Raw genomic sequence first — 120,955 nt, 5'->3', positions numbered from 1 at the left:
TTCATCAGTAAAGAAATTTGGAACACAATCAACACGTACCATGTTAAGACCGAGACTGCAAAGTGGCCTCGGAAGCCTTCAAGCGTCAATATCATGATTGAATGGAGCGACTGGCTAAGAGAGTAGAGTTGAAGGCGACCAAGTTGTTTTGTTGGGTCTCTTAGCCCAGGCACAAACGCCGCAGCCATGAAAGCTACTCGATCGCCAACCAAAGGGATTCCAGTACATGCCCTCTGTAAGAGAGTCAAGGAATCATTATCAAGAGCGCCCTTGACCAGGACTTTGTTGATCTGGCTTCGAAGCTCTGTTGCCGAAGGACTCAGCCATCTGAGATAGAAGGCTACAGCGCTGCATGTCAGGTAGATCCCAAGTATTATAAACCCAACCGTCCCTCTTCGCTTCGGCTTGGTCAGCAGCTCATCCTCGTACAGCACGAGCTTCTTTCGGTATGGCAGTGGCAACATGTTCAGCCTTTCGCTAGCTGGTATTTGAGCCGAGTAACTGCGTGTGACATCTTGCTCCCTGACTCGAGGAAGAAGGTGTAAAGCGATTAATCTTTGTAATGTGTTGTCAAGTGACTCGGTTAGTTGTTTCTTGTGTGAATACGCCTTGATCGCCATCACTCTAGGGTATCGTAGTGCTTGAACCTGGTTGAAAAAGGCCGTAATGTCGGGGGTAGCCAGAGGGGAAGAGGTCTTGCCCAGCACATCTACTAAGGAGTTTGTTAGTGCAGCAGCAGTCTCAATCGCCGCATTTCCTCCATGGCCTCCGATGGGATGGAGCTAGAGAATCATCAGTCACTTCAATACTGCTTCTTGGAAAGATTGGCTTCCTACCTTGTGTGCAGAATCTCCGAGAGTGAAGATCCTGCCAAAATACCACTTCCTGTAGACATATTCGGGCAGAGGAGCCAAGACTACAGTGATTCGGTTCTCAATCAAGGCAGAAAAAGTCAAGCCGGGCAGGATTGGATCATTCAAAGCCCGATCAAGCGCTTCTTCGAGATCTTTCTGGCTGTAGCGCGGGATTTGTGTGCCATAAAGCCTCCGGGGTAGCTTCTCAAACCGAAACCAGTACACTCGTCCATTTGGGCCACCGGAAATCAGGTAGGATGACCCGTTGCGAAATACCTCGTGTAAGCCACCGGGTACGATGCCATGGCATGGTCGTGAAATGCCAAAGATGCAATTGTAATCGCAAGGAGGCTCTAGTTCCAGAAGATGTTAGCCCTTCGCATTATTCCCCAAATGCCTACGCACTCACCTTCCTCCTCGCCCGCGTCAAACCAACCAGGACGCGTCATGTTGGCGAGTCTCCTCATCTCCCCCCGGACTGTACTGTGGATACCATCGGCGCCGATAAGGATGTCACCCTGAAACATTGAAGCATCCGATGCCAATACTGTCACACCGTTTTCGCCAAGATTGACCGTTGTGACACGTTTGTTCGCCACAATTTTTGACTTGTCCCTGATGTTATCGTAAAGAGTTTGTATCAACGTTTGACGGTCGAGAAAGATCATGGGGTATCCGTGTCTGAATCAGAACAGTTAAAATGGCGCGTTAATATCGAACACAGAGTATCGTTACCGGTCAATTAGGTTACGGTCCATGTCAGGATATGATGCCAGTGGCAACCCAGACGGCTCACGAAACGAAAACGTGTTGACAGGTTCCGCTATTTGCAGGATTTTCTCATAGAGCCCCAGTTGGTCCAGAATCCGGTTTCCATGAGGAAGCAATCCTATACTTGCTCCAACTTGAGGAGCGATGCTCGGATAGGCTTCCAACACGACAAAGTCGATGTCGTTTGCCTGGAGCATGTTGGCGAGTGAAAGCCCCGCCACACTAGCTCCAACAATGACTACCTTGAATGGTGGATCCTGAGCCATCTTGATACAAGGATAGGTAGTGAAACAGGTAGAGAATGGAGAAACTTGAGGAACTTGAGATGGAGTCATCACCAGGTTCGGAGCAGATCTATAGAACACGCCAACGGTTGCTAGCGCCCCAACAAACAATGAAGAATTCAAGGATTATTAAGCGAGGCCAGCCTCATAAGCATGTCAGAGCGCCATTGGGTCTGACAAGTGAACATGTCTGGTCAGATCTGGGTCTAGACCCATGGGAAACCCTTGCTCTCCTTGGCCTCCCCAACAGTCTGTCTTGCCATCGGATGCCGCGGGAGAGGATTCTCACGATACAACAAAGAAAGGGGATTAACCCTTGAGTCAGTAGCATAGCATAAAAGCGAGAATAAGATTGTGCACGGAGTAAGCTATGCCAAGTCCCTAGTAAAACAGGACAATGGCCTTTAAAAAGTTCCTCTACAATGTCACCTTCACTTCCATCAATTATACACAATTCAACCTTATCTGACAAGGACTGAAACCCGCGCTGAACATCACACGAGGCGAATGACAAATACCATGAGTAGAGTGTGATTGAGTATTTGCATTTTGAAGCCACTGGTACTTTGTTGACACACTAAAGGCTGGGCGTGGCCGGAAACTTTAGTTCCGAGACTGAATCAAGATCTCAAAGTAACCCTGGGTGGATCTCATCGTGACGCGGCACGGGTGCATTCTGTGACAGCAGGGGTCCAGATCTACAAACTTGGGCAGCGGGTGCAACCATATAAACTCAAAACCAAGGGACCAGAAAGATCCGTCGAAGGTTCCATTGAACCATGGGGCCAATCGGATTATAAAAAGCCTAAAAAGTGCCGAGGCTGGGGTAAGGGGGGATCGTCCAACTCTGAGGCGGCGACGACCTGAGATCCGCACGCGTTGAAACACGATAACCATTGTTGATCGTAGACTCCCGTCTCGAAACCACGTTTCGGGTTGACGCGCTAAATGTTACAGACAACCTTATCCGCACAAGCTTAAAAATAGTAGCTATTGACTATAGACAGTGAACAGTTATAACGGGAAGCCAAGCCGTCAACTTGCTGATATCTTCACTTCTCTTCGACACTCTGGGCTGGCACCCAAAGACCTTTCTTCTTTGTTTCAACCGTCATTTCATTGTTTCCTTGTGTTATTGTGGGTTGTTTGGATCTGTTTCGGCTCGTTTTCATTGTTTTGGTGTCCTCGCCTTCGCTGTCAGGCCGGTTCCTCTTCAGCAGCGCATTCCCGATTTCTTTTCCTCTACCGCTTGTCGTAATTCACTATGGGACCTGAAGCTGAAGCATCAGAGAGACCGCAGTGTGGGAGTCAGACAGAAGGCGGCCCTGATGGTTATAACCTTGGTCTGCATGTCGGGGGTTTATGTACGCCTTCACCGATACGTGATCCCTATTGATCTCTCATGCTGACGATAATACGAAAGTTTTGGTTCTATTTGTGTCTTGCCTCGGTATGTCATCATGGCTTTTCTTTGGCGTTCATCTCTAATGCTCTCACACAGGTGCCGGATTCCCCGTTGCCGCCAAGAAGCTACCTTGGTTGAAGATTCCCCCTAGCGTCTTCTTTGCCTGCAAGCATTTCGGAACCGGAGTTTTGGTTGCTACGGCATTTGTTCATGTTAGTCTGGCTCGCCAATAGCCAAATTAGAAGTCCTGCTAACACCCCCAGTTACTCCCCACTGCTTTCGGAAGTCTCACCAACCCATGTCTACCCGAGCTGTTCACTGAGGTTTATCCCGCCTTGCCGGGGGTCATCATGATGGCAGCCATGTTTCTTCTCTTCATGGTTGAACTGTACCTGAATGCAAAGACGGGCGGCCACTCTCATGGTGGTCCTACAGGTGCCTCATTTGGGGACGCCTCGACTCATGCGCCGCACGCTCACACCCACGCTCACGCCCACGCCCACGCCCATAAACCTTCAACCGCATCACAAGATACTACTACTTCGTCATATTGGGGAGACGACCAGCGCACCGAGACCAATGTTGACATTTCATACGAGAAAGCCCAAAAGTTCTATGAGAAGAATTCTCCACCATACGAACGCCCTTCAGATGACGACAACAGCTACTCCACCATGCCTGCGTGGTTTGTTGTCTTCTATGAGCAATACGTCCGCCAGCGAGCCGAGATGATGGAGATGATCCAGCATACTCGGAAAATCTCAACAGCGAATTTTGATCAACAAATCACCTCCGAAATCAGCCAATCCCACTTTGACGAGGAAGGCCAGGAGGTTGATCCGCAGGTTTACAAGAAAATGTCGACCAACATTACGCTTCTCGAAGGCGGCATTCTATTCCACTCCGTCTTTGTGGGCATCACGATCGCCATGACCACAGATGGCCTCGTCGTCTTGTTGACTGCCATCATGTTCCACCAGATGTTTGAAGGCCTTGGCCTCGGATCTCGCATCGCCGCTGTTCCTTACCCTCGTGGGAGTTTCCGACCTTGGTTGTTGGTTTTTGCTTTTGGAACTACGGCACCTATTGGACAAGCTATCGGAATCGCAAGCAGGAACTCCTACGACCCCGAGAGTGAGCTTGGTCTGATCATGGTTGGAGTTTTCAACGCTATGTGAGTATTAAGAAGCCGAGGTCCGTTTCATGCCCAACCACTAACACAAACAGTTCTTCCGGCCTGTTGATATATGCCGCCTTGGTGAACTTGATGGTCGAGGATTTCCTCTCAGAGGAAGCAAGCCTGCTCATGACAAAGAGAGACAAGATTGCCGCAATTGCTTGGGTTTTTCTCGGAGGTGAGTTGCTCAGCCGATAATTCAGGTTCCCCTCCATTCTAACTGAGTCACAAGCATTCGGAATGTCCGTGGTTGGCGCCTTTGCTTAGCGGAATTCTTTTGGTCCACGAGTATGACGAAGGAGCATGTCGATTATGGTGTGATGACTATAAGAAGATAGAAGGGCCTCCTTTGAGTTGGGTTGCAGTCCAGATTGGAAGGAATGGCTGCACTGTATTGATTGAGGAATGTCTAATCTACAAGACGATGGTGCATGAATAGAAAACGACTTGACACGGGTGACGATAGCATGCAAAGGAAACTGAGAACCCGCGCATGATAAAGAACAGCTCTCAAACCGGGTCATGACACGGGTGAAACATGAGGCGCGGTACGGTCGGGGCCCGAGTCAACGTCTCAAGAGCCGACATCTTGGCGTTTCTGCCTCTATTGCTAAATGAGAAGTACAACCTCCTTACTTAGAAGTTTTGGTCGGCAAAGGAGGAAGCTTGGTCGTGTGAGTTGCCTTGGCCGTTCCGTTGGTCTTGTGGGTGCTGTTGGAAGTAATGGCGATTTCACCAGTGGCAATGTCGAATCGGTTGGTGGTTCGGTTGAAGATCTGGAATGATGCCGCAGGTTGGAAGTCTTGAGGGAATATTAGGGGTTGTCGGGCCTGGAGGATGAGATGGGTTGTGCTTACATGGAATTTCATGGCCGGCGTTCCAGACGCGAGTGAAGCTGAGCTTACCAAACTGCCTCGTCTCTCCATAAGCCTTGCCATCAACCATCAAGTTGGTATAACCAGCGTCACTGAAATCATCTGATCCGGACCATTTGGCGGCAAGGGAAAGGGCTTCACCTCCACGCCAGTTGCAAATATAGTCGGCGTCGCCAAAGACCAGTGCCACTTGAACATCCATTTCAAGAAGCTTTTCGATATCTTTCAGGTAGCCAATTGCAAAATCGCCCGACAACGTAAAGGCGGTATAAAGCAAGTTGCTTGATGTGTAGTTGAGGTTGACACCGAGGGCATCCTGTACGGGGGCGGTGTTCAAATACGGCTGGCGACGAAATTAGCTATCAATTCATATTTGAGTGAAAACGACTTACCCGCCAGTAGTTTGGAGGGACGTCTTCTCCGTTGCGGAATCGCTGGACCTTATTAGTCCCGCGAAGTGATAATTAGGGTATAAACAAACAATATCGTATGTGCCACGGCCTTCAAGGTTGAATGTATAAAACATTCCTTCAACGTCAGTTTGGCAAACGAACTGGGCTGCAGAACAAACTGAACGCTTGGTGAGGGAGTCTCGTTCAAGCCAAGCGCAGTATTCAAGCTGCTCTTGGCAACCTCCAGGACGATCGCGGCTAAACTTGCCATAGTTGTAGATGGTGTCATTGACAAGATCCACACCATAGCCGTTGTGCTCGGCGCGAGTGAACTCGAGAAGGTGGCGAGTCTGCACGACCGGCTCGACGATACCGTTGACGATACCAAGACTCTTCATCTCGAGCTTGCGGCCTTTTGTAGTATCCTTGTCGAGCTTCTCGTTCTGCTCGCTGAAGTATGTGAAGAATGCAGGGCCCCAATGACCGCCGAATGATTCCGCCCTAGATGAATGACATTAAAGTCCTGTAACGTTGAAGTTGGCTTGGGGATGTTCTTACCAGAGGTGAAATTCCGTTGATGCGATCTTGGATTTACTGAGCTGTGGCAGGGCGCTGTAGAACCCTTGTAAGACCTCCCAGCAAGTGATTGCGGCCAGGCGGCTGTTGTCTTCTTTGGTCGGGTCAATAACAGACCAGCGACCCTCCTTCTCGTCGCGGCTGCCAGGCTCTTTGTCGACGGAGAGGTACGTGGGATCAAGATAGCCGACTTCAGCCTTGCTGTAGGAGAATCCTAGCATTGTTATGTTAGTAAGCCTATACATAGCCACTTGAGCTAAGCCTTACCTGTCCCCACGGGCTGTGAGAGGAAAAGAACATTGGAGATGTCCGTCCAGGAGTGGTCCCTGAGGACGGTGGTCATGTTTTCCACCACCTCGCAGGGTCCGATCTCTTCGAATAGACCAATCAAGGAATCCGAACCTGGCCCTCCGTTGAGCCATAGAGTTACCTAGGCATATGGTCAGTCCTGACAAAGCCATGTACGACCTGCTCAACTTACAGGATCGTTCGCAGGGTCTCTGCGAGATTCGAAGAACCAAAAGAAGACATGGACATCAGGAGCAATGTCGATATAACCGCTATAAGAGTTGACTCCAGGGGTTGTCTCACAGATTCCATCCTTTCCGGGCTCCTTGTATCGAATCTGGGCACCCGAGGGACTCTTGATAGTAGTGACTCCCTCGGCTTGACCGGGTGCCTGTCGTGGGCGAAGAACAGCACCCAAAGATGGTGCTGCACCAACACACAACAGGCTGGTTATAAAGGAATTAAACTTCATATTGAAAAGCTGACAAAAGTTGAGTTGCCTTGCTCTTCATGTCACTCAAACCACCAGCGGCAACGGTGGTACTTATATAGCAAGAGAATCACGGACCTCTCTCTGATAATTAGCCTAACATCAATCAGGCAGTTCGCAATGAATCATGACCAGTTCAAGCATTTCTGTACTCTTTGTCTTTGTTATCACAGCCCATTTAGGTGTCAATGGCTTGCTTGCCGGTGCTTGAAGCCTTGCTCGGCCGGCCCCTGTCCCATAACTAATCATTCTGGGGTTGGATGCGTAGATCCGTCGACGCTTTTAGGACTTCCCCGCACGCAATGCAAGGTTCTTGATCCGGGACTTTTTAAATCGGCTGAGACGTCTCTTATCCGCCCCAATCCCCTTTCTGATGGTATCGTCGGGAGAGGTCTCCGACATTGAACCTCCGATATTAGTTCTCGGAGTCACCTCCCGACCCGATAGCATCACTATCTAAGCACTGAGGATACGGGAATGCAGTGTATCAATTTGGGAAATTGAGTACGGTTGTGACCAGTCCCAGAGGAGAAAACCAACAGGGGTTAATACGGACGGACTATTCCGCCAGATGAAACGAGTGCATGTAAAGAAGAATGATGTGACATCATCTGATGGTGCATGGAACATGCAGTAAAGGCCTCAGAAAAAAAGAGATAGTCAAAAATAGAGAGATTTTCCCGCCCAGCCTCCATCTCAAGACCGGAGATACTCGCAGACGCTGGCGCCCCATCGAACCGCCCCCTTGTATTTCCACATCCCAGGGGCATTTCCCTTCTCAAGGCCCTCGATTGCGGTCGCAAATTCCTCTCCGAGACCTTCCTCCTTAATCTCGCGTAACGGATACAAATATGTCTTGAAACTGAAGAGGATGGAGTGGGTTTTCGGGAGCCTACTCAATGTTTGGAGCTCGATTCGAAGATAAGTCTGCGGGAATCATTAGCCAGACATGATGCGGCATAATTGGGAAGAAACGTACCTTTTCTGGGTCTATCTGCTCACTTTCTACCTTTTCCTCACCCGTCACATGGTTCCCCTTGGCGTTGAAAAGTTCCCCATGGGTCTGAACGGTCCACTGTCAGGCTCAACGGTCAGTCCACGTGCGTCGAAATGGCTCTGGGGGTGACATACGTTGGTTCGCTTGACATTCTTTCCCACCTCAAGCTTCGTGAAGAAGCGCTCCATGCTAGGCCCGATTTTGTTGTAAGATGGCACATTGGAGTGTATCTGGTTCATGTGTTTTCCCAATTTCGAGGCAGGGTTCCAACCAGATGGGAAGCAACACATGAAGGCAACGCATTGGTGACCTTCCGGTGTAGGCTTCAGGATGAACAAGTCTTCTTCGACTGTCGTGCCCATGATTCGCAGGGCACTATCATGGTCGACTGGTGGTATCGTGGAGTGCGTATCACCAGTCACCAAGTTCTGCAGCTCAGAGTTATCCACAGACAACTTGAACATGGTTGGGTAACGCTTGGGTAGATACTGCGCAAGATAAGTGTAGAGTTCGTTTACAGCGTCGATTCCAGCGGGAACACAGCCGTGTACCATTTGGCCTTGACTTTGTATGAGGCCCTTTCGGAGCTGAATTCGGTCGAGGTAATCGCGGTCTATCGTGATGAGCTCTGACGCCGTGTCCGACTTGATTGCTATCCAAGGCAATATTGTCAATGGTGCGTCTGTATGCTTTGAGCCCGCTACTTACCCATAGTAATGTGATAGATAGACTTGAAAGGCCGGAACTTCTGAGGCTGTTGAACGGTCCAGTCAAAGCCGTTAAGCGGCTGCACCAGTTCTGCACTAGAGCAAGGCTTTTCAGACCCTCGATACGCATCGATTTTGCTGTGCTGAGGCAGATTGTCACCTCGGTGCCGCTGGGAGTTGATTAGCCAAACTCCAGTCTGCATTGTTCCAAGACAAAACTCACCAATCTTCTGTTCAGGACGAGAAAAAGAGTCGCTAGTATAAGACAGAGCCCTATTTGAGGAATGATTGACGTAACCTCGAAGGCTGCCATGTTTGCTGTGATAAGGTCTATTGATTTGATGTGATTGGGCAAAGGGAAGCGTTTAAACCAAGATGTTGGAAAGTCTTGATGGTCCAAATTTTCTTGTAGAGGCTCTCGTCTGGTTGGCACCATTGGAATAAATAGGAACCAGCCGCATAGTTATCCCATGCTCTCAGTTCTGCTCTCTCCATGTCCTTCGGTCTCTGGCGTGCGTCCGATGAGCCAAGAGGAAGAATCTCTTGGGTTTAGCGCCGATAGGAGGCAAACGCCATGTTCTCAATCTTGCATGACGCTAGCCCAAGACATCCCACCCTCTCCGCAGATCAAGATCACGCCGCGGGGAAGGCAACGTCAGTAGAATGATCTAGACCTCTCGTCTTTCAAGTTCCACCTGTGAGATACAGGAACAGAGGCTTTGTCTGTATCCACCAGTATCTCTGGGGCGCGGGGACGAAGGAATGCTTCATGTTATGGTCACAATGTGGACCGTATAGTCTCTAAACATCTTTGCCTCTCCGAAATCGGCGATTGCCACCACTTGTCCCGTGGCCTTTGGTGCGGCTTGTATCCTGATATGAGCCAAGTAAATCGAGGCCTAACCCAGGACAAAAGCAAGACCGCTCAGTGCAAGAAGCTAGTCAAAGACGACTCCGCTGTTCCCAGAGACTCCCATGAAAGCCAGGAGCCCAAGTCCCAACTGGACAGCGATATACCATGTAGGATGGCCAGCTCTGTTGGCGTAAGATAGGAACTTTGGTGCCATGTTTCTCTCAACCATAGCTTGCATAGTGCGCCAAAGTCTCAATCTCTAGGATGGCTGCATCACCGCGTTCAATAAGCATGTCGGTGAGATCCTAAGATTATAATAAGGAAGGCATTTCCAACCAAGGTATGCGTTACTAAACTCATCACTCGCTTTTTAAATATTAAGGATTAACTACCCAACCCAATTCATCGTTACTAGCCTAAGCTGGGGGCGTGTCGCAAACTCGAGTGAAGGTCACATCATCGAGAGCGATAATATTCGAATCAAATTCTCCATTGCAGAAGATCTTGAGCGATACCTCAACCTCAGCCACAGTTCCAGTCTCGCTCGGATTCGTCCAAAGTGCACTACCTGCGGTCCAGGTGTAAGGGCCTGAATCCGTAAACCATACTTCCGGAAGCTCAGTGTCTCCAACCTTGGGTGTGATAGTGCAATAGAACTCGGTAAAAGTAGTCCCAGTCCATGGGACCCAGCTGACAGCGCGGTAGTAAAATTCGATTTTGTAGTTACCCTCGAGGTTAGTTACGGTCTGAGAGATGGTAGAAGGCTGGCTCCAGGGATTGAACGAGTAGCGCCTGGTAGATCGCAACTATGTCAGCTAATAATACCTCCATGACTCTAGGAGGATGACGTACAGATTATACCGACCCGTACGAGGGCTTTCCTCAGACCTAGAGCTAGAGACGCCAGTCCACGGGGAGCCATCATCGTCGTCGAAGCTCGGGTTGACGAGCGCTTGGGTTACGGTGCAGACCGGAGCTTGAGAAGTCGTCGACGTTTCCGCAAGTGTAGTTGTTGAAGTCTCAGCCAGGGTAGTCGATGATGAGGTTTCTGCCAGCGTCGAAGACGACGCCGTCACCGATGAGCTCTCTGCTAGTGTGGTAGAAGTCTCGACGACAGCGATTGACGAAGTTTCTGCGATGGTGGTCGACGATGATGTTTCCGTAATCACGGTCGAAGAGCTCTCCACTAGAGTGGTAGATGAAGTCGCAGCGCTCGTAGGGCGGCAAGGAGTGGCGTTGGCTCCGAAGGCGAGGAAAGCGACGGTGGCCGCGGCCAAGATAGAACGCCGAGCCATTTCGAACAGAGCGAGGGAGACCCAGCGGTTGAAAAGAGCGGAAGGGGCTAAGACAGCCAGCCAAAGAAACGAAGGTGAGGATCAAGATGGTCTTGTTCCAAACGAGAGACCTTCTTTTTATTTACTTTAGTCTTTCCCCTGAAAAATGCATGTTTTACCATAGAACCTGCATTTTTCAGCTTCTGGTGGAGAGCGGACGCTTTCCTGAATGGGGAGCGCCATGTTGGACTCTTTACCACAAGCGCGAGGCTAACGGCAATAGTGTGTTGGGCTAACGTATGTGATAAGCGAGCGTCGCAGTCAAGCGAGCGTCGCACCATACTGTATAGTAATAAATAGCTAATTTCTATTTTTCTAAAACGCGCTATAAAATATATAAAAATCTAAAAAAAATATTTATTATTATTTAATTAGTAAAGAAACTATATTATATTTTTTATAGAATTTTAATAAAATTCCTTTATATATAAATTACTAATTATAATATATATAATAAGCGAGTATACTAGACAAGCAAGTACACTAAAAATCCCTCATCTAATATCATTACTATTTAATTAATTAATTCCTTATAACTAGAGATATCTCAATTAAATAAAGAAGCTAGATTACTTCTTATACTTCAGGCCCTTTAAAATAACCTAGATTTAAAACTACGATAAACTATAAGGCTCTACTAGGTTAACTACTATGCCTTATATTATCGGCATAATAGCATATAATCTCAACGCGATACTATCCCGAAATCACGCAAACTATTAGATCTAAAGGAATAGATTATTATTTAGTTTATTCTTAACCTAGATTTACGAGGATTTCCCCCCTAGCTATATAATATAAAAGAAATAGTTAATTAATTACTTATTAACCGCGATATATTACTAGTTAGTATATATTAGGCTTTAAACTTTATTAAGTAATACCTAGACCTTAAGACGTGTTTTTTTTATAAATATAACTACTAGAGAGCTAAGTGCAAAGATCTAATTATTATCTACGATTAGTTTTAGCTTATAGCGAATATAATCGCGAAGTATAGTATCTAATTAGATAATATCTATAATATTAATAAGACTAGCTTTCTTATGGGCATAATTATAAGTGAAATAGTTATTATAGGCATAAAAAGGCATAAAAAGCCAAAAGCAGTGCAGCCTAGAAACCGAGAATGGATTATAGTCATTTAGGCGATCAATGCGGAAGGCTGGCCGATCCCGCCGTTTATCATCGGTGCGGGCTAATATTATCTCGCTAACTAATACCGAGAAAGCAACCTCCCGGGCGATTAGGCTATTGCGATGACCCAAAATGGCTAGACCGATAATGAGACCGGTCTCGAGTGGCTTAAGCACTTTAACCGGTGCATAACTAATTAATTAATTAATATTTATTATCTCTTAATCCTTAATAGCTATAAAAGTCATTACTCTATTAAATTTAAGAGATATTATAAGGAGAATAAAATTATTAAGCTTTATATGCCACCTTATTCCTCTTATCTACTTTAGCCCCTTAACGTTAGGTGCTTTAGCGTGCTTAAGAGTGCTTATGGTTAAGAAATAGAGCGTCTAATCAGATACTCTATAACCCACGTTTCAAAGACTGAGTTCTTTCTGGCCTTCTACGCCGCATTTTAAGCCACTATGATAAAACGAAATATTAAGGGGGCTTTCAGAGGAGCTGGGCTTATTCCTCTTAATGCGGAAAATATAATCTCAAAGCTTAATATGCAGCTATATACGCCAACGCCGGTTAAGGAGGCAGCTAAACCGTCGACCCCTTGGGCCTTAAGGACCCCAAAGACCGTGCTTAAGGCTAGATCTTAGTCTAAATACCTCGAAAGACGAATTAGAAGGCATCAAAGTAGCTCCCTAGAGTCAATTTTAGAAGCTCTATAGTCTCTTATAAAGGAGATAAAGGCAGTTATGCATTAGGTAGCCTTATTAACCGCTGAGAACAAAGACCTTTAAGAGGCAAATGAGATACTAAGCCGGCGCCAGAGGGCAAAAAGAACCTGACTATAGAAAAGAGGGGTAATGACGGTAGAGGAAGGAAGGCAAGCAATTAATTAGATAGATATTAATGCGCAGGTAGTGGCCGAATCGTCGAGAAGTGGTGGTTAAGGGAGGTCAGCGCGATTAGGTGTTTGGCGTTATGGTGTCTGCGGTAAGCCTAGCTATAATGCAAGGACTTATTAGGTAGTAATTAAGATATCAGGGGAAGAGTATAGCGAGTAGTTTTAATTAATTAAATAATTTATGGTGTTTTTATAGTGATTTTTATCTTTAAGGTAGAGATTTTTAATGCACTTATTTATCTAGTATACTTGCTTATTATATATATTATAATATAAATAGGTTTTTTAAAAACTAGCTTATTAAGAATATTTAAAAAATATAAAAAAGTTTAAATAATAGCTAATTATATTATTAACTAAATGTTTAAATTATAGCTATTTTAAGACTAAATTAGTTTTTTAAGAATTTTTTAAAATATGCTTTATAGGTTAAAATCTAAGTGCGACGCTCACTTGTCTGCGACGCTCGCTTATCATGTACGTTATTGGGTTTTAAAATTAATTACTTATGGAACCGCCGTGTAATACGCGGCCCGGCTCACAGGATGAGGAAAATGCGAAGACAGAAAACGGCACGTCTGTGCAGTTAACGCAGGCGTTTATCCTCTAGATACCAGTCTACCTGCTAAAGTTATCTTTCCCAGCTGTCTCGGTGACCTTCTAGCTAGAAATGATCTTAGGGTACTCTACAGACGGTGTAATAAGGTAGAGTAAAACGATGAGGCCCATAGAGGTATTCTCGACCTTTGAGTCATTGTTTTCAAACGGCTTATTAGTGGTCATGATGACTTTGGAGATTCTGAAGTGCAGCGAAAGGGCAAAGGTAGTAAATGGATGTGAAGACGAGAGAGCCTGGCAGCAAGATCCGGTTTTGAGCTGGGGGAATTAAACCTGATAGAGTTTCTAAAAATACACATGATAGGCGATAAGCATAAGGAAACCATGACAACAATAACAAGCCGTGTCAAGGTCAGGTACTTACAAGAGACAACTTTTGATGCAATCGCTCGAACATCCCGGATGCCGGTATCCCGTCTGGTAACATTCACCACATGCCACAACTTTAAACCAGTATATCTCCTTAACATCAATCCAGCACTGCCATATGCATGAGCTTTCTTCATCATAATCATTTCAAGTCTTGGATCCTTCAAGCTACACCGGGCAACGCGTCGAAGATCGGATCGGTGCGACCATGGTCATGGTCACGGATCGGTACCCCGGCATCATATCACTCAGCTCCGGCTTCCCCGGTTAACAAGAATGCGGGGATGGCGCCCTACCATCAACATTGCAGGAGACAATTTTGTCAATAGCCAACTTCGAGACAGAATAACCGATAGCTACAATACCATTGGTTGCTAGAAAACTGCTCTCATTTTGTTACGGATCTCGTTAGTAACAACTTATCTCAAGCCCCAAGCGTGTTCTCACTTTCTTTCCCTTCTTGGCTTAGCTGGTCTTCCCAGCTGGTTCATGGTTCATGATAAGCATGCGGGGGTGGCGTCTCCCTGATACTGACAGCTCCTCCCCTTGACAGGGGCAAAGAACGCTTCCTTGACCTCGACGCAGTCATCGACGTGAAAGTACTCGGAAGAAGCAGTACAATCTCCCATCTTTAGCAATCCGGTACTCTGAACAAGGCTCTGTCGGGCTGTACAATCGCGGGTCACGAGTAGCCTGGCTCGTGCTAAAACTTGCCTCCCCACCGAGACGCCAAGTCACCAAGCACCCATATCAGTCTATCCCTGTATTCGGGCCCTCTTCTCATCTTCTTACCGCAAATCCAGCAGGAGAGTGGATTACTTTCAACCTGGCAGTTGGCTTTCCCGCCAAGTTTCAATCAACCCCCTGTCATTGAGCAAGCTCCTCCACGTTATCGCAGGTTGCAGACCCATAGACAAATCCGGCCTCATTTCTGGTTCTCGGACATTCTAGCCCGTCAATTTCCAACCCATGCCGCCCAAAAAACGTCCATATGTCCCTAAGACAAAAGGTTCGTGGTACCTGGATCGGTAGTCTTCCTCCTTCCCCGCTAAGGGTAATCCCAGGCTGTTATCAGTGCTCAAGGCGTCGTATTCATTGCGACAAAACAGAGCCTCATTGCAACAAGTGTAAGTCAAGGGGTTTAAAATGTACAGGACTCGGTATCAGGCTTCGCTTCAGCTTTGGGTGCCACCCCAAACAGTCAGACCCCCATGCCTAGTGTCATGAACCTGAACTAATATTGCACCTGAACCAGGCAAGAAGGGGATGCGGAATCATCCGCACATGCCTCAGTAGCCAGACCAAAGTTAACAGTGGCACACACAGACTTCCAAGATATTGGTCACCTAGCGGTATATGAGGCAACGAGCGAACCCAGCCGTCCAGCGCCGCAAGTCGGGTCAACCGAAAGCTATATCAGCCTTGACGACTGTGCAACCACAGTGGACGACTGGTCCCTTGTTTTACGAGACTCGCTGGATAAACAAGAAGTCGTTAACGGCTCCACGAATGAGTTGCTTGGGATTGAAGACGATGCATGGGCGAATCTTATCGGCCACAACACTCTTTGCCGGCCAATGCCAGACCATCTCCCACGCTGGCACAATGACCTCTGTCTACATTGTAAGCAATATTTATCGGCTGCTATTTTCTCCTATTAATCATTCTTTTACAAGTTTCTCGTCATATCGCAGGTGAAATGACTGCCATCGACGGGTCTCACAATGGATGGAGACACTTGGTTCTCCCATTCGCCAGGGGAAACAGGCTGGTCCTCGACGCAGTACTTACGGTTTCTGCTTTTCACATCTGGTTAAACAGAAATCCTGCGACTGAATTTCACTCCCCTGGCGGCATGGCGAGTGCGAGTCTTCAAGCTCCAGATCCAAACCAGTTGTACAAGCGCGTCATCTCGGGTCTACAGCAACAGCCTGAGCTTGAAAGTTGCAGTACTGAGCGGAAACATTCCATCTTGATTACCATCCTCGTCCTTCACGTCGGTGTCATGGTAACTGGCCGTTCAGACTTCCCCATGCTATTCCGCATGCTTGAGTCAGCGTTTGCCGCTATGGGGGGATGTGAGGCACTTGGGGGCGGTGAGGTTGCTGATTTCATCTTGCCAGAAGTAGCCAAGTAAGTCTATGTCTCTGATAGCTTGAGGACGGCTCACTAATCAGGGCCTAACAGATTACGCCTTTATGCCGCACCGCTTCTTAGCGAGAAATCTGGCCTCGAAGTTGTCTCATCACAGGAGCATGCTACTCATCTATTTAATTGCTTAACCCATCACGTATCGGCGTATCCAGAACACAGCGCCTCCTTCGTATTCATCACGGACCTGGTTCAGCAAGCGATCAACATGTACCTCGCCTCGTCGCGTTTGGAAGCACCTTCGGCTCTCGACATTGCTGATTCCATTACTCGAGTCGAGCACTTTAAAGAAACCTTGGAGGCCTTCCCACTCGGAGCGCCGGGTGAACAGGTGATGGTCTGGGCATCCTTTGTGGCTGCGGCCAGCTGCCTCCTTGATGAACATATGGAATTCTTTGAGCATGTTTTTATGAGACATTACATAAGGAGCGGGTTCTCTAATTTGGTCTCCGGGCTCGAGGCTCTTCGAAAGATTTGGTCAAGGAAGCCCGATGAAAGATGGACGTTGCTTATGGCTGGTGTGCATATTCTCGTCATGTAAATATTAATTGTTGAGCGAATACATACCAAGATATAGAAGAAGAAGTGGCAGTCTGGACTTCAGCCCAGCCTTGGTCGCGTAATATCAGGACTATAGTCTCGTCCACAAGTTCTCAAACCCATGCTTTCTTCCTACACCTTCAACTCTGCCACGATCTGTAGACTCTCTCGCTTTACTGTCTCGAGGTTGAGAGATAGTTTGCGCGACTTCCTTCCATCTCAGGTGGAATAGAATCATGTTGCAACTCATAGCTTTGAGGTGGTTGACAATCTTGTGGAAGCTCATATGTCCCAGACCGCACCCCATGGTTTCCTCGAGGCAGGTCATACGCCATAGCAGGTTATCTTTGGCTCTCATGTATCCCACTAGCTAAGCAGATGTCTTTATCTTCAGTTAGAGGCTAAGCTACCTTCCCTTTACCTAAAAAGCATAATCTCCCTAATCAACTAGGCTCGCAAGCTTTACACGAGATACACTCGAGCCCTAGGCCTCCCTATACCACCTCATCTGCAATGTCGTGTCCTCGTTCTTGATTAGTAAATTACCCTGGCTACGCTGCGTGGTACATGGTCCAGTAATCGCGTACCTCCCATTAAAACTGATCCCTCTATCATACATTCCAGGCCCAAGAACGAGGCGGAACGTCAGTGCTCCCATATATCCCAGTGATACGAAAAAGCCGCCCATACTGCTGGAAGCTTCTCCCGGCGAGCGCTCCGGCATCGCGACCGCGCCTTCGCTAAACGTACAGCCTGTCGTCAAAAACGTGTTGTAAAATGTGGCGGTGTCGTCACTTTCAAGTGCTGTGTCATAACCAACAACAAGTTGACCACCAGCTACGCAGAGGGCGACAATCATGCGGTCCTTTCCTCTTTCGTTTTGAACGACCATGACTGCGAGCGATTCTTGAATATTGCCAGAGCGGCTTAGCGAGATCTTGTTAGCAGCCGAAAACGCCTCATGTGGATATACGCTGAGAATGGTGATGTGCCGGAATCGCTGTTCCATGATGATAGTCACCATGTTGTTGTGAACGAATCTTAAAGCTGGCAGCTGTAGGAAAGGAGAAATCTGTTTCCCTGGAGACTTCCATAGGAAGGGCGAGATGTCATCATTCAACGACACCCAGATGGGTTCTGATTCGTATTCCACAGCAGGAATGATGCCGCGTCCAAGCGTGTGGTTCTTGAAACTCGTCCTGGTGAATTGCCCGGGGAATCCTCCTGGTTGACGATGCAAGAATATCGCGACCCACTCGTCATCTCCGTACTCCCATTCTTCCTCCTGCTTGAATCTGGCACCCGTGTCCCGCGTGTGCTCCTCTCTCTGATCAGAGGCAGTGCATGCCAGATAGGCAACGTAGTACCCATCGAATTCTGGTATGGGCGCCAGTGGCAACTGGATATGCAGCCCAAAGTTTGTCATGACGAAGTCGGGTTTCGCCTTCGAGATTGCGAAGGTCTTGGTGAATTCCTGGTAGTCGGCGGGACGGCAAGCATAGGAATGGGCGAACTCATCTGGCGACTCCGCCAACAACCCGGCCGTTAGGCTCTTCCTCTGCCAGGCAAAAATACTGTGGTCGTCGGATATCCGCATGATCTCCTGCTGGAGCCTTACGAAGGCGCGATGGCCCTCACCATATATGGTTGGCATGTTGATTCCGAAAATCCCCATGAGTGAGTATGCCCGGTCTTCGGCCCTCGTCGTTTTCCTATGCGCCCCCCAAGACATCTTTTCTGCAACACTGGCTTTGTATGCGTGTACGCCATTGATGAGGGCAGATTCGGCTACCCCTGTGATTTTCGCGAGAGTAAAGGCCAAACCTGACTTGGTCCCGATCTTGACCCAGTTGTTGGTGAAGAGTTCCACCTCGGCTGGAGCAATGAGCTCCTGCAGGGTCCATCCTCTCGTGAACCAGCTGCTTTCCCTGAGTTCTTCCCCATCATCCGCCCGGCCGGAGACATCCTCCAAGTATGCGTAGCATATCTCAGACTTCTCATACCAACTATACGTCGAGTTGATGGCCCCGGAAAGCTCTGCGCTATTTCTCTTGTCGATACAGCAAGTGTCAATCCAGACCCAGTGAAGACCATCTCGCAACGCCTGCGCACAACACCCTATAATCTTGTTGAAGCAACTCTTCTCCCTAGCTGTCTCAATACGCATGGTCATGTCTTCAAAGGTGACTTCGTCTTGTGGGTTCGCAGCCCATCGATGAGAGAGGATCGCGTACTTCGGGATGCTCCCAGTGCATGACTCGAGCGACAGTGACAAGTTAGCGGAGGATTCGTCCCAGTTGCAGTGAAGCAGATACATCTCAGGCTACGCGTTGGGTATACTCTAACGAGCATACTGATGTTTGGAGTACGGTGATCTTGCAGAGAAAGAGGGAATGAACGAAATCAGGCTGCGTGATAAGGTGCTGAAGAGGAGGGAAATATAAGCACATAGTTATCCTCCCTTGGTACCCCTACAGCATGATCGCGAACAGCCAATCTTAAGACGGCGGAAAGATTCCGGTATCCACATGTGTGCATGTACCACCAGCACTTTGTGCATTTTCTACTCGTGCCGTGTCTGCTTCGCCGTCGTGGCTTGGCTTGGCTAGTCGCTACGAGTGTGGCAGTTCACCCATTGGATGCAACCTGCACTTTGGGGTTCAGCTGATAATGCAAATTCCTTTTTCTCGGCTTATCTGCTTTGCTGCAGGGATCTGGAATAACTAATAAAATTAAGAGAGGCTGGCCACTCTTCTCGTAGTGTACGTTGCCCGATGTCGGCAGTGCGATACTCCTGCAAGGGCATGCACTGTCTTTTCTCAAAGCATTCCAGCATTAAACAATAATCGAGTAACCCATCCACTGCCATTGGCCAATCCACATTAAGGCTGCCGTTGTAACAGTAGATGCATGGATACCTATTAATAGCTATAGCCCGATGAACGTTGTTCCATTGCGCGTGGGGATAGAGGCATCAAGGCAAACGACATTTTACCAAAACCGGCACAAACAAAAGCAAACGAAAAAAAAAAGGTCATCAGCTTATTGTCGCATTGGCTTGCACTGGCAATAGCCTTGGGGTGTTTGTTCAATAACAACAATCAATCCAGTTGGCATTCATGCAAGATTAGGTAATCTGCATACGCAAATGCTTCGTGAGCTGGCAACTCCCAAAGTCTTACATCTCACCTACACCTCCAGGCATCAGCCTCACACCGCTTCAGCCTCATGTTCGTCGTCGCCTCTTGCAGAAAATGTCGAAAGCCGCCGAGATCCCCAGGTTCGTGGTTGACCTCTCGCAGCCTCCAGAGGAGCGCTATGCACACATCGTACCTCATTTCCAAGGCTCCGATATCTCATGCAACATAAACACCGTTTTCAACGACCTACTCAAAGACCTGCTTGGTCAATCTTTTGGAAAGTTCATGGCATCTGTATCTCCTCGTATCCTGCGCCGGGTATACATGCCAGAGGAGAATGCCGAGTTGATCGGTATATCCAAAGCCATGGGCGTTCCCATGCACGCCCTAGTCGCTTTCAATGTTCTTCTGGATATATTGCTAGGATGCACCAGCGGCGGTGTGCGCACCTTGAATCTGGCCGATGGCCCAGATCAGCAATCAAGCCGCATGCTTCACTTCCGGACTCTCGACTGGGGCATGGATCTTCTGAGACAGATTATTGTTGAGCTTGACTTTGTTCGGAAAACTGGAGGTCCCGTGATTGCAACTACAGTCACCTACCTTGGCTATGTTGGAGTCTTGACGGGCGTCAGAAAGGGTCTTAGCATGGGCTTGAACTTTCGGCCATACCATTGCAGAGACACCTTGAGACAACGAGTCTCCTTCAGAATGCACCAGGTCAAGGTGATTCTTGGGAAAAGGCGGTCCATCTCGAGCGTCTTGAGAGGGTTGCTACTGGATCCCACTCCCGGAGAAGACAGTCCGGCTCTTGACGAACCCGACACCGACGCGACAGCATCAGAAATCCAAGACTGTCATATTCAGGACATCTTGAAGACCCTTTCCACCTCCAGATCAACTGCAGCTTATCTTGTTTTTTGCACGCCTGAAAGAGTCTACGTTGTCGAAAAGGACGATCGCAAATCGCTTGTTCGCGACTCCGATACCTTCCTCACAGCCTTCAACCATGACGGCCACGATGAAAAGGATCCCACTAAACTCCAACAAGCCGCTGCAGATCTAGCCTCGGGAGATGATGGGACCGCAATGGCAGCGCTCGTAGATTGCTCGTTGGAGAGGAAAGATCATCTAGACCGCCTCTGGAAAAAGCGAGTCAAGAAGTGTCAACGACGATTCGGCCATCAAGATCCAATCATCACTTTCCGCGATATACTCCGATTCCTACAAGATGACAACATACTGGTCGACGAGACGCACTATGCAGTTATCATGGACCCGGGAAATGGCACCATGCTTTGGCGAAGGCTCTACAAAGCTGAGGAGTCAACCGATGACTCGAGTCAGGATGAAAATGATGACGGGGAGGAGTCTGTAATTTTGACTGATTGAACTACATATTTGTGATCCATATCTATGCTGGATCACGGTCTGGTAAGTTCCCTGAGATAGAGAGGCAATGACTGACAGTCAGTCCAGCTGGCAGTCTCTTCGTGTAGCATTGATCCTGCTAATTAAAAGAGCGGCGGGAATAACGTCCGGAAAGGAGCTAAAAGAGTCAAAAGAACCGACCAAAGATCCAAAAAGTACGTTAGTTGTCCCGTCGTAGGGAGAATGGCAGCGGACTGACAAATTGACAGACCTCACCCTCAGTCTTGAGCGAGGAGTGCCTCTACGGAGCGCGGCTTGTTGTTACAGCTCCACCCAGGGCTTAACCTTAATGAGAGGTCTTGGCGAGATAATGAGAGATTATGAGAGCGAGTCAGACTGGAGTGGACTGGTAGCTTCGGTGGTTGAGCTGTATATTACTCATGTATACTCGACAGAGGCGTGATATCTAGAATACATTGCTCAGTTCAAAGAATGAAACGGTCATGGGATGGCAGTCGATCGTGGTGCTTGGACCTCAAGCCGCAACACTCGGTCTCGGAGCCGGTTGTGTGGCATCCAACATTTGCAAGCCGCAGGTTCCCATGAAACAAGTAGCCGAGATACAAGGGCAGAGATCATAGTCAATGTCTTACTCTGGAGAGTCAATGGTTGCACATCGGGTCACAATTCACAAGCACAAGGAGATATGCGAGACACTCGTATGACATTTGACTCTGAGTACGCCAGTAAATCTGCATTGAATGACCCCTTCCAGATATATCCGAGCCTCATTCCAAGCGCAAAAGCACACCCGCAAGACGCCAATCGCTAACCTCCCATCCATTAAACGTTGTTATCCCACTTCCATCTATATCATGCCAACAAAGATGCCAGCGACAGCGGCAACAGCGGCGGCCATGCCGACCTTGATAGGGGCGCTGCTGGCAGCATTGTCGTCGTCCTTGCTATCGCTGTCCTTGCTGTCGCTGGACGAGGCAGAGCCAGTCTCGGAGGCCCAGCGCATCGAGCTGCACATGGTGGCGGACTCTGTAATAGACTCGATCTGCTTCTGGATCTCGGGGACGTCGCTGCAGGCATCGAGGAGGCTCGAGTAGCCCTTGACTTGCTCGCCGTACCAGCTGGAGAGCTCGGAAGCGTACGAGCTGTACTCCTTGGCCATGTCACCGGTGACGTGGGGGATGACACACTCGTCGGTCTGCGTGACGAGGTTGGTCTGGTCCATAATCCACGAAGAGAGTGTCGCGTCGGGAGTAGGGATCGCGGTCAACTTGGGGAGCATCGAGGTGGCGACCTTAAGGCATTCCTGGAGATCGCGCTCGTCGAGGCCACCTTCGGGAGCGGGAGCGGCAGCGACAGCAGTCGCGACGGCGAGGAGTTGGTAGAAGCGCATTGTGATGGGTGTAGAGAGGCACGGACGAGGTGTTCAACGGAGAAGGATCAAGAGGATTCGTGATACAAGGATCGATGTGTGAGAACCAACAAGCAGCAACTTGCAAGCCACGAGGGGACCAACTGAGCATTTAACCTCAACAAAGCCTGCCTTGGAGCTGAAGATTGGCATAGGGGTCCATCATGAGCTATTCCCATCTTGCATTAATGCTTATGGGGCTGATCGTCCCCCCCATTCGCCCCGTGTACGAAGAGATTGGTCAAACATGGTCATATCACACGAGCCAGGGCAAACATGGGAAGCCTTGAAACCTCGGCGAGCCTGTCTTGGCCGAATGACATGCCCCTGTAGTACGACTCGGCTTACCCATGACTCCCTGCGTCGTCTCGAAACAGCGCCTCGGACTTTTGCATGAAATCTTTTTCAGCTGCTCTGCCAATCTGCCTTGTCCTGCCTTAGAGGTGTTTCATTAAGCCAGGGCCCAGCGTCACTAGCCTGGTCTGGAACGCTAATCGAGCGGCAAAGCAGCATCATTTCGTGTAGCGTGACTACCAAATCCACTGAGAACCCTGCCCTCATTAATTAGGGTCCATTCAAGGTCGTGGTCTAGCCTCGTAGGGCTCGGTTCAGACACCAGCCGATTCAGCAGGCGAAGGGAATGCGGGAAAATGTCACCTCGCCCTGTGTCAGAACGGACCTTCTTTGTCCCGCAACGTCACACTATTGGCCGAAGAGTAGCGGTGTCTCCTAATTTGGCACAGCATCCAAGTTCATTGGGTCGAGCTCGAGAGTCGGCGACTACCCAAAGGAGCATTACAACCCTACAATCCTCCTATTTTTGCTCCGCCACGGTTGGGCACGACCCATACTCGCAGGATGTGAGTCGATAGGATCCAAGGTCATTTCGCCATTGGCGGGCTAATACTATTTGCTGGCACACACGATGACTCCAACTCTGGACGATATAAATGGGTGCTGCGAAGTTGTATTTGAGTGCTTAGCCTTGAGACCATCGAGGTCCACCCCTAAGGCATTTTCTCTCTGTCAGCCGCTAACGCTCGGCCGAAGGATCGACAGGCAGACTACTAAAGTGCCAGCGAAGCAGGGCGTCCGGCCTCTGTCAGATGGGGTGAGACACTTCAAGGTCCTTATCTCCCCAACTCTGCGTGCCGGGACGATCATACAACTCTTTGCCCTATTGCTTTAGTAAGCCAAAGTCACTAATTCAGGCCCCTCCGCCTTCGATAGCTGATGATTGACCTTGAATGTGATGTTTCCTTCACTGAGGGAGTTTACTCCCGGGTAGTCAAGCATTTATGCCATGGGACAGATGAAACAAAGGCCATGATACCTTATCGATGTTAGCATCTTGTCTAGCTCTAACAAGGTGATATAGCTCAACTAACGACGAGCCTTTGTCGAGAGAGCACTGAAATAGAGGACAGGTAAAAGCGACAGATGTGTGGGAAACCAACACGTCTGAGCTCTGCGCCCTTGCTCCGGTGTCATTGAGGCATCAAATATTGTGCATAATGGATAAGAAGACAGTTTCAATAAAACAAATTTGTGAATTCGATGCCAGAAAACCCTGTAACTTGAAACGGAGCTGAACTCGCGAGCCTTGGCCAAACTGTCGGAATAAAAACCTGAAACCCAAACATGGAAAACCTGAATGAAGTCTCAAGCCATATTTAGTAGCGGGCTAATGGGATTACCACTGGCATAGTACCACGCAGTCTTGAACTAGAGATCTTAGTCGGCTCTTGGAAGGTAGGAAGATAGGGAACCAGAAATGACTGTATTTGGAACACGAGCCTTGACAAATCCCTGGCCACTCCCATAGAGTATCTTGGCAGCCACCGGATCACCAATACAATACTCGTTCAGAGCTATGCGGACAATGAGCTCTGCAACACTGTTAACATGCTGTAGCACGTTACGAAACAGCTCTACCCACCATATTGTTGATGGACCTGAATACTCGTCTTTGGATATGTCCCGAGATATACCTCCTTGAAAATCCATGTCCTTGTATATATTGCAAGGAATGGGCCAGGAATAGGCCAGGAATAGGCCTCAGCGGGGAGCAAAACAGCTTGTAAAGGGTGCAAAGCAAACATGTTGCACGTAAGCAAGCAACGAGACAAACATACGCCGAGGAAGACTCCATGTTGGAAGTGTGTCACACGACAAGGAGTGTGTTTCCAGAAGAGTGAATTTATGACGGTAGCAGGGTGCTAAATTTAAACCTCTCTCGTTCTACAAGACTCATCTCCCTCTTGTAGGCGGAGTGTGGATGTTCGGTCGAGTTCTCCTGAAGGGTATTAGTATCGAATCGAAATACGCGCCTATCAACCGGGGGCTCCCAACACTCGGATTCTCATCATTCGGATGGTCCCGAAGTATCAGAAGCTCGTTACCGTTGATTGGACCATTTCGCCCTTCACTCTGACATGTGGCGGGTTACAAACTTACAGTTCGGATGTATGGCTCCGAGAACACTAGTGCCGAGACCATCCCTGCTATACCTCTTTAAAACAGGAATTTGTCAAGACAATACCTATACATGCCAGGTAGTTTTCGTACGTCTGATTCTGCTGCAGAGATGAAGTGTGGTCAGTTGGAGCGCGAGCCTTTTGATAGTTGTGTTTACCTGTGAGTCTTTTAAGTGCCGCTTCTATGATTTATTTCTAGACGCTCTATCAGAGCTGGGGTCTCCATATTTGCGATAATAACCTAAGATTATTGCGTATCTAGACAGGTCGATTAATCCACCTGCGAAATAAGTTCAGTCGATACATTATTGGTCACGTTGTCACACCTTCTGTCTTGCTGACTCGTGAATGGGCTCTTTGCATTACCCAGAAGTCAAGGCTCGAGAATGAATGGCACTGTTAAGAGCCCTTCCTGATTGAAGTCGCAGGAGCACCGAAAATACAAACGCCACAGCTCATGCATGAAGAACTCAACACATATGAAGTTGGTTTACTGCTTAAAATACACAGGTGCGTTGAACGTCGCTCCAGCGAACTGGTGGCCACTGCCTGTGCTGTTGTTTTGAGTACCATCGGTTGTGTTGAACTGGTGGCCAGTCTCTTGACTAGTCGGGACTTGGTCGCTTATGCCAGTGAGGGACGAGTTTCCAACGTCGCTACACACGAGTGGGTTATTACTGTGTCCCCGTGATCCCATCCCGAGTAGTTGTTCCATTGACTGAGACTTTTTAGACCGGTACCTCCGAAATAATATGAAGATTACCGATACTATTAAGCCGATGAATATGATGGCAGCTGCGCAGACACCACCGATGAGACTAGGTGAGGGCCCGCCCGCAGAAGAGGGCGAATTCGCAGTGGACGTCCCAGACGCAGGGAGAGTCGAGGTACTCTTCGTTTGCCACGAAGTCGACGAAGCGATAATATCCGAAGGTTGCCAATTAATCTGAATCATTGGGGCGAAGAAGGCGTAGGGACTCGAGGTGGTTGTATCCCGGATCGTCAGCTGTGAGAAAGACCCGCTCGTGCCACCCTCACATATCACAGTGGAAACGACGGTGGAGGTAGGTCCAACTACACACGTGTTGCCGTAGTTGTTGGCGCAGGAGTACCCGCTGGTCATTGTTGAGCGTTAGCGGAAGGACTCGACTCTACTTGTTCTAGAGACATTGTAGTTTGAACTTACGTTGGACAACAACCTACAGCCGTCTCCCCAGCCTTCATGGAAAACTGCACGAGCCATTCGCTATTCCCGCCTGCTATCGCAGTGCAGGCTGATGTATGCCCGCTCGGGCACACGATCCCGGGAGAGTAGATGCCCCATCCTCTCAGTGGGTGCGTCGGACTTGGCGCCCCAGCACTGGTGGGCGGCCAGCACGAAGGGTTGTCTTGGGCTCCCATCTGGCCGCAGGACTGCCCCTGAAAGGCAGCGTGGCAAGTCTCGCAGAGCCCGACAAGGTCTCTGCAGCTGGATGGCTGAGTGAATGTTGTCGTGAGGGGACCGAGAATGGTCCGCGGTTGGGATGTGATGGCTGAGGCCATCTCGTCGGTCTATGTTCAGAGACATGAATAACGGGGTCCTCGGAGCTGCAGCATTTTAATTTTGGGACAGGAGGAGATATTTATGCTCAAGGTATGAGTATAAGCGCCGGGGCCCAAGGCAACGGAAGGCGGCTGCCCAGCTTCGGCCTTGGTGAGATGAGATATAGATGTTTTTGGCCTATAAACACTGACACCTGCAGATAGCTATTTGACGCCACATCATCCCTATAGGCCTATTTTTTTTAGTGGTGTGTGAACACCCCCGGGCCCCTGTCTTACTCACGACCCGCTGAAGCTTCGCTGACCTAATGAAACCCCTTTATCCTACGCGCGCGGAAATTTTCTGCTGAGGCGAGAGCTGCTGTCGGCGGTTATTATTAGCGAGGGAGGAGAAGTCAGGAAGGTTAACAAGCGCAGACTAGCCCGTGGTGCGGGAGAACAAAGGCAGGAGGGGACTTCATGGCCCCAGCCGCCTGGTACCCTTAAAAATACAGCGTAATGGGACATTTGACTAATGTACTGACCTGTGATTCGCTATCCTGTCATGCACCCATATGCTCACGTGATCCCCCTTGAGCCAAAAGAGGTCTGAGTTGTATGTCCTGGTTCTCCCTTCTTTGGTCCATTCTCCCTTCACCATTACCTGAAGCTAGGGGCTCATCGTTCTGTAAAAATACCTTCCTAGCCTCCCGGAAAACGTACAAAAGCCCAGCACAGAAAATAAGTTGCATCCCAAGAAACCCAAACAAGATGCCCGGGTACATTCCACGAAGCCTCTTTTGGACAACCGTCCAGGTAGCCGAGGCCGGATAGACGCCGCATTCGCCGCCGACATTGCACTGTCGGTAGCACCCGGCGCGATTGAGAATCCCGGTCTGGGTACTGAAGATGATAAATGCAAACAAGAGCACAGATATGGCATCCATCGTCCCCGTCACATACCTTTTCATGGGGTTCGACAGACCGCCCATTCGATTTACAAGCAGCTGCGCCGCGTATTTCACCACGTAGATCGACACCATGATCAACTTAATCACCGTGCGGCAGTTGAGCCCTTCGGGCGGGACCGCGGCTGACAGCAATATAGCACCAGCGGACCCAGTGGTGACGATGAGAAACGCCACAACGTCGAGAAACCGTCGCCAGAATGTGGGAGGGGCGTTGTATTGTCGTGGGGGTCTTGCGTATTGCCGATCTGGCCTCCAGTTAGGAATTGCCCCGTTGCTGATCTGTTTGTCGGGATCCCTCCTAGCCCACTTGGTTTGCATTCTGTCTATGGCATCGTCTGCCCCTTGGAGGAGAAGGCTCTCTTCAAATTGCGCGAGGAACCGCCTAGCCGTGTGGGGTGACTGCTGCACGCTGATGATGGAGGCAAGGAGGACGTTGGGGACGATATGTACCATAGTCATAGATGAGGAGAGACTCCAGATGTCTATATGCTGAGGTTTGGCCACATCGAAGGTTTTGGCGTCAATATAGACGTACTTGAGCATGACGGCCATAGAAAAACCGAAGATGGCGACTCCCACTGCCCAGAAGTTGGAACCACGGTCCGCAACAAGGGCTAGTGCTGCAGCTTCGAAGGCAGGCCGGTTGGCTGCTTCGCATCTGAGATAATTTTAGTAACTAGACCATCTGCGCAGGAGAAAAATAGAGCTTGACAGGAGATGAATTACATTATCAAATCTTGGATTCCTTTTGGATGGCCGTTTGAGGCGTATGACAGGTATACCAAAGCGATGAGTTTGGATCTCCTCTCAACCTCTTTCTCGACTTCACGAGCCTCGATCGGCTCGCCTTCGGCTTCCACCCTCTCCCTTTCAACCATAATCTCCTTTATCCTTTTTAGGACAACCATGCAGGTCGCCAACGTAAAGAGATAGCTGCTCATCGAGTCAATAGGGTCACCGATAAGGTGCAGAACCGCAAAAGCCTGCGTCTGCCAGCCAGGAATGATTTGGGGACGGGGAAGCTCGGAGATCAGCTGCAACAGAGGCAGTTTGAAATCGATCAGCCGGCTGAAGATGATAGCCGCCGTATAGGGCGACCAGCTGCCGAGACTCTGAGCAAAGAAAGATTCCTCGCCTTGGAAGAGTTCATTGGCAACGGCATCCCTTAATCCGATACCATCCACTAGATCGTGGGGACAGGTCTCGCTGAGGTTACCGATCAGGTCGATGAGAGCGGCCGTGCTGAAGTGAGGCAGCGGAGTGTGAGTATAATTGCTGCAGGCCATTTTGGTGACTGGAGTGTAGGGCTTGAGTGAGTGGTCAAGAGTAATTCAGCACTCCAACGAGGAAGAGAGTATTACTCGGCCTTGATTTGAGATCTCAGTGCAGGGGGATTTGGTTCGATGCTCATGAAGGTGCAAGTCATTGTGTCGTTCTCAGCGCTGGCGATAAGGGCTCTCTTATGTCCCGTCTGCTGTACCCAATCTCGAGTAAATAGAATTGAGGCATAGCAAAGATTTCAGCCCGAAGACATAGCCCCCAACAAGTCCAAGCCGAAGGCATAGTCCCCAACAAATTCAAAGGGAAAATCGCTATCGCTTGAACAATGTGCAGTTGCCCACTGGTTGCATTTGTAACATCACAAACGCCATGGCTTGGACTATTGGTGATATATTGCAGCCGCTGGAAATTCGGCAAAATGACAAGACTCAATTAGTCCATATAGCGACAAGTATTGGTTAGAAGTCAGTCACAAGGGCCATAGCCAAGGTGCATTTTCGTTTCAGCTGGTGGGGGTTTGGTCATTCTTTCTGCACCCAACTCAGCCTTCATGCTGTGTTGTACTCGGTCTAGAATGGCACTCAACCCCCCGTGTTTTTGCTGGCTTGGTACGAGGCACCCCCCCCCCGGCAGCTAAAAATGTCGGCGTAAGAATTTTCCCTCATAAGGCCGGATTGTCAGACAATTGGCTCTACAGGGATCAGAGATGGCGTTCCCAAACTGATGAGAATTATCTCAAGATCAAGAACTTCTCGAGAGGATGCACCGAGGCGATCCAGCTCTTTTTGACAAATGAAAGTATTGCCTGTTTAGGAATGGACGCTAATTGTGGGATAATACCCGTAGTCGGATCTGCTGAGGCGAGGAGACAACGCAATCGATACCATTGGCGGTTAGTGCATCGTGGAAGAGGAGCAGACGGTGCGTCGCCCGAGTCACTTCATTGTCCAAGTCAAGTGCGCGGCCTCCCACCGCCGATATTGATGCCGAAAATCCTATGGATATGGCGGTGATGGCTGAGAGATTGCCGAGATCATCAACTAGAGCTCGGTCGGAGGACTGGCTCCGATGAAAGCCTAACCTGCCTCACAAACGCGCTACACTAACGGCATCAGGTCCATGCTGCCGTTACATCTAGATCGATGCGATGCGATTGCGGGGAAGCATTCCGGGGAAATGGATCCGGGTGATGGGACATGTGGTCGAGATTGATATAATCGGTGACCTTTCCTTCCCACTGCCAAGAGAGGGTATGACTCCTCTTTGCCCCTTTTCTCCTATAGTACCTCATTGCCAACCATCTCTGTATTCTCACGACTATGGAGCCGCAGTCTCCCGTCAACGCTCAGCTTCACTCCGTCTGGAGCGAGAAGCGATTGATTGCAATCTGCCTCTTCATCGCTCTGGCTCAATTCCAATACGGATACGATTCTGCCGCCATTGCAGGGTTCCAGTCTATGCCAGGATTTCTGGCCGTCTTTGGTTATGTCGATGTAAGTCCTTGTCCCCGTGCCTGCAAATGGATGCTGACCAGCCTTTTCTGACCTAGCCAGCCAACCCCATCGGATACAACATCAGCACCAAGGTGCAGACTTTGCTGCAGAGTCTGATCAGCCTCGGGGCCTTGGCAGCCTGCATCGCAATCTTCAAGTTTGGAAGCTTCATTAGCCCTAGGGTCGGCCTATGGATCGCGTCGTTGGTGGGTGCGGTCTCCGTCGCCGCTCAGATTGGGAGCACGAATATCGCTGCGCTCTATTTCGGCCGTATCCTTCTCGGATTCTCGAACGGTTTCTATAGCACCTACTCGGCAATCTACATCGGAGAGTCAACCCCGGCGTATCTTCGAGGTGCGGCCATCGGCATGGTGGTAATGCAGATCAACCTCGGGGCACTGACGGGCATTGTCGTCGACAACTTTACTCAAGTTCTCGCTAGCCGACTGTCTTATCAGATCCCACTTGCCGTCATGTTTGCCATTCCAGTGCTGATGACCATTGGCTTGATATTTCTTCCAGAGACGCCCCGCTACTATATCTCGAAAGGCCAGGACGACAAAGCCGAAGCAGCTATCCGGAAACTGCGAAACATAACTGATGAATCCCGACTGTGCGACGATATTGCAATCATGAAGAATGCCTGGCTTGAAGAGACCGAGATGCGCTCCTCGACACACCTGCTGGACGCCTTCCGTGGTACAGACCTCCGACGTACGCTTCTCAGCATTGCAGCCGCTGTTGCTCAGGCAGCCACTGGCGTTCACTTTATCTCAGCCTTCTCGGTGTACTTTTTCGTCCAGGCACGGATTGGTAGCCCCTTCATGTGGGTAACGGTATCTATAGCGATCGCCCTAACGGGAAATCTGCTCTCTTTCCCGGCGGTGCGGTTCCTCAATCGCCGACATCTCCTGATGGCTGCTTCGGTGGTGAACTCGGCGTGCATGCTGGGCATGGCGATTGCCTACACCGTCTCCCCTGTTGGATCACCTGCTGCAGGAAAGGTCCTCGTGGGGCTGAGTATTGTCTTTGTCTGGGTATACGGCCTTGGCCAAGGTCCTGTGCTATGGGCTCTTCAGACAGAGATGCCGTCTCAGAGACTCCGGGCACAGACAGTTGGTTTCTCACAAGGTGCCAGTTTTCTCGTCTCATGGTTGAGTGCCTTCTGCTCACCTTACTTTATCAACCCTGAGGCTCTCAACTGGGGCCCCAAGTATTGTTACATCTGGGCCGGGAGCAATTTGATTTTGGCCGTCTTCACCTTCTTCTTCATTCCAGAGACCAGAGGGAGAAGCTTGGAACAGCTTGATGAGCTATTTGAGAAGAAGCTGGCTGCGTGGAAGTTCCAGTCCTACATCACAGACCTTCAGCAACCTGATACAGACAACTTTGCTGTGAAGAAAGAGACAAAGAACGACGTGCAGATAGATGAGATTGAGACTCGAGAGTGAGAATGGACGTGAGTACTACGGATCTCCCACATTCCGGTATATTGCCACGGCCTGCTCGATGAGTAGCCGACTTATTACTTGTTGAAACCTTGTCCGAGCTGGTTTGTTGAGGCTTTGAACAGTCAGGGCACCTTGTTGTCTAACAGCATGTATTAAGTAGGTAGGTAGCAACATAGTGCTAGATCCTATAGTCTATCCCTAGTGAATACGCTCCCATTTTGGTCCGACTCTAGAAGCTTCATTGGCCTCTAGATGAAACGAATCCCAGAAAACTCCCGATCGCAAGCAAATCACTTATCTCCCCAGTGCTTCTTCAATGCCCCCAGATATTCCTTAACCGAGGGACTGTCCTCGCTCTCACCTCCCACGTCCATTTTGGATCTCAGTCGCGCTATCATCAGGTCACGCGCAATTTTTGGAGAGGCTAGAGATAGTTCCTCGTCCAACTTCGCTTGACTGATGACTTTGCCGTTGCATAGCTCTTTGACAAGCGTGTCCACCAAATGTTGGCAGTTGTTAGATAACAAATGATATCGAGGATTCAATTCCATGTGATGTCGGCCTGGAAAAGATGTCAGTAGTCCCCAGCAACCCATATTCTTCCTTCAGCTTACCTAGGTCCTGAATCTCCTGATGCGATTTTGTTGTTTCGCCAATGTAATAGCAAGAACTCCACGTGTCAATAAACTCGGGCGTAATCACAGCGACACGAAAGTAATTTTTGCCCAGGGCACTCAATTCCAGACGGTCGCTCATTAAATCGTAGCAGTAATCCTTGCCCAGCCCCCTGTCGACCACGCAAACAGCCCAGTGGCTCACGCTGTTGAGGCTCATGCCGACGTGCCTGGCCAAGAGCTTGTAGCTTGCCTCGGACAGCGCAAACTTTCCAAACGCGATGGGCGTCGTCACCAGGAACACGGCCTTGTGATTGCTGCGAGGGTCGCATCTTAGAGGAGCCATCTCGTGGGCTGAGTCGCCCGTCATCTTGCTCGTGACCAGACCGAGAAACTCATTTCGCAAGCGAATCTCTTCTCTGAGCTTTGCATCCTGCTCATCATGGGCGTATCGCGCTTTGCGGTCCTCCCTTTGCGGTGCCACCGTGTCAGTTTGCCTTGGCCTTAGTAGAGCACAGACGATCGAGACTCACCATTTCTTAGACAGATTGTGATAGGCAGCCTCACCGGCCGCAGCGAGTTTAGAAAGGGCCTCGAATCCCATTGTTTGTTGTCAACTTGAGCGCATCGTAGACTTTGCTTCTGCTTGTGCGTGCCTCAGTCTCAAAGAACAAGTTGAAATCTCCAGCCTCTTACGAAAGGAAAGGCGGCTGTGCGCCCTTTTTGTGGCCAGCAACTCACCTGCAGACAATCACGGCGGGGCGCACAGCCACGCGGGCGTTCCGGAGAACCCGTGAAACCCATGTCAGCATCACGCTTGGCAAATGAGCCTCTCTAGAGCCTCCCAAGATGACGTGTGACCTCGCCAAGACATCACGTGTGGCCATGGTTAAAGACATTTGTTTGACTTGTTTGATTTCTCTCTTGTTCTATTTCCAAGTGGTCTAGTCAACGATCACCTAAGTTGAATGGCGGGCGGACAACGTGCAGCTCGTAGGTGCGCGTCTCCAACGGCAAACTCTAAGCATCGCCCACCAACAAAGGCATGATCTGGCCGATATCTCCATCCACATAGGTGCTCAGCTCTCCATCCTCTTGGTCCCATGAAACAACCGCCTCTGGCCCTAATCCAACACGCACCAGCTTGACCAAACCGTTCCCCTTGAAAACAAGATCCTCGTTAGGCCATCGCAAAACACCAGGCGTGTTCATCCCGACACCAAACTCCAGGATGACCAGCTTCTTCTTCTCCCGAAGAATTCTTGACTTCCAGGCCTTCCACGCGACCTCGCCCTCTTTGAAGGGGGCTTGGTTGAACCATGGGCCCGCCCGAACGCAAATGCTCATCTTCGCTCCACAATATTTACACCGCGGAACCTTGCTCGAGTCCATCAACTTCTGGGTAACCTTGTCCAAGTGTGGGATCGCGTCAGCAACAAGAGGCGCGGATCGAACTGTGGCCTCGACTCTGCAGTTTTCCAGGCACTGTAGGTATGCGTAAGAGCCTTGAGGAGTGGACAGCTGCTTCTCGGACCAGCCGTTGGCCAAGAACATTCCATCTGCGTTGGATGTGCGAACGTGAGCGTCAGGGCCAAACTTGTTCAGCCGCGATAGGAGGGCTTGGTAAGAAGGCATCTTGGGCCAGTTGGCCACCATATTAAGATGAGTAAAGAAGTAGCCCCATCGATGCTCCTCTGATGGCCAGTCATTATAGCCAAAGACACTGTACAGGGACGTCAACCCATATTTGAGAAACCCAGGGAAGTGTTCCGCAAACAGCGATCGAGAGTGATAGTCCAAACCCTCAGCAGCCGATAGTCCAGCACCCGCAGTCACCAAAATGGCGTCTGCAGAGTCGAGCCATTCGCGAGCCAGAGCCAAGGACCCAACAAGGGGCGCTGATTTGGGCTTGTCACTGGGAGGGGTCCAATCTTCGGGTAGGGCTTCAAAAAGTTTTGAATAGATCCCGGTGTCAGACTCGGTGAAAGTGTTGAAAATGATGTCGGTTATTGTCGTTGATGGATGTTCGTCGAGCCACGACAATACTGTCAAGATTGCAATCTCAGCTGCTTCTTTGGCTGGAAACGCGAACAGTCCTGTCGAAATACAGCAGAGTGCAATCGCCTTTCTACCATCTTCTTCAGCTGGAAGCAGCTCCAGAGCGTCAAGAACAGACTCGTAGCATCTGGTGAGCTGTCTCCTCTCAACCTCGGTCGGGGAGGCACCACGACGGAGTTGTGGGCCTACCGTATGAATTACATACGATGAAGGCAGATCATATCCGCGAGTGACAAGTGTCTCACCCGCGCCAAGGTCTTTGTCCCTATCCTGCATGAGCTGGAAGCACTCATCCCGCAAGCGAGGCCCTGCCCGCGAATGAATGATGTTATCAATGCAGCGATGTGTCGGTTGGAAACATCCAAGCATCTGGCCGTTGGCAGCGTTGGTAATTGCAGCGATGCCCGTCAAGGTGGTAATATCTCCTCTCCATAGACAAAGGTTGGTGGCTCCGCCTTGTTCATGTCTAATCGTCCGTGATGGAGTCAACGAGGAGGCTGGTGTGAGGACTCGGTGATCTCTAGCGCGCAAGAGGATAGAGTCGATCTTTTGAAGAATATCTTCCGGTAGAGGCGGCACAGGCGATCGAACGCAAAGCAACTCTTGGAGAAGACTTAATTTTGATCCAGTTTCGAGGTGGGATAAGTGATGTTGATAATGCCGCAAATAGCCAGCATCAGACCAGCTACTTCCATTCTCCTCTGCATCAGAGAAAAGATGTAGTAAAGTTTCGTCGAGCATGGTGGCTTGTTGTTTGGTGTTGATGTCGTGGTGGAGTATAAGCATCAAGAGCACCACATCAGAAGTGTGCCTGCCTATCGATCTTAATATATCCAAGCCTAGAATCCCCGATGTAATACACGCCCTTCCGAGAGATTGAAATATCTGCCAGGAATGACAAATTCATGCTGTGATTATTTCGTCAATCCCACTCGGATGAAGTGGGATGGCCGGTCTGTCGCCACTTATCCCACTTAAGCCGGCCGATATTGGTGAGAACTAGACTTACGAAGATATTATAAATTAGCCACATGCCACTTGAAACGAGATGTCATAGATTTGTATAGTCACTAATGCCAAGCCTCGTCCGAGGAGCTGTTGAAAGCGATATATATTGATGGGTATTATCAGATAATCCTCGCATACGAGGGGTAAATACAATCTAGATCATGTCGGCAAGACCAAGGCCAGAGCCGATGGAAGCAAAGCTTCCATCTTACATAAACTTGTGCAGGAAGCGGCGCCAGGCAGGCCACGAGGCAACCTTGGCACGGTAGGCGTTGATGCTATCCCAGTCATGCTCACGGAGACCGGTGTCGAGGTCAATCTTGTCGATGGTGAGCCAGCCGGTTCGTTTCCAGATGAATCCAGCAACCCAGAAGGCAAGGACGACGGGGATGGCAAGGCAGGCCTTGAAAAAGTCCTCGGCAGTACCAGTGCCAGTCTGTCCAGGGGGTGCGATGGCAACAAAGATCTGGGCAGCAAGAATGATGAAGCAGAGGAAGAGGCCCATATACGATCCGTAGACTCCACCGCAAGCCTTGAAGGGGATCTGATCAAGCGAACGGCCCTGGCGAGCCCAAGCAGTACGGAAGCGAATGTGAGCCTAGGCATGTCCAGTTAGCAAGATGGAACAAAATGTGGCGATAGGAGCAACGTACGAAGCAGATAGATCCCCAGGTGAACAGGGCAGCAAGAGCAGAGACGGCCAGGAGCCAGTCAAAGACGACAGAGCCCGAGGATGCCAGAACAACGTAGGCTAGGCCACCCCAGATGAGGTTGAACAATACCGACATGAGAGGGCGACCAGATCTATCAATATAGGTAAAGATCTTGGGCGCGTAGCCCTGCTCAGCAAGAGCGGTCAGGGTACGAGAGCCTCCGTAGACACACGAAACGCCGATAGAGACGACTGAAACGCAGATGACGAGGTTCATGAAGGAGTCGTAACCCTTGAGGCCAGCGTCCTTGACAGCGAGCACGAAGGGCGAGGTACCATCCTTGTAGGGGTTGCTGCTGTTGAGGAGACGGTCATCGGTGGAGCTAACCAGCATACCAACAAGGGTAAGACCGACGATGTAGAAGCTGACAGACGTTAGCAGGGATCACGAACCACTGTTAGCTTGAGTACTCACAGGGTGATACGCCAGAAGACCTGCTTGATAGCGCCGGGAAGGGCCTTGGCCGGGTTGTTTGACTCGGCGGCAGCAAGACCAACCAGCTCAGTACCAGCGAACGAGAAGGCAGCAGTGACGAAGACACCGCAGAAGCCACGGAAGCCGTTCTGGAATGCGCCTGGATCATACCATAGCTTGGCACCCTGATACGTGTCAAACATGCCGTTGGATGGGCCACCACCGCAGATCAGGATGATGGCGACGATCATGAAGATGATGATGGCAGCCAGCTTAAAGCAAGAGCTCCAGAACTCCTCTTCGGCGTAGCCTAGCGTTCCAAAGATGTTGATGATGACGATGAAGGCCCAGAACACACTAATCCATACGGCTTCGTTGATATCCTTATTCCAGTATTGAACCGTGAATGAGACGACGGTTAACTCAAGCGGTAAGACAATGACCCATTGGAAGACCTAGGACCCGTTAGCAAAAGCGTCCAGCTCGATGCAGTCGAGGGTAGCTCACGTAGTTCCAGCCCATGGCGAAACCCCAGGAAGGATCGATGAAGCGAGTAGAGTACGTGTAGAAACCACCAGAGACGGGATACATGACGGCGAGTTCACCAAGGGCGTGCACAACGTTAAAGATCATGACACCAGCGATACTGAAGCAGATGAAGACAGAGGCAGGGCCACCCTTGGTCATGGCACTACCAGAACCGACAAAGAAACCAGCACCGATGGAACCACCGATGGCAATCATGTGAAGATGGCGCTTCTTCATGGAGCGATCGAGCTCGACAGCACCAGTGCCATAGTCACCTAGAGCTCGCGTTAAGGGGAGTCAGGCTGCATTGACAGTTGAACTTACGACGCTGGAAAGACTGCAGGTTGAGACCATTTCGGGTCATGAAATCCTTCTCACGGAAGTCATCGGGGATCTCGTTGTCATTGCCAGAGCCCTTCTCAGGATCATTGCTGAGAGGGGGCGTCACCGGGCCCACGTCGAGCTCGGCGTCCTTGGACGTCATGGTGAAGGACGAATTCAGCAAAGAATTGAAAGCTTGAGTGTGTAACAGGGATGATGAAAACAAAGACAGAAGGCTCTCAGCGTCGAACTCTGAGGGGTCTTGTAGAGGAGGAGACCTGACACAGACTGAGGGGGATGATCAGCAACCAACGCGGGCGGGACGGGACACTTTATCTAACGGAGCGGCAGAGGGCAAGAATCTGTACGACGGAGCAAGCGGCAGCCCATTGCAAAAAGGGCAGGAGGATGATCAAAGGCGATCCCGAGCCGTAGGGGGGTCTTGGGTATGTGGTAGCACCATGTGAATGCCAAGAAGGGATATGCACCAGCCGTATCAGACGAGATAGGGATGTCAAAAGGTTCCAGGCATCCGGCCCCCAGGGTAGCGAAGCTTCTATTGAGGCTCGCAGCTGAAAGGGGGTGTGTGTGTGTGTGTGTGTGTGTGTGAGTGACTGGTTAGTGCTACCCCGAGTCAGGGATCATGGGCAAGAAGCAAAGCTTGCTCTGGTGTCACGGTCAGCAAAGTGCAATGGAGAGCACAGAAACAAACCACGTATGAGGAGTGCTCTTACGTAGTAGTCGGCGACTGTATTGAATAGCAAAACGCCCCGGAGCAACGTCTGGACGCCTCCTACGCGATGGCAGCGGAAGCGCTGTCGCACATCCGCACACACACACACGACCAGTAGCCAGATGCTCAAGGGCTAGTGCCGTTGTCCCCTACCGTCTCCTGGTGCATGGTTGGCCAGCTCGGGCTAGGGTCCCCGCACTTGGCAGAGCGAGCTGGGTGCATCTTGGCCAAGAGATATGATCGCTGGCTATCTTGCCTCGACGCGTGACCTTTCTGGTGGTCTCTACTGCAACGGGGCTTCTACTAAGAAGGGAAGGTGTTAAGATCGATCACTGTTGGAGTCGGATTGGGGTCCGACTTGGCAAGCAGCAGCCAAGCCTCTACCCTCGTTCTGGTGAGCGGACCAACGTTCTTAGGCTTATTTGGTGGCGCCTTCGGAGCCAATCCGAGAGAGAGCTAACCATCAAGCTTAATCACCGTCCGAGACGAGAGAGGGGGGGGACGCGGAGAGGCACAGTTCTGTACGGTGGTGGTGGTGCTCTTTTGGCCCTCATCGTGGCGATGCTCACTCTCCAAACGGTTTTCCTCCTTCTCCTCTCAGTTTAACCTGCCATTACCCCAAATTCGCCTCCACAAATCCACAGAGGTTATCGCGACCCGATGACATGGGAGACGCGGCCGCTCCCTGGGTCGAGGCTCAAGATGGAAGGAGATGAAGTCTTGGGTGCCATCTCGACCCTCGGCGACAGCTTCCAGAATCACGAATGCGAGGGCAAGGAGTTTCATGACGAGCTCTAATCCCGGCGCAAACCGTATACGGTGCACCCGTCACGCTCTCCCTCGGCTTCCTCAGCCGCAGCTCCTGTTGATGTTGTCGCTCTGTTCTATCGCCCCATCAAGATTGCCGTTGACGCTTTGGGTGCCTACCCGTCCGTGTCAAGATAAGGACCATGCATTGCGGATCTGGGGATAGCGGGTCGTTATGGATACGAGTGGGAACAGATAATGGAAGCATCGTCAGGTCAGTCCATGATGCTTTCTTGCTAAGTGCCGGTGGAATCCTTCTTCTACAGTGGATACGGGGTACAAGAGGACGTGCCATGCTGTACCACCTCCGAAGCATGAGACACGGTCGGAAACAGGTGGTCCCTGGTCTCGGGTGAGGGCACCTGGGCGCATGTGAGGTGCAGCGACAAGCAAAGGGATACCTTGTCCAGACTTCATTCAGGCAAGCTCACAAAAGGTCATTCCGAGCAGCAACTTGTCCTTCGCCGCTGGCAATCTCTTGGCCTCTAGACTCGACTCAACTCGACTCGTCACGAGGACCCCGGCGATTGTCTCTCTTGTTGGCTGCGAGTGGATCACGGCACCAATGGCTTGGCAATAAAAGCAGACAACACAAAGGACCAAACGGGAAAACAGTGCGGCCATTTCCATCCTCGTCGGACCATGGCTTGTCGCTCCAGGAGCCAATGGAACGACCGTGATTGCCAGGACTCTTGGCGGACATGGGCTAGGTTCTTGGCGGCCTCGAACCGTTGGAGCAATCCGCAGAGAAGATAAAGGCTATTATTAATAGTTACCAAGCTTGGCTACAACCATCTCATCGCCTGGGAAAAGTTTGCGGGGAAAAGGCCCGGTCAGCAAAAGATTGACCTGCCATCCTGGACAGTGACCACACAGTCGGGAGAGCTTAGTTTGAAGAAGCAGGAAATAATATTGACGAAATAACGAGGTCATCCCTATTGATAAACAATCAGTCAACCCTTGGTTCAATAATCTCCTGCTTACTTCGTACCCTGGCCGGGTCCTCCCCCCTCCCACACCCGAACAAAAGTTCCCTGGGCTGGGCGACATGGGTCTGCGATAAGCACCTAAAATGTTTTGGTGTGGTAGCTCTAATTTGGACCTTAATTTAAGGCTCGATTTGAGGCTTCTGGAATCATTGGAATGATGGAAATACTCAAGTCTATTACCCTGGAACAGCTAAACTGATCGGACTTGCATCAAAGTGCCTGCTATAGCCCTCAGTGGTATGTAGTCTAAAGATAGAATCCATCTTGGGGCCCGAATGTTCAAGGTATTCGGAGCTCCTTTGCCTTCTCGTCATCATCGAACGGAGAGTCAGGGCGATCAGCGGCCAGCACCTCTTTGCCCCGTATTTGTGCCCATACCGTCTTGTAGACTGGCTTCATAAAGAGGGCATCCATCTCTTCGAGAGATATACCTAAAGATGCGTCAGTACACCCGTATTTATTATTGCAAGAGGATAAACCAACCTTTCGTTTCTGGGACAAAGAAAACGGACCAGATACCCATACACACCAAGATGGCGCTGAAAAAGAAGTAGGCTCCATATCCAAGATCAGAAATCATGTAAGGCGTCGATCGAGCTATGATGAATGATCCCAACCAGGTATCGGCCGTGGTGACAGCCACACACAGCATGCGGATGTCGAGCGGGAAGATCTCAGATGCATACGTCCAGGTGATGCCCTGCCAAGTCGCGCAGATGATAACGGCGTTGATGTAGACGCACACAATGGCCAGGTATCCCCAGCCATCACGGTTGATAACCCCGGCGGCGGCGGCGGCTGCCGGGTCAGCCCTCATTACATAGCCTCCGATATACCACATGGGGATGCAGCCAAGCGCGGCGCCCCAGATCAAGCCTTTGCGCCGACCGACCTTTTCAACCACCCAGAAGGTGAAGAGGAACATGCCAAGCGTCTTGGCAATCCCGTAGAAGCCGGTCGAGAACAACTTCAACGACGTGCCTGGAACTCCGAGACTCTCAAAGATTCGGGGAGCGTAGTAAGTGATGATGTTGACACCAGTGAAGCTCTGGAGGAACATGAGGGCCATGCCAATACCCATGCGGTTGCGGACGCCCTTCTGGAACAGCTTCTTGAACTGATCCTTCTTGCTCATCTTGTTAGTACTTCTCTCCTCCACTTGGGCTCTGATCTCGCCCATCTCATGACGGATATACTCGTGCTCAGACGGGAGTCCTCGAATCATGGTGAGCACCTTCTCGGCGGCCTCAAACTGGTCGCCACGTGCAAGCCATCGAGGAGACTCGGGACACCAGGTCATTCCGATGGCGAGTCCCAAGCCCGGAGCCAGCTGCAGAGCAAGAGGGATGATCCACTGAGTCTTGGAGTTGACATCGATGGTGCGATCGGTGGCATAGTTGATCCAGAAGCCAAGCATACCACCTCCCTGTGAGGCAATTTCAAAGATACCAACAAGTCGACCACGAATTGATGGTGGCTATAAATGTCAGATCAGGGACTTTTCAAGAGCAAGAATCAACTTACGGCAGTCTCGGCGATGTAGACAGGCACAGTCAGAGAGGAGGCTCCGATTCCGAGTCCAGCTACGGCTCGGCCACCAACCACCATGCTCATATTACCATTGGCAGCCGTCATCAGCGTACCGCCGAGCAAGAAGACCAAAGCTGCGCCGATGATGGTCCTTTTGCGACCCCATTTCTCAGCAATGGGGAAGGTGAGGAGAGCACCAAAGAAGCAACCGGCTTGAAACGTCGACACAATGTTGCCCTGAAGCGTATCGCGCTCCGTCTTATCGGCCGTGTCGAGCCCAAAGTCTCGGATAAAAGATTCAAGAGCCATTGTGCCTCCAATAACTGCAGTGTCGTATCCCACTTTTTCAAAAGTTCAGCATTCACACATCACAGGGGGTCATGCTGTCATAGACTCACTGGCGAGCGCAGACATGCTGGCCACCAAGGCGATCAGATGGATACGCCAGTTCCGCACTGCAGGCGGATCATTGGTGCCCGACGCATGAGTATTGAAGCCCATTTATTGAGTAGAGAAGAGAGAAGACAGATGGTTTAGACCGTTGTTGAGAAGAGTGTAAGATGCAATACGTGTAGCAATGCTTGTTGTACTCTTCACAGCGGGGGGAGACGGACCCTTTTTCTAGTCATCGACGACATCACAAGGTCTACAAGGTTCAAGCCCACCCATGCAAGTTGAAACGGCCATGATCAACAGCCGTCGTGCCCCGGTCTGGTTCCCCACGGGGAAGTTGGGACTGGACTTGGTGATCCGTGACCTCGAGACAAGGTGGGATGGTGTTGCGCTCTCGGCGTATTACATGTAATCATCAGCGCATTGGTGGATCTGCCAAGAATAAGGGTTGGGATCAGCGGCTTTGCGAGGCGGCAACGAGACGGCTACGTATTATATCGCGCCTTTTGCAAAGTTTGGTGGCCATTTTATCGGCCAGAGGAGCCCAAGTCAGCCGTCGACTTAATAGCTCATACAATACCGTCACGATAAAAATACATAATACAAACCTCGAATGAGTATTCCTTACGCCAAGTCAGATGTTGGTCGCGAGAGGGTCATGACTCGTCAGGCTGGGATCAGGGTACACGGCGGGGATATCCAAACTTCGGTGTAGACGACCCCGAAGAGACAAAGATCTACGCGCGCCGGCCATTAAACGTGGATAATGGATGCCGAGGCAAAATTGAGTCAGAATTAAGCAGCGGCAGTTAATTCGCTTGTTACGCAGCTAAACTAGATACAACAGCGTTGTGCCACCATCAACGATTCGATCGTCGCTCGGTAGACAGAAATACCCTCCGAGTTACCCCCCCTCAGTTTCACTTGGGCCGGAAACGTTCGATCACAAAGGCTGGCACATACGGAAAAGGGACCCAAAATACGACCCTGTCTCCTCTATTCCGACGAGGGATTTTTAATCCACGCATGTTACCGTCGCATGGCAGGAATATAGTGGACACTTTGGACCCCAGACTGCACCATCGTCAGACTCTTGGCATTGGATTTCGTTACCTAACCGCCCGGATCCCGGTTCTTTTGCGTATTGTCTCGCCGAAAACCAACCTCTTGACTGGCTCGCTCACTTCGAGGGCACGTAGACCCTACGCAGACATCTCGGCATCTTGATATTGTCAAGGCTGTGAGATCGGGAATGTTCGGACGCGAGCACAGGGATGCGAGACTACGACGACACAGATCTGGTCCATTTGCGAGGCTATGATTGTCATCGTCCGGTCCCTACAGGCATGCTTAGACGTCGTTAGTTCGTGATACTATCTAGAATTAAGCTTAATTTCCCCGGACTCTCTACTCCACAGACAGGTATCATCGGTCAAACTCTCTTGGTATGCTAGGAAGATAGCTGTTTCATAGAAGGGTATCTCAAATCTATCTTCTCTGGCCATCAGAAACATCAAGTTGAATCAACATAGCCGAAACTCGGAAGACATCCCCAAGATGGACGATAGGCAACGAGAAAATACACTGCTTCACCCAATCCAACATCTCGAAGCCCATGTACCATGACCCGAATCTGTCTAGATGGTTCATTCTCATCGTGGCTGTGCAACATGTCGTCTCAGTAAACTCTCAAGATCCTTGCTATTAGCGGGGAATCCGGGGATAGCTTCGGCGGATCGGCGTTTCGGACGAGAATACCCCGCACTTTGTCGTTGCTTTGACTCTGTCCTCGTGCATCGTCTGCTTCTTCTTATCCGGGTCTCATCTCGGTAGTACATCTCCGCTCCCACATCCCAACATCTCACAGCTGTTCACCATGACGACATATCACATCAAGCCAGTCGATAATCGAGTTCAGGGTCGTCTGGCCCTCGTAACGGGCGCAAGGTATTACCCCTCCCTCTCCATGTAGTCATGTGTGTAGGGCCCTTCCCCAGCTAACATCCACGCATTGGAGGCATCGGCTCCGCATGTGCTAGGGCCCTGGCTGCCGAGGGCTGCGACGTAGCTTTGCACTATTCTTCGAGTCAAGTAAGTGTCTTGGCTCAGCCGATATCCCTGGTTCGAGACCCGGGCTGACAAGGCACCCCCAACGTGCAGGAGAAGGCCCAGACTCTGGCCTCTGAGCTTCAGGCTTCATTTCCAGAGCAGCGATTCTTCTGTGTTGCTGCAGACCTCTCTAACCGTGATGCCACGAGGGCACTTGTTCCCAATGTGTTGAGCCATGGTGAAGTGGCTGGAAGGCACTCCGCAGTGTCCATTCTTGTTGCCAACGCTGGCGTCGGAAAACGTATCCGCGATATCCAGAATATCGAGGAGGACAACTGGGACGAAGTCATGGAGGTGAATGCCCGGAGTCAGTTTGTGGTCACCAAGGCATGTCTCCCAGGCATGCGCTCCCAAAGCTGGGGCCGCGTCATCCTCGTTGGAAGCATTGCTAGTCGAGGAGGTGGTATTAATGGATGCCACTATGCAGCTACCAAGGGAGCTCTCAGGTGAGTTTTTCCCATGTCTAAGCAGAATATGGCTAACGTTCAACAGCTCTATGGGCCTGAACCTTGCTACGGTGCTTGCGCCAGAGGGAGTGACTGTCAATATCGTAAGGCACTTCCATGCCCTCAACCCTGATAGTCTGCTAAGCCTTCAATTACAGGTTCTTCCCGCCTTGATTGGATCCACAGGCATGATACCAACTCCCAAGTCACAGTACGGATTCCTCCATCAAGAAACAGAATTTTACTGACTTTGGGTGAAGGGCATGGGAGAAGAACGCTGATCTTGAGGCGCTGAGAGAGGAAGATCCAGGACTGGCCATCGCAGCCAGCATCCCCGTACACCGCCTGGGAGTTCCAGAAGAGGTCGCAAACGTTGTGACAATGTAAGGCTTCTAGTCAACCCCTAAACTCCACTGCTGACATGAAACAAGGATGGCAAAGACGGGATATATGACGGGACAGGAGATTTTGCTGGCTGGAGGACTGAGATAGGCATCAGGCGTCAAGCCACTGAAGGGACACCTGCCAACTTAATTCCGTCAATACTCTATGCATATCATACCTGCCATTACTTTTATAAAGGCATCTATGGTGCTTTGCTTTACCACATCGTGTGAACAAACTGTGAAGCCCGACACGCCCCTGCTCCTCTGGTCCTCAGCTTAGATCAGATCTAACATGGCAAATCAATCAATCTCAATCCTGCGAAAAGACGGGGCCTACTCGAACTGTCCAGCATGCCCTGTTACTATATTGGAAAATGTCTGAACCTTTGAACAAAGCCCAAACTGCCCTGTTAGAGGCTGAGGACCTGACTCCTTCGGAGAAAAACGAGCACCACAGACGTTAGCACGGGCAAGTCTCTCACAACCTGCAGCCCAACAAAACATGAGCTTTTGTCCTAGTAGACCATGAATTCTGCAGAAGTGTTTGGTCAAGGCGTGCTTCAAACTGCTAAAAATACTCTGACATGCGCAGTAAGATGAGGCTTGACCCGAGTCTCAAAGACAGCGACATAGAATCCTCTATCCCGAATCTGAGGTTCTTATTACGTCCCAAGGGTCTCTCAGGTCCATAGCCTCCCACGAGAGGCTTCGGGATTTACTGCTGCCGAGCAAACCCATGTGCCCAACGTCATTCCCCGCGCATCTCATTTGCCGGCTTGGCTCTCGATCCAGCCGCGCTGAAATGCCGGCTCCTTCCAAAGCAGCCATTTAGCGGCTTTGTGCTCACTGGCTTGGGGCTGCAGGGCTAAATTCACCTCACTCCGCCGTTTTCATGGCGCCCTAGCTCAGGTCTAGACCAGCCCTATTTGGCACCAGCAGCGCGGAATGGATTGCGCCTCGACAAAAGGTGGAGGCTTGTGACCTAAAACGCACACAAGTCCCTAGAAACATGTCTCTTTCTGTGCTAGATATTCCCGTAGGGGGCGGCTTTTTCCGTTAATGTGCTCGACCCTGGGCTCGGAGGCACCCTGCTTGGCCAATGGCGATGGCCCAGGGATAAGCGGCTTGAGATGGCTTCACTCCGTCTCTCAGCTAGGCTATCGATATTTTCCCCATGCGGTGTCGACATGTCAGCTGCATATCGCTGAAAAAAACATAAGTTTAAGCTTACAATAGCCTGTCAAGTTTTAAAATGTGCGACTTCTCCCCTGTTAATACCACCCAGACAGCCTTTGCTCAACATCCGCCCTACCACTGTCAACCACCCCGGAATGATGCGTGTCGTGGCATTTTTGGCGTGGCTAGCATGGATAGTTCCTGTCCATGCAACCGCGCCAAATGTCGGTTGGCGAGCCACTATCATCGCGAGCCAGATCCTCGCCATTCCCGAATTCCTCAACCAGCACGAGAGGGTCCTCGACGTCCGCGTTCCCATCACCTTCCATCGTGTAGCATCAAAGGCAGATTCATTCACGTTAGACCTCTCTACATCTCCATATTACCCGGCAAATGAGACCAGCTATAATCGCACATCGGTGTACAGCGAAGTTGTTCAAGCCACGAACGCAACCCCAGAGGTTGAACACACATTTCGATTCAGCATCTCTACAACCGGCTGGGAGGACTTGCTCATTCTGGTCAACGTCGACGATGGGAGTGATGGTCGGTATTCAGTCGAGACGGGCGGAGCTATCCTCTTCTACAACCGAGAACAAGAATGGTGGTCAGGACGCAATATCTCGGAACACGCTTATCACATCAACAACGAGATCGTGGGGGAGAGAAAGGCCATCGTCCCGATGGGCATCGACAACGTTACGGTGGCTGAGACAAAGCCTACACCGGGAGTTTATGTCCCAGTCGACCACATGGAGCCGAAAGAAAAGAACGAGACGGCTCCCTCCATGCCTTCAACTACGCCATCTCCAGTAGTAATCCCGTCGACGGTGCCTCCAAACCCTGTTCTCAGTACCAACCCAGGAGTCAGCTATACCCCTACACCAGAGAAGCCTTCCGTACCTGTCCAAGAGTCAATCCATCAGTCGCAGTCATTCCCACCCTCGAAATGTTCACCTGTTACCGAGACAATACATCACACGGTCACCGTGTACGCGGAGCATTCTCCATCCTTCTCCTGTTTATGTGACTCAAAACATGACAAGAAATCTATCGATACCCGAGACGACATCGTGCCCGCATACGTCAAGGCCAAATTCACCTTCACGGACCGTTGGGGCCGGACAATGCCACTGCGCCACCTGGTAATCATAGCATATGCGGATCTCTTCGAGCAACCCGAAGGATACAGAGTTGGACCTTGGTCCTCGATAGCCTTTACAGATGTGAACGGAGAGGCGACTTTTACCTTCAGCATTGGAAAAAACCACAAGATCGTTGCCAATACTCTCTACGTGATCCTCCGGGGCGAGCATTACACCATCGGAACCCGGCGAGATGAAACGGAGGACTTTGTACAGAGCGAGATACGCAAGAGTCTGGCAAAACAACAGTGGACTGTCCTATCAGGCGAAACCATCGAAGTCACAGTCAACTTTGAGGACACTGAGTACAATCGGGCCCTCTGGGTAGCTGATGCCTACGAATACCTCTCATCCTACGTTAAGGAAGAGATCGCCAACAGGGACGGTGAACTGACACAAGTCCAAATTTGGTATCCAGCTCCTTCTTCCGGTGCCTTCTTTTCAGATGCTACAGCTGATCCGGTATATATCAGCATTCCCGACAGCCAGTCCGAGGTCCCAGCAACTATGGGACATGAGTATGGACACTTTATCCATTACTTGGCACGAATGAGAGCAAAACTCTTTGCTGGAGGGGTGCACAACTTTTGTAATCTTAATGACCTAACGACGACATCAATCTCGGAGGGCTATGCCAGCGCACTCGGTCTCATGGCCTTGTACGACACACCCCTCGTCGACGGCAAATACTTTCAGTACGCCTATCGATGGCATGATGGTCTAGGAAACGTTGTGATAGTGGGTCCCGATCTCGAAAACTACTCTTGCGACAAGAGAAAGATGAGTTATGATGAGGGACGTATAGCAGCGACCCTCATCGATCTTGTCGACCCTCGAATAGACGAGTACCCAGCAGAGGATAGCGACATTGGACACATTGCACCTGATTTCAATCCAGAGCTGCACAACTTCCGTCTCACCCCTCGCCTCGTTTTCTGGCGTGCGATGGCTACGAATCCCCATAGCATTGCTCAGTATTGGTATGTTAGACTTCAACACCTCGAGCGCCCTAACTGATGTTTTCTAGGTATGACCTGCAATGGACACTTACAGAAGAAAAGAGGAAGCAGGTTTGGTCTGTCTTTGAATACAACTGGGCCGACTTTCCTGTCAACGGGGAAACAACGGTTTGGACATAGATTGTGTTTGATGTGTGCACATAAAGGAGCGTTGTTTTGAAGTTTACAGCAGAATATTCCCGGGCCATCTTGATAGAGCAATACTTGGTTATGTCGCTACTTTTGTATTTCCATCTAAAGGATCATGTTATGCCAACAAGAGTCACTTGACCGACAGTCTTCTCATACAAATTACTTTGCAACTGAGGCTAAGAATGCTTCAAGGCTCCATACTATGGTTGGTGGCAGCTAGTACACAATGTAGTCGTATCTGACATTTATTTAATTCATTAGATGAGATTTAACTTCTTAATGTTAATCCCAAAATTATTCCCACTTGGCCTTGTACTTCTGGACAAACTCCTTCCATGTGGTGGGCTTGTCGTCCAACAGGTCAGCGCTCTCCTTGAGGTCCGCCTTGTTGTAGTAGCCGGGGTCCTCCAGCAACAGCATGTTCTCCAACATCTCCTGGGCGACGTGAGGGGAGAGGAAGGACTTGAAGGCGTCTGAGGGAATCTGGTCAAAGGTGGCGGGCTTGCCAATGACCTCGGAGAACTCGGAGATGATGCGATTGGGAGTGTAGTAGTTGGTGGCAGCGTAGATTCGCTTGTTGAGGGTGTCAGGGAAGTGCTTGATAGCAGCCTTGACAAACTTGCCTAGAATTTGTTAGATGGACTTCTTTACTCTTCGTGCCATGTTCAACTCACCATTGTCGTCGCCAGAATTGAACAGAGGCACCTGGGCCTTGTCGCCCGAGACCGGGAGAGACCAGGCGTAGCCACCCTCTTCATTCTTGCGGATCATAGTAAACAGGTTCGACATAAAGAATCCAGGGAGAACGAAAGTGGCCGGGATGTTAATCTTTCGAATGTACTCCTCAATCTCAGCCTTGCCCTCAAAGTGCTTAATGTGAGTGAGGCGGCCTCCGCTGATCTTGTTGGTGTCGAGAAGAGATGAAAAGATGAGGTGCTTAACACCGGCAGCCTTGCAAGCATCGGCGACAACCTTGCCTTGGGCAATCTCTCCGTTGCCCTTCTCAGTCTCCCAGTAATTTGTCACGAGGAAGACAGTGTGGGCGTCCTTGACGGCGGGGGCAGCTTGCTCCAAAGTGTTCATGTCGGCCTGAACGATGAGTTAGAATTATGGTAAATTGGATGAAATGCAATTGATCACTCACGGCGACAACCTCAACGCCCTTAGAGGCGAGGTCCTTTGCAGCTGGCTTGGAAACATCACGGGTGATGCCACGAATCTTGAACTCCTTGGAGAGAGCGGGGTCGTTGAGAATGGCTCGAACAACAGAACCACCCTGGTTGCCAGTGGCGCCAAAAACAGTGAGAATCTTGGACATGATTGCGGTTGAAAGGATGTGGAATAAATGCGATTGAAGATGCTGAAGCTGGTATTTGATGATGCTAGATAAAACAGCTACTCAAGGAGCCAGCGATCCTTTTTTTATACCTCCATCAGGCTCCATGACACGGTGGTGATGATTGCACCGGCGCCCTCGGTTGGTGCGTAGCGCGCCGTATGCCTACAGGCCTGATTACAGGGCCTTACCAATCTGAACCTTGACTGCGTCTGCCACCATCAACTCACTGTACTTCGGCGCGTCGGGGAATGCCAAGGCCGGGCAAGATTCAGCCTTAACGGGATGGGTCGAATCAGAGGCGGCCGACGCGGGGGGGTAGCGCGAAGCTATTCGGGCGGTGGATGCATGACAAAGCCTGAGTCGATGAGCGAGCATGCAGGGTTGGATCGCTAACCGATTAGTCAGGGCCTCCTCAAACAATGGGTCTTCGGGAGAAGACGAAATGCCGAAATGCCATGTTGACGTATGGATCGTATGGGTTTTGGAATGTGCCTGATGCGAAAGTCGAGGAGGCGATGGACGAAAATGAAGAAACGATGCGACGAAATTGAAGGATGCAGTGACAGCTTGAATGCCTGATGAGGCCGCCATCCCCTCCCTGCATTCATCTCACCAAATCACGTGAATTTTGAAGCTCGCTCACGTGACCTCACCCCAGCTGCGAACCTCAGCATCGCAACTTTTCCACGCGTGGCTTGACGCGCCACGGGTACCTCACAGCGCACTCAACAAAATGGCCAAATCTCCCATCGACGATGAAAACTCGGATGATCATGTCGATAGCGACGAGAGACCGAGCGACCAGGATTTGAGCGAAAATGACTCCGATGATGACAACTCTGATGACAACTCTGATGATGGCAGCTCCGATGACTCGGATGGCGGCGGCCTACTCGACACAATGGCCGCCGAGGGCAGTGAGGACGAGTCCAGCGAGGAGTCCTCTGACGAAGACGAGCTAGATCGAGGCGTTCCAAGCTCGACAAAGGCCCATTTTCCACAATTTTGTCGCCTACCAATCGAACTGCGCCAACGCATCTGGGAACTGTTTTGTCCAGAGCTACGCGCGCGACACCGTGTTCTCGACTTCAGCATCTCATATGGAACTGCCAGGCATCCAGATGCGGCCAGCGCTTTTGTCTGGACTGTGCGTGATGGCATCGCGCTCGATGATCAAACCAGGACCCTCCGAACTGTCCTTGCAGTCCATCACGAATCACGCGCCATGGCCACCAACGCCTTTCCCCATTCTCTCAGTATGGATGCCGGAGCAGGAGACGCAGTTGTCCCTTTCAACCGGGATTCCGATGTCGTCTTGATAAACGGACTTCGCAGCCCAGAAGGCAATCACGTCTTCCACCTCCCAGAGTTTGGCAGTGAAATCAAAAATCTCGCCCTCAGTGGTTGGAGCTCCCTCGATCAGATAGATGGAACAGCCGTCTCCAACTTTTTGGTCAAATTCGACCAGCTAGAGTCATTTTTTGTGTGCCTATCGTTTGCAAATTGTCGGAAATCCAGAATGGCTTGGTGCACTTCCGACCTCATCAATCGCTACCACACTCAAACTTTTGAGCGAGAGGCCGGCTTTGGAGAGAACCTACAGTGGTTGTACTGCTGGCCTGACCTACGCAACCATGCCGATTTCGCCAAGTTCCAGATGCAACGAGATGAGGATTTGGACAACCTGCCAGAACCCTTGGACGGTCTCTTGCTTCGAAAAGGCATCAAGGCATGGCCCATGGTTGTCTTTGAATTTGAGCGTGGCCTGCGACGATTTGAGATGCTACAAACCCTTGGTCTCAACCCCGACGACAGCGATAGTGAGGGCTCAGACGAACAGTCGGAAAACGAAGACGGTGGTGATGAATCCGGGACCGACTTGGATGAGTATGAAAGCGACGGTATCGATGACGACGAGATTGTGGAAACCTACGAAGATTCGGATGAAGGGATTTCCTTGGACGAAGGATCGCCTGGGCCTTCCCGCGTCGATCTGGATGCAGCATCAGATGACGGCTCAGGAGCACACTTCTCCAGCCCAGAACCCGATCCTGAAGAACCTGAAACCGCACCAGCGCCCAGAGGACGCAAGCGACGGGTGGTGTCAGATTCCGATGACGAGTCAGACGACGATGTGCAGCCAGCTAAACGAGCGAGAACTGATCGCATCGATGAATCTGAGGACGATGACGATGAGGAACCTGTGCAGTCCCAAGGGAGGAGCCAGCGTTCAGTTCGAGCTGTCGTATCTGACGATGACGATGACGAAGATGAGGAGGACGGAGGCGCCCCCAAGCAAGAACCAGATGAAAATGCCGACGATAGCGATGCATCGAGCGACGGCGAGGATGAGGAGAATGAAGAAAGCGAAGACGAGTCAGAAGATGAGGACGAGGACGAAGAAGATGCGCCACCGGCACGAATGTCTCTGGCCGAGCGGCTACGTCTGCACCGACAGGAGAACCCCATCGAAGAAGAGAATTCAGAAGGTGAAGACGACAGAAGCAGCCGGACTGCTGGTTTGGATAGCGAGGACGAAGAGGATGAAGATGAAGATGATAGGGAGAGGAACCCCTTCATGTTCGGCATGGCAGATGAGTCGGACGGAGAGGGCGAAGGGGCCTACGACGAGGACGACTATTGACGCGTGTTCCAATTACGTACATTGCCAGACACGACCAAAACTACATAATCATGGCTTGTTCTCTAGACAGATTCTATTTGATCAAGGCCTCTTAATACACCTGGAAACCTCAGACCCGGCGGTAGACCTATAGACACTTTCCACTCGCCAGCAGCGTGACATACTGCTCGATCCTTTTCTGTCTCGTTTCGGGGCGCTTGGCCGTTTCCAGGCGTTGCAGGAAAGAGTACCTTTGGGATCGATTGATGGTCTTGAAGAACTCGCCAGCTGCCTTGTCGTCGTCAAGAGCCGCCTGGAAGTCCTTGGGCACCTCAGCGTTGCTAGATGAAGAGTACGCCCGTTCCCATCTCCCGTCTGCTTGAGCCGCGTCGATCTCGGCCTGGCCAGAAGCGCGCATCTTCCCTGATTCTATGAGAGACGCGACCTTGTTGACGTTGCGCTTCGACCAGAGACTCCCCTTGCGACGCGGTGTGAATCGCTGAATAAAATGCTGCGCGTCGAGGGCCTTTCTCTGACCGTCGATCCACCCGAAACACAAGGCGACGTCGAGTGCTTCATCGTAGGCGATAGAAGAAACCCCAGAATCCTTCTTAGCCAATCTAAGCCAGAGTCCCGAGTTGATATTGTGATTCTCATCAAGCCAACTCTCCCACGCGTTCACGTCGTCAAAGAGTTGGCTTTCCTGGTCAGGCACACGCGTCGCGGGAGTGGTTGCGCGTATCCGAGTTAGCCTTTTCGCGGTGGATCTCGTTTGCCTTGACATGGCTCCGTTTATGCAAGGTTCTTAGGCTGGAGAGATGTAGAAATGGTTCGATTGAGCTGCAGTATGCAAGTGGTGAAGCATGAGGCTGACATCTTGATGGATCTTGACGCTAAATGCAATGCGCTAGGGTGAAACAGAGATCTTTGTGATACAGTGCTTGCATGCTAAGTAATTTCTGCATTAAAACACCGGGATTTAACTGTCCCTGTTAGAAAATCACTGATTCAACATCAATATAGGTTCAAATGCAACGTGTCAGGGAAAACTGGCGACATCTTGGCAAGGTACAGGGTAGCTGCGAGACCTCGGAGAGAACAGCGAAACCCCTCACGTGATGGCAAAAGCAACGCATGCCTGATGAACCGTGAGAGGTGGATAATCTCTGTGGCGGGGGGAGCCAGTGACAAACCCTCGATTACCTACTCTTGCGTTTCCGACATCTTGGGGAGTCCTAGGAAACCATGCCAGTAGCTAAAAGACCATGTCTCCAGTGTAAAGGTGAGGCGGCCTGATGGACGTGAGAGCTGTGGGCTTGCGCTGACGGGCCTCGCAGAGAAGCATGTCAAGTGTACGTATCACCATCTGGATCTTGAGCTTCATCTTGTTTCTTTCAAGACTAACCGAGCATATTAACACTAGGCGACGAAGCAAAGCCAAGATGTAATCGGTGTCAAGCAAAGAATCTCCCCTGCGCCCGTCCTGCCAAAAAGACGGTTTTCCGGAATGCGTCGATGGCACCGTTCAACACGAACCAGACTTGGGTGAGCGGGGAGATTAAAGAGTGTGAGTTTACATAATTTTTTTATTCCACTCACAAGGAAATTTACTCTGACTATCACAGTCTGCGTGAACTCACGGGGGGATCAACTCGATGGTCATCCCGGGTCAGCCTCAACAGCAGGGACGGATGTGATGGAAGCGACATCTGGGCCGAGAGAGCCGGGATTCAATGAGCTACCTTCTCTGAAAAGCAGTCATTCTTTCCCTATGTCTCATTCTAACCGCTCTATCGATTCACAACACCAAGCGGGCGGCTCCCCCAGCTACCAAACACCACCCTCTTGGCAGCCTGGAACCGGACGCTCACCCCCTGACTTGACCAGCGTTTCGAGCGGATATCTCTCAAACCCCGACCACCCTTCACCTTCATATGGTCAGTCTCAGAACAGAAATAACATTAATGCGATTTCACCACACTCCCAGCCATTTCATGCGCCGGGAGAATCAACCACATTCCCGCTCAAGGATCCTCAGGAAGCGTGCCTATTACGATACTTTGTGGAAGAGCTGTCACACTGGGTGCGCTTCCACCATTAAAATTACATGGAAAACTTGGCTAAACGGCACTAGTTCGACCTTTGCGATGAGAGACGGCATTTTCAGTTGGTGGTGCCGATCCGAGCACGCCAACACCCTTTCTTGCTCCACGCGATATTTGCACTCGCAGCTCGGCATTTGACTCGGTTACCGAAATACAGGACAGCACGGGGAATTCTGTATCAAGGTCAACTTCTTCCGAAGCTAACACCTCATGATGCGGTCGAGTACACGCTCAAGTGCATACCAGCACTGCGAGACTTTCACGCCATCCAAGACGACGATCGTCTCGAATGCATCCTAGCGACGGCCGTGATTCTACGGCAGCTAGAGGAAATTGACGACGAAGAGGAAGAAGCGCGGAGCGATAGTCAGGTTGACGAGAACGAGGGTCCGCGCTCGAAAGAGCAGGTAAACTTTCTGGCAATTATCGACGCGGTCCTTAGAAGCCCGCCATCACAGACACTCTTCGGACGACGGTCGTTAATTCAGGCCGCGTACTGGATGGCTGTACGCCAGGAGCTGTATCACTCATTCACCAAACGACACCCACCAAAGATGATTCTAGACCCAGAATATGGTCGAGGGGCGTCCAGGGCGAACAAGATCGTACTACACACGGCCCAAGTGGCCAAGTGGCGCTGGGCTGACGGATCCGAGCAAGAATGGCGTGAGTCGACGATATTTACCTTGAAAAGAGCTTGGTTGACAGATGGTTTAGTGCGGCTTCAGAAACAGGGCGAGGTGCTTGAGGAAGAGGCGCTGCAAGAGTACCAGCCTTATTTCGTGCGTCCAGCTGACAGGTCCAACGGGGAGATATTTCCGACAATCTGGTACGCTTCCGCACTTGAGGTCACAAGCATGCAGCTGTGTATAATTGCCAAGATGGTTCTCATGGCGGAGAACCCTTTCCTCGGGTGAGTTATTCGGCACTGTAGCAAGTGATAGGAGCTGACGTCACAAAGAGGCCACTCGACCTCACGCGCACGATGGAGGGAGATTGAGAACGAGGTGCGCCAGATGATCCTGGACCTGTGCGGCATCAGTCTGTGCCATCCGGCGTGCCCACCGGCGCTCGTCCACGCGGCGTTCGGCATGGAGCTGTACGGCGACTTCTTCACGGACCACTACGAGCGTCGAGCCCTACGGGGCGTCGTGGAGAAGTTTCGAGATGCACGTGCCTGGCCGGTGAAGAAGCTGTCCAACATGTTTCAGTGAGTTTGACAGCTTTACTGAGTCAAACTGTTGCTCTGCTGAAGAAAAAGGCGGGTTGAGACAACCAAGTGCCGTCCGGCCGGCAGACAGACGGGCAGTGGATTACTATTCAGTCTAGGCTAGCGGGAAGACGAGTCCCTTTGGGCTCTTGGCAACATTAAACAGGCCAGAAATGGCATTTCCATTTCCCCATTCTAGACTTGTCAAAAACAAGAGGCCCACGTTGTGCCTGTCGTTCAAGAGCGGGCCGACACCTTTCGGCATATGTGAATCCGGTTGTGATCACTGTTAGAAAAGAACCCAACCTTGCTGCATTGGGGATCTCTTGCTTACATCTCGGCCCTACTTCTCACCTGCCATGCTGCGTCATTTCAAACTGCAGTAGACCCTTGTGTGCCTGACGCGGGCTGGGAGGGACCCGACCCCGGCCCTCAATGCCGATCATCCCCCACAACGCAATCTCCTGACAGCTCACAAAGGGACTCGTCAACTTGTCAGAACCTCTCGTGAACACACCGAGGTTCGGTTCGAGCTGAGAAAGAGGTGGTCAAGGCGAACGGCACCGAGGTTTAGCGGGAAAAAAAAAGAGGTCTGACGGTCGAAACATCTCGCCATTGTGACGAAACAAGAGAGAAACAAGCCCATTGATTCACACCATTGAGAAGAGACAGAATGCAATGTAGCACAGGCCGCGTGCTTACCCGAAGCCATAGTGCAGCTTGGACCGTTTTAAACGCCTCGCTCACTTCAGCCAAAAGCGTCCTTCTATCAGAGACAGGCACAAGGCACAGGGTCAAAGCCGCTGTCAGAGTTTTGCGCCAAAGAGTGATCCAGCGACTTGGGACGCTCGATAGAGATCGGGTAGGCGAGCCACGACGAGACCATGACGACAACATTCTGTTGATCAGCGCTGCGGTCTACCAGTTCGCCGACCGGGTGCTTGGCCCTCATTTGGAAGGCGCATTGACAGAGGGGGAAAAAAAAATAAAAGATCTAGGCCTCCAAGGCCCATCTCGTTTGGCACATTGAGATCGTCTCGGGTGCAAGATATTGTCCTCGTGCTAGTCAACAAGGTCGATAGGATTGGATCCAGGCCTGACGATGTGCCCCCAAAAACGCCTCACAAGCCCCCGGCATCGCTCCCAACAGGTTCCGTCCACGTTGGATGGGCTAGGGCTGAGCAACAAGCAAGCAAAGGCCAAGCCTTCGCTCGGTGCCATTGTCTCGAGAGGACGCCTCGTGGTCTACGGAAGAGGACAAACGTGCTCTCTTTGTCAAGTCACAATCCATTTCACGGCATCCTCGGGCCAGCGGTAGCTCGAGGCGTGTGCGTGTGTGTGTGAATGAACAGTGGGCCAGAGCATCAAATCCATCACCAACAAATTGAAAGAGATCGACCCTTTCAAGTCGTCGTTTATCGCGGCGAGCGTGGGGGAAACGCCGGCTTCAATGCAACCCCAAAGAGATTGGCGACGACCTCTCATATTTTCCTTTCTTCTTTTCAGCGTGACACCGACAGAAGGGATGAGATTAATTGAGCGATCCCCAAGAACCGAAGGAGGGAGGGCGGGACAGCGGGAAAAAAAATAATTCTCCGTTTGCTGGGGATGGTGGACCTTGCCAGTCAAGACCCATGTCCATGTGGAATCTCACTGCCGCAAGCAAGCTTTCACGGCAGCACCAGCACCAGGAACCAACGCTGGACAGAGGCACTTGGTTGGACGTGGTGATCATCGCAGTGGAGCCCATGCCCATCTCAGCCCGCCTCTTGGAGGAAGACGCCTCCTCTGGCTGGCTTGGGTCTGGCCTCGTGCTCTACGCTGTGTAAGGGAGGGTGATGCCACCACCACAGCAAGACTGCAAGGGAGGGTAGCAAACACGCACGAGGAGCAGGCTGGGGCTTGAGTCAACAGCAACCCTCTAGACACATCAAGATCCTGTCTGTCGCGTGGAGAAAAACTGACTTTTGTGCTGTGACAGCTCGAGACACTCTCAACGGGCGTTCGAAGAAGGAGGGGGAAGGAAAAGAAGGCGGTTTCGAAAGCGCCCAAAGGAGAGACAGCTAACAAACTCTGTCGAATTTCTCTCTCTCAACATTGTTCTCGCGTGTTGCGGTAATACAAACTCACTGACCTTTTCTCGCGACGTCCCGTGTCTCGGCCGTATTCACCAAATGGCCTGCATCTGTCGTCCTTCATCACAACGGTCAAGAGCAATCACCTGGCGCCACGAGCAGTCATTATTCGTCATGGAGGCGCCTGAACACAAGGCCAAGGCCCAGCAAAAGAAAACACAACAAGAGAGAGACACAGGAAAATCGCTGCGCCTGTAGAAAGAGTGGCTTGACAGGGTTTGGCTGGGCACACACAATCTCCTCCTCCCCCAAAAGCAAGGGCTCTTTTTTTTCCTGGTCTTCAGGGCAACTGGGGAGGCGCTGATCCCTCACAGCTTGTAAAAGGCACCCGTGGTTGGCCGTGGGCGCCGCTGATCCTTGCCCTGTTGTCTCAGCCACTTTCCCCTGCCGCCCTTGGGCTCTGGGAGAATGAGCAAGAAGCAAACACGGCTCTCCCGAGCTATTGCGACGATCTGCATTTGCGTAGGGGGTGTACTAGACAAAAAAACGGCTTATCCTTGCACAACTGCTTGGCCCTTTCGGTAAGGGGTGGGCTCTGTTGCTGCACGATCCCCGTCTGAGCGTTCGATGCTTGCCAACTTGATGATGGGGAGCTGGGGCCTTCTTCCGATATCTCAATGTGTGGTGGCCCGTCCCCCAAGCAGCTCTCCCGGACTGGCGGGTTGACATATCGGAAGACAAGGGTAAGAGGCCAGGGCTAGAGGCAGCCCTACTTCGCAAGAGGCCAGGATCACCGCGATCGGGAGCCAGATTCACTTGAAGCTAGCGTGCTTCCTCCCGAGCTGGAGGGCAGGGGTTGAGAGTTGTTTGCTCTTCTTCCACTCTCTCTCAGACACTCGTCGTCCAATACATAATAACTCGTCATCTCCGCTTCCCTGTGCTTTTTTGTTGGCGGAGACCACACATTCCTTTCAAAACCACTTTCATTAACTTGTTCCCATTCCCCCTCTTCGATTTACCATCCCGTCCCACGTTTTTACTCTCTCCACATCAAACAACAGGAGAAGCAGCAAGCAGACAGCAACAATGGCCGAGTCGGGAACCCCAAAGCCCGAGCCGCGGCTCGATGCCCTGGGCATCTTCTGGATCGTCTTCGCCCTCGCCTGGACCTTTATACTGGCGGGCGGAATGTACTTTCTCTGGCGCCGTCGCGATATGCCTCTGCTCAGGATCCGAGGCCTCCCTCTGTCGTTTGCTGCCATCATCCTCCTGCACCTATACTGGGGTGCCGTCCAGACGGGCTACGTCTACTTCCCGCTCTGGACACCCGAGGGCGAGTTCTGGATCATGAGCACCTACTTCCCCTTTGGTGTCGCCCTCTTCCACGCCTCCAACAGCCGCTTCCTCCATGTCGCCAAGCAGCAAAAGGAGCTGTTTGCCATGGACGAAAAGTCTCCTTCCAAGACCAACCGATCTCGTCCTGGTTCTCTCATTGCTCGATTCAAATCTCTCGATTATAACAAAAAGATCTACATCACCATCGGCGCAGGCATGGCTGTTCAGGTACGACCTATGTCACATCTCAACGACCTCCAACTGACTCTTCTCAGCTCATCCTCACCGTCACCATGTTTCTTATCTCTCGGAAATTCCACCCCTCGTTCGGTATCCCCGGCACCGAGCTCCATCCCGGCTCGGAAGAGTACCGCAAGTCTCAGATGGGCAAGGGCTGGGAATGGTAGGCCTCAATGTCCCGCCGAGATTGATTCCGACTAACATGTCGATAGGTGGCCCTCGGTCTTTTGGCAGTTCTTCTGGGCATGGATCGTCGCCCCTTACATCCTCTGGCAGGCTCGCGGTGTCCACGATACGCAGGGATGGAGGACGCAGACCATTGCTTGCTGCCTCGCCAGGTCAGTATCCCTTGCGATGACATGTTCCGACTCCACACTGACCGAGACACAGTCTTCACGCTACACCTATGTGGCTCATCGCCTTGTATGTTCCCGCCATGGCTCCCGTCAACAAGTACTGGATTCCTCCTCAATGGTAAGCAACCTCTCCCTACCTACACTTTGTTCGAGAACATGCAAAGCTCACTGCGCCTAGGCTCGCCATCTCCATCATGATGGTCGAGATCTTCACCGTCTTCCTCCCCTGCGTCGAGGTCATCCGACACCAGACTCTGCGACAAGAGACCCTCGACTCCATCGCTCAATGGCAGCTCAACAAGAAGGCTGCTAGCAAGGGTGCCAGGTCTGTCGCCACTGGATCAACAACAGTCGCCGTGTCTGCTTTTACAGCGTGGTCTAAGGACGGCTCCGTCAAGAGCAGCGGCTCTGGCGAGAGTATCTTGACCATGGAGGCCCTTGAGTATGTCCTTGAGCGCAACCCCGAGCCTCTTCAGCAATTCTCAGCCCTTCGCGACTTTTCCGGTGAAAACATTGCCTTCTTGAGAGCCGTCGCCGAGTGGAAGGCGTCACTACCCGCGGCTGTCCGCGACCCCGAGAAGATCAAGGACGCCTCAGTACAAGAACTTGTCCGCGAACGATTCAACAGCGCCCTCCGCATCTACACCAACTTTGTCAGCTCCCGCGACGCCGAGTTCCAGGTCAACCTATCCTCGCAAGACCTAAGAAAACTCGAAGCCGTCTTTGAGAGCTCAGCACGCATTCTCTACGGCGACAAGCGCAACATCGACCCCGCAACTCCCTTCGACTCATTCGCCATGACAACAAAGGTCAAGTCCTCATCAGCATCTTCACACGGCTCCGAGACAGGCATCATGACCGAGTCCATCAACCACGACGTCGAGCATATCGGTGACAAGGCCCTCTACTGGGGTGACATCCCCGAGGGCTTTGACGCAGGCGTATTCGACGATGCCGAGGGAAGCATCAAGTACCTGGTCCTGACCAACACCTGGCCAAAGTTTGTCAAGGATCGACGATGCTCGATCGACTCTAACGATACCCTCGAGGCTGGTAATGGAATCCCCACAGCCCGTTAATTTAAGGGCCTGGGCTATTTTTACGAGTATGGGAGTTTACGGTGAATGTCTTTTGGCGGGGTTTCTTCTGGGAGGGATTTTGATGCTTCAATTATTCTTAATGAAAACGCGACTGAATACCAGTCTTTCTTCCTCTTCACTTTTTGATCCCATGACTCTGTGTCTCAATGTGACGTGATGTGAATCTCCGACGTGACATGATCTTCTGCTACCCCCCTTGGCACGACGGCCCGTTGCCGAAACTACCAAAGCCACAAACGGCTTTTACGGAGCACTTGTTCCTCTTTCAACATGGTACCTCGATGAACCTGACGATCTAGACTCTCCCGTGGCTGACTGAAGGTTTTTTGCAAAATCGTGGCGCTGGGCTCCCTGCTCCCCGGGTCTCACCTGTCGAGGCTCAAATGAGAGGCGCGTGCAGAAAAAACAAAGCAAAGTCCGTGATGCAAACACCCACGCGAGAGCAATCAAGCGGCCTGAGCGAAATTGTCCGTGTTGGGAGAGACTTGCATTGACTGCAAGGGGCCCCTGGGCTCGCATTCTTCACTCTCAATGCCGAGATGCTGCTCTAACCCACTGTTTCCTGCGGCTTCATCTCCACTGAGACCAGGTCATCGGAGCTGAAATGCTCAAGCTAACAAGCATCTGGCGATCCACATGGTCAAGGGCCTCAGAGCTCTCCCGATCTCTGATAACTGACTGCGTGTCACAACAGCCTCCCCACCTCGTGAAGCCATCCTCCCACGCGATACTGTAGCTAGCTCAGCGGCTCTTCCCACTGTCAAAGGGGTCTGGACCTGTTCTGCACGCGAGGAGAAAACGACGCAGTGGCTTGATTCTTCAGCTCTGCCACTTAGCACGTGGAAGCCAAAACGAGAGACCTGCATCATTGCGTTGCAACGCCGTCTCTGTTGATCATGCTTATCACAGTTTCACGATCCCGACAAGAGCGAAAAACTACTGCAAGTCTAAATAATGCGCTCACTCATGACGTGTCCTGCTCGTCATCAACCCATTCTCTTTGACACCTCCCGACAGACTGGTCCACTGGATGCATCTGATTCTGTCGGAAAAGGGCTCGACCGTTGTCATGGCTTGTAAGCGATGGGGCTCTTTTCTCGTTTCTTTTTCCAGCAGCCTACTAGCACTAAAAACACCACCAACAAAAAAAAATCTCCAACGCCGCATCGTTAGATGGTGCGATGTGGCTGATCTCCAGCCTGATTCCTCTTCTCGCAAAGACGGCTCAGTTGCCCGAGGCCGCGGCGTCACAAGCTTCGCTTTTAATTAATCCAATCTGAAAGTGCAAGGCCGAGGGATCTCGAGATCGATGTAACTGTGTGGCTTGACGGGGTGCTCCCGGCGTAGTATTCGCTAGCGGCTAGTTTCCGTGTGGGAGCTAGCAAAAGGCGAGATCCAAGCGCAGTTGAGGCACAGAGTCTTTGCTGATCAAGATATTGTTCCGAGTGGGTGGGCAGATCAGGTCTGGTGATCTTGGTGACCACCTTCGAATGGATAGCGGTGGTATAGCACCCAACCGGTACACCCGTCTTCATGCTGTGGTATGGACAGTCGTGTGGGTTGTTCAGCTGCTGGGACATGGTCTGGCGCTCACAGGCTTGGCCGTCACTTGGGGGTGGGTCAGAAACGGGTCATGTTGGGGTTCTTTTTAGCCCGGACGACCGGTATTGTATGAAGAATTGGGTAAATCTATTGCAATGCTGTTGAACAGAATGTGTCAGAGCAATTGTGAAGCAGCACACATTCGAAATGGGGGTTCTGAGTGGAACAGCTATAGATCCTAATATTTGGCTCCCTTGCACCAACCACTGATCCCCGAGTAGCTCAGTTGGAAGAGCGTTCGGCTGTAACTGCCTTACCTCGAAACCGAAAGGTCACCTGTTCGAACCAGGTCTCGGGGACTCAACCTTTGTCTTTGCATCTGCTTCATTTTTTCCTCCTTGACTGGTGTGACCTTTTTCATCACTTACCATCATCACCTTGTTCTTTTTTTTTTTTCTTGTTCTTTTATGCTGGATCGCAGCCTTGATTCTGTCTCATCGAAAACTACTCAGAACTCCCTGCTTGCGGGACAATCCCACTATCTGTCGTGACCCAATTGCTTGCATGATTGTGTCTGCATAAGCGCTGGTTAGAGATGACACAGCTTCTATAAAGAGGCGAAAGGCCAATCTAGTCTCTTTTCGTTAGATCTCGAAAAGTCCTACTGGACCTCATCTCCTGCTCGGTGTCGAGCATGTGATAGTCTCGCCGACATTCCTGTGAACCTGAAGGACAACTGAGAGACACATCCATACTAATCTCCCCAAATATGATATACTTGAGACTCCTGCCGACGGAACCAAAACTCCAACCATCCTTTCATTGGAAAACATTCCCACTGTACTCCTTGAAAGCGATGTGTGTGCTCAGCAGCCTGTGTCACCTGCACCTCGCTCACTTGAAGTCGATAACCTCGCTTTGGAGGGCTATGCTGGAAGTTGGCAATACAAATCCACTTCGGAAGTGTACAAGTTGTTGAATACTCGATTCCAACTCGACATTGCCCAAGTGCTCGTTGGCTCCCATTGGCATATGTCAAAAGAATACCCCGGCAGAACCCCGTGTCTGGATCACGGAAGATCTCGGCTCTGACAACACCCGTGAGAGGTGCCGAGGAGAAAAAGGGTCTTCTAAAGGGTGGTAGGGAAGAAACGGGGAAATTAGGCGTAAGCTCGACTGGATCCTTGCTGTTGGATGTCACGCCCAGAAACGATATTGGGGAAAATTCAGGGACATCGTATACCAAGGCAAGACCATAGGCTGTGGCTCTAGAAAGGACCGTGGTTTCTCCTCTCTGATATGACCCAATAGTAATGTCGCCGGAGAGCGTGGTTCGTATCTGCTTTTGTTAGAAAGCCGACATCAAGACAAATTAAGGAGAGCTGTACCAGATAGCATGCACCCTGACGTGGAGTGCCAGTATTGGACCACTCATTCTGAATCCCAAAGGCCTCAACACGGTCTTTGGAAGGCAAGGGAACATAAACCCAGACAACATTGTGCTGTCTCTCTTGAGAGAGCTTGTGGAAAGTAGCCTCGGCGGTCGGCTCCAAAGACGAATGCGCATGAATCGCCCAGGTTTCAGAGCCGAGGAAGAAGGTGATGCCTGTGCAGTCTCGTGGATCGATGGTCCTCAGTTGACGAAACCATGATTTTTTTGATAATCGGGATGAACTGTAAAGAACACAATCGAGTGGTCTTTGCGGGCATGGCTTATCCCAAATATGAAGTAAATTGACTCCCGGAACGGGAACAAGGCGACAAAGTCCAAACTGGCCATGTTAGAAAAGACAAGAAGCTGAGGGACACATATAAAGTGAGACAAACCATGAAATTAACAGTCGTATTCCTCAGAGAGTACTCGGTCTCGACGATATAGGCAAAGGAATCAGAGCGAGAGTTTGAGGGTGAGGGAGGCTTGGGCAGTCTCTCGATGCTATTGATCCCACACGAATCTATCTTGATACGAATGACTGCATTCGGGTTTGAAGAATGTGAGCCACAAGTAGGTATCGGTGAGAAGCCTTGTTCCCACGTATCGATCTCAGCGATATCATATGAGGCAAGTGCATGCTTCTCCGTATTCCAGGCCGTAGATGCGCGGTCGACGAGTTCCATCACAGAAGCATACCGCCAGAAAACAGCAGATTCCGAAAGACGCTGAATCATTTCTGCAATCTCAAGAGGGAGAGAGCGAAGCCTCTGCAAGCCGCACAGGTCAGCCGCGAGATGCATCGCCTTCTTGATATCCAGACGAGGACGGAGTCCCAGAGATGGACCGGCATGCCAGGGCTCTCTCCACGTAGCGAAACAGGCCAGCCTCTCTAGCTTGTCTGCGGCCGTACACTTTTGCATAAAGACGTTGAAGCACTCGGTGTGGAGTGTCGCCACGTCGGGGGCTTCATTGCAGGCATCGCAGAAGGGTTGACGGCACAGCCGCAGACTATGAAAAGTCTGGCCAAGGGGGCAATGCAGTGGGAGCCTGAAGAGGCCATAGACCTTGGGCTGACCTGTAGCAGAACATTCAACTATTTAGCGGTGAGTAAAATTCCTAGAGGGGATCATCCCGGCAGTGGTGAGATGCACGTACGGCAGAGAAACGGCTCCCCGACTAAGAGGTAGAAACCACACGCATCGCAGTGCGTGCGGACAGACAAATGGACTTCGTCCCGCTGGCCCTTGCGAGAGGAAGGGCTTATCACCAACGCCATGGGAGCAACATTCGATCATTGTATTTCGGGGTAGATGAAAGGTGAGTGAGTCGGTCTGCCGAGGACGAGGGTACGAATATGTAACGTGAGGCCGAGAGTCGCGTGATGGTCAGGATTGGTTACATAACCCGGGGCTTGGCTATCAGCACGGAGGAAACCCGAACATACAAGAACTTGATATTTCTTGTTTATAATATGAAATTTGAATTCTTGTTGCTTGCTTTCCACAACATCTAGCCCTTGAGGAGGGTGCTGGCCTTGATGTGGATGGTGGCCTGACCAAGACGAAGTTGTCGGCCCTGGAGGAACGGAGGTTGGGCAGACACTCGTCAGGGCCTCGTCATCAATATGAATACGGACTTATGAAAAGCTTAGGACACTGAAGGATGAACGAAAATTGGTATTTGGCTGTTCTGGGTTGTTTGACTGATACGCTGAAGTGGGAGACGGCCCGCAAGATCCGAGGGTCTTGTAACTCCTGCTCCTGAGTTAGAACCTCAAAAATATGTTTAAAAGACATTGAACATACTTCCAAGGCCCATCTTATTCACCTCCTCCTCCGCCGCCGCCTCCACCCCCATCACCACCTCCTCCATCTCCGCAACCGCTGTCTCCTCCATACCATCCTCCTCCCCCTCCCCCACCGCCGCCTCCTCCTCCTCCATCTCCATATCTCGATTTTCTCCGGTTCCTCTTGTTGCTCCCACTGCCAAACCACACAGCATCATACCACCAACTCCATCCATCACGCTTAGTCCGTCGAGTTTTGTGGAGCCTATGCCGCTTGAAGCTCGAAGCGTCGTCAAAGGCAGGCCGAGAGTTGATGTCGTAGATGTTAAACTCTGGCTGTTGTGGCTTTTTGCTCCGCCGTGGGAAACACATGATTGCGTAATTGAATCAAAGATTCTATGAGTAAAAGATGAAGGTTTGTTTGAGGTTGAAAGATGAGGAATGCGCATGCGTCTTTATCTTGGTCCGCCAAGACCCGTGACCCCTGCAAGGTTGACCAGCTGAGCGCGATGAGGCAGATTAGCACGCTCACGGGGCGAGAGTGCGGAAGGAATGCGGAATTACCTCGAGTGGAGTGTTTTGGATTGATTGAATCTGGGCATTGTCGATCCCACGAGGCCAAGACTGGGGACACTGCCAAGATGTTAAGTTTGAAGCACAGATAGCCTTGGTCCAAAGTCAGACTCTTGGCGAAACTGTCGCATGTCTAGCCTGCGAGGTAAACCCCGAGATGTTGATGCAAAGCCAACAGTTGAACAAGATGAGGTCTGCAAGTGTTCCATCCCAGATAGCACCATACTCATCATCGCGACTTCAGGGTCATTCCTCCTCCAGAACCAACTTCCTCAGCCCATCCATCAGTCCCTAGCTCGTAGTAACCTTGATGTCACACATCCAAGACCCTCGAATCGACTGCACTCGACACTCCGCATACACAGCTAGACCAGGCACCTTCAGATTCGCCTGATTCTCCATTGGTTTGTTGCTCAGCATCTTGAACACATGATCCGCCTGATCTGCTTCCTTCGAGACTGGTATCAGGCCGACCTTGCCTGTTCTTTCCCTTGGCCTGACAGTGAGTGCCAGAGAGAAACATACCCCCGAGGCAACCACCTGAAATACGATGCTTGCCTTGACCTCTTCCGTATCACTCTTGGGCAGCCTCATCGTCATGTTTTCAGTGTATGGGTCGTGTTGCCACGAGCCAGTTGGGTAAGACCGGAAAGGCTGGATCTTGGGCCAATAATGGAGCCAGCACTTGCTGATCATCCCCTCTCTGTGCGAATACCCATTCCTCTTTGTCAAGAACACAGTCGTCGGCGGAAAGTTGAACGCGCGCATAGATAGCTCGACTGGGGGAGCGCGAGAACGACTGTACTCCTGGAGGTCGTGGGACTTGCGCAAGAGAGCGATGCCTACAGCTGAGCCAGCGCCACCGTCTGAGAAGCAAGAGAGGAGACCAAGCTTCTGCCCAGGATTCTTGCTCTCCTCTATGATGGGTAGTCCAAGTCGGATGCCTCGGTTGGTAATGGTTACTGGGTCACCAGAACTCGGATGAGGTTGAAAGTGTGAGCTCTTGCTGAAGTAGGACGGATGAGGTGCCAGGGTGCCAATCGTGGAAGCAGATTCTGGAACTGAGGATGAGTCCCATGCAAATATTGTATGGTCGTCATATTCCTTGAGAATCTCTTCTTGGAGTCGAATGAAGGCCTTTTCTCCTTCGCCGTAAAGCATGGTCATGCTGATGTCGAAGATGCCGAGCAAGCAGTATGCAATGTCTTCAGGTCTCGTTGTCTGTCTTCTGGAAGCCCAAGACATCTTTTGAGAAACACTGGCCTCTGACATATCCCCAGTCCTGAGTGTCTCGATGTCAATGTTGGTCCTCCGCGAGATTCTTTCTCCCAGGTCAACCTTGTTGCCGATAAAGTCCCAATCTCGATCGAAAAAGTCGACTGTCACTGGTGCAAGCAGCTCCTGAAGTGTCCAACCTCTTGTGAACCAACGAGACTGTTCCAGCCGCCCAAGATTTTCGGATGTCACGTCCTGGAGATATGCAAAGCAGCACTGAGACTCCTTATACCAGCGAAACATGGCATTGATGGACTCCGACAGCTCAGCGCTGCTAGTCTTGTCGATGCAACACGTGTCGACCCAAGCATATCGCGGCGGATCAGAAAGGTGCTCCATGACGGTTTGGCAGAATCCCACAATCTTGCCCCATCCAGGTTTCTCCTCAAGATCATCGCTATCGAGGTCCTGAAGCGTGACTTCCCCCTCACCCCAGGTATGAGACAAGATGGCGTAAGGAGGAACTTCGCCCAAAAAAGTTTCGAGTTTTAACGTCTCGATGTTAATGAGGCGCATGGTGGGTTACTCTGGCGGTTGCTGATATTTGTTGGTTGCAGGAGCAAAACCGCTTCAGCCTGAGACGAGCTGTGTGACGGATGGACTTGGTCACGTGAAGCTATTGGCCGCCAAAGGCGCCCATGTCAGGAAAGGACTTGGCAGAGGCACTGTTACAGTACCTATACTGTGTCAAGTAATATCTCAATGAGAATGGCTTATTTGAATTCATGTCACGGTTTCGGAGACGTGATAAGGTTGATAGGTTCCGAAGATGCTTTCATGAGGGGCCACACGTCTAGGTACCTGCCCTACCTGGGTACTTGATAATCCACTATGCAAAAGTCAATGCAGCCAAGGGCAGTTGTATGAAGGGTGAGGACCAGCTTTCACAGTAAAGCGGCTGAAATCAAATGACATATCTCTCCATGTTGAACCTGATTTGGAGTCTGGCTTGGTAGTTGCTCGGTCTGCCGTACCCAAGGTTGCCGTTGCTGAAGCCAATCGGGACTTGAAGCTTTCTAATGAAGTGAATAAGATAGCATTAACCTTTTACACGTTTGATGCGTCTTACCGTATTCCCGAAGCCATCTCTGTGGTTCTGTGTGAGGGTGACCCAAAGCGAGGGACGCGATTGTCACCCGGCCAGGGGAGCACAAGCGCCTCTACGACACGTCAATTAGCACGCATCTTTGATGCAGGAGGTTTGAGGGGATCAGCACCTTATTCAAGATGATCTGTAATTATACGAGGTACGAAGATGTGGCCATGAAGAGGGGTGGGTGCACTACGGATCAAGCTAGAGTCTTGAGTCAGGCCTCCTAGAACGCCAAGATCACGGCGACTTGTGAGGGGACAGCATGACAAGTGGAATTATAGGGGATAGGATGTAGCTATGAACGTAGTGCTACCAATGCTATCTCGACTAGCGCGAACCCGAGCAGCTTCAAGCGACACAACTTACGGGAGTCTCGGACTGAGCGCCACAGCCGGGTTGACTAACATGCAGATTCAACAATCGGTATTTTGATAGACCGAGGTTAGGTCAACCGTGTATTGATAGTTAAGCATCCTCATATATAGGGCTGAGACACACGTTTCTCTTGGCGCCTTATCCCACTCAAGCTTTCCGACCTCCGATCTGTTGAGGGAGGACAAGGACGGGTTCTCGGATGCAAGCTTTTTATGCCGTGTGACCCTGCGAGAACATGCTTGAGTGCGTGAGTCCCGCTTGCATATCTACTGTCCCGATGAGAGAAAGATAGGTGGTCAAGTGATCAAGGGCAGATAGATGTGCCGCTGCATCGGAATTATCTGGCATTCGCCGAATCTACTTGCGCTGAATTAAGAGACAAGGGGACAAACACGAGAACGGGACAAATGTTAGATACAAACCTAGATCTATCAATAGAAGTAGTCAATACAGTCACAGGGGCTTATCCCGGTTGCCATGTTGTTTCAAAGTCTTATCATTGGCCTCAAGTGCCTTGGCATTGCAGCTCACTACCCTGGTTGCCGCTGCTTATGCAGCTCAGGTCCGGGCCATTTCCCTTCCGGTACGGACATTATGCTTGTTACTTTTTCAGATACTTGGCCAGCGAACCCTTCAGAACTTGCTGCCCAGCCTCATACAGCTGCGTTCGCTGATGTTCCCATCCGCCCTCCTTGAGAAGGTTCTCACCCGGCCCAATGGCAAACTGATCATCGCCCTTGACCAGTCCGTCATACATCTTGTCAGTATACTCTCCTAGCGGCATGCCGATCTCCCCGCCATTGACGAGATCCGGCTGGTGGTGCTCATCATGCAACTCGGTCTGCACGGCAGGCGGGAACACCTCTACCATGCGCACGTTGGAACACCCTCCCTCGCGGAGCTGCTGCCGCACATTGAGGATAAATGTGTGAAGTGCAGACTTGGAGGCATTGTAGTTCGGGGTCCGGATCATGGATGGGATTAACCCGAGGGTGGCGCTGACATATACGAGGTGTCCCTGCGTCTGCTTCTTGAGATGAGGAATAAAGGCAGCCGTCAGGTAAACAGCAGAAGTGTAGTTTGTCGTGATCTCGTCTCCAAGGACATCCAGATCCACCGTCTCGGGCCTCGAAAAGTCAAAGCCCCGCTGAATGCCAGAGTTGACAACGACACAGTCGAGGTCGGGGTTGGAGCGGATGACCTCGTCAGCAAAGGCCCTTATGCCGGTGAGATTTGTCACGTCGAAAGCCACGGCGCTCGCATTATCCGAGCCGTGCGCCTCCACAAAAGCGTCGAGTCGGTCTTTGCGGCGGCCGACGACAATGACCTTTGTGCCGGTCTCGATGAGTTTCGCTGCGAGGGCGGCTCCGATGCCCGACGATGCGCCCAGGACAAGGGCCTTTTTGTACAGGGGGGCCATTTTCCGGGGGAGAAGCTGACGACGACCGACAGTGGAGGCTGTGATACCTGGGTCTCGTGGAGAGGATGCAAACGTGTGGAATCAATCACCGCACTGCGGGCAGTGTGTGGTTGCTGTGCTGTGCTGTGCTGAGGGGTAACCTAACCTGCAGTCCCCGAGAAGCCGAATGAGTGGCTGATGATGTCAGCCTTTGGTGGTGAAGAGAGAAAATGATGGATAAAATATTGACAACAGCAAGAATTATGTCAATTATTAAATAGTTATTTTAAATTTATCCATCGTCATAGTATTCGGATTTAATCAATTATATCTCCTGCTTAACAATGAAGCCGGATTTACGTCGTCTCGCGACATCGGATTTAATAAACCACCAAAAGAGCGAGGTCAAAGCCACAGCGTCTGCCACATTGCGCAGCACACTAACTGTGGCACAGCAAAGACAGGCCTGACCAGCTGGACAGACAGGCCAAAACACTAAACTAGAACAAAATAGAGTAGCCCGTGATAACTTAAGCTTACTATAAAGGTTACCATTTAAGAAATTTGACCCGAGTCACACGGTTGTATCAGGTCGCCAAGAAGGGGTTGGACAAATGATTCAGCCCTGTCTGGACCTCGTCTGAACCCTTACCCAAACGAGGACAGGGGGGTCTTGGCAAACACCTCCAGGCGCCGAGACTCAACAAGAGTGTTTGGCTGCTCGCGATTACCGAGAGAGAAGGTAGCATTTTAACATTCGTAAGCTAGTGAACATCACACAAGCCGAGTCGCCAGTCTGTTTCCGCGTCTCGTCGTGCGCCCGCAGCCGGACCGGAAGTGCGTCAATAATGCGATGCCTTAGCTTGCAGCGGCAGAATGCAAATGAATGGGATAGCTATGCAGTCGTTGCGGCACCTCGGAAGAAGGGATCTATACTGAGGGAATTGCCCAGAATACGCTCAGTCGTGGTTGATCTATCTCACACTTTGGTTCCTCTGCCCAGACTCTTGGTTCTTGAAATGACCTGCACTCGACCTGCAGGTGCATGGCCGTTTGACTTGGCAGAGACGCTACAACCAAACTCTCTTTGTCTTGGCAAATAACACGAGCAGATATACGAGTTATCGGGATATCTGAGTTATTGGTGGGAATTAGAAATGAAAAAAAAAAGTCAATTCTAGACTTTCGGATCTCTGCGGCCCGGTCTTGCAGCTGTGGGCATCTACGACATCAACGCCTCCATTTTTAGATGCATCTTGTCTGAGATTCTGTGTCCCAGACGCCCACTAAAACCCCAGGACCCTTTTTTTCCCTTCTCTCAACAGCGTCAAACCCGTCAGAGGAGGCGTCCCCCAGCGCGGGCCCCAGGGGTCTCGCTCGCAGGCGCTCTAGACCCTGCGCTGGCGCCTGTGGCGTGACATTCGCTGACAGGCCCTTGGGGTCCGATTGGGGGCAGGGGGTGGGATATCCGGTGAGCCCTTTTACAATGAATGCGTTGCAATGCCCATGTAAGCCCCGGCCCCCTTCACACAGCCCCTGGGGGGTGAGGCCTTGTCATGGTAGTACCCAGATGCGATGTGATCTTTTTAAGGTAGGTGGCCATGACTCGAAATACTTAAAGATGCAAGGCCATCCTCTCGATATTGTTTCTTCTCATTGTGTTTGAATCAGTTTCTCAGTTTCCCTTCAGTACTGCATATACTATTGTTTCTTCTTTTTCATTGTTTGGAATAGCTGGCATCTATACCTTCATTTGAAACTCGCCAGCTTTTGGTTACTTTTCACCATGCCTGCTTGGTCATCCCTCTTTACTCTCCTGGCCGCTTCGGCTCCCCAGGTCCTGGCTTCTTGCGCCTATGGAACTCACCTGCATCCTCGAGCTGAGGCTGGGGCCTTTGAAGAGCCCAAGTTTGGATACAACGGTATCAAAGTAAGTTTTTCGATCCGATCACGATTTCATTTTAAGCATCATCCTACAATGAAACCTCATAACATGCACAAAACCCTGAAAACACTATATTCCAGTTGTATTTTTCAAGGGTCAACATTTTTTAACTCTTGTTAGGGCCCGGTCAACTGGTACTCTCTCGACCCAGCTGCCAACGCCATGTGCGCCACGGGCAAGAACCAGTCGCCAATCAACATGGCCAAGGGCTCGTTCAACCTCATCCCTGCATCCGAGATGACCCTCGAAATCCCCGACTTTGCCGAGGGCGCCGAATTTGAGAATCTCGGCACCACCGTCGAGGTGCTCGCCGAGGAGGCCGGCGGTGGCAGCCTCGAGATCGCCGAAAAGTCCTACGAGCTCAAGCAGTTCCATTTCCACCTCCCCAGCGAGCATCTTGACAACGGCACGAGCATGGCCATGGAGATGCACATGGTGTGGCAGACTGCGGAGCAGGAGATTGCTGTCATTGGTGTTTACATTGACCTGGACGACGGTGCTGCGTCTTCTGCCAAGAGCCACTACGGCCGAGGCGGCAGAGGAAAGGCAGGAAAGAGGTCTGCGCTGGAGCCTCGGCAGAGTGCAGCCACACCATCCACTCTGCTTGAAACAGTTCTGGGGTCTGTCGATAAGATTGCGACCCTTGGCGCAACCACTCACACGGAGCCGCTGGCCATGTCTGAGCTTGTCAAGCTCCTGACCTCTGGGTCGTTTCAATCGTGAGTTGTGACAAACGACAACTAATAATGAGTGGCTTGCTGACAGTCTTTTCTAGATACGCTGGCTCGCTTACAACGCCTCCTTGCAGCGAAGGCGTCCGGTGGCTCGTCTCCAACAAAAAGCTTTCGATCAAGACCAGCACGTACCTCAAGGCCCGATCCGTCATTGGCTTCAATGCGCGATATCCCCAGAACGCCCCCGGAGAGGAGAACCTGTTGCAGCTGGCCGCAGACGCCGAGGATGAGCACGACGACTGATTTGTGTCAGTGGTGGAGTAATTTGTTTTTTTACGAGGGATTTTTCTGTCGGAAATTGTGTCCTTATGCCTGCCACCGTTTAAATGCCTACTGTACCCAGCACAATCTGGCAACATAGACTTTGTTGATCTTGTCCTTGAACTTTAAAGACCCTTGTTCCTTATCCCAACTGTGCACTTCGCCCCGTTGGACCCTTGAAATGTCACGAGAGGATGACGAACGCATAAGCGCCTGTTGGCCAAAGAACTCAAGTCCCCTGTACACAGACAGTAAAACACGCGAGATTACGAGTCTTTGCAGCTGCCATATCTTAACCTGCCCCTCCGACCCCATCCCAACGGCTCAACCGTCGTCCGTCCCCCCCATATCTTGGCATTCTCGCACGGGGAGCCGCATCCCCGTCATCCCCATTCAGGCAGGTTGAGAGGCCGATCAATGCGTGAGATCCGACACGCGTCCCTCTCCACACGAAAGCACTGCCTGCGGGATTAGTTATGGATCGTGGAGAATTTTAGCTGTCAAGGCTTAGAGTTTACATATCGTTCGATATCCTCTTGGCATCCGTGTCTTGGCAGACGCCGGTGCCTCTTTTTATCGTGTCGATGGATACGCAATTGAGGCTTTTTTTCATGGCACGGACGGTCCTTGTTTAATTATACAAAAATTTCAGACCGCTGAACTGTAATTTTTTATGCCACTACAACTGGCATTACGCCCTCCCATTGATAAGCATAAGCAAGGTTGCATTGTCTACTCATTTTGGCATCTAGCTCGCCAAACATGGATTAATGCTGTATCCTCGGTTGACTGAACAGTGATAGCTCGATGGTCTAGACTCTGGTGGTAATTAAAATGTGCAGGTTGAAGGCTTGAAAATACAAATCACATGCCCTTATATAGTCGCGCCTTAAGAGATTAGAGTTGGCTCTGTGACATTTGTGTGCGTTCAGCTTGGCGCCGCCACCACCGGCAATTCCCATGGGGTCGTTTCCACCAATGCTACCTTCACGAGTCAAGCAAAGGGGGAACCTTCTCAACAAGATACTCCACGATGGCATCAGGACCCTTCTCGACTTGCAGCCCTTGGGGGATGGCGTGCGTCTTGATATCCGGGACGATGGATCTTGCCAGGGCTTGAATCTTATCCGCCTCCTCGGGCGTCCACATGGATGCGCAGAACTGGTGGCATTAGAAATTGACTCTACAAGCCTCCATAGTGGGATAGGGCGCCATCTTACTAGGACGTTTGGGCGATGTTCAGTCACCTTGGGTACCACCTGGTCGATATCTGCCGAGGTGAGATACTTGATACACAGAAGATGGGGCAAACATACTTTCACAGTTATCAACATGAGTAATATCATAATTCTCCTTCAAAGCATCGATAAGACGACCGATCAACCGCTTCGCTCTCTCAGGAGCAGTGTTGACCGTGACGAGTCTGTAGGGTCCTTTGCGAGTAGCCATGTTCAAGATAGGTATTATCGTGCCAAGTTCGCCGAATTGTCTTGTCAAAGTAGTTATAAACCGCTCAACCGTTAAAAAGATCAACGGTTGGGCGGGGTCAAACGGTTCTGGGGCTCGGCATCATTCTCGGCAATTTCTCCGTTGAGGGGTTGCAGCGAACCCGGGGTATGAACGCCCCGAAACCGGATCTACTCACCTGCGACAGGTGATGATGTAAACATATAATAGATTCGAGGTTTTGACATATATATTTTGTCGATCCGTCTGGGGTGACACTCGCCAAAGCTACCCTGGCCTTTGTATTTGGAATTTGGGATGAAACTGAGCGGTATCTTCGGAGATAGGGAGACGTTACGAAGGCCTTTGAATAATCTGCCTGTGAGAGATATTTATGTCCTATAATTTCTTACCTCCTTGTCGGCCCTGGTTACGAGTTATCTAGCTTTACTCGTTGTCTTGAGATACCGTATTGGAGACCATGGTCATTTCCTGCAGCGAAGGCAAAGCCATATTACAGCATTACGAGTGTCGAATTGTCGAAAATCCTGGAGTGTACCAACGATCAAGATAATTTCAATTCCATGAATGCCGTGTATAACGCAATTCTCATTTTCCGCAATGCCTATGCCGAATATCTATAGAGAGGATATGCCGCAGGTGTAGCAGAGTGTCATTCTAAGCAATTGCTCATACGGCACCATCTGCTACGCGTTGACAACCCGGATTTGAAACTTGGCAGTGTCATGATAAAGATGTGGCATAATATGGTCGGTACACTGAAAGCTGGTGAGTATTGCATAGATGGCTTTTCCGTGCTTCTTCCACCAGAGCTTTGTCACATCCAGCAGCATGACGTTCAGGTTGTTCGCCATATGCTCACTGCTCGACATCCGCCTCAGACTTCCACTCGTATTAGCCCACCTTTGTCACAAGAGGCCTGGCTGCCCCGTCGCTGTTGGGATGATGGAGTCCGGAGAGTCAGCTCGGAAGATTCCGCCATATTGTTAAGACTAGCAAGGACACCGTATGAAGGGGCCTTGTTGGTCGCGTGGTACCCGTATCGCTCGACAAAAGTCATGGCGATAAAGTAGAGACCAAGACAAACTACCAGGCATGGATCACTTCGCAGCAAGGGGAGTAGGAACCTGTCGAATTTATGAAAGTACCGACGTCAGTGTATAGTCTCCTTGAGAACTGGGCCGATGCAAGGACGTAAATGGGTTCCCTCTGAAGTGCGGGGAGTCTCAAAGGTTTCTTAGCGTCCACATATTCTATTGTGGCAGAACGGAAGCGAGTGTAAAGGTACCTGTACCTCACGGAAGCTCGGAACGCCCTCCTCGGAACCGTGTATTTCCCCGCATTTTGAACAAGACATAGGGTTGATCTGGGGAATCGTGGGGAGCGGAGAAGCCAGCTCCACCTCGGCATAGCATGCGGCACGCCTCGCGGGAAATGTGACCCGTGAATTGTACCCCGAGTCTGGTCAGAGGGGTAGAAGCATTTCTCTCTTACCAAGTTACGGACAACGCTGCCCTGCCATTCCCACGCGTAACCCAGCACCAAAGGACTTTCTGATAGTCATACTAAGCCTACCTGTAGCCCACATTGTACAATGGTCGCAAGCAATGACCGGCATGCCGCGCATCGGCATCGGCGGAACAGAAGGGATCCTTATGTCAATCAAGCATGGTAAGTCTGCGTGCTGGATAAGCGCCCTCCATGTGAGATATCTGTCTGAACCATGTTCTAGCAACGAGTGCAAGCGAAGAAAGGTCAAATGCGATGGAGCCGACCCTTGTGCGAAGTGTGTTCGATCTTCAATCCCATGTGAATATCACCCACTACCTCGAATTCCGGCAGTTCAGCAACCCGATCCACAGTCAGTTAAGATGCTCCATTCGTTTAATTCTATTCTTATTTATCTTGTCTCGTCATAAAAACAACCTAGATAACTGACAAGATCTTAGGAGCCCAGATTCAACCAGATCAACCAGGCCTTCTCAACATATCACTCAACAGGAAACCCCCCTCGACATGACAAACCCTACCCCGGCACAAAACCCATCGCCTGCGACTTTCCAATACTCAAGTCCCCAATCAGATACTCGATCAAGCCAGAGACCATCTGAAGGGGGCCACAACTCACCCGAATTCTGTGGCCCCTCCAGCTCCGAGTTTACCTTTGAAGTCGTCAAAGGAAACCTCAAGGCCATGGGAATACCAGCAACCATATTAGGCAAGTCCACTCCAGACAAAAGCCGTGCCTCAAACGTACCATGTCAACTGGCACAATACGGACCATTCATGAAGCTCCTGGCCCAAGACCCTTTGTGGGATATGAATCGCGGAGATGCCATCAACAACATTGAACAGTGGTTTTCAGAAACTGGCTCTCTCTACGCCGTTGTTAGCAAGGAGCAGATGCTAGAGGTTGCCCATAATGTTTTTGACGTGATGCAGAGTGTCAACGTCCACGACACGAGGAGTCGAGGAGCTCTGGCAGAGTGCTTGTCCCATGATAAGACTAACAAACTGAAGCTCATTTTGGCCATTGGTCGAACGTTAGAGAGCGGTGGACGTAATGATCTAGCTCAGAGGCTCCTCCAGAGCGCCACTGAAGCTATTGAAGGGCTCCTATGGAGCACGAATTCCATCAACAACATACAGTTGCTAGTCCTGATGGTATGGGAGCGAGCAATAGACACTTTGGAGGTACAGTGATGTTAACATATGCTAATAGGCTCTTTATTACTATCACCTCGATGAAGAAGTACGAACAGGTCGTATCATTGGCTTTGCAGCCAGACTCTGCCTCGAAATGGGCTTGCACCGTCGAGCGACCGTCAACTCCTTTGCCAACTCGGAAGAACAAGCCGCGGCGCTACAGACATTTCGGTGTGTGTACATGCTGGAAAGAAGGACGAGTCTAGGTCAGGGAATCCCGTTCTACATACAGGACTGTCATATCGACCCAGCACTGTTTACCATGGTATGGAATGGTTTGCCAACTCTCCTTGTGACGGCAGCCATGATGTGCTGACGAGTCAACAGGGTAGCCATGATGCAGTGACGGCGGCACTTCTTGACTGGACAAAGCTGGCAGGCAGGACATGGCACGCCCTTAACAGCCAAGGCGAGAAGGAGAGTGTTATCAATTTTGATGAACTCGATTATCTCGACTACCAAATAGGGCAGTGGTACCACTACCTGCCTGATGACATGAAGCTCGAATCTATACAGCCAGGGCAGGAGATTCGGCATGTCCAGGCGGTGATTTTCCTCCGCAAGAGCCATCTATACAACCTGATCTATCGCCCAGTCCTCCAATCCCCAACGCGGATAGTCCAGCACCAGAGGCATGCTCATAAAGCTGCAGCTATTGCCAAGGAGTCGCTGCAGATGCTCTCAGGCCTCAACGAAAACACTGGCATCATCAAGCGCAACCCCCTCTTCTTCAAGCATCTCTTGCTAACTGCCTTTGGAAACCTATTACTGGCGGTTGTCAACGCCAGCTCCATGTTCTGTGACAACGTCAAGGTCGAGTTTGACATTGCACTCGACATGATAAGAATGCTGAGCAACCGGTCACCACTACTCATGGCTCTCTGGAAGCGTCTTCAGGGCCTACGGAGGCTTCGAGCGCAGCTGTCCAGCTACTCTGCCACGACGGCATCGAGCAGTAACGGACAAGGCGAAGAAGCACAAAGCTTGGACTGTTCGCCTGATGCTGATGCCATGATGTTCGATGAGCTGTTCCCAGCGCTGCAGGCTGATGCGATGGACATGCCAGTTGACAACTTGGGAGACACAATGGTCCGCGACCAACTTAATGGCTTCTTTGACCTTCCACCTGTCTCGGCCAGTGGGACAGGGAGCAGTTGGGTCTTTGCAACCTGGGATGGATCGACATAGTCCCCGCCTGAGGTCGCTCACCTCGGAAGCGGAACTAGCGCCATACCTGCCGAGGAAGCAAGGTTTCCGTTCGGAAGTCAGCTTCTCGACCTATTGCAGTAAATAAGTTATGCCTATTTTCTGACATTCTTCTCTCCTATTCTTTTGCTCGAAACTGTTTTGGCCCACTGCCCTTGATCGCCGGTACCCCAACTTTGGCGAAACCTCAACCCGCCGTCAACATGTCAACCTCTAGCTTCCCACTCGAGGGATTCGCCGGGTACACGTCCCAGACAGTACCTTTCAAAACCACATCAAATGGACCCATCAATCTCGACGTCGTGTACCCCGAAAAGTCGGATGGGTCTCCGGCTGTCGTCCTGCTGCACTATCATGGTGGTTTTCTTGTGAGTATCTCCTCGCGCTGTACTCCAGTCCATGGGCTTTCACCTTGTTTACACAATCTATCATGCTGAAACCCTTCTAGGTTATTGGAGATAGATTTGCGTTTTTGCCATACTGGCTAGCGCATGCTTGCGCCTCTCGAGGATGGATCTTTGTAACTCCTGACTATCGCCTAATGCCCGAGTCAACCGCACATGACGCTATCGAAGACGCCGCGAATGCCTATAATTGGGTCTACTCATCGCTCCCAGAGCTGTTAGGCCGCCCAGTTGGCTCAATCTTGCTGGCTGGGTCAAGCGCCGGGGCATACCTGGCTCTCAACACAGCCATCTCGGCCACCAAGAAGCCTCGTGCTCTATTGCTTATCTATGGAATGCTCAATCCCGCTGGGCCTCGGTATACAACTCCCGGGATGAACATATTTGGGCGGTGCCTGGTCGAGACCAGGCCTATCTTGGAAGCATGGCCCTTGAAGAAGGCTAAAGGTGACGAGAGGAAACCAGTCTCAGCTTATCCCGTTACCAACCCGGCTACTGACCCACGACTCGCTCTCGTCGCGGCCCTACACATTGACGCTTTATTTCCCGACTACATGAGTGGCATCCCCGGCCTTGCTCGTCAAATCGCCACCGAAGGGGTCAAGGCAACACCAGAAGAACACAAGCATCTATTTCCACTCCACTTTGGCAGCCTAGGCAGTCTCCCGCGTGTTATGCTACTTCATGGCATCAATGACACAGCTGTTCCACTGGAATGTAGTACCGAGGCGGAGGAGAAGCTCAAGGCATCTGGGGTGCAAGTATTGACAGAATACCCACCCGACGCGGAGCACGGCTTCGACGCAAGGGCTGGTAATGTCAACGTTGAGACCTCAGCCGGGGATGATGTGATTGCTGTCGAGTCTCTTCGGAAAGTAATTGGGTTCCTTGAACAGTCTGTAGAGTCTGTAGTCAACTAGTCCTGTATTAGAGTCATGCAGTTATGTGGAAACGCTGCTAGATATTGAGCGCACATCGATCGCTCGAGGTAGAAAACTCACATCGGCCTCCTGAAAGATTGTCTTGATAGCACCTGTGACGCCCCCTGTTTCTACCTCACAGCTTCTAAGCTCCATCGTGTACCAAGCTAGCACTTTCAAACCGAATGTTCTTACGGTGGAGCAACTCGGTTTACCACGGCCCGATACGTTCAAGTTGTCGATCCGCGAAACAATGCCGAACGGCTGAGCGCTGTGCATCATGTTACCGTCTGCTGGTCTGGAGATGCACCCGAGGGTCTCTTTCCGCTTCCGCTTCCGTTTGTGGCCATTCCGAGACCAGACTCTTTGGGTTTGTAGTAAACTTGGCTTATAAGACTGAGCTTTCAGAGATTATAGTATCTGTTCTCCAAACCGATTTAGTGTCGTCTCCAATCACAACAACCATGGACTTTGACAGGCTATTGGAAATCGTATCCGAGCACCTCTTCGCGTCGACCACGGCGTTGATAGCTCTATTAGCCGTCCTCTACGTCTTCTACTACCGCAATATTCACCCATTATCAAAATACCCCGGTCCCTTCCTTGCATCTTTTACAAATCTCTGGAAAGTTCGACAACTATGGAGCCTTCATCTCCCCGACACTCTCATCGCGTTGCACGAAAAGCACGGCGACGTTATCCGCATTGGACCCAACCAACTCTCCTTCAGGCAAGGAGATGCAGTCCCCAAGATCTACAAAGCTGGCCGAACTCTGGCCAAGACGGCCTTCTATGACGGCTTCACTTCCTTCAACCCCAACCTGTTTGGAACCCAAGATGAGGAAGTAAGTCAAGAGACTTGTCAGGCCCGAGTAGACCACTAACCTGTCAAGGTGCACTCGCTTCGGCGACGACAGATGGCACATGCATTTTCTCTGCAGTCTATCAAAGAGATGGAGCAGTACATCGACGAGCACCTTGTGCAATTTCGCAGAAATCTCGACGAGTATTCCAAAACCGGCCAAGTTTTCGACCTCAAAGAATTAATCGCCTTCTTCGTACTTGACGTCCTGGGAGATCTTGCCTTTCGTTGTCAGTTCAGCTCGCAGATTGAGAAAGATGCCTCTAAGCTACCTCCTATCAACGACCACATCTTCCTCGCTTGCCTTCTAGGTATGATACCCGACTTGATGCCCTTCATCAAAGCCATTTCCCCCTGGACGCCAGTCCCATGGTTACAAAAGCTTCTCGCTGCACGACGAGACCTCAAGAATCTGACTGCCAAGTGCGTCAGAAGTCGCATGGCAGACACGGGTGCTGCTAGGAAGGACCTCATCACCAGTTTGATCAACGCCGCGGACCCGCAGACAGGCGCCAGGCTCACGGAGCTTGACATACAAACAGAAGCATTCGCGTTCATGTAAGTGGTCGGATGCCATCTTTGCACCCTGATACTAACTTGGTCTCAGTGTTGCAGGCTCACACACGACGTCCGGAACCCTCACCCTTCTCTTTTCCCACATTCTCCAAAATCCGGCCGTTCATGCTAAAGTCGTGGACGAGGTCGATGCGACTCTCGGTAACGTCGAGTCAGACATTATACCTATTGAGGGCCTCGAAACAAGGCTGCCCTACATGATGGCGTGCCTGAATGAAAACTTTCGGATGAACTCAGTCTTTACGATGCCACTGGAGCGAAGGGTGACAGCCAAGGAAGGATTGGATATTGGAGGCCATGTTATCCCCAAAGGGGTATGTTTCTGCATCTTTCCTGTCATATGGCCATCAGCTGACAGAGCTATAAGACCGTTGTATTCAGCCTGAATCACGTCGTCCACCACAACCCCTCCATCTGGGGTACCGATCACAACAAGTTTGACCCTTCGAGATTTCTCAACAAGGACGGGGAGACGCTTCAACGTTTCCTCAGCCCATTCAGTATGGGTCATCGAATGTGCATTGGGCGAAACATGGCCATGACCAACATGCTCAAGCTCGTTGCTACAACTTTCAAGAACTATCACCTTGAGATGGAGGATCCGATGCAGATCATTTCTACCATCAGCGTTGGAATCTCGGAGAAGGAAGGTCCTTTGATGTGTCGTGTGCGAAGAAGATGAAGGTGTTTGGCCATATTGACCATACCTAGTCATGCAAGGTACCATTGACAGGTATTTAGACAGCGATCCCTTGGATCAGGGGCAGTACCTATGTTTAGAGGTAAAATGTGCATTGTGACAGATATTAGACCCGAAGGGCCAGGTTGCCAGGCGTCTCATCTACAGCCGTGCCATCTCCCACTTCAACGCCACGGCCGTGTTCATCAGTGCCCCGAAGACGAGATAAAGGAATCATATCGGATGTATCTCTTATTTTGTAACCCTCAGGGTCTGCCCCGGGTATCCATTCCTCTTCCGTCATCTACTCTTCCAGAAAGACCAAAGAAACAAGGGGCATGTCTTATGCCAGTAGTTGTCTACCTAACGCCATTCTCCTTCGTCAGTAAAAAATTAACACGCCAGTTATAGTCAATTCAACGCCGCGCTCAGTCGAAAGCGCACATCCAAACAAACGTCCCAAGCGCGCTGCTCAGGATCAAAAACGTGAGAACACCAGCTCCGGCCTTGTCGGCCTGCGTGATGGGATCCGGCTCCGGCATGTCGTGCGACTCCTTGCCCGCGTCGGGGTCTCCCTTGGAAATACCACCGGTGCGGTTCGTCACGGGGGGTTCGGCGTCGCCAATCAACAGGCTCGATACAGCCGCCAGCACGTTCATCTGCTCTCCGGCACCACTCGTCTCGTCGACAGCCGGGTCAACGAAAACTCCATCGCTCCAGTAGAATCCGCAGGCGCGGCCAGACTTCCCACCCGTGCACTGCTTGACGGCGGCTTCGGTCGAGGTTTGAAGGACGGGGAGGATCTTTTCCTTGAGGTGGGGGACGATCTGAGTGACGACCGCGAGCCATCGGTGGACGTAGCCCTTGAAGGAAAGCATGTCGGTCGAGCAGGCGCCCTTACGGCCTTCGCAGGGGACCTCCCATGCTATGCCCTTGGGGAAGAAGTTCTTGAGGAGGGAATCGGTGAGGTTGTTGACGCGGGTCTCCCAGATCTCGGAGCCATTCGTCTGTCAAATGTTAGCATCCATGGCCGTGACCATCAGGTATACCATGAGCATACGTAGTTGTACATGAAAGCCGCGCCCTGCAGCAGGATAGCAGCGTTGTACGAGAATGTGGCCTTGTTGATGTCGGTGCAGTTCTTCTCGACGTGCCCACCATCATACACCCTCCAGTTCTCATGGTCGATGTACTCAACAGCCCAAAGCCAATCCCAAGTCTCTTCGGCGTACTTCGCGTAGGTCGAGTTACCGGTGTATCGCGCAAGTCGAGCTCCAATGTTGAAGAAGCATCCGTTGGCAATCGCTAAGACGAGTCAGCAGCGGCGCATAACCGACATTCAGTATGACCAACTGTTCTTGTAGTTGTAACCAGCATTGGTGAAAGGAATCTGCCATCGCAAACCTCCATTGCACTCCTTGTCGTGTCGGTTGGGATGGGCCTGCGTCGTCCACACGGCCTGCGCGAGGGCGAGCCATTGAGCCTTGTCTTCGGGAGGGTTGGGGAACTTGTTCTCGGCAGCCAGCATGGCCGACATGCCCCAGAAGCCTTGATCGTCGTTTCCGAGCGAAGCGGTGTGGTTCTCGGGCATGTAGTCGTGGCCGTCACCCGTCTGGTGCAGCATGCCCTCCATGATGACGTGGTTGTAGCTCGAGTCGCCGGTGAGCTTCCAGTAGTCTGCGCATTTCTTTAGTCGTCGCTCCGTCGATATTGGTGTCTGCCTACGCACCGATATATGTTCCCATCATGGCGCCTCCCTCCCACCAGTAGTAGTCACCCTTGAATTCTGTGGGCGGACCGGGCAAGATACCGGGGATCATGCCAGTTGTGTTTCCGTCATATTGCAGCATGAGATCGTAGGCGAGTTTTGCTGCCGTGTCTTTAATCTCGGCTGGGGGATGATCAGCTTGTCTTCTACAAAAGGCGTGAATTTGTCGACGGTGTCGTAAACAAAACATACCCTTTGTGCCAATCTTGTATTGGGCATCGACTGTTTGGAAGAGACCTCCGGACAGGGCCACGAGGGCCGCCGACTTGAGGGAAAGCATGACGTGAAAGACGAAAAAATAAACAAACGCTGAAGTCGAAAAAGTCGGAACGAAAAATAGGTCACGGGAAAATGAGCGACGTCGTGATGCAGCGAGCGACCTTGAGGGTTAGATTGAAGATGCCGACCCGCCACCAAGACGAGACCGGAGGATTAGAAACGAAGGTCCAAAACTTCAAGAATAGCACAAGTCGGAAGGATTCATGTGGGAACAAAAGACTTGAAATGCAAAGAGAGAGAGGCCTCTGGGTCACGCACGAGCAGGGTCAGGAAGATGGAGGATCAGATCTGGCGGGACGGACGGGGCATGGGGCCCTTTGAACAGCGCGCATCACTGCATTCAAGGTCAATCAATCAAGGGAAAATGAGCGGCCAGTAAAAGCCAAGACGCTGGGCATCGGGGCAGTGCAACGGGGGGTGCCAAGTCCCCAATAGCTAGGGCGCTTGGCGGACATCTTGGCATAGTGAAATGCTTGGAGATGGCTCAGTGAGAAAAACAAAGGTCGAAGATGGCTTCTCACGCCAAGACACCATGGGGTCATGGTCACCGGCGCCAAGGGGCAGAACCAAGAGTCTTGGCGGGTGTGAGGGAGAGCCACGTAATAGGACACGGGGTCGGAAAGCCCCTGAAAACAAGGACGCAGTGGACAAGAAGTATCAGCCGGTGATTCAAGACTTCTTGGTGTGCCCTACTGCGCATCACCGTCACCCAAGACGCTTCTTCCTTGATCGACGGGCCACCCGGGGACCGAGCAATCCGGAGGGGACACAAGAGCCAAGTGACATCCATCAATTGGGATCCACAGCCAAGGGGGGCCTATCATAATGTATCCAAGAGAGTCATGAGCAGGGCAGGGGTTGGTAAAATACGCGCCGAGACAAAGAGAGCTGGGCACGGAGTGTCGGGCACTGTCGGGCGGCTGACAGTGGCGAGCAAAGAGCACACAGAGAGCAAAGCAAAAGGTGCTCAAAAGGTGTCAATACTTGGAAAGGGCCAAAGAGAGGTCCTGCAACGTCCGTGTCTGCCGTGATAGAGATCAATTCCCCAGATGACAATAGAAGCAATAGAGAGCAACCCTTTCCTGGCCAGCGGGTAAAAATTGGATCCGGAATGAAGGGCCACGCAAGCCCTGGACAACGAGCCGCTACCTTCAAAGTACCTAAACCCCCCCTACAATCACACTGTAGCACCAATGTCCCGCCCGTGTCTCCCCCCTAGATAACTACCGCATCCTTCTGTGCAAAGGCTGCCGCTAAACTCTAATGCGCCTCACTCAAATTACCGTCACCTCCACAAAAACCATCACGACAACCAACGACGATGCTGTATTCACGACCACGGTGCGTCAGCCCCTGGTATGCTTAAATATTACCTTATTCTGCTGCCCGTCCACTGAAACATGCCATGTATCACCGCCGCCTTCACTCTGCTGCGTGCGTGTCCGCTGCTTCTGTTGATGGTCTCTGTGTCTCAGCCGAGAGGCCAAGAATAACCATCATTTCTTCTCCCCGTCATAGACATCTCCAAGGGGCAATTTTGAGGGAGGAAAACAAGGCAGCCGCTTGGCCTTGGCTTGGGTGCTAGCCACTGACCATCTCCAGGGGAGTCTTGGCGGGCAACCTCCGCTTGGCGCCATCTCCGTCTCAAGGGCTGGGTGACTCCCTTTTCTGCGTATCGTATGCGTGTCATGTGCCGAAGGCTGTCCGACGCTTCCGGGTGCCCACGTGAAGATTGATGGTTTGATGGTTTGGTGGTTCGGATTGAGGCTATTCCCAGCGCCGTCGTGGGTGTCACGACATGCGCACATTCAAGAATGGGTCTTTCTTCTCGATCAATTATCTCTTCCCTCAGCCAACCATTTCGTAAACCCATTTTCTTCACTGCACTTTCAACCCAAGCTCACCCATGCCGCGATTATTATTACTATTTCTTGAAGCGCACGCGACAGACCCGACAGGGCTTGTGACGATTCAAGCGCCCGCAAGCTGGGACTGGATATTGCGGTACACTTTCGTAACAATTGGGGCTCAGATATCTATCAAGACTTGCGACTGCCGAAGTGAATTTATTTGATCCAGATTTTCGCAGGATGCGTGGAGCGATGTCCCTTTATGTGCCCTCTCAACTCAAACCTCGTGACGGCGACAATACTGTACCGGGTAGGGATGACGTATTTGCGTCTTTGGCGCATCCGTTCCCCAGGGACAACAGCCGCTAGCCATCTGTTCAAGCTTCCGTTCGTCTTATCCTTTTTTTCGGCTTGACCTCTATTTACTAGTAGCTACTACTCCTACGCAATTCGATTGCTGGTTGTGATCCCGTCCACTGAATGCCTCTCGAGCCGCGTACACAGGCGTCGACTCTGTCATGCAAGACCAAGTCTAGATTAAAGAAGCACGCAGGATATATAGTAAGACTGCCAACGCCAAGGTCATCCCCAAGCGTACTGCACTCGCGGATGTTCTTGAAGGACTCGACCATGTCGATGCCGTACTTCTCGGGTAGTAGCTTGATGTCTTCCGCGCCCATGAACTTGTAACTTAAGCCCCGAGAACCCGTGGACACCGCATAGCAGTCGTTGTCGATGTACTGGGATCCTTCTATCTCACTGCATTCAGACTCGCTGTAGTTCTTGATCATCATGACCAGGTAACCCATAGCCTTGAGAGTCACTCCGACGCGTCCCTGGTTCATGAAACGCACGCCTTCGGTCAAGCTGCCCGTAAGGTCCACAGATTCGGACTCGCCCATCCAGGGCATGGATAAGATGACGGCGGTGGGATCCCAGTCGTCAGCCACGGCCTGAAACCCTCTGCTCTTCATGCCGTCTACGAGGCCCGATAGCGAGTACTCGACGTCGCGATTGCCAAATAAGCGGGCGAGGAGATTTGCCATGGACCTTCTCGTCTCGTCAAATATGGTTTTGAGGTGGACGGAAGCTTGGCTGCGGACCGCCTCAATGTCAGGCACCTTAGGGGCGGGGATATTGGCTCCGACAATTGTCATGACGCCGCCGAACAAGTTAAGAATGACCCCAGCAGGGCCCGGGTAAAGAACTGGTTGATCAAGCCCGAGACAAGCCGGATGTAATAGAACTCGGTAGACGTGTACCCGCGACAGTCCTTGGACGGGGAGCAGTTGGCGCCCTCGATGACTCCGCAGCTGGGCAGCTCGGCCGTGCCTTGGCCATTGGTAGTACCACGCTCCATTGCGAAGAACCAATTGTCTAACAAGGACAAATTAGCAAGCGAGGTGAAACCTGAGAAGAGCAAACGACTTGCCGTCACCTTGGATAACTAGAAAGTCTTCCAGATATTGGGCTGCGCCTCTATCAACAAACGCAGCTGGGTGGTGCTTGGGATAGTCACAACGGCTGATGTTTGGCTCCAGGCTGCTGGGACCGCCATCGTCCCCAGGGAGAAGCGGGTTGTGGGGGTAGTTCGAGTTGCTGATGTTGTATAGTTCCCCATCAAGGTCCCAGAAGCCTCCCCAGAGCCCTGCATCCTCGATGCATTGAGCGATGATGTCCTTGAAAGCGTCCATGCAATACCTGAGGGGGACTGAGTTGTCGGCTCTCTGCACACTCAAACGCGACAGACATGTTAGTTGGGTCGTTCATATGAGCTACTTTGTGCTCAATCACATACGTCCGTGGTTAAATGTGTTTTGCACCTGCTGCTCATCATCCACCGGCCAAGTGCGTCTGCAGATAGTCTCTAGAACTCTTGGAGAAGTTATTGCCGCACGAATCTGATCTGCGGTGGGAATATTCAGGATTCGTTTCTGGTGGTTGAAGCATTCTGCACCAAATGATATGCTGCACAGGGCAAGCAGAAGCAATCCGAGGGAGTGCATTTTGATCCAAGATGAAGAAAGAGATAAAGGGCTAAATTTGTAATCAATAGCTTGGGCTTGCTTCTGACATCCTTGTGGTTTATATCTAGGCGACAGTGTATGTAGTGTGGCGTGGCTGCCGGCCGCCTTGGATTTCTGTCAGACCCTAACTCTCGTCGTCGTAATGTGTGCTCACTCGAGGCAACACGAGTTGGGGAATCTGTTCGACGAGTCTCGCCAAAAGATACCCTTTCCAATTTTTGCATGACACTCGAAGGCAGGCAACTAAGATGGCCTTGCCAGACCCAGGCAGTGCTAAGCCGGATCGTTGTCATGTGTAACGAACGGGCGGACTGGAAGGCCTACTGCACTATGACCAATTTATACACTGGACGGGAAATAGAGTTGAAACAACGCCTACCTTGGCGCCTTCGTCGAGCCGAAATAACCCATTGGCATCGTGTTGACGGTGACGCTGGTATCTAATGACGGCGACTGTGAGTTGAACGTGCTGCGAGTGCGCTCAACGAGTAGGCACGCCTTGAACCCACGCCGACGATACGTCTAGATATCGCACTTGAAGACGTGTACATGATAAGCCTAGATGTCCCCACCAGCACTAATCTAGAACCTGGGCCAGGAAACCACTGCGCCTTGTGACACGGTGACACTCGCTGGGCCGAGACACCAGGGACAAGAACGGCACACGTCTTGCTGCATCTGATCCCAGCTATACGCTATACTCTAGGGTGCTATCAACTACTTTTTGGCTTGCCTATTTAATTGTTATAGCCCGGGTTTGCAGACATTCGTGGTATCGTCCTCGGACTCGAAGCATCTGGACTGGCTGTGCCCAGTCTCGACTGCGTTCGTCGAGACCCGATATGTGAGCGTCCATTCACTCTCCCCGGCAGAGAGTTTTATCTGGCCGATGGACAACGAACATGCTGAATTTGACTTCAGATCCGAATCGCCACAGATAGTAGCGTTACTAAGTTTTTGTTTACCTCGGCGTCGCTGGCCGCGACACACTCCCATATTAGAAGTGTGAACTGCTTTACCTTGCGACAATCACTATGTGCCTGCGCCATAGCATCAGTCTCACAGGCCCGACAGGTAAGGCAGGTGCCTGGTACATAGATACAGAAGGCTTTAATAGAGGTACTAACTTGTCTCGATGCCCTTGGGTGTCCAAATTTCCTCAGCATGGAGATAGTGTCAGGCGCGGCAACAAAAAAGCACAATTCCCACGACCGAGGTTGGAGGCTTCGAGGTTGGTGTCTTCTTTGGAGAATACAAGACCCAAGCGCCACAAGATTACTTTGAGCAGATCGATGTGCTTTGAAGCAAGCAGCAAAATCGCGAGTGCGAGCCCAACTAGGCGGCCGGGCTGTTCCTCTTGGCTCCATCATCGCGGCAAGGATGCCAAAGAGTCAAGGAAATCCGAACATCGCGGTGGTATCGGTTATGGCTGATCAGACAATTGAGGTGGTTGGGTAGAGGCATCTTTCACAGTTATTACGGGTTTGCCCATGCCCACAACACATAAGACACCAGTACACAAGCGTAGTTTCGACAAGATGCTCTAGGGATAAAGGCAGCACTAGGATCTTGAAAGAGCGCTGCGCCAATGGCGCCTGATCAAGTCAACTATCTGCTCTATAGTCTCGAGCGACAACACACAGCCATGCTCTGTAAATCGAGGCTGGATGTGCAAGTGTATTGGGGATTTAGGCCCAGAGGTGTTGCCTACTCCTCTCTTGGCTGATGAAGTGATGAACGATCCAGTCTCTTAATCGAGATGGGCACTTTTGTCTAGCTCAAGGTCATCTGATCATGATGTCGATACTTGGAGCGATATATGTAGTATTCTTAACGTGCATGACGGTGCCAAGAGTAGGAAGCAGGGTTCACGTCGATCAATAATCACTTGAATACCTATTTTGGAAGCATATTCCTTCATTCAGATGTATTTGCTAGCCCAGATCAAGGCCTCTAAGTCTGATCTTAATATGTACAAAGTCTTTGCCATTAGAATACAAAACAAGTCATGCCCAAACATGCCACTACCAGGGAATACCGGTACAATCCTCCACATGTGTATACCATTGTCGATTAAGCTCCCATCAGCGCAGTCGAGCGTTCATAAAGCGATGCGCCTATTTGGGGAGGGCAGCAGGGGCGTAGGACTGATCGGGCTTGACAATCTTGGCACCGGCGAGCTGCTTGTCGGTGTAAGCGGGCCAGATGATCTGGCGCTTGCTCTTGCTGACGACGGAAAGAGTGGTGAAGCCGTTGCCGGGGCCGAACTGGCCGCTCCAGCCAGAGGTGACGGTGAAGTCGCCGCAGGTCGAGGGGCCGGCAGAGGCCTTCTGAGAAGCCTTGGGGCCCTTGACGTCGTGGCGGCACTCAACGACCTTGCCGTTGCCGGTGTCGATGCCGAACTTCCAGTTGCAGATGGAGTCGTCGGCGCGGCAGTAGCGCTTGGCGTCGCGGATGGTCCACTGGGGGGTGGCGGCCATCATGGAGACGGAGTCGCTCGCGGCGGGAGCGGCAGAGACGCCGGTGGCGGCGACGATGGCGAGGACAGCAGCGGAGAACTTCATGTTGAAGGTTGTTGTTGTTTTGTGTTTATGTGTTGTGTGTGTGAGAGTGTGGAAGATGTGAGTGAGGTTGTTGGTGATGATGACAGTATTGGTTGAGAGGGAGGATGTGATGTTTATATAGCTTCAGGCTCTACTCAATGGCATGCATATAATCCCTATTGAAGTTCTTCTCATCGTCGGCCGTTCCCAGCCGCAAGCCCCAAAGACCCAGCCTCGCAGGTCCCATCATGTCGTCTACACGAGGTGATCGGCAAACGCAGCTGTATCTCGTATTCATCAGACGATCCCCTGGTTCCCCATCAGTCAGCCGGCGGCGCCGGACCATCGCTGAATGAGTCTCTAAGAGTGCATATGTTCTAACCCCATCAGAGAGAGAGGACCCCGTCTGGGATAGATTGCCCTGCCTGCTCGTATTCCCAATGTCTCGTCTCGATCGGGGTGCGAGTGCCGGACCTCCGTCTGCCAAGTCGGGAACCCCCCGCAAACCTCGGCCCCCCTTCATCATCCTTTTTGCGGGGATTTATTCCGTCCTTCACATCACGATTCTTCCGCTCAACAACGTCAGAGTCGGTGGATTATCCCGCTGATCTCTACCCTCAAGAGACTCTCGTGAATGCAAAAGGTCCCCGCCATACCATCATAATGCTCCTTTTTTTTTTTCTCCCCCTCAACTGTGAGGGGCTTTTCCATCTCGCCCTCAAGGTCAAGTTCAGGCGTTCAGTAGCGTGCCGTAGTGCAGCAGAGTCTCGACTCTCATAGACCGAATACGCCACACATAAACTTGACCGCCGGGTCCCTGACAAAGAGGCGGCTGATGCTGATGCTATTCTTAGCAAGCTTAAACGGGACCTTACTTTGAAGAATAATTCCCCGTGACCGCATCGTTCAACCCTGTGGGCAGATGGATACGGATACAAGTCAAGAGGCATTTACGTCATGTGCTTGACTTTCCCGAGGGAACAGATGCTGATGGCACGTCACCTTGAGCCGATTATTCTAGAACCCGCCCAGTGGGGATGAAGTACCCCCTGTTCGTCTCCCCTCGTGTTGATCGCTAGCCCTGTCATAGCTCCCTTCGCCTATAGCTTCGGGCACTATCGATAATGGAATTGTTCATCTCGTGATTATTTTATGCTGACTTGCTTGGACGAGCTGCATGTCTCTCAATGGCATGACTCTTTATGCAGTCTCCATTCCCTGACCCTTTCATCTCAGACTTACGGCCTTGTTTCTTACCAGTCCCGCTCGTGTCTGACATCCCTTGCAGGCATTGTTCGGCCAAGTGAGCTGAATGAATAACTTGCACAAATTAGTTGACACCTCAAGCTCAATGCCCAATTCGGCACAACTCAAGGCCATGACATCAAGCCAGAGTGGGAAGCTATCCACATCAGTATCACCACCAATCACCATCATGTGCACAGTCGGCGTGACCCCTAGAAACCATACGATTGGCAAAAGCTGAAATGGTGATGTGCAGTCATGGCTCGTCCTGTCTCTTTTTTGTTCGTATCTACTAGTCGTTCATCCTCGCTACTACATACACACAGCTCTAGTTCTTCTGACCGCCTGTGGGAACCTTGAACAGCACCGCACGGCCCTCGGGTCCTTGGCCAAGAGCCTTGTCCACCCGGAAGAAGCCCTTGCGCTCCAGCTGGAGGAACTCGCCCTCCTTGAGCGAGCTGATGTTGGCGTCGACCAGCGCCTCCGTCATGGTCGCCGTGTTCTCCGCCAGGAAGTCGTCCAGGTTGTCGTCCTTCTCCAAAACGTCCTTGGTGATGAGGTAGCCAAACTCCCAGAGCTCCGCCTCCACCAGGTTCTCGGGGTCAGAGGCCAACCACGTCACCTTCTTGTCCGTCGTCTTGAAGTCACCGGCAAGGTGCAGCTCGAGGTTGAGCTCCTTGATCGGCGTCTCAGACTTGTCCAGTCCCCGCACGATGGCGTTGCCCCAGCTCATCAGGGTAATCTCCTCGTTATCAGCAAACGAGGCAACATCGGCTTGATCGATGATGAGCTTGGGACCAAACGTCACCTGCTTGGTGCCCACCTCGGGGTTCTTGACGTGCTTGGGTCTCTCCTCCTTGTACGACTTCTCGGGGCCTCCAGTCACAGTCACGGCAACAGCGTCCTTCTTCTCAATCGCCATGTATCGAGGGACAACAGCGTCGAGCATCTTCTTGTTGATGGCCCAGATGGTTGTCCAGTCCATTGTCACAACATTTCGGCTAGGGCCCTGCTTAAGCATGAACTCGCGGAGGGCGGGAACAGTCAGACCGCGACGGAGGATACCACGGACGGTAGGCAGACGGGGATCATCCCAGCCAGTGACACGGCCAGTGTCCACCACCTTGGTAAGCTTTCGCTTGGAAAGGAATGTGCGGATAAAGTTGATACGGGCAAACTCCCACAGGTTGACCTTGCGGAGCTTGAGGTTCTCGAGGAACCAGTGGTACTGCTCGTTACGGTCCGCGTACTCGGTTGTTCGCAGAGCGTGTGTGACGCCCTCGAGACTGTCGACGACGGGGCAGGCAAAGTCGTAGGTAGGATAGATGTTCCAGTCCCAGCCAGTGCGGTGGTGAGGAGCCGGCTCCTTGTCCTTGAAGTTGGGGAATCGGTAGATGACGGGGTCTCGCATAGAGCCATTGCTCGAGTCGTAGGCGATGCGAGCACGAATGCAGTGTTTCCGGCCCAGGTCAGTGCCAGCCTTCATCTCGCGGAACATGGCCAGAGACTCCTCGGCAGGACGGTCACGTCGCTTGCTGGGGAGACGGTTCATGCGGTCCGCCTTCTGCACCTCGGGATCGGTGTCATCGGCGTAGGCACCGCCGTCGAGGATCATCTTCTCGGCAATGTCGTACAGCTCCTGGAAGTAGTCGCTGGTGTGGGTGACGGAGACATACTTGATGTCCATTAGCTCTAGGTCGTGCAGGATGGCATCCTCAAACTCCTGCTTCTCCTTAGAGGGGTTCGTATCATCGAATCGGACGAGGAGCTTGCCCTTGCCGTCGGGGGCGCTCTTGGCAAAGTAATCGTTAAGGAGAGCGGCCTTGGCGTGGCCGATGTGAAGGAAACCACTTGTGAGAGAGTCAGTATGGTCACGCGATTTATACCTGGCGTCAAGACCTACCTGGGCTCAGGAGGGAATCGGGTCACGACTCCATCCTCAATGTTGGAGAGACCAATGTTGTAGTTGGCTCCCCCGCGCTTCTCGGTCGACTTGGCCTTACCCTCGTTGAGCTTCTCCTTGAGCTCGGGGTGAGCCTCCTCGATGAACTTGAACCATCGTGTGACGTTGGCGTAGCTACCCTTGCGGACGAGGCCAATGGTGACCTTGTTGGTGCGCAGGGCAGTCCAGACCTTCTCGTCGGCCTCTCCCAGGCTGTAGCCTCCGAGGTAGGTTCGGAGGGTGAGGTGCTTGTCGAGCTCGGCGATCAAGGGACCGGTGGTCTTGAAGTCGGCGGCGGCGAGCACTGGAGCCGCGCTCTCAGCGTCGAAGCTCATGATGGCGGGGGTGTCTGGGTGGGGGTGATGAATGATGGAGTGTGTGAGGGATAGTCGGAGATGGGTCTGTTCGGATCGCGTCTCTTGTTCGTCGTCTTCGTTCGTCTTCGTGTCTCGTGTCTCGTACCCGTCTATGCAGATGCAAGATGTAGGGTGGAAATTGTCGCCAGAAATAGGTCTGTCGTGCCCCAACTGACCGCCAAGAATTTGGAGGGGTCAAAGATTTTGGCGGGGTGATTCTGGATGACTCAGAAGAAACACGTGACTGCTGTGGTCTGATAAGATCCTGCGAATGCCGCCACTCTGTTGGTGAAGTCCCTGCAACGGGAGATTCAGGTACATGCAATTGCTAGAGCCTCAATGTATATCTCATTTTGCGGTGTTGAAATGCTTTGATTTTCCACTTTTGCTTCATTTCACAGCCTCCGACTTTTACATCCAACCTCACAGACCGCAGAATTACTCCCGGTTCCACGAGTGTAGATCATGCTATGGTCATTCCACCCAAACCCGAAGCCGGCCTCTTCCTTCAAAGCCTTGATTGCCAGGACATAGATGTGTTCTGATCTCTATAACGCATGGAATAATTGCCCCTGACAGAGTCATCCCGACAACGGAGAGAGGCCGCTCATCGGCCAATCCTCAATCGAGCTGCCCGATTCGCGACCAGTGTGCCTGCCTACCTACCCTTGACTGTCCAAGGTTCGGCTCGGCTGCTCCGGACCCAGAAGCCCGGGACCTGACCCGCCGGCTTTGGCCCGGTTTTGGTTCACTTGCCGACCGGGAGTCAATTCAACGTTCCGGCATGTTGCAAAAATAACTTTTCTCAAATAGCCGTTATTGAGCATTGATCGCACAGCAATCCTTACAATTTCTGTTGATTTCCGTTGCCTAGTGACTTCTGCCGGCCTCTCAAATGACAGCTCTCAAAGAAAGCAGTAAATTACTCCTAAGCCGGCATGATCCCAGTGGATTGGCCTCAACTCCACTCATTCCGTCGACTGAGAAGGCATGAAACACAAAACTTTCCAGCTGCCCCACGTTCCAGAATCTCTTAGAATCTCGAGTCCTCGACACGATCGTGATACCCGGCTGGTTTGAGGAGTGGCGGCGAGTTGTGTGACAAAATGGCTCCTGAGAGGTAGTTGACCTTCAGATGCTGTAAAATGATATTTGATAGTAAAATCTACATAAGAAATCTATAGGTAACAACACCACCCATCGAAAACTCCAAGTCCACGTTCCCATCTACAACACGAATGAGTTCACTGCAATGCATCTATCGTAGCTGGCTCTTGACAATAGACACGCCCTCAGTTCCCTTGACCGCCTTGAGCAGAGCAGCCTTGTTGCCATCAAACGTGTAAGTGATGAAGGCGGAAAGAAGTTCGGAAACGGTCTTCTGCAAGACCTCCCCATCCACGCTTCCAACAATAGACACCGTTTGCTTCATAATTTCCTTGGGTAGACCCAACGTCTTGAGAACTAGAGCAGTGTCGAGGTAGGAACCATGGATCGTGCCAGCAATAGCAAGCTCAATCTTAGGGCCTGTAAGCTTGTTCCAGAACTTGACCCAAGTAGTGTCCTCAGAGCGATGGTTGGGTCGGCCGAGCTGCATGAAAGGCTTGTTCAGTCCCTTGCTGAGAACCGGGTTGAAGAGACGACCGTCGAGGTTCATGCCACCCTTGATCCTCGAGTCTGAGAGGACGGCAGCTGCGGCGCTGGCACCACCTAGGGAGTGGCCAAGGGCAACGGTCTTCTTGGAATCAACCTTGCCTGGCAGACCCTTGAAGATCTCGTTCTGGAAGGAAGACTTTTCGACTTGAGAAATGACAAAAGAGATGTCAGCAGCTCGAACCTGTAAAGGGTTAGTTGTGGTCAGGTTTACGAGGAATGACTTCCCACCTGAGTTGCCTTTTCGAGGTTCTTCTCGTCCTCGGGAATGTTGCCCCCAGCAATGATAGTTCCATCAGGAAACTCGACAATAGCCGCGTCGTAGGGATGATCCACCAAAACCACCACATAGCCATAACTAGCAAGAGACCTGGCCATGGCGCTGTACTGAAGTCGAGAGTTTCCAGATCCGGGCGAAAAGACGGCGAGTGGGAACTTGGCCTCCTTATGGCCGCTACTGCTTTGACAGGCCGAAGTCTTTGAAACGCTGCACACCTCCATCTCGAGGACACTGAAAGTATCATTGGAGAGACCCAACTGGGCAGCCTGAGCTCCGTATGCAGCCGCTGTGGCGGGGGGCATATATGGAACTCGCTTGGTCGAGCAGGACTTGGAGTCAACGGGCCAGAAGATTGAAGTGAGAATGCGTCGCTTCTGATGATCCGGGGCGTATGGGTCAATGCGGTGGTTGTCCGTCATGGTGTTGATCTTTAGGGCGACGGGGTATGGACCACTCGGGTTTGGAAGTAGGAGGGCATTTCCAAAGTGGAGGAATGAGAGTAGAAGAACGAAGAGATACATGTTGAAAGTTGTTTATGAGAGATAATGAGGGAAGAGAAGATGATTGGGATGATGATATTGATACATCGTGAGAGAGGACCGACTTATATACACAATGCCGCATCGTGAGTGAGGCTGCGTTGAAGTGGAAACAAAGTCATCTGCAAGAAATGACAAACATTAAAATCCCCAAATGGGACAAGATCGAGCGAAGCTTGCGTAAAGCTTACAAGATGCCAATCCGAAAACTCATCTTTAAAACGCCCATGAACGTCTTGTTCGTAGAATTACGTCCCACAGTAACAATTCAAGCTGACGAAAGCTGAAGCCCAAGCCTTGCGCGCCCCATGCTAGCGGATCCAAGCTAAGAATACCATTGGATGAGTGACTCGACGCTACATTAGCGCCGCCCAATCGATTCCTAATCCGGTATCGTCAAGTCTCGCTCAATCGATGCCATTTCAAGTTTAACCCCAACGCTCACCTCCTCGACCCTGAAGCTGGGAATCTTGAATCCTTACCTGAGAATTCACCTGCAGAAATGCCTCTAGGTCCGTTCGATCGGCGAAAGAAGCGATCTCGCTGTCTTGCATGCTCAGCAAGTCACCTGAAAGTAAGTCCATTGAATCCATTGGGCGAACTGTCTAATCAAGGTGTAGTGTTCTGGAACTTTTCCATGCAGCAACTGTCAGCGGCGGCAGATAGTCTGTGACTTTTCTCCGGTGCTGAACAAGGTTGCTCGGATCAAGATTGACCATGGGAACCATGCGACGGCTGTTGGTTTGGTCAAATCCGATTGCCGACATGCACCCCAGCTCGTTATTACCCCACGGACCGACAGGACGGCTTACTTCTTTCGTTATTTCGATACGTTTCTGTTAAGGAACAAGTTTACGCAAAAGAACATATTCCCCACTGACATTGTAGAGTTGATACAACGCTCATCGTCGGGGGAATATCTCCGAGATGCAGTCCTCTCCCTTGGGGCAATGCAAGCAACGAAAACCAGATCGGCAGAAGGTATCGACTCAACCGAAAGCTACCGCTTTGCTGTTAATCACTATTCAAAATCCGTGGCTGGTCTGCGGACTGCCCTCAACCAGTTCGCAAGCCTACCCAACCTCCGACACAGCATTCTATGGACCACCCACTTGCTGGGATTGTTTGAGGTGAACCCGAAAGACTCATGATTTTTGACCCATGCTGACACTATCTAGCTCATGAGTGACACGACAGGCCAAGGCTGGGTCCAGCATCTTGTCCACGGTACATCTAGTGCTCTTGTTGCTACTGGTCCACTGGCCTTTCAATCCGGCCTGGGGAAGAGGTTCTTTACAGAAATCAGGATATTCGAGGTTTGTCGAGCCATCATATTTAATGAGCCTACATTTCTCGCAGACCCAGGATGGCAGAACCTTTCAGCAAAGTTGCAAGATTTCGAAAGTGATGACCGGTCGCATCCCCTCGACGCGCTTCTGGACATTATCGTCTTGTGCTCGACACTACGAGTTCGGTAAGACCCTCTCAACTTCTTTTAGCCACGCAATCAACTGACCTTTTGGAATTTCAGAGCAAGCAATCTCATTTGCTCGATTCAAGATGGCCAGTCAGCTGGCATAGCTGATGAAGCCCACGACATCGCTGTAGAAGGATTTCGTTTAAGACACGCCCTTGCTTTCTGGCAAGCAAACCGCGGAGCATCAACACCAACATCAACATTCAAAGGCGAAACAACTGCAGATGATGACTTTCTATCCCTAGCAGAAGTCTTTTTCTCAGCAACAAGCATCTACCTCTCGGGAGTATTCGACTACGAAATCGTCCACTGGCAAAACATGAGCATCCCAGTCCCAAACCTGAGCGAAGAAGAGATCCAGACGCACGTGTCTACCATCCTTGTGCTCAGTGGCATGATTCTCGACAACTGCAAGATATCCCCCGTGCTTGTCCTCTTTCCTTTGAGAGTTGCCGGCGCGCGTTCATGGGACCAGTGGCAACACGATTGCATTATTGAACTTCTGGAGAGGATTGAGCAAACCTTTCCGGTGGCTACTGCTTTTAGGATGGATCTGGGAGCGCTCTGGGCTTCTAGATAATGGCTTGGAGGAGAACTCATGGATGAGTGGCTCACAAGTTGCCACCACGCCAACTCAACAACACACGCCTGGTTAAACAGACATGCCAACTCACCCACCAACACGCCCAAAGCAAAATAATCACAGCTAGAAATCGCTTCTCAATTCATCCTCATTAATACAAGTCGCTCAGCAGCACCCTTCCCCACAGCCATGTCCATGCCCATGATTATCCTCCTCAGCCTTGGGCGCCGCCTCACCCTCCTTGCTCAAGCAACTAACATGAAAAGCACTCAACTTGATCAACTGTGGCATCTCCCTCAGCAACCCAATATGATCCTTGAAATCCTGCGTCTCCCTAAACTTCTGATGCGCCTCGACGCTCGGCCATCCGATGAACGCGACAAGCATGCTGCCCGTCTTCTCCTCGTCGCCCTTTACGGGCACGTCGTTCTCCACGCTCCAGCCGTAGCTGATGCCACGCCAGTCTGGCGACGTCTTGAGTGCGCGGCCGGCGAACTCCTCGAGACGACGTGTTGCGGTTGCGCGGGCGGCCACGTCGTAGTCTGGTGGGAAGAAAGCGAGGAGAACCTCGGTGACGGGTGATCGGGCCTTGTCAAGGACGTCCTCCGGGGGATGGGGGTTCACAGTGACGTGCTTGCTGAGGTACTTGTTGAAGTTGACATAAGGATCCAAAGACTCAAGAATGGGGCTATGGTCGCTGCAGATGATCAGTACCCAACCCTCACAGTAAAAAAAGGGAGCACTCACGCAGTCTTGCGATAGGTGTTGTGATGCTCCAAAGTCTCCCAATCAATAAAAAGCCAAAGAGTAGAAGGATTCTCAATCTCAACACCAGTGTAAACACGTCTCGCGCCGGGCTGCTTGAGAGTCGAGTCGAGGACCTTGGAAATGGCCTTGGCGGCGTCTGTCGACTCGTCAAAGGCGTTGACGCCCTCGTTGAGAGTGAGATGAGAGAATTGAGTCACGTTGCTCACGTTGGTAGCCATGATTGAGAAGATGCTTGATACCACAGAAGAGAATGGATGTCGTGAGAGTTGCGAATGATGGACGAGGGGGAGGGGTAATAAGTGTGAGCTGACATCAGTGGGGTCACTCCACGTGAAGTGAATGTCAATGGCTCCTTTGGCCCGCAAGGGAGAATGGAGAATTGGGCAACACCATCAATTGTCTCACGATCCAGAAGCACTGATTGAGTCAAGTCTAGTCAATTAACGAGTCATGTTAAATCTACGCTCCTGCAAGCTTTTCTCTACAGTGTCTCAAGCTCTATTTCATGAATCCGTGTCGCTGAAGCCAATTTGGGTTGTGATCCTCCTCCCATTTCTTCTCTGCTCTCCTCAGCGTCGATGAGACGTCCCAATAGTCTCGCTTCTGTGCGAGGTCTCGAGGCGTTCTGCCCTTGTTATCTTCAATCGTCGGGTCTGCTCGCCAATCTCTAAGAATCCTGACGACTTCTCTTCTCTCGTCGTCTCCGTCCACTGCAGCACTCGCTGCGTAGTGCAGAGGTGTACGTCCATCGTTCGTCCTCGCATTGGGGTCCGCGCGACCGTCATCTACGAGAAACTCGACCATGGCCGCTGAGCCAAACCTCGCCGCAAGATGCAATGGCGTTCGACCTCCGTTGGCGCGGGCGTTACAGTCAGCGCCGTGATCAAGCAGTAGCATTGCGATGGCAAGATGATCACGTTCTGCCGCGAGGTGCAGTGGTGTTAGACCTTGAAGGTCACGCGTCAGTGGCGATGCGATGCGAAGAGCTTCTCCGCAAGCGCCGATGTCGCCATTCCAGGCGGCATCAAGGAGCACATCTTCGGGATCGTCTGCTGGCTCTCGCTGTTTAGGCGCCTTGGCCTTTGTAGCATTTGGCTGCGGAGGAGGCTCCTCGCGTGTGGGTTCCTCATTCTTGGGCTTGTCCTTTGACAGCTCGTTCGGTTGCTGTGCAGCAGCGTTAGGTGGGGATTTCGGTGCCTGAGTTGAATCAGTATCGGCCTGGACGTTATCTTTGGTCGGGGCTCCGGTTGGCGGAGTTGACCAAGCTTGTTTGCTGTCAGTGTTGCTTTCTGGCGATTTCTCTTCAGAATGTCCCTCGGTTGGAGGCGTCTTTTCGTTGGATGCAGGCTCGGAGCTTGCGGCTTCTGGAGCCGCTTCTTCCGCAGGGTCCTCCGGCACAGGCGTCGGATTTGGACTTGGAGGTCTGTAAAATTGACCCATCGGAGGAGGGTCCAGTCCGGTTGATCCAGCCCTTGTTCTCGACGAGCTGTGCCCATGAGACGACCGTCTTGCTTCCGTAGAGGCAGATGGCTTGCTCGACCCTGGCGGCGGAGGTGGATTACTCATCCCTGGAGGTGCTGGCTTCATGAGGGCGCGTCTAGGTCCCATCAGCGTGAGCGACTGTGAGTACTCCGGATGGCACTTACGAGTAAATGTTGACCATGAGCGAGTTGAGAGTTCCCAACTGCTTCTCAAGATCGACGTCCGCTGCCTTGATCTTGGCCTCCCACTCATTCTTGTATCTATACGAGCTATAGAAGTTGTGGAAACCCTCCCACACCGTCCCTTCCAGGCCATCATCGCTCAGGTCCTGGAGAAGCTTGGTCATCTTGTCCAGGGCCACCTTGGCATTCTTGATGGCCGACTCGATCTGTTGCCTAAGAGCATCGGCACTGTCACCTTCTAGCAGATCGGGACGTGCAGTAATAGTATTCTGGATCTGGTCGATGGTGTCCTTGGCTGCAGTCACTTTGCTAGAGAGACCGCGCATCTCATCTGGGGCTTTTTGGATGTTCATGAACCAGTCGGCCCACTCTTTGGCCGTGTCGGCGTGCTCATTCAAGGATTTGACGCCAATATACGTTGCGAGCGCTTTTGGGAGATGTTGAAGAAACTCATTTGACTTGCTCTTGTGCTGGTCTGGAGCCGGTTTCTCAGCGGGTTTCTCGCTGGACTTCTCAGAGGCCTTCTCAGCAGGCTTCCCAGTAGGCTTCTCGGCAGATGTGGCCGCAGGTTTGGGAGCTGGTCTGTCCGGAAGCCTGATGGGCGGCCTTTCATGGAGCCCCTGATGCTTGGCCGACCTTTCGGGAGCAGCTTGAGTTTTGGCTGGCCTTTCAGGAGCGGCCTGTGGTTTGGCCGGGCCAGGAGGGGGATGTCTCCTTTCCCGATCGGTGGAGGGGCCGGTGTCATGATGGCGGCGCAGCGGCGATCTATCTCTTGATCTGGGCCTCCCGCGCAGCATCTCTGAAGCGAGATGAGGTGCTGGTCTATAGCCCGGAGGAGGCGACGGCCTCGGTGCCCGAGGAGGATATCTTGGGGAGCGCGGCGCATCATACGACGGTCGTCGTTGGGCATCTGGTCTATAACTATCCGTTGGATATGACCTCATCGGGGGACGTGCGCTCGTCGGCACCCTCGGAGACGGTGGCCATGGCGATGGTGGTGCTTCGTGCCCAAGAGCTGGAGGTCTTGGGCGTTCTTGTCTGGGAGGTCGATCGGTGCGATAACGGGGAGGACTCAGTGATGGCCGACGAGAGACAGGCCTGCTGTCCTCGTCGGCGGACATATCAGAGTCTCTGTTCATGCGACGTCGAAGAACGCGATCCGTTGGTCTGGGCGGAGGTGGTCGGGCGCGAGGCGACACGGACCGCCAACGGGTTTCCTTTCTCTTGGGACGGCCATAGTAGGAATCTCTCGGGCTCGAAGTTGGGGGATATCGGGGTCGACGACTGGCCTCATGGGACCTGGATCTTCGAGACGAGCTTCCTCCCAGCGTGGGAGGTCTCAACGACCCCCCGCCTGGAGGTTGTCCATGGGAGGAAGAAGGTCGAGACTTGGACGAGCCAAAGAGCGTGGCCGGTTTGCGCGAGCTCGACGATAAGACGGGACCTTTTGATCTCGTTGATCGCCTCAGCGAAGAGAATCTGCCGGGCATTCTTGGAAGGGTGCCCTTCCCGTATCTGTATCGGGCAAGATAATAGGCGATATATACCTACCTAAATCCAAGAGGCTCGAGACGTCAAACCAGGGGCCTTTAAAGAACAAACCGGCGTCGGGACGGAATGACGACATTGCAGCCTTATGAGGCATAACGCGATGCACAACAAATCCGGGGGCATGGTGATCCTGGGCTCCATCACGAGAGCGCTGCTGCTGCTTGGGCAGGGACACGTTGTTTGCAGCGCGTCGGGTGTGACGTGTCTGCCTGATCCACCAGAGATAGGCAGTCTTGGGGCGGGTCGGGACGATAGAACCAAGGACCGCGCATGTACAATTATATCATGCCTTGGGGGCTGAGCTGAGCTGCTGAGCTGAGCAGGAGGATGTGGTCGCTGCTGTGCGAGGCATCAGCATCAGCATCAGGCGTTTGTCGCTGTTGCGGGGTATCCTTGCGAGTCGCATGATCTGGACAGGCCTCACAGATGATCAGCTTGGTGGTTGCTGTTGGATCGTGTCACATGACGCGGATGAGATAAAGAATATCTCTGTGGTCTGCACATGCCTCAAAAAGTTGATGTGATATGAAGTGATTGCAACACCTTGCGCACACACAATGTGATAACACGCACAGCGTCCGAGGTGACACTAGTTCAAGTCAGCTGCCCTTTTTCCAGTTGGTGTGAGGCTTGTCTCAGGTGCCTGAGCCGGCGCTTGATAGTTCATGATATTTTTGCGCTTGACACTGGGTCTGACCTGGGCTGAGCACGTGGAAACCTATCGCCGGGACGTTGGGTCTCTCGTCTGGCACAGTTAATGCCCTGACTACTGCTAACTACTGCAGAGATGCTCCGGATCCAACTCTCCAATTCCCATCATCGTACCAGATCTACTCCGTCCAAAACCGTGTCCTGCAGTAGAAGCACCCTTCCCATTGCCCGGCGTCCGTTCTATTCCTCATATGGGCGGCTAACTGACAGTCGGTGAGCTGCGGGGCTCGCCATTGGCCCCGCGGCGCAGGTAGCGCAGGGATATGGAGGCTTCCAGACCGCCCCATCGTGCAAACTCCTCCCATTGAGCCATTTTTAATCCGACCTTTGTTCCTCTTTAAATTCTCGCATGCAGCAAAAAATCCTCGCCGACTTTTTCGTCACCCCCTCTCCCCGTGTGCTGTCTGTGACCGCCGGCTCACTCACTCACCATAACCACGTGAGCCCGGGCATGTTGTGGAGCAATGTCCGAAGACTACTGGGACCCGGCCGCCTTGCTGCGCATCGGCCGCGGACGCGGGCCCGGCCGTGAGGGCTACTCGTGCCTCGCCCTGTCCTCGGCCTGTGACACTGCCCATCGCGAGAGGCGCCCTAAGATCCTCCGTCTGCTTAACCAGCTGTCCCGCTCACGCCCAGAGGCTACCTCCAGTGTCATCCTCGACCAGCTCGCCGGCCTCTGCCTCTGCACCGAACATGAGGAGGACGCCCCAGATGTCGTCGCCGACTGGGAGTCCATCATAGACCTAGCCAACCAACACCACCGGCACCTACTACGCTTTGATCTGGCTGATAAGCGCGCCGAGATTGAGGCTCTACGCTCAAAGCTCGACTGGGTTAACCGCTTCCTGACATGGAAGAATAAAGACTTGGCCGACCAGCTCGCCCAGCAAGGGTGGTCATCCCAAGTCGATGAGCACAAGGGCATCAAGGAGATTTCCGAGCTGAGGCGATCCAACAAGTCGCTGCAGGTCAAGGGCCAGCAGTTCCTATCAGCCCAGGATAAACTCGACCAGGAAAACGCCACCCTCAAGGAGGAGCTCGACCAGACGAGGGAGGAGGCAAACTCACTACGGGAGGAGCTCGAGGCGCTGAAGCAAGAGCTCGAGGAGGAGAGGGCAGGCGGCATGGCGCTGCAGAAGAGGGCTGCCGGCCTGGAGGAGCTGGTGCAGAGCCTGCGGGACGAGATATCAAGCTGCTGGCTGCACAGCTTCCTGGCCTGGCTGCGGCGGCTGCAGGCGCTCTCGCTGGGCATGTTTTCGGTGTTTACGTACAAGGATTGACGAGAACCACGGCGCTATTGTTTGAAATGAATCAGGACAGAATGACTTGAATGGGCCATTAGATACCTATAATAACAAGAATACCCAGTACTGTTGCTCACGAGTAGTACTCATCTGATCTTGTCCTTTCCTGCGACCCTGGCTATATAATAAGAACACCGACAACTTGCCTTGCCAAACTGGGTCCCTCTATTCGTCATAATAGTTTGCAGTCGCTCTGCGGTCCGCCACCCGTGGTTTAAAGAAGTTCCTTACAAGCTTCGAGCGAGAAATGTGAGCTGGCTGCCTAACCAAATAAGAGAGGTATGTATCCAGATGTTTCAGGCGGCCTTCGGAGATGGACATGGTGACATTTCCGACAGGACCAGGCATGTATGGGAGAGTCTGCCCCAAGCTGTCCGCCTTTTGAAGAAGCTTTGTGTCCAGGAGGCTGACATGGAGGTCGTAGAAGTCCTGGTATTCTCTCCTCAACCGCCAGAATTCCTCGTTTTTGAAACGAGCTTTCACTATGAACTCGAATGTGTTGGTTTTCTCGTCCGTCACCACCTCGCGGATACCCACCGCGAGTACATGTGGTCCTAAAGATGGGTCTGGCACATCAGAATCATCGGTTTCTTCTACATCCCCGTCATCGAGAACGACTAAACCTTCTATCGCAATTGGCAAGGCTGTCAGAGCGAGCTGCTGAAGATGAGACCCGAGATGACGGCAAAACTCTTCGGCGTTGTATGCTTTGCCCTCTGGCGGATCCCAAGAGAAACAGAGAGGGCACGAGGAAGGCCCAAAATTCCTCAGTGGCCGCTCGCAGGTTTTTAGTATCAAGGGCCACTGAGAGTTAGTGAAAGATCCTGGATGGACCGAGTCGAAGTGATCACGAAGGCTGGACGCAGAAGTGAATTTACTGCTGTGGCACTTTGCACAGCGCCACTGTTTCCTATGAGACTCGATTTCATGGTTGAACCACTCATGTCTGCTGGAGAAGGAGCCCGAAGAGCAGCCTTCCAAGGTGCAGATGTAGGGCTGAAGATCGGTAAAGACGTGTCTCCTATTATCATTAGCCGCCGCATGTCAACAGGGGCAAAAGGAAACAAACCTCCACTCGCGCTCAGATGAGACTGTTTGTATAGTCCGACAGAAGGGACAGTCGAAGGTACTGAAATACTTAAGTTGAATGCCGTGAAATTCCAGTCGGGTTAGGTCTGGTACGCGGAGATCGCCATTCTCGTCGGCCCCGAACGCCGTTGCAAAGGATTTGGCTTCGGTGATGATGCTGGGCTCGAGAAGCTTGGCTGCATGCTGCTCTATATTTATAGAGCCTTCTTCATATGTAGTGGCAATCGTGGATGGTGCTCTTCGGGATCTAGCTTTGCTGTCCTCCGCCAAATCTTGACTTTGCTCTGTCAATCGCTGGTGGTGTAGCTGGCGATAGCAAATGAATGCCCTTCGCTTAGCTATGGCCATCCCAAGACGTTCAGCTAGCCATTCCGCCTCTTTTACTTTGGGGAACTTGTCTTCGACATGCCGAATATCCATGGACGGGTCTACTCCCAGGGCTCCTGTCTCTGTGGACTGACGCCCCCGAGGGCGACTGCGACGGATCAGCATAGAAAGCCGGAACAACCGATCCACTGAAGCCTGGATACTGGCCAAAAGCTCATCAAGTTCGGTTGTTACCGGTTCATCAACTGGAGAATGGGTGTTGGGCAGAAGGGGATCAAATTGAAACGCTCTCGGGGATGGGTCGGCTGCAGAAGCGTTCATAAACGGCTCGAACGATTGATTGTCGCGGTTTGGAAGTTCACCAGCGGCTATAGCCTTTGCTAGAGAGATTTTGTAAGTGAAAAAAAGAACAGAAAACGCAACAAACCTACCCCGTTCCGCTGATTCCTTGATGTCCACTAAGGCCTTTGTCACACTCTTGCGCATCTGCATCCCGTCGCGTAGACGGTAGTCCAGAGAGCTCGTAGATTTTGGGTCTCTAAGTGCCCCTATATTGTTGGCCCAGACAGAGAAACGCCCCTGTGAATGATTGATGATAGAGAGATGATGTTGCATGTCGATCGGGCTCTCCATTTGACGTGAGAGACTTTCGAAACGCTGTCGGCACTGGCTCGCCAAGTGATATATCGCAGATTTCTCATCGCCTGGATTACTTCGAGCTGTAGGATAGTGGCCATCAGGTGTCGACGTCATGGTGGCTGGAAAACGTTATTGAGGTAGATGGTTGAAAGATTCAGGCATCACTTGAGCCTGTGACGATTCTCAGACTTTTGTCCCTCATTTCTTTTTGCACATTTTGATGGTGGTAAATCACACAAGCTGACTGGCCACGACAAATGATTGGGCCTCCTGGTGAGGGGTATCATCCATGGATGTCTTTTTTCGTCGCAAGGCTCTGGCCTGAATCAGATTGGTTTTCAGCTCTTCGCACTCTTTCAGCTGACCTGGACTTCTCCCATCGCCTTCAACGCAGTCTTTAAGGCTGACCGCAGCTTCAATCGTCTCATAAGAGACATGTCAGGGTTTGAGATCGCTGGCATCGTCCTTGGCGGCTTCCCAATTCTCATAGAGGCCGCTAAGCCGCTCTCCCGGTACTTCCAAGGCGCTGAACGATGGTGGCACTTTAAGAGGGGCTTCATGACCCTCATCTCAACGATAGAGGATGAATCAGTCGCCTATTCTCAAAACTTGGAACTCCTATTGACACCAGTCGATATCGAACCCGAGGCAAAAGCAAGCCTACAGGAGGACTCCAGGTCGAAGCTATGGTATGATCCAGAGATCCAAGCAAAGCTCAGGAATCGCATCAAGATCCAGTACATGCCATGGTTTCTGAGACAGCTACTGGAAATGAGAGAGACTCTGGATGAGCTACGGGGCATGTTGCCCATTAATAAGAATGGAGAGGTAAGGGCAATCCTCCGCTTCCAGTCCTACCCAGTCGTCCGATGCACATTGAATTTGAAACTAACCTTGGTTATTATAGGCAGACTTTCCGAGCACCAACACAGTTGACTATGAGCTTTTCAGACTCAAACAAAGCTTCTCTACCAGGAGACAACACCTCCTTGGCAGAATGGTGCGGATCAATGAGAGCCTGTACAAGTTCTTGGCCAAAGACTCCCATATAAACGCCGAGGCCGCAAGGTCCGCAACTTCTTGGAACTCAACGACTCCGAGCAACGCCGGACGGCGGAGAGCCATGACACTCCTGCGACTTCAATCCGACGCCAAAAAACTCTCCTCTGCGCTCTTGAGTGGGTGGAACTGCCGCTGTTCTCACCAATGCGGCGTTGGGCATGACTGGAAGTCGCAGAAGATGGTCTGAGGGGGTCGAACCTGAACTTGCTGCTCGAGAGAGAAACCTTTATGAAGCATATAAGAGTTCAAGTTGTGACTGAAGAGGCTCTAGAATCTACTGTGTCGACCTCAAGCCAAAGCATCACGATTCTGAATCAAATGGCGGATTTGAGGATGCAGGCACACCAGGAGCTCGCACCCTCCGCGTTCGAGAAAAGCGCCCGACGACCAGGGCTTGCCTCCTCCATCATTACCACAACTTCGACACTGGTCAGACCGGCAGTGCCTGGCGATTTGAAATTCTGGCGAAGACGAGAACAGAAGAAGCTATCAAAAACCGACAACCCTCAAGTGGCCCAACTTTCGGTCCTGACCACAAGGTAAGAGACGATCCCTTTGACAAGAATCCGCGTGGAAATGACCAACGCTGATATCACCGTCTGAAACAGTTCATCTACATCAACAAAAAAGTCAGTCCGATTTGCTCATGCCTCCTCGAACGCTTCGCTGGCCTCGTCGACCTCGTCGGCTTCGTCGGCTTCGTCGGCTTCGTCGAGCAACTCACAGAACTGTATACGCGATACGTGCTCGTTTGTCAAAAGTAACCCCACATGGACGGTCAGCCAGCACCTCAAGACTGAGAACGATACTGTTATCTTTTCCCTTGACCCCTGCGAACAGCCAAGCTCTACAGGGCCAGATGTGAAAGATCTAGAGGCCTTTTACGGAAGCACCCCACGACTACCAGACCGCCTCCAGATTGGGCTTGACCTCATCCTGACTATTCTTGGGCTCGGAACGTCATGTTGGATTCCTAGAGGTTGGGATCGTCGCGAAGTTTTTGTATTAAACGGCCCCAACACGTCAACCAAGCCCTTTCTACGACACGAGTCTCTATCGTTCACCCTTGGAGAGACTCTAGATAATACTAGAGTCCACACAGAAGCTAGCCTATTTTCTTTCGGGGTGGTCCTGTTAGAACTCATCTACCAAGAGACGCTGGAACAGCAGCCGTTTTGGAACACATATTGCAAGAACGGGCAGCCAAACGACTGGACCCATCAATGTGCTGCCATGGAATGGCAGTCCAAGGTCGAGGCAGGTTATGGAAATGACCTGTCTGAGCCGATTAGACTCTGTGTAGAGGGAAAGTTCTCGAGGGAAGCCAATCTGGACGACTCGGGCTTTCTACAGGAGGTGATTGATACCGTGGTAAACCCCCTCGAACGGTTTCTGTCTACATGGAAGAGGGGCTAGATGTGAGTGTATCAAATGAAGATGATTTCTATAGACTGTTGCAATGTGCTTTCTCTTCTTCCACCGTGGACAATCCAAGTATGATAACAACTATTGGAGACATTCACACTCTACGCTTACTCGTGGTACCTTGCAACGCCATCTTGCCTTGCCCAGAACCAACATGGGTTAAGCGAGTGCGAGATCCTGATCGATCAAGGGACTAGGGTCCACATTAACCCCTGTCACCTGTCAGCTTTGTTGAGACGGCTACAGTCTGTCCTCCTCCCCCTCTGGGAAACATACCGCGCTGAGCTTATGGTTGGACAGAGCCTAAAGGGGATATTTAACTATGAGGCCCGCGGCGTTCTTAAATGGTAGCTGCTTTGCCATATTTGTGGTGCAAACGGTCAACCTTTACCTCATTAGACAGGCCCTTGTCGAAGGACCAGAGGCTGCCAAGACGTGCAGGCAACCCCAATCTCACTTCCTAATCTCCGTCGGCGATTATCTCACGTCGGCGAAGTGAACGATGACGAGTATAAAACCGCTTACTCCCTTCAACCTTGTTGAAGCTTATTTATACCTTATTCACTTCCAAGGCCCTTACACATCGTTCATCTTGGTCTAAGTCATCATGTCGGAAATCCAACGAGTACAACTCTCGCCTTCGGTGTTCCTATACAACCCGGATCCAAAGTCAAACACCAAACCTGGTCCACAGCTTATCATCTTCGCGGCGTGGGCTTTTGCACAAGATAATCACATTTCCAAATATGTCGCCAAACACCAGGAGCTGTTCCCTGGTTCGACCATCCTTGTTCTCAAGTCTTTCCTTCGCCACATGTTTTTCCACCCGGAAGCGCGAAGGGAACTCATCCCAGCCGTCGAGGTGATTCGCAACGTGTTGGGGACAGAGACAACTCCAGATGGAAACAAAGAGCCATCCCTATTTATCCACACCTTTTCAAACACTGGTCTGAGCACAACCTACAATCTCTCAGATGTATACGCTGCAACTGCTTCACCGGATGACAAGGACCAAGGACGACTTCCACTACATGCCACTGTGCTCGACTCAACACCTGGTCGGTACGAGTACCACGCTATTGTCTCAGCCGTCATGTTCGGTGTCCCCCGAGGCCGTTGGCTCCAACGCCTTGTCTCTCTCCCGCTAGCGCATCTGCTTAGTTCGGTGATGTGGATATGGATGCGTGTTTTCGGCGGTCGGGACTGGGTTCCCATATGGGGGGATCGAGCCAACGATCCTTCACGTACAGTTGAGACATGTCGGTCATATGTGTATAGTCGTGCCGATCCTCTTGTTCCGCACTTTGTCGTTGAAGCCCATGGAAAGGACGCCCGAGATAAGGGCTACTCGGTCTTGCATCAGGTTGATTTTGGTGACAGTGCCCATGTGGCCCACGCACGAACTGACCCGGAACGATACTGGAAGATTGTGAAAGAGACATGGGAGGCATGAGCGGAATATTTCGGATACTGGCTCTTTGAATACTGGCTACGAGACAACATTTTAGCACAGCATGACATACAAATTCTGCTCTTTCGACACATGAATCCAAGTCCAGTCCTGTCTCCCCATAGTCAACGCCTCTTCCTGACGCTTCCACACCTCATGCATACAAGAGATGATCGTCCTAAACCTCGTGAAGCCAGTCTTGTCAAAAGACTTTTGAAGCCAACCAGAAAGATATTCTCTCTGAGAGCTACCCATTGCTTCACAGCCAGCCAGAAACGCAGGCCACGGGGAACCTGGACCGTCAATGCCTTCTTTCTCACAGGCAGCGTCAAACTCCTGCAAAGCTCGGATAATGTTATCGACGTGTTGTTGAAGGATACCAGGATTTACTTCTCGAATTCGGCGGTAGAAGAAGATGATGAGAGCATAGTTCAGAGCCCTCACGAGATGGGCTCGGGGTGTACTCTCAGAGGCGAGGCTTGAACTGTCAACCTGTGATGGGGTGCTATGCGTAAACGTCCATACCAAATTCTCAAGATGCTTTTTGTGGCTTTCTAGGGATTCCAAAGAATCACTATCAAGCTTCTCCCTGGAATGAGAAATCCTGCCCATAAAGTTGGCAAGCCGGGTTGTCTGTGAGACAAGACTCAGCCAGGTTTCCGATACCCCATACAGAAATCGAAGCGTCGAGTCTGATTTCCCTGGACTGCCCTCAGGGGGGATGTAATCTAATGGTGATTCATCCTCCCTGGAGTAGATGGTTTCCACATCTGTGTCGTGCTGGAACGGCTCGAGTCCCAGAAAGTCATCAAGCCGTGTGTTGTGACAATGTTGACGATTATCAGCATAAGGAACCTGGGAGAAAACGCCTGGCGACTCTTCCCAGGAAGTCGTACTTTTCGTAAAGATGTTGCTAACCGGATCGGAGTTATCCATGCTTCGAAGCACATATGTACTGTCACCCACAATCTTACACCAGGTGTACGTGTGGTGAAGATAACTGGTCTTTCGAGAGATCTTCTTCTTGGCTAGGCCACAAGTCCTAACGAGCCTCTCCGAGCCAAGCAGGTAACATTTTGCATCCCTTTGTCTATCGAACAGAATCTGCTCCCGTGTCAGCACAAACGGAATGTGCAGCAAGTCTATGAGCCAACCCACAGCAAATGAGACAATGGAGGATATCGAGAGCAGAAGATCCTTGTATTTTGCCGCCTTTGGTGAGACCTCGTGCTGCAGCGAGTACCGCAGGGTCACTTGGGCCTCTTTTTCCAGGCGTTCAGAAAGCTGTTGCCAGTGCTCTGCATCTGCTTTCTCCTTTCCGTTCGCCAAGTGCATCGAAGATAGAGCCAGTACTGCGTACAAATGAGAGAGTGAGGCATGGGAGATAGGCCGGGTTGCAATAAATGTCAGTCTTGCCAGCGTTGTTACGGCTGCGTCGATATGAATATCCATAGACGACTTTTGGGCGAGAGGAAGCGACCATATGTGGGTTATCATGCAATCACTGTAATGCTTGAGCAGCATCTGAGCGTCATCAACGGTAATTAACTCTGCAAATGCAAGCCTCGGTGTCTTGGGCTTCAGGGGAGCGGGAGAAGCAATACCCAGATTTGACAGATGCAAGCCCTCCCAACATGTGTCGTTGTTGAAAATAGGAATCGCGGTTGAATCTTGAAGAGAGTTTAGAGCTTCAATATCCATCGTAGACTCGGCAGGAAGCCAAGATGGGCTCGTGTCCAGGTCAAACAGATCTGTCCAGTCAAGGAGATTATCTGTGTTGAGCAAGGGGTCGATTGATAACGGGAGCTGGCGTTTGGGATCGGCTGCGTTGTCCGGAGTATTAGGCTGTTTCGGTTGAACTTGTGGATTGTGATTTGCCGTGATATCGGAAAGGAGAGTTGAAGTCGCTGTGCTGTTTCCAACGCTGAATACACCAAAGGGACCTATTGTGACTGCTTCATCGGGCGTGCCAGAATCTTTGGACCTCGTGTCTAGACTTGATAGAGACTCATCAATAGTCTTGTTCGAAAGAGTCAACCTCAACTCCGTGCTCATGGAAACCTGAGATCGTTCTGGCGCCTTTTGTTAACGGGACAGCAGAAAGAAGACCAAGAATTTGCCCACCAGGATAAAAAGGTCTCCTCGGCATCCTCATCGACACCTTTCTGCCCTCGGAAGACTCTCCCGAAGCCGTAACCCATTGAAGACCAGAGTCATCAAAGCCATCGCAAGTAACCCCGATGGCTTTGCAAGTGAGGCATTGAGGTCTGACCTGATCACACTTGACGTGCCTTTTCCGACATGTAGCACATCCACCGTAGGAATAAGATCCCCGGGGTTTCTTGAATGGTCTCGCATGCATGGTTGTAGAGCCGATTCACGGAATGTGCAGCTGGTAACAAGAGGCAGTGAGTCTGTCGGCGAGACTAGCTTGTTCCCGAATAGGATGGTCATTCCGGCCGGTTACTTGATGTGGGAGTCGGCAGCTTACATAATAGCCATGGCAGAAACCAGAATCTCATGATGGAAGCAACCGTTTAGATAATTTGCATGGTTTTTGAGTCGTGAAGAAGTTCTTCAATAGTCCGGAAATGAACGTCTTTGAAGAACTTCTCACGTTGCCTCAGGGCTTCTTCACGAGGCACAGCAGTCCCCCCAAACCCTGACCACTCGTCGATGGTTGCCGTGTACCATCTTGCATCCTCGACTCCCTGTGTGAGATCTTTTTCAAGCATCTCTTTGGTGACGTAGGCTCGCTAATTTGTTTGTCAGTATGTTGGCTGGTATGGATCTCGAACTACTTACCGTCAGCTCAACACCCCAGAAGCGCTCAACCTTGTTGATGGCTTGGTTCCATGTCCCAAGCTCCCCAAAGACATATGTATGATCGTCCCAGTCATCAAAAGAGACTAGTTTTACAACTGCCTTTGAAACATCCCTCGCAGCTGTCCAACCAACAGGCTCGTCTCCAGTACCAACGACGCGAACAGTCTTCTCCTGCAGGTCTATCGGCCAACCTTCGGGAAATGGACGCATATAACTCCTCGATCCATCGGGAATTTGGACAAAGTAGTCAGCCAGCCAACCTTGGTTGACTAGCGTCCACTTGACGTCGGACTGTGCTGCCAGTGTCTTCCGAAAAGCCTGTCTTGCGCGCTGAATCCCACGAGGCAAGGTTGGGAAATCTCTCAGGTTTCCCAAGAACTCGCTTGGGATGAAACGCTTGCATGATTTGGACTCTTTACAGGCAGCAAGTAGCGTCTCATGCAGCGAGGTAAAAGCCGTAGGGTCGTCGGTGTGCAAGGTCGAAACTAGAACAGTCGCGTTGACGCGATCGAGGATTGACACGACCGTATCTGTCGAATACTCGTCCAGCTTATTCAAGGGAACGTTGAGGTTCCTGAAGAACTCTGGATCGGATCGAGAAATAATAATGACATCGTGCGTCTTATCTTGGACGAACTCCTCGGCGAGGTATTGGGCAATGTTGCCCGAGCCAGCAACCACGACAACCTGTTTTTCAGCCATCTTGGGAAAGTTATGGGGTAGAATTAAGCAAGTAGAGATATCCAACAGTCGACTTCAAGGTTGATAGATGGTAAAGATGTCTTTGAATTCCCAAGATGCATGGAAAGGGCATTATCGGGTACTGATCCGGGCTGCGGGGACTCGGCTCACTACCCGAGCTTCACACCATTCCAAGCCGCTGTCGGGAAAATGTGCCGGAGCCTGGATTGACCCATGCCAGCTTTACTTTACCACAATGGATCATTGCTGAGGAAGTCGAGATATTTCTAGCAGTCAAGAGTGTATTTATTCAAGAGCCTAACAATGCAATGCTATCTAGCTCCATCCTTAGCCTCTATATCTGCTACTGTGAGCCGTTCCCTAATAAATGTCTACTGAAAGTCTAAAAAGAAGCTCTCTCGCATTCCAACTGAGCCCGTGACGTAAGCCCCGGTGAAGTTGATTCATCACGAAGCCTAGACATCATGAGCTAGAGAAACCTCGATGACAATCTAAACCTGTCGCTTCGTCTTGCCACACTTGGCAAGACACTCCTCAACCTTAAAGGTGATAGTCTTGGGGATAGCATCCCGAACCTTGTCAATATCCTCGCCAGCAATGCTCTGACCAAAAGTGTTGGCAATAGTCTCGTTCTTGAGAGCAAACAGGTTGTTGGCAATCAAGCTAGCACCCATGTCCTCAGAGGAGAAGGTGGTGACGACAACCGCAGGCTCGCAGTCGGGGTTCATCTGGGTGTGGAAGGAGCCCTGGTAAAAGACGGTCATCATCTTGGGACCGAGCTCGTTGCGGATGACGCGCTGGTTGCCTTCGGTGTCGGTGACGCCGGACTCGGGGACCATCTCGGTGTAGATGCGACCGGAGATGACGGCCTGGAGTTCGGAGGCTCGGGGATGGATGTGGACGACAGCCATGGAGCAAGCTATCAAGAATGATCAGCGATATTCTCAAGATGGAGTAGTTGAGGAGTCATACGCTCAAACTCGCCGACGGTGAAAGTCTGGCCAGTGCCAACAAGGGCAGGGAAGGTCACAGCGTTGGCGACACCAGCAGCCAGACCGTCCTGCTTGTTGAAGTCAAAGACAAAGTCCTTGTCATCGGGGAGAAGCTTGAATCGGTCGATTTCACTAATATATATCAGCCCTGCTCCAAATATTCATCATGAAAGCCTCAAAAACTCACGTATCAGCCAGTCGCAGCTTCTGCGTAATGGTAAGCTCGGGAGTAGCGCGCTCCTCGACGTTGTGAGGGGCGGCGGCCACAAGAGCGGGCCAGGCCAGAATAGCGCTGATGATGGACTTGGAAAGCATCTTGAGGGATGGAAGAAAGTTGAAGGCTGAAAAGTGTTGGGCTTGTGGGGGAAGTGGTGGTGAGTGAGTGTTGAGAGTGCTGATTGTGTTAATGAAGCTGCTCCTAACGGTGGCATCAACAGCCTTTATACTTCAAGATTTACTACTCTACAATGAAGATCAACACTCGCAAACAGTCCTTGAATACCAATGACACCTTGGAGTGGTTCCCGCCTAGCCAAGCCCCCGCGATACGCCGGCCGGGGTACTCAGCCTCGGTCAGCCCTACGCGGCCCTCGAGTGGCATACACTCCTGAACAGAGTTGCATACGCCGGAGATTATCGCTGTGGATCTGCGGTAGGGAAGAAGCTTCTCGGTGAGGCTTGGGCTTACGAAACACATCATGGGTTGTGGGGAGACCTTGATTCGCTGGAGGGAATTCCAAATCATCAACCAGGGAGCATGGTTGTTTTCACTCTGTGAGCCCAATTCGCGTCTGGGCCGAATCTACCCTATTCTTCGCTGCCTGCCAATGTCGTAGGTATTTTGTGCCAGCTTCTAGATGAGGTCACTATGGCATCAGGAGTTCAACCTCCGGCATTCATATTAGGGTCAGATTCAACGGTCGAATAGCCTAGTACTAAGAGAACGGCCCCAAGATTGCATCTAAATTCCCCGCGATGTTATTGTTCGAGAAGTCTTCTACCCAGGGCCTCACATAAAGGTGTGTGAACCTGCGTATGGCTTCACGGCCCGAGCCGATCTTTTTCGGCGTATTCTCATCCGCCCAAAAAGAAGCTTGATTTTTACCAACAGCAAGTCCCCATAGTAATCGGCTTGGCATAAGCACTTGAATGCGACGTCGGGGTGGAGAAGGGAGCGTATATAAGCCCCTGGCGTATTCTTTGGTTTTGGGCGTATTGGCGTGTTCTGGCGTATTCAGCTCGGACCGTCGCTCAACTCCATCAACTCCGGATGTGAGAGCATCTCGGAGTCAGAGATGGATCATGAGAGATGGATCATGAGAGTCGTAATGGAGAATTTGGGATTGACGGCTGGAATGCAACTCTGCGACTTATTGCGGATGTCTGGATAGCATCATCTGCGTATGGGAAATGGAATGCTGAGCATGGCAGAGTTGAATAGAAATGTTATAAAAATCGGCCTTGTCTCAAATCAAGCAGACAGTCTCTCATCACCAACAGCATCTTCGAAGCCAAATCATCATGGTCCTTCCAAGCCTCAAAAAAGCCGCCCTCTTGGCAGCTATTGCTGCCTCCAGCGTCATCGCAGAGAATCATTTCCCCGACTCGACAACCTGCGACGAGAAATGCCAGAACACGACTTTCAACGCTGCCCAATGGATTTCAGAGCAACAGTCTGACCCAACCTTTGAATTCTACAAGGCTCCCTCCAAGTTCTCAGCCGATCTTGGCCCTGGTGTTGTTCTTGAAGCCGAGGAGGTCACGGATCTGACCAACTATCTCGTCCCCAGCGGTTTGACCATGTCCAGGGTCATCTACACCACCGAAGATATCAATGGAAAAATCGTTCCGGCTTCTGCCTATGTTCTGTGGCCTTACAGCCCCTACTCTGCAAAACCCAACTCGAAGAAGCAGTCCATGCCCATGGTAGCCTGGGCGCACGGCACCACAGGCACCTTCAAGCCATGCGCTCCAAGCAGCTACAGGGCACTTCAATATCACTTTCAGGCTCCATTTGCTTTGGCACTCCAAGGAATTGCTGTTGTAGCTCCGGACTATGCTGGACTGGGCGTCTCTGAGCTGCCCAATGGAGACACTATCCCCCATCCTTGGGTAGCTGCCCCGGCTCACGCCAATGATCTTGCCAATGCTGTTACGGCAGCTCGATCAGCATTTTCTGACTTGCTTGACCCTAAGGGACCCTTTGTTGCAATGGGACACTCTCAGGGTGGTGGTGCAGCTGTATGTGACCCTAATCCTGGACATCTCTAAACCACAGACACTGACTCGTACTAATATAGTGGGCATTCGCTGAACGACAAGCCAAGAAGCCCCTGAAGGGCTACCAAGGCACAGTTGCCATCGCCCCCGTAACCAGGATTATCGACGACCTCGCCTACTTTGACGACAACGGGATCGTAGCGGCCGTCACCTTCGGCCAAACTGCCTTGATCGACTCTGTCAGCAAGATTTACCCCGAGTACAACTACACTGGGCTGACCCCCAAGTCCTACGATCGCTGGCACAACGTCCTGGCCAAGGTTGACGGCTGCTTTCCTCTCCTTCCTCTGGTCTTTGGTGATCTTAAGCCAGAGGAGGTGGCTCAGCCAAAATGGTACGAGGACGATATCCCTAAGAAATGGGCCAAGAAAGTCGAAGCCGGACGCAAACAATTCGCAGGACCTCTTCTTGTCCTGAATGGAGCCAACGATAGCGTTGTCCGCCAAGAAGGCGTCAAAGCAGCCGTCGATGATACCTGCAATCTGATCCAAAAGTCGAGACTCAAGGATAGCATCGAGCACGTCACGTACAACGCCATGGACCACTTCCCGGTTATTCAGGCTAGTCAGATGAAGTGGATGGGATGGGTCAAGGATAGGCTTTCTGGGAAGGCGGTTGAGAAGAAGGGTTGCACTTCAGAGATTGTTCCAGGCTTGAGGACGGAATCTACTGTTCAGACGTCGACCCCAAACTTCTTCCTGTCCTTTTTCGGTCAGGATGATGTCTGGAAGTACGGCCTATAATGCCTACTTTGACCATATTATAGGCTGCCAAGGCACCTTCTCTTGACTTTCATACTCCTCTGCCGAGCTTTGTAGTACTTTTACATTCTATTGATATAAATTTACAACCACCCTTTTACATAGGTAGCCGTCTTATCTCATAATCGTGCATCCTCCGGACTCCCCATGGCCACGAGGAAGCTATCAATATCCAAAGAATTAGCAAGCTCAAGCAACTGCCCAGGACTCAAACCAAAATTCATGGGTGACTCCTCCAAAAACTCAGTTCCTGATGCGCCTTCAGGAGGAGGCATAGATATGTCTGCTCCATCTTGCGTCGTGTCCAGGGAGTTTCCACCGACAGCAAACGACATGGTCATCCAGCCTTCCTTCATCCGCAGGTGCTCCAGGGTACCCTCCAACTGTCTCAACTCTGACCCAATGTGCAAGGCTACGTTGTTTCCCCGTGAACTTATCTCGTCAAGGACTGCGTAGGCTTTTTGGACCCAGTGATTGTAATCTGTTACCAACGATGCATCAATGGTAGCCGCCATGATGATGGCAATGGTCGAGGTAAAGGCTGCGTCGAGGTCAAACGGTAGGAAATTCTCTACGGAATGGTGAGATTCGAGTATGATCCCCAGCTGCAGAGCCACTTACCTAGCAATCCTTGTCCCAATAGCACCGATAATATCTTGATTATCCGATAGGAAGATTCCAGACAGATTTGAACAAGGCGTCTGACACTCTCAGACTTTAACCGGTCCAGCAATGAGGCATCCGCCTGGCCGAGCCTCGACTGTAGGAAAGTGTACAGCAATGGTCTTGTGGTGAGGACGATACACTAAGTAGTAATGCTCATTAGCACATCCATGATGTCGTGAAGCAAGGCACGGCCTCGCTCACCTGATGATATTGAAGATGGAGATGAGCCGAGATGCGTGAGATCCCAGACGCGTTCTCATTCGTTCTAATCGCAAACGAGTTGTTAAGTCGATCAGCAATCTCAGAAAAGCTCCTCAGAACAGATCTCGTCGCATCCAGATATCGACTGTCAAGCTGCCCTTCAGTTCCGTAAACACCTCCAACATGTCAGCGAAAGACACAGTTCAATGGGCTGGTAAACGTACTCAAGTGGATCTTGGATAGAATTTTCGAGATTTTGATCTGTATCTCCAGGGTGGTTGTTCTCTGTTTATTCCGCGGACAAACAGGGTATGGTGTGCTTATGTACTCCTCTGCAACTAGCAATGGCACTCCAAGAAGAGATGCCATATTCCGCTCTAAGATGTAGAGGGTAGACCAGACCAGCCTACACCGTTGGACGTATTTCTCGTCGAGATATTGGCTCTTCATCTCGGTATGTATTCCGGTCTGCAGCGCCATGCTGATAGCCTGGCTAATCTTGAAGATGTCAGCACAGCGCCTCAATGGGTGTTTAGACATGACTTACAACATTGTGTGCAGCTGGTCGACAAAAGATACACTGCAGGTACAATGCCGTAGAGCAAAGAACCTGTATCTTTTCGATTGGACAGCAATCCAAGAGAACAAGGTCCGGCATCATCTTCATCGCTTGAACAAAAAGCTCAGATCCGGGTGGACTCGCAGATTTGCTAATCTGCACCACAAACGCCTTTCCAAATGCCAAAAGAATCAGATAATGGACATACCACAGCGGCGACATTGGCTCGTTCTCGTCAGAGTTTCCGTGAAACTGCTCAAACTGCCTCATAAACGTGTTCTCGTCGTACAACTGGAACAGTGTACCGCAGCGAAACTGCACCGAGTTGATGAGGTAGAGAGCGAATTCCCGGGCCGGGAGAGTCGAAAAGTCGAATTCTTCCTGGGAACAATTCTCCTTGAGACCATCCCAACCCAGGTCGTAGACGTGGCCATCAAAGAGGAGGTTATCTATAGGGAGAGGCTCTCCGGTGAGTGTCTCGTGCGCCATGGTCAACACTCGTCTACCAAAGGCCCAGTTGGACGAAGTGCCCATGAACACTGCACACACTCTGTCAGTAAAGTTTCATATCAAGGAGTCAAGACACCCACGCATGTGGCCATGTCGAGCTGGAGCCCAGTTTGCGGTGCGCAATGCAAGAGGATTCGTGAGGGGTGCTTCTGATACATCGGCGGCTTTGCTGGACTCTGCTGTGGTTCTGGAGGTTATTGTCCTGTCAAAGTGCATTAGAAATTCTGCCTGCAGAAGTGTCTTCACAGTTTGCTGACTCTTTTGTGCTTTCGCCTGCTGTGCCTGGTCAGCAATCAACCATGCTCTAGCTGGTACAGGCACAGACGACTTACAAGCTTCTAACCTCTCCACTTGTATAGTATTCTCATCTGGAGAGGTCGATTGACTCAGTTGTTTCTCATACGCAGCTAGCTTTGCTTGGAGGCCACTTAAGTATCTACACTATGTCAACACCACCCGAGTCAAGACAGTTGCTTACAAGCCTACCTCCGCGAGATGAGAATCTTCTCCGACTCCCCCTCGAACTGACACGGAAGACCCCTCCTCCTACAAGGATCGCAGGGGTCAGAGCCAGAGCACTTGATCTTTTGATCTCGACATCGTTTGCAGCTTGAGGGAAATAGCTGTCAGCGCATATTAGTTGGCACATGGCATCTCGTCTCACGCTTTGCTGGCCCGCTTCCTGTCTCTTTGCCACCCAGATTCGCTTCTAGTCGACATGGTTGATGGATCACTGGAGCAATTAGGCAAGCGATTCATGGTTGGTAGAGGTGCGGGGAGAGGAGAGCCTCCCCACTCAGTTTGTCATCACCGACCAAAGGAGAAGGTTTCCGCGAGATAACAGCGATAATCACTTCTCACAGCATCTAAAGCATCAAGTATTCGTTGATTTATCGTTGATCTCAATAACGCCCCGAGTAAAAAAAAATAA

The 120,955-nt window shown here is 51.4% G+C and overlaps 39 protein-coding genes and 1 non-coding gene across 40 annotated transcripts; 16 read left to right on the top strand and 24 right to left on the bottom strand.

Moving 5' to 3' along the window:
* Nucleotides 1-3,173: 3,173 nt before the first annotated feature.
* LRP88_07330 (Zinc/iron permease) lies at nt 3,174-4,758 on the top strand (the record flags this gene model as incomplete). The annotated part of the gene is made up of 6 exons (XM_083243860.1): nt 3,174-3,273; nt 3,333-3,359; nt 3,411-3,526; nt 3,578-4,488; nt 4,542-4,669; nt 4,724-4,758. 6 exons carry the CDS (start codon nt 3,174-3,176, stop codon nt 4,756-4,758), a joined length of 1,317 nt encoding a protein of 438 aa, XP_083101084.1.
* A 365-nt stretch (nt 4,759-5,123) lies between these two features.
* On the bottom strand, nt 5,124-7,094 carry LRP88_07329 (uncharacterized protein; the record flags this gene model as incomplete). Its single annotated transcript, XM_083243859.1, has 7 exons — nt 5,124-5,293; nt 5,349-5,709; nt 5,759-5,800; nt 5,938-6,259; nt 6,317-6,548; nt 6,602-6,764; nt 6,816-7,094. The coding sequence occupies 7 exons, from the start codon at nt 7,092-7,094 to the stop codon at nt 5,124-5,126; spliced, it is 1,569 nt and encodes a 522-aa protein (XP_083101083.1).
* A 714-nt stretch (nt 7,095-7,808) lies between these two features.
* LRP88_07328 (heme-dependent oxidative N-demethylase family protein) lies at nt 7,809-9,129 on the bottom strand (the record flags this gene model as incomplete). The annotated part of the gene is made up of 5 exons (XM_083243858.1): nt 7,809-8,039; nt 8,092-8,187; nt 8,244-8,761; nt 8,818-8,986; nt 9,040-9,129. 5 exons carry the CDS (start codon nt 9,127-9,129, stop codon nt 7,809-7,811), a joined length of 1,104 nt encoding a protein of 367 aa, XP_083101082.1.
* Nucleotides 9,130-10,085: 956 nt separating this feature from the next.
* On the bottom strand, nt 10,086-10,964 carry LRP88_07327 (uncharacterized protein; the record flags this gene model as incomplete). Its single annotated transcript, XM_083243857.1, has 2 exons — nt 10,086-10,461; nt 10,522-10,964. The coding sequence occupies 2 exons, from the start codon at nt 10,962-10,964 to the stop codon at nt 10,086-10,088; spliced, it is 819 nt and encodes a 272-aa protein (XP_083101081.1).
* Nucleotides 10,965-17,203: 6,239 nt separating this feature from the next.
* On the bottom strand, nt 17,204-18,892 carry LRP88_07326 (uncharacterized protein; the record flags this gene model as incomplete). Its single annotated transcript, XM_083243856.1, has 1 exon — nt 17,204-18,892. The coding sequence occupies one exon, from the start codon at nt 18,890-18,892 to the stop codon at nt 17,204-17,206; it is 1,689 nt and encodes a 562-aa protein (XP_083101080.1).
* A 1,081-nt stretch (nt 18,893-19,973) lies between these two features.
* On the top strand, nt 19,974-21,251 carry LRP88_07325 (beta subunit of N-acylethanolamine-hydrolyzing acid amidase-domain-containing protein; the record flags this gene model as incomplete). Its single annotated transcript, XM_083243855.1, has 1 exon — nt 19,974-21,251. The coding sequence occupies one exon, from the start codon at nt 19,974-19,976 to the stop codon at nt 21,249-21,251; it is 1,278 nt and encodes a 425-aa protein (XP_083101079.1).
* Nucleotides 21,252-22,098: 847 nt separating this feature from the next.
* Nucleotides 22,099-22,641, bottom strand: LRP88_07324 (uncharacterized protein; the record flags this gene model as incomplete). Its single annotated transcript, XM_083243854.1, has 1 exon — nt 22,099-22,641. The coding sequence occupies one exon, from the start codon at nt 22,639-22,641 to the stop codon at nt 22,099-22,101; it is 543 nt and encodes a 180-aa protein (XP_083101078.1).
* Nucleotides 22,642-27,189: 4,548 nt separating this feature from the next.
* Nucleotides 27,190-28,914, bottom strand: LRP88_07323 (uncharacterized protein; the record flags this gene model as incomplete). The annotated part of the gene is made up of 3 exons (XM_083243853.1): nt 27,190-27,202; nt 27,621-28,286; nt 28,355-28,914. The coding sequence occupies 3 exons, from the start codon at nt 28,912-28,914 to the stop codon at nt 27,190-27,192; spliced, it is 1,239 nt and encodes a 412-aa protein (XP_083101077.1).
* A 1,314-nt stretch (nt 28,915-30,228) lies between these two features.
* LRP88_07322 (general substrate transporter) lies at nt 30,229-31,853 on the top strand (the record flags this gene model as incomplete). Its single annotated transcript, XM_083243852.1, has 2 exons — nt 30,229-30,406; nt 30,463-31,853. The coding sequence occupies 2 exons, from the start codon at nt 30,229-30,231 to the stop codon at nt 31,851-31,853; spliced, it is 1,569 nt and encodes a 522-aa protein (XP_083101076.1).
* Nucleotides 31,854-32,143: 290 nt separating this feature from the next.
* Nucleotides 32,144-33,071, bottom strand: LRP88_07321 (uncharacterized protein; the record flags this gene model as incomplete). The annotated part of the gene is made up of 3 exons (XM_083243851.1): nt 32,144-32,415; nt 32,468-32,937; nt 33,001-33,071. 3 exons carry the CDS (start codon nt 33,069-33,071, stop codon nt 32,144-32,146), a joined length of 813 nt encoding a protein of 270 aa, XP_083101075.1.
* A 416-nt stretch (nt 33,072-33,487) lies between these two features.
* Nucleotides 33,488-35,266, bottom strand: LRP88_07320 (DHS-like NAD/FAD-binding domain-containing protein; the record flags this gene model as incomplete). Its single annotated transcript, XM_083243850.1, has 1 exon — nt 33,488-35,266. One exon carries the CDS (start codon nt 35,264-35,266, stop codon nt 33,488-33,490), a length of 1,779 nt encoding a protein of 592 aa, XP_083101074.1.
* A 475-nt stretch (nt 35,267-35,741) lies between these two features.
* On the bottom strand, nt 35,742-37,672 carry LRP88_07319 (amino acid permease-domain-containing protein; the record flags this gene model as incomplete). The annotated part of the gene is made up of 5 exons (XM_083243849.1): nt 35,742-36,131; nt 36,187-36,610; nt 36,661-37,115; nt 37,168-37,463; nt 37,513-37,672. The coding sequence occupies 5 exons, from the start codon at nt 37,670-37,672 to the stop codon at nt 35,742-35,744; spliced, it is 1,725 nt and encodes a 574-aa protein (XP_083101073.1).
* Nucleotides 37,673-40,317: 2,645 nt separating this feature from the next.
* LRP88_07318 (general substrate transporter) lies at nt 40,318-42,069 on the bottom strand (the record flags this gene model as incomplete). The annotated part of the gene is made up of 4 exons (XM_083243848.1): nt 40,318-40,469; nt 40,522-41,515; nt 41,566-41,909; nt 41,967-42,069. 4 exons carry the CDS (start codon nt 42,067-42,069, stop codon nt 40,318-40,320), a joined length of 1,593 nt encoding a protein of 530 aa, XP_083101072.1.
* A 1,768-nt stretch (nt 42,070-43,837) lies between these two features.
* Nucleotides 43,838-45,008, top strand: LRP88_07317 (SDR family NAD(P)-dependent oxidoreductase; the record flags this gene model as incomplete). The annotated part of the gene is made up of 4 exons (XM_083243847.1): nt 43,838-43,894; nt 44,122-44,516; nt 44,777-44,899; nt 44,948-45,008. The coding sequence occupies 4 exons, from the start codon at nt 43,838-43,840 to the stop codon at nt 45,006-45,008; spliced, it is 636 nt and encodes a 211-aa protein (XP_083101071.1).
* A 1,225-nt stretch (nt 45,009-46,233) lies between these two features.
* Nucleotides 46,234-48,362, top strand: LRP88_07316 (uncharacterized protein; the record flags this gene model as incomplete). Its single annotated transcript, XM_083243846.1, has 2 exons — nt 46,234-48,203; nt 48,251-48,362. 2 exons carry the CDS (start codon nt 46,234-46,236, stop codon nt 48,360-48,362), a joined length of 2,082 nt encoding a protein of 693 aa, XP_083101070.1.
* Nucleotides 48,363-48,668: 306 nt separating this feature from the next.
* On the bottom strand, nt 48,669-49,692 carry LRP88_07315 (NmrA/HSCARG family protein; the record flags this gene model as incomplete). Its single annotated transcript, XM_083243845.1, has 3 exons — nt 48,669-48,997; nt 49,049-49,463; nt 49,519-49,692. The coding sequence occupies 3 exons, from the start codon at nt 49,690-49,692 to the stop codon at nt 48,669-48,671; spliced, it is 918 nt and encodes a 305-aa protein (XP_083101069.1).
* A 754-nt stretch (nt 49,693-50,446) lies between these two features.
* Nucleotides 50,447-52,357, top strand: LRP88_07314 (2EXR domain-containing protein; the record flags this gene model as incomplete). The annotated part of the gene is made up of 1 exon (XM_083243844.1): nt 50,447-52,357. One exon carries the CDS (start codon nt 50,447-50,449, stop codon nt 52,355-52,357), a length of 1,911 nt encoding a protein of 636 aa, XP_083101068.1.
* Nucleotides 52,358-52,484: 127 nt separating this feature from the next.
* On the bottom strand, nt 52,485-53,120 carry LRP88_07313 (uncharacterized protein; the record flags this gene model as incomplete). The annotated part of the gene is made up of 1 exon (XM_083243843.1): nt 52,485-53,120. The coding sequence occupies one exon, from the start codon at nt 53,118-53,120 to the stop codon at nt 52,485-52,487; it is 636 nt and encodes a 211-aa protein (XP_083101067.1).
* Nucleotides 53,121-54,107: 987 nt separating this feature from the next.
* LRP88_07312 (uncharacterized protein) lies at nt 54,108-55,441 on the top strand (the record flags this gene model as incomplete). The annotated part of the gene is made up of 4 exons (XM_083243842.1): nt 54,108-54,423; nt 54,625-55,107; nt 55,159-55,354; nt 55,405-55,441. 4 exons carry the CDS (start codon nt 54,108-54,110, stop codon nt 55,439-55,441), a joined length of 1,032 nt encoding a protein of 343 aa, XP_083101066.1.
* Nucleotides 55,442-58,812: 3,371 nt separating this feature from the next.
* Nucleotides 58,813-60,736, top strand: LRP88_07311 (uncharacterized protein; the record flags this gene model as incomplete). Its single annotated transcript, XM_083243841.1, has 5 exons — nt 58,813-59,289; nt 59,337-59,464; nt 59,514-59,639; nt 59,692-59,775; nt 59,836-60,736. 5 exons carry the CDS (start codon nt 58,813-58,815, stop codon nt 60,734-60,736), a joined length of 1,716 nt encoding a protein of 571 aa, XP_083101065.1.
* Nucleotides 60,737-62,570: 1,834 nt separating this feature from the next.
* Nucleotides 62,571-62,658, top strand: LRP88_07310. The gene has a single exon. It is a non-coding gene; the product is annotated as a tRNA-Tyr (tRNA).
* Nucleotides 62,659-66,384: 3,726 nt separating this feature from the next.
* On the bottom strand, nt 66,385-67,884 carry LRP88_07309 (uncharacterized protein; the record flags this gene model as incomplete). The annotated part of the gene is made up of 1 exon (XM_083243840.1): nt 66,385-67,884. The coding sequence occupies one exon, from the start codon at nt 67,882-67,884 to the stop codon at nt 66,385-66,387; it is 1,500 nt and encodes a 499-aa protein (XP_083101064.1).
* Nucleotides 67,885-69,437: 1,553 nt separating this feature from the next.
* LRP88_07308 (uncharacterized protein) lies at nt 69,438-70,256 on the bottom strand (the record flags this gene model as incomplete). Its single annotated transcript, XM_083243839.1, has 1 exon — nt 69,438-70,256. One exon carries the CDS (start codon nt 70,254-70,256, stop codon nt 69,438-69,440), a length of 819 nt encoding a protein of 272 aa, XP_083101063.1.
* Nucleotides 70,257-72,021: 1,765 nt separating this feature from the next.
* On the top strand, nt 72,022-73,157 carry LRP88_07307 (alpha carbonic anhydrase; the record flags this gene model as incomplete). The annotated part of the gene is made up of 3 exons (XM_083243838.1): nt 72,022-72,165; nt 72,301-72,899; nt 72,956-73,157. 3 exons carry the CDS (start codon nt 72,022-72,024, stop codon nt 73,155-73,157), a joined length of 945 nt encoding a protein of 314 aa, XP_083101062.1.
* Nucleotides 73,158-74,162: 1,005 nt separating this feature from the next.
* LRP88_07306 (uncharacterized protein) lies at nt 74,163-74,624 on the bottom strand (the record flags this gene model as incomplete). The annotated part of the gene is made up of 3 exons (XM_083243837.1): nt 74,163-74,336; nt 74,396-74,445; nt 74,498-74,624. The coding sequence occupies 3 exons, from the start codon at nt 74,622-74,624 to the stop codon at nt 74,163-74,165; spliced, it is 351 nt and encodes a 116-aa protein (XP_083101061.1).
* A 2,034-nt stretch (nt 74,625-76,658) lies between these two features.
* LRP88_07305 (fungal specific transcription factor domain-containing protein) lies at nt 76,659-78,536 on the top strand (the record flags this gene model as incomplete). The annotated part of the gene is made up of 3 exons (XM_083243836.1): nt 76,659-77,306; nt 77,365-77,613; nt 77,676-78,536. 3 exons carry the CDS (start codon nt 76,659-76,661, stop codon nt 78,534-78,536), a joined length of 1,758 nt encoding a protein of 585 aa, XP_083101060.1.
* A 221-nt stretch (nt 78,537-78,757) lies between these two features.
* On the top strand, nt 78,758-79,878 carry LRP88_07304 (alpha/beta hydrolase; the record flags this gene model as incomplete). The annotated part of the gene is made up of 2 exons (XM_083243835.1): nt 78,758-78,922; nt 79,003-79,878. 2 exons carry the CDS (start codon nt 78,758-78,760, stop codon nt 79,876-79,878), a joined length of 1,041 nt encoding a protein of 346 aa, XP_083101059.1.
* Nucleotides 79,879-80,342: 464 nt separating this feature from the next.
* LRP88_07303 (cytochrome P450) lies at nt 80,343-81,998 on the top strand (the record flags this gene model as incomplete). The annotated part of the gene is made up of 4 exons (XM_083243834.1): nt 80,343-80,723; nt 80,772-81,298; nt 81,348-81,630; nt 81,684-81,998. 4 exons carry the CDS (start codon nt 80,343-80,345, stop codon nt 81,996-81,998), a joined length of 1,506 nt encoding a protein of 501 aa, XP_083101058.1.
* Nucleotides 81,999-82,423: 425 nt separating this feature from the next.
* LRP88_07302 (glycoside hydrolase) lies at nt 82,424-84,043 on the bottom strand (the record flags this gene model as incomplete). The annotated part of the gene is made up of 5 exons (XM_083243833.1): nt 82,424-83,002; nt 83,056-83,300; nt 83,349-83,672; nt 83,725-83,886; nt 83,956-84,043. 5 exons carry the CDS (start codon nt 84,041-84,043, stop codon nt 82,424-82,426), a joined length of 1,398 nt encoding a protein of 465 aa, XP_083101057.1.
* Nucleotides 84,044-86,317: 2,274 nt separating this feature from the next.
* On the bottom strand, nt 86,318-87,049 carry LRP88_07301 (uncharacterized protein; the record flags this gene model as incomplete). The annotated part of the gene is made up of 1 exon (XM_083243832.1): nt 86,318-87,049. One exon carries the CDS (start codon nt 87,047-87,049, stop codon nt 86,318-86,320), a length of 732 nt encoding a protein of 243 aa, XP_083101056.1.
* Nucleotides 87,050-90,036: 2,987 nt separating this feature from the next.
* LRP88_07300 (uncharacterized protein) lies at nt 90,037-90,483 on the bottom strand (the record flags this gene model as incomplete). Its single annotated transcript, XM_083243831.1, has 1 exon — nt 90,037-90,483. The coding sequence occupies one exon, from the start codon at nt 90,481-90,483 to the stop codon at nt 90,037-90,039; it is 447 nt and encodes a 148-aa protein (XP_083101055.1).
* Nucleotides 90,484-92,035: 1,552 nt separating this feature from the next.
* Nucleotides 92,036-93,984, bottom strand: LRP88_07299 (glutamate--tRNA ligase GUS1; the record flags this gene model as incomplete). The annotated part of the gene is made up of 2 exons (XM_083243830.1): nt 92,036-93,557; nt 93,611-93,984. The coding sequence occupies 2 exons, from the start codon at nt 93,982-93,984 to the stop codon at nt 92,036-92,038; spliced, it is 1,896 nt and encodes a 631-aa protein (XP_083101054.1).
* A 1,279-nt stretch (nt 93,985-95,263) lies between these two features.
* LRP88_07298 (uncharacterized protein) lies at nt 95,264-96,459 on the bottom strand (the record flags this gene model as incomplete). Its single annotated transcript, XM_083243829.1, has 2 exons — nt 95,264-95,842; nt 95,890-96,459. 2 exons carry the CDS (start codon nt 96,457-96,459, stop codon nt 95,264-95,266), a joined length of 1,149 nt encoding a protein of 382 aa, XP_083101053.1.
* A 2,243-nt stretch (nt 96,460-98,702) lies between these two features.
* Nucleotides 98,703-99,523, bottom strand: LRP88_07297 (uncharacterized protein; the record flags this gene model as incomplete). Its single annotated transcript, XM_083243828.1, has 2 exons — nt 98,703-99,234; nt 99,285-99,523. 2 exons carry the CDS (start codon nt 99,521-99,523, stop codon nt 98,703-98,705), a joined length of 771 nt encoding a protein of 256 aa, XP_083101052.1.
* Nucleotides 99,524-103,695: 4,172 nt separating this feature from the next.
* On the top strand, nt 103,696-104,511 carry LRP88_07296 (uncharacterized protein; the record flags this gene model as incomplete). The annotated part of the gene is made up of 1 exon (XM_083243827.1): nt 103,696-104,511. One exon carries the CDS (start codon nt 103,696-103,698, stop codon nt 104,509-104,511), a length of 816 nt encoding a protein of 271 aa, XP_083101051.1.
* A 5,173-nt stretch (nt 104,512-109,684) lies between these two features.
* Nucleotides 109,685-110,530, top strand: LRP88_07295 (uncharacterized protein; the record flags this gene model as incomplete). The annotated part of the gene is made up of 1 exon (XM_083243826.1): nt 109,685-110,530. One exon carries the CDS (start codon nt 109,685-109,687, stop codon nt 110,528-110,530), a length of 846 nt encoding a protein of 281 aa, XP_083101050.1.
* A 2,534-nt stretch (nt 110,531-113,064) lies between these two features.
* On the bottom strand, nt 113,065-114,055 carry LRP88_07294 (uncharacterized protein; the record flags this gene model as incomplete). The annotated part of the gene is made up of 2 exons (XM_083243825.1): nt 113,065-113,283; nt 113,333-114,055. 2 exons carry the CDS (start codon nt 114,053-114,055, stop codon nt 113,065-113,067), a joined length of 942 nt encoding a protein of 313 aa, XP_083101049.1.
* A 491-nt stretch (nt 114,056-114,546) lies between these two features.
* Nucleotides 114,547-115,362, bottom strand: LRP88_07293 (germin family protein; the record flags this gene model as incomplete). Its single annotated transcript, XM_083243824.1, has 3 exons — nt 114,547-114,974; nt 115,028-115,179; nt 115,235-115,362. The coding sequence occupies 3 exons, from the start codon at nt 115,360-115,362 to the stop codon at nt 114,547-114,549; spliced, it is 708 nt and encodes a 235-aa protein (XP_083101048.1).
* A 1,206-nt stretch (nt 115,363-116,568) lies between these two features.
* Nucleotides 116,569-118,070, top strand: LRP88_07292 (Alpha/Beta hydrolase protein; the record flags this gene model as incomplete). Its single annotated transcript, XM_083243823.1, has 2 exons — nt 116,569-117,288; nt 117,348-118,070. 2 exons carry the CDS (start codon nt 116,569-116,571, stop codon nt 118,068-118,070), a joined length of 1,443 nt encoding a protein of 480 aa, XP_083101047.1.
* A 137-nt stretch (nt 118,071-118,207) lies between these two features.
* Nucleotides 118,208-120,147, bottom strand: LRP88_07291 (uncharacterized protein; the record flags this gene model as incomplete). Its single annotated transcript, XM_083243822.1, has 3 exons — nt 118,208-118,657; nt 119,677-120,053; nt 120,105-120,147. 3 exons carry the CDS (start codon nt 120,145-120,147, stop codon nt 118,208-118,210), a joined length of 870 nt encoding a protein of 289 aa, XP_083101046.1.
* Nucleotides 120,148-120,955: the final 808 nt, after the last annotated feature.

This window comes from Fusarium phalaenopsidis (assembly GCF_050370095.1).
Source record: "Fusarium phalaenopsidis strain FUZ10S chromosome Unknown contig_32298, whole genome shotgun sequence".
Lineage (NCBI taxonomy): Eukaryota > Fungi > Ascomycota > Sordariomycetes > Hypocreales > Nectriaceae > Fusarium > Fusarium phalaenopsidis.
Note: the sequence above shows the minus strand (reverse complement) of the source record. Positions and strands in the feature narration are given on the sequence as shown.